This window comes from Mandrillus leucophaeus, unplaced genomic scaffold, assembly GCF_000951045.1.
Source record: "Mandrillus leucophaeus isolate KB7577 unplaced genomic scaffold, Mleu.le_1.0 Scaffold242, whole genome shotgun sequence".
Lineage (NCBI taxonomy): Eukaryota > Metazoa > Chordata > Mammalia > Primates > Cercopithecidae > Mandrillus > Mandrillus leucophaeus.
The window spans coordinates 2,058,382-2,184,045 of NW_012102499.1; the positions used below are offsets into that span (position 1 = coordinate 2,058,382).

Consider the following 125,664-nt stretch of genomic DNA (forward strand, 5'->3'; position numbering starts at 1 on the left):
GTAATTCTCCAATGATCACTAATATCTAATGCTTCTTTTTTTCTGTGTCTTTCACCCTGCATTAAGAAATTTTTATTATGCAAACATTCATGAATGCTCAAAAGGAGAATTTTAGAATTAATTGCCATATACCCATCATACACCTTTAACAATAACCAATTTTTTTTCAAATATTGAAAAGTCAGTCCCTTTCACTTTTTTGTCCGTTTGCTGGAATAATTTAAAGCAAATCCCAAATATATTATTTCACTCATAAACACTTCAGTTTTTACCTCTGTCAATCTGGTTTATGCTGTTAAAATAACTATAAATACTAACATTTACCCACTCCTTTATAGTCTTGAAGATTATAGTTATCATAAAAATTTGGTAGATATTATCATCACTAATAAGCAGATTGTTTGAAAGAACCTCAGAGGTTCCAAGTGGCTAAATGATATTCTCGGGGACTACTGAATGATGACAATGGGTTTCAAGCCTGGGCCTCCTACAAACACTTCACTCAGCTTTACACTCTGCAGTGTGTGTGACCATATCAAGCCAAAGGCTGCTGCCTTGGGTATTTGACTTCAAATGCTCAGAGCAGAGGATCCCTTCTTTTGGTTTTGTGATAACTGAAGGAGGAGGAGGACCAGAGGGAAGTGGCCCATGCATACGTACACTAAACATGGCTTTTTATTCTGATGTTTTGACATCTGGGGTCATGCCGACGCTGAAGAGACTGTCCCTCCCAGGGCTAGCCAATTCCTACAGACAGCAAATTACTCACCCGCAAATGTGCTTTCCCAACCAATCCAAGGCTTGTACCTGCCAACTACCTCCTTTATCTAGCTCTTACTTTTCCAAGCTACTACCCACCTGTCCGAGTCACCCCAGGGCAAGATGCCAGACAACCAGGGGTGGCCCTTGTGCCCCAGAGCCTGGCAAAATTACTCAAACTAGCCAATCTTAAGCCTGCTTAACCTGCCTCTCCTGTGTCTGTCTTCCAGTGGGAACCACACTGAAGGCTCTTGCTCACGTTTTTCCCTCGTTCCCTCTGCCTCCTGCCTGAACCCGGTGCTTCCGTGTGTAAGCCCTGTGTGATGTAGCATGCCCCCTCCTCTGAGGAGCTCTGAGTATGAGAAACTCTCTTTTCCACACCTGCAAATTTGACTGCTTTCTAAAGCATGTTTGTAACCCCCATATCAATACACAAGGTCCTTTTGTGGCCATTTGCAGACATGTGCAGGGCAGCAACAAAGCTGAGTCACTTAAGGTGTGCATTTGCAGCTAAGGTCCAACAAGATGAGGCTTTGCCTTTTTGTTTCTGCTCTTATATGGTAAAGAAATGTCCTCTGGGAGGCCGAGGCGGGTGGATCACCTGAAGTCAGGAATTTGAGACCAGTCTGGCCAATATGGTGAAACCCTGTCTCTATAAAAATACAAAAAGTTAGCTGGGCGTGGCGGCAGACCACTGTAATCCCAGATACTCGGGAGGCTGAGGCAGGAGAATCGCTTGAACCCACAGGTGCAGGTTGCAGTGAGCCGAGATCATGCCAACGCACTTCAGCTCGGGCAACAAGAGCGAAACTCTGTATCAAAAAGAAATGTCTCTTTCACATTTGTGCCACATTTTTTTTTCACATTTTGTGCTTCATTTTGTTATTTCACTGTTTAAAATGATCCCAAAACATAGTACTGAAGTACTAGATGTTTCTGAGTGCAAGAAGGCTGTGATGTGTGTTAAAGAAGCTTCCCTCAGGCGTGAGCTATAGTGCCGTTGGCCATGAGTTCAGTGTTAGTGAATCAACAAGATATGTTAAATAAATGGTCACTAAACAGAAACACACATAAAACAAGGTTATATATTGATTGATTGATGAAAATGTTGTGACCAGAGATGAAAATGTTGCAAGAACTTAACTGTTTTTCCCATAAGGGCTATGGTTCCGTATTTGCTAATTCAGTGTTTACAGCAACATTATGAAAGGTTAACTACAATGAGTAACGAGAATCAACGTGGTGTGTATGTGCTGAAGATAACATGCTTAGATAATTTTATCCATTCATTGAGTAAATTTACACACTCATTTCACCTTATCGGCATTATATATTAACTTTTCAAATGTGACTTTATAATGCAGGCTTTCCACCATGGAAAAGTAAAAATGTCATTCAAGTAACCTTAGTGATCTGCTCATGCATAGTGGATCAGGGTGCACAGTATGATATTTCACAATTTGTTTTTCTTTATCAGTCTTCACAAAGTAGAAGTATTTGGCTGCCTTGCTCTTACCACCAGGAGTGTAGGGTCCTTGGCCCTGCAATGCCTGCACCTGAAGACCCTGAACATCGGGAGTGTCCCCAAGGTTTCTGAGACCTGCCTGGTCAGGAGCCTGGAAAATTTATGAGAAGTAACTGTGCTTAATGTTGCTGTCTTCACAATGGTGAGACTCTCTAGACTCAGAATGACTTTTTCAGTTGTTTCTGTGTTTCTATATTGCCAGAATATAAGGCTAGTAATGCTTTTGTAGCTTTCTCATGTCATCGTGAGTTAATGAACTGAAATGCACATTTAAAGGGGGACAGAATCTCCTAGTATCTGTGTGATAAGAAGGGTTTGCACACTGGGTTATGACTACTCAAAAAAAGAAATATTTGAAACTGGAGAAGCAAATATAATTCTCCTAAGGAAATATTGCTATTTAGTAGGCAATATACCTAATAGTTGACCAATCAACTGAATCTTTTGCCATTTGTGTAACTGAACTAACATTTACAGGAATCAATAAAATTACAAAAAACATAAGAGATGTTAACAATGATAATAGTTATCATTTATTGAGCCTATTCTATGTTCCAGGAACTGTACAAGGCACTTATTATAATATTATTTCATTAACTTCCTCTCTTCCTTGTGTCAGAAGTAGCAGCATCTCCAATTTGCAGGCAGAACGATTGAGGTTCTAGGAGTTGCAAGAGGTATGGTACAGGCCACAAAGCTAGCAAGCATAGATCCAGGCTTTCTGATTTGTTATCACGAAATCTCATTGACTTCCTTCTGTATGGAAGGAGGGGGCTATACTTCTCCTTCCAAATATGATTAGTTAAAAGTGATATGAACATGGGATGGGCTGATTTTCATAAATTGAATATTGATTCACATAATATTCTGTGAATTTAGAGTGGAGAGTATTTCTGGCTGAGAACAGATGATCACCATGTGACTTTTGTAAGCTTTGTAATATTGGTTGGTTGAAAGCCAGTGAAAAGATGTTCTGATGTAAGCAGCTGAATGAAAAATTTTATGAGTTCAGTTTTATCTTTTACTAGCTTCATCTTGGGCTCTGAACTGTTCTTGCCTTGAATGCTCTCTGAAGAAGCAATGAGAGAACAGTACTACATTTCTTTTTCTTTTTAATAGAAATGTCATATACTTGAAAGAAATTATTCATTAAAGGTTGAAAGTCTGTTCTCAGCTTGCTAGGTGATTTAGATACGTTTGGGAAAGTCTTTCACAAGCTCAAAGTTCTGGGAAGAAATAAACTCTCATTCTTAGTCTGTTTTCACTCAAAACTGCAAAACACACAGCAACAGTAGCTTAATCTTACTCAATTTCTAGACATTCACTTTTAATGCATGAAAAACTCTTAAATTAACAATATGTACATAATGTTGGATTGCTTGATATCTTAAATAAGATGATAGATGCTGTGCTACTGCTTGCTGCTTAAATTATTAGCGTCTAGTTTCATAAATGCTGTATCACCATAATATTTGAGGTCACTTAATTAATTTAAGCATAATATGGGATAAGCACTTCCATGACTCTCTGATTTTTATTTTGGGGATTTTACAATGGTGATTCTGCAGATTCTGGCAGTAAAGTATGCAAGCTCACAAATTTAGAGGCCAAAGATATTTTGGGGGTGCTCCAGGTGCTGCTCATGAAGCAAAGCACAGTTCCTGGGACAAGTTCAGTGCTTCATAAATTTGTGCTAAGGACTAGGCTGAGACCATGTCGTCAAGGCCATCTCATAGCAAATTATGTATAAATTAAAATTTTGTGAATGAAGTCTCATTTCAACTACTGAGTGAGGGCTTGTTATATTTAGGAACTATGCCTCAAATTATTTGTAAAATGAATAGCTACTTCCTGATTTGCCTGCTATATAAGTTTGACTTTCTCTGACAAAAAATTAAAGGGTGGATCACCTGAGTATGTGAGAAAATAACTTAGCATAACATGGTATGGTGAACAGGATCTCGCCTGTGATTTTCCATCTTTTTATGCCCTGGAACATCAGACCCTTTCTGTGATGTTCTCTGAATGCCAGACTTTTCAATACATTCTTAAAAGAGTCACCATGAAAAAAAACATGCTAACTTTGCCCTTGAGATTTCAGCCTTTGGAGTTTAAGGTTTTACAAGTAGGCTTTTGTAGTCACTTATGTAGAGATCATAAGAGTGTGTGTGTGTATATATATATATGCACTTAAATCAGACTATAACAAGTACGGGGAATATTAGCACATCATAATGAGGCATCATAGATATATAGATAAATAGAACATATGTAGATATATGGAAAGACAGAGACAGAAATGTCAGGGTGCATGAAGAATATAGAGGGTTTGATTATCCTTTCTCTGTGGGTGTGTACATCTACAATAAGCCACTATTCTCAGATCCTGCTCCATTATAAATTATGAGAGGAAAAATCTGGGTGTGTGTTCAGTTCCTAGAACCATCTGATATGATTTGCCTCTGGGTCACCACCTGAATCTCACCTTGAATTGTAGTAATCCCCATGTGTTAAGGACGGGGCCAGATGGAGATAATTGAATCATGCGAGAGTTTCTCCCCTACTGTTCTCGTGGTGGTGAGAAAGTCTCACGCGATCTGATGGTTTTATAAATGAGAATTCCCTGCACAAGCTCCCTCTTTGACTGCTGCCATGTAAGACATGACTTTGCTCCTCCTTGCCTTCCACTGTGATTGTGAAGCCTTCCCAGCCATGTGGAAGTGTGAGTCAATTAAGCCTCTTTCTTTTCTAAGTTACTCAGTCCTGGGTATGCCTTTATCAGCAGTGTGAGAATGCACTGATACATCATCTTAGTTGCAATTAGGCACTTAATAATTTTATGATTATAATATTAGGGAGATAAATAAAATCTGTCAACAGAGTAGAAAGTAGTCATAAACATGAGGGTTAAAAATATAAACATAGTGAACAGTAGTTAAACTAAGCAGAAAAATCACATTAAAATCGTGGGATTAATCATAGGTTAGATTTGATTTTTTCTGTGTTTATAATCTTCCAGTTTGGTATATTTTGATCTTTTAATAACACTTCAATTTCTTAGTGTTTTACAACTCATTTTATTCTAATAATAATTGTAAATGAACTCTATTAGGCCTAAACTTGTTATTAATCTTAGAATCTTACTGCCAACTCCATTTTATATCACTAGTATTACCAAGGTCTCTCTTACTTGCTGATTGTATTAATAGAGAACCTGGGTGCTTGTATAAGATGACTGACTCTTGTTAGTTTAGCTCTCAACTGAAAGTTCATTCAGTATGGACTCTGGAGCCATCAGCCCTAGATCTGACTGTAGCTTTGTTGTTTACTTAGGGATAACCTCAATGAGACATTTAACTCTCAGACTCACAATTTTCTTATTTGTAAGAAATAAGAAATAACATCTATTTTTGTAGGACTATTGTAAGCACTAGAACTAGTGTCTATAGGAGGCCTACCTAGGAATCTGGCATACTTAGGCACTTCTCAACTGGGAACCATAAATATGATGACGAGGACGATGACGATGATGATGTTGACAATGCTAACTCATCTGAACAAATTCATGTCATGCCTCTAGCACACTTGATTCATTGCCCTATCCTCTATGTGCAGAAAGATTTGAACTTGAAAACAAGTCCTTGTTTGTTTCCTCCTGTAGGTGAGGGATCAGCTTGCCCATATCATTGTGACACAGTGTCATTAACTGGACAGCCTGGTCTTCAGCTCCTGTCCTCAAGTAACAGGCATGAGCTTGGTGGAAATCAGCACGAATCTGCGAGCCCTCAGGTACTTTTTTCTGTGTAGGCATCCTAACCAGACCCCAGCAAAGGCACCCCAGTGTTCTTTAAGATAATGGGTTTGGTCCTTTGATTTTTCTTTATTTAAATCACCCAAATAACCAATACTGTCTGTTTGATGGGTAAATTAGAAATGGTCACTGTCTGAGAAGCCAGCTGAGGTTCTGCCTGATCCTTTCTTGTTTTGGTGGAGCAGCCAGCATCACTCTGTGAAGTGATCTGACCCATCAATACTGAGTGGGATAGAATGAATTAGGAAGAAATAGACATGAGGTTTGGGATATGTGACATTTTGTTTGACCACAGGAAGGTGTTTTGAAGGAAAATTTTCAATATAATTTTAACAAAAGCACTGTGGCCATTCTATATTCCTAATGGGCCTGTCTTGCAATATCAATAAATGATTTAACCGTTTCTTCCTTTCACCATCAAATAAAGACAAGAACTGGGATGACGTGAAGAGGTAAATGAAGGCAGAGTGGTCATAAATGCCCACTATAACAGAAGCCCACTTACCTATGAGTATGCACCAGAGAAAGATATAGCATTAAGGGTATTCTTTTAACGGGTCTAAGCCACAACATGATTTGCTTAATTTATTCCCATCTTATAGCCTTTTCCCCCACTTTCTTATAATCCAAAATTATAGTGCTGCAAATGACACTGAAAAAAGAACCTCCTATTTTATATGATGTAGCATTATTAGCCTGTTTCTGTGGCTGCCCAAAAAATCATGCAGCAATTTAGTGGTGGAAGATAACCATTCGATTAGACTCACTGATTCTGTGGTTTGTGAATTTAGACAAGGCGTTTTCAAAGAATTTTACCTTTTATTTGATTAGCAAGTTTATGGACACACACATTTAATCATCAAAACAACTCCAACTCTTAAGTAGTTATTCTCACTTATTTTTCCAGAGGAAACAGGGGCTCAAAAGAATTAAGTAACTTGACCAGATTTGGCTAATTAGTAAATGGCAGTGTAGGCCTCAACATCAAGGCATCTGGCTGCACATCCTGTTTTTTTTTTCCTCAAGAAGTTTTCATCTTTAATATGCAATATTGTTAAGATAAGGGTACTCTGCTGCTATAGAAGTTTGCATTCTAATATTCTAAGAGGGAAGAGAATTGCATTCTGGAATGCATTGTGAGCACTTTTGAACCCAGCACCTGAACCCTCCTATAAACTTTCCATTCCCCCAAAATGTCCTCTTTCCTTTAGAAGAAGGTAAAGGAAATAAAAGGCAGGAAATTCCACCCCTTGTTACAGGTTCCTACCCCTGGGTCCCATCTAAGCCAGGTAGATATAAAGAATGAAAGGTAGTAATATAGTTAATACTATAGCTGCATAGATGCTTATATACAAGCTCTTCTCCATTATGAAAGCTGAAGCTATTTTGTTCCTGTAAAAATTCAACAATGATTTCTTAAATAATTTTTCATTTAGGAAATTATTGATTCTTTTTCTCAATTTTGATGCTTAGAATATACACAAATGAAAGCAGCAAAAATATTTCAGTTTTATTTGAACTCTGCCCATAGAAATCTAGTTTATGTTATCTTTAATGTCTTTTTATAACTCATTCTTGTAATCTTAGATCACTGTTATGATCAGAAAATTCTATGAAAATCTAGGGAAGGCAAAACTTCTCTAGATACTTAGAGCTTATTGTGTTTGACCAAGCAGATGTGGGGAGGATAGAAAACAGAATTATTTTCTTGCTTAAAAAAGGGAGACTTGGGACAAGGCACAATGTGACCGGAATTGCACTGGTATGTTTCTTCTTTATAACAGCAAACTCCACAGAAGTGTCCTCTCAACTAGTTGTCCAATTCTTGTTCTACAGATAGGAGAAGGGAAGCTAAGTGTGCCCACTTGTGAAAAGCCTCTATTAAGTCCTTTTTACTTACACTCTAGGTATCTTGATGTGAGTGGTTGCTGACAGATTACCAATGCAGGAATCCATGTGTTGGCATGGAGCTGTCACCAGCTCAAGTATCTGGACCTGAGCTCTACAGGGATAAGCAAAAGAGGGTAGGAAACTTAGAGATTATATATTTTTTAAAAATCTGGTTGCTTTAAGAAAAGGGACCATGAATTAGTTATTCATTTCATTTTATCATTTTATGGGCACCTGTGAGTCTATAGTGTAGACTATGATAAGATAGGCCAAAGGAACATCTATAGATTCCTAAGCAGAGAAAATACATGATAAATGAAAGTATGAAGGAAGGAGATTTATTCACTCAACTGTAAGGAGAGTTATTTTGTAAGGGGAATATATACAAATTACCTATTTTGTATCATCTGGCATGAACTGCTCTATAAACTTCAAATTAAAATATGGTCATATTTCTTCACTTTTATAATGTTTACTTAAGCAATTCCTGCTTCATTTATAGGAAACCCATTTTCCTCCTCTCTGGTTTTTCTCACTAAATTATACTAGAACCCTGGGGGCAACACAGTCTAAGAAGGTGGGTAGGCTCTATCCAGCTTCACCCAAGTGAAGAGACTGAAATCTCATTAGTCCACTACTGCCATTGTTTCCTGCTGCCATAGGGGTGATGCTAAAGATTCATGATTCACCAGATTCCAGAGACCCCTGCTTCAGTGATGCTTCACTTGAGCCAACTGGGTTCGTTGAGATTCATCTCACTATCTCAGTTCCAAGCAGTGCACCACGAGACTGAGGTATCAAAACTATATCAAGACTGGTGTTTAATTCCTTTCATTCCCTTATACAGCTACCTTCTAGGATATTAGTTGGCTAATTACAACTGGTCTGGCACTTGTCAACTGGTGGTTCCAGAACTGCCATCGCTCTTCCTCCCCAGGTAGCATTTCCTTTTAAATTTTCAAATCATAAGGGTTCTAATTGCCCTTTCCCAGGATATTGGAACTAATACACCACCCTTCCAATGGAGATTACTGCAGTCATTTCCAGGGACCCTACATTCACCAATCTGAGGGAGATTCCCAGTTATGCTTGGACATGAGGCTACCTTAATTATTGTTAAGTAAAGTAAAAACTATAATGTGAGAAACAAGAGAAACAAGTAGCCTAAGAATCACTACCAGGGTGTATATCATTCCTGTAAGTAATGTTAATTAGCCAGATCCCTTGTTAAAACATCAATATTTAATTAGGTGTCATTGTCTCATTTAATAATTGGAAGTGCCGACCCCAGAGCAGGAGTTGTATACTATCCAGACGCTTCTTTTCAAATACCCTCATTGCATTTTGGTCATGTGCTGATTATCAGAATTTTTTAAAAAGAAAACTTAATATTAAGGAAATCTAATGAGTTCTCTCTTTTATACTATATACACCTGACTTTTAAAAGACAAGGAAACAAATCTGTAAATTCCCAGAGTTGATAAATAAAATACAGGTTTTGAACTGGTTTCACATAATGAGAAGAAATTCCCAGGAAGGGTCTAGCAATGTATTTTCACTAGAAATATAAATCAATCCACATGTATAATTTAAAATCTTCTAGTAGCTACATTAAGAAAAAGAAGCATGAAAATAATTTTAATAATTTATTTTAACCCAATATATTTGAAATATGATTTTTACATATAATCAACATAAACAATATTAATTAGATCTTTTATATTCTATTTGCACCAAGTGTTCACAATGTCGTCGGTATTTTATATTTATAGCACATCTAAATTCAGGCAGGCCATATTTCAAGTGATCAAGATCCATGTGGATAATGACTGATACTGGACAGTGCAAATATAAACTGTAGGATCTTGTGGAACAGGAATGACATCTCATGATAGTATTATATTATTTTAATCATTGGAAACCATTTTAATCATTGGAAAACGCATCCCACAAAGCACCCTGAGGAAAAAAAATAGTTTTATGGTTAAATAAATTTGAGAAATGTTGCACATTATCTTCTGAAAAGAGATTTATAATAGATGACCCGTATATCAAAATCACTGGGAAGTCTTCTAATAAAGAAGTCTATTAAACATTGTTCAGCCCAATGTTTTATAACTTACTTGATTATGGGACTTTCAACTAACATTTATGAAGCTATCATTCTGTAGAATATACATTTAAAATGCTATCTCATACTCATACTACGGCACATTTTTATCTGGAATTTGGAGGGACATAATTGGTTCACATTTGAAGATTTTCATGATAACTGAAGCTTTACAAGATGGGTCCATGAAAATGACAGAGTAAGGACCTTCAAAAATATCCCTGTCCATCATAGCAATTGAAAAACTGGAAAAAATAGCCAGAATCAACTGTTTTCGGAACTCTGACTTGCAGCACTCTTTGGGGCATTTATGCAAAAAACGAGATAAAAAGCAAAAGAATAAGAAATGAAAGAAAAAGAATATAAAAATGTAACATAGTTGGATCTTAGTAAGAACAGTGAGCTTTGTAGTTATTGCTTTAACTTACCCTAGTCCCATCTCCCTCCCCAGCTCAGTGGCCACTTAAAAATAACATCTCGGCCGGGCGCCGTGGCTCAAGCCTGTAATCCCAGCACTCTGGGAGGCCGAGACGGGTGGATCACGAGGTCAGGAGATCGAGACCTTCCTGGCTAACACGGTGAAACCCCGTCTCTACTAAAAAAATACAAAAAACTAGCTGGGCGTAGTGGCGGGCGCCTGTAGTCCCAGCTACTCAGGAGGCTGAGGCAGGAGAATGGCGTGAACCCGGGAGGCGGAGCTTGCAGTGAGCTGAGCTTGTGCCACTGCACTCCAGCCTGGGCGACAGAGCGAGACTCAGTCTCAAAATAAATAAATAAATAAATAAATAAATAATAACATCTCACAATTTTGGTACTGATGGAAGCAGTAAATAATTCATTCCCAAAGAACTGTCATTGTTTGACTGTCTGGTAGTTCCCTGGAAGACCCCACTCAAAAGACTAGTCTTTATTTTACCTCTCTTAAACTTAGTAGGGCTAAAATCCTCTTCCCAGGGATTGTTTGTTGAATATTTTAACGTCACAGCTACTTGAGGCAATGGATAACAGCTGGAGCAAACAATACACTGACCAAAAAGCTCAAAAGAAAAAGCTAAGGAATTAGATGTCCATAAGGACTTTATTTTTAAAAAATTATTTTTATTTTTATTTTTTTTTTCAGTCAGTATCTCCCTCTGTCATCCAGGCTGGAGTGCAGCAGTGCAATCTAGGCTCACTGCAGTCTCCACCTCCCAGGTCCAAGTGATTCTCCTGCCTCAGCTTCCTGAATAGCTGGGACTACAGGTGTGCACCACCATGCCTGGCTAATTTTTTGTATTTTTAGTAGAGACAGGGTTTCACCATGTTGGGCAGGCTGGTCTCAAACTCCTGACTTCAAGTGATCCACCTGCCTCTGCCTTCTAAAATGCTGGGATCACAGGCGTGAGCCACTGCACCTGGCTAGATGTCCATAAGGACTTTAAAAGCTCCAGCATATCCCTAGAAATATGGAAAGTCATGTGCAGGTACAGGGCTGTGTGCATGCACAGCAAATACCTGAGAGAACCCAAACACTCCTGTCTGGTTGATCTTGAGACTCTTTGCAAGTAGAAAGTGAAGTTAAAGCAGAGTTGAAAACCACCTGGCTGAATGAATGTTGAAAGCATGTCCCAATACACACACAGAGCCTGTCAGTAATTATTAGGAGATTTAATGGTTCTAGATATTTTAGGCACATTCTGTCCAATTAGTAGCTAACCATAAGCTAACTGAGCAGAGACTTCAGTGGCCATACATGAGAGATAATATAGACTTTATTATTATTCTCTGGAATAATATTACTATTATTATATAATATATATATTATTCATTTGTTGATTCATTTGATTGATTCACTTGTTATTCAAAGACAAAAAATGACTTGAAAATAAAAGGATGAAAAAAGATATACCATGCAAACACTAACCAAAAGAGAGTAGGAGTACCTGTAATTAGTAATAAGTAGCTAGTAATATAAACAAAATAGACTTTAAGACAAAATTTTTTGCTAGAGACAAAGACATTTTATAATATGAGTCAATCTATCAAAAATATTCAGCCCTTAAAAACATATTTGCATCTAACAACAGAGCCCCAAAATACATGAAGCTTATTTGGCAGAATTTATGGGAGAAATAGAACATTCAGCAATATTGATTGGAGACTTCAATACCTCACTATCAATGATGAGTTGAACAACTAAAGACAAGATCAGCAAGGTAACAGAAGATTTGAACAACACTATTAACCAAGATAGTTCACATATTATCTCTCTCTCTCTGTAGATAGATAGATAGATAGAGATATATCTAACTATAGGTATATCAAGCTATATATCTATGTCTATATATATAAAGAGAGATATGTAGGTACCTACATAGATATAGATATATAGAAAGAACACTTCACCCGACAATGGCAGAATGCACATTCTTCTCAAATGGAGATGGAACATTCTGCAGGAAATACCAGATATTAGGACATAAAACAAATCTCAAAGAATATAAAGAATTGAATCACACAAAGTATGTTTTCTGACCACAATTGGTTGAAATTAGAAATCAATAACAGACTAAGGGAAATTCACAAATATGTGGAAATTAAATAACAGATTCCTAAATAACAAATGGGTCAAAGGAGAAATCACAATGGAAATCAGAAAATAATTTGAGATCAATGAAAGTAAAAATACAACTTACCAAACCTTATGGTATGCAGTGAAAGCAGTGCACAGGAGAGAATTCATTCTATATATTAAATAAACTCAAATCAGTCCCCTAACCTTCCCTTTTGAGAATATGGAAAAAGAAGAGCAAACTAACCCCACAACTAGCTGAGGAATGAAATAATATTAGTGTGGAAGTAAATGAAACAGAGAATAGAAACACAATGGAAAAAAATGAATAAAACCAAAAGTTGGTTGTTTGAAAAGATGAACAAAATTGACAAATCTTTAATCTAGACTGACCAAGAGAAAAATAGATAAGACTCAATAAAATCAGAAATGAAAAAAAGGACATTACCCACCCTACAGAAATACAATGGATTAAAAAAAAACTGTAAACAATCACATGCCAAGAAATTAGATAACCTATATGAAATGGAAACATTCCTAGAAAAACATCAACTACCAAAATTGCCTAAAGCTGGAAGCCATCTTCAAGCTGTGTTCTCACATGGCAGTAGGAGAGAGAGAGAGAGAGAGAGAGAGAATGAATAAGAACATGTGTATGAGCGTATTCTCTGGTGTCTCTTCTGATAAAGGCATTACTCCTATCATGAAGGCTTCCACTCTCATGACCTCACTAAATCCAAGTACCTCCCAGAGGCTCCAACTCCAAATACCATCACACTGGGGGTTAGGGATTCAACATACAAATTTGGGGGACACAATTCAGTCCACAGCAAGGTAACTTTAACAATTTTGTCTTCAATGTCCCTGCCATTCCTCCCTATAATTGCAATCCCCACCCTTTAATAGCCAGACACATCTACTTCTTTCTTATTGGGTATTCAAGTCCCAAGGAAATCTGAAAATGTGATAAAATACTTGTTTTAAGTGGCTCTGTATAGTTACCCTTTTTCACAGCCAGCTTCCAAGATGGCCCCAATGTTCCCCAGCTCCTGAGATTCACACCTTTGTGTAGTTCCTTCCAACATCGTATTAGCATTGGTCTGTGAGACCAAAGAATACAGCAGAAGTGAAGGTATCTCACTTCTGAGATTAGGTGATAGATGGCTCCATCCTGGCTGCTTGATTTCTCTCTCCCTCTCTTGTTCTCTTCTTTCTCTCTCTCTCATCACTTCCTCTGGGAGAAGCCAGCTGGCTTCTTATGAGGACACTCAGGCAGCCTATAAAGAGGCGCAAATGTTGAGGAACTGAGTTCTCCAGCCAATAGCCAGTGAGGAACTGAGGCTTGCTTGCTGCCAACGCTATGAGGGAGCTTGGAAACAAACTCTCTCAGTCGAGCCTTTAGATAAAACTGCAGCCCCCACAGCAACTTGACCTCAACTTTGTGAAGCACCTTGAGCCAGAGACACCCGGCTAAGCTGAACCCAAACTGCTGATCTAGATAAATTCATATAAAATATAGTTATGGTCTTAAGCTGTAAAGTTTGGGGGTAACTTGTTATGCATCAGATAACTACTAATATACACTGAGAAGTGTTCAGTATAAATATTCTGGCTTGCTGAATAGGACATTGATGACCTCCAGACAGTTTCTGCTTGAGCCCATTTATCAGTATCAAATCTGGCCCCTTTATGGATATTTATTTTAACAAATGTGTTCTTGAGCTCTGTGTTGCTTCCTTATTAAAAACAAAATGAATCTATGATCTTTATTTTTCTTCTTGTTATCTTATCCTTGGATCTTTTCCAAATAGTTGAAGCTTCTGTGTACATAGTCTCTGATTTTAAGATATTAATTCTGCCCCTTCACATACCCGTAACACCTAGCACATTTTGTACACTACTAGGTGATAATTCTTAGTTGATTGCTTAAAGCATCTTCTTTGCCAAAGCTACCTGAAAGTTTTTTTAAAGATAAAAATAATGAAGTAAAGAACACAGAGGAGGTCTCAGTTTGGAATGTGTGCAGTGTGAACGGTCACATACACATCACTGGTTACTGTTTGAAGATTTGTAACTTTTTTTTTTTTTGGAGACAGAGTCTTGCTTTGTCACCCAGGCTGGAGTGTAGTAGCACAATCTGGGCTCACTGCAACTGCCACCTCCCAGATTCGAGCGATTCTTCTGTCTCAGGCCACTGAGTAGCTGGGACTACAGATGCATGCCACCATGCCTCACTAATATTTGTATTTTTAGTAGTGATGGGGTTTCACTATATTGGTCAGGCTGGTCTCGAACTCCTGACCTCAGGTCATCCACTGCCTTGGCCTCCCAAAGTGCTGGTATTGACAGGTGTGAGCCACTGCACCCAGCCACATTTTTTTTTTTTTTTTTTGAGACAGGGTCTCATTCTGTCACTTAAGCTGGAGTGCAGTGGCATAATCAGGGCCCACTGCAGCATCAATCTCTTGGGTTCAAGTGATCCTCCCATCTCAGCCTCCCAAGCAGCTGGGACTACCAGTGTGCAGCCACCATGCCTGGCTAATTTTTGTATTTTTGGTAGAGATGGGGTTTTGCCATGTTGTTGCCTAGGCCAGTCTTGAACTCATGAGCTCAAGCAATCCGCCTGCCTTGGCCTCCCAAAGTGCTGGGATTATAGGCGTGAGCCACTGCGTCCAGCCAGCAACATCTTTTTTATAATGCTTAAATGATTTCATGTCATGGACATTGAGATTTTATGTCTATAGAATGATAATGGTTTAGAATAACTAAATTTATAGAGAATTAATGTCTGACTGATCGTAAGAAGTTGATGGCCTCCTGGCTTCTAAATATTATTACTATTACTATTTTTAGTTTGAAGTGAAGTGGGAGGGTATGGTGATGGCTGTGGCTTACTGGAAGCAATTTTGTTTTCCTGGGAACATTGAATGATGTTCTTGTATCTACTTGTTCTTACTGGGATATATCTTTTTAAAATTTCAAATAAAGGACCGCTTTGTGGTTAAGTTTTCATTTCCTGGAATCACAAAGCCGAGTATTCCTGAACTAGGTGCAGCAATGCAGCTCCTACCATTTAATTTAATGAGCATATTTAAAATGTATAATAAGTTCAAAACAATTATGGTGAACTGTTTGCAGTGAGGGATAGAAAAGAATATCCAAGACAAGTTCTTCCCTCAAGATACTAATTATTTAATTTGAGAAAAAAATATACACATGCAAAATCTAAATGTCATACGTACGTGAAGATGAAAGAAATGCATGTAGCTTTAAGAGCAGGGGTGGCTTCCTGGAAAAGAGTGTAACCTTAGATAGTCTTGAAGGACCAGTAGGATATAGATGGGTGGGAAAAAGGAAAAGGAACTCCAGATGAGGGCAAATTGCCCCACATTGTGATATATTTTTTAACAGTTTACAGTTGCCAATAGCTTCCCTATGCATCAAGTTGCCCCCACAATCCTTTGAAGTACTTAGGGCAGGTGTGATTATTCCCACCTGCCCTAAGGCAGGACGTTTTGAGTCAGAAAGCGAGTTGAGACCTTTCCAAGTTAATTCATGTAAGACAGTAGTTGGCAAATGGTAGCCAGCTGCCTGCTTTTTACAACTCGAAGTGGTTATATTTTAAATAATTATATAAGAACCTATATAATATTTTTGAGTGTGACTCTTGGCCTATGATTAAATATAAATTAAACGCTGCCAAGACTAAAATATTTACTACCTGTAAGAAAAAGTGTGCTGACTACTAATTTAGGGTCTTCATAATGCTTCAAATAAAACATTTTAAACTTATTATAATAAATATTTTATCGTAATGAAATAAGATAAAAAGATATGGCACTATTACAATACACTTAAGTATGGATCATTCTGTAAGTACAATTTTATCTCTGTGTCTTTTACACTTTTACATCTAAACTTATACCATGTTGTTATCCATCATTTTTTCAAAAATATATTGATGCTTGCATAATATTCCATTATATGAATATAAAATAACTTATTTATATATTATCCTGTTGTTGAACATACAGATTCTTTGAATTCTAATTAGTAAAATAACATGGTAATAAATATCCTTGTACACAGGTATTTGCATCTTTGATTGCTTCATTGGTATAAAGCCCTAGAAATAGAATTACTAGTTCAAAAGTTATGAAATTACCATTTTTAAGGATTGCAATAAATATTGCTAAGTTCTTTTAAGAAAAGGTGTACCAGTTTATTATTCTAATAGTAGCATATGAAAGTGCCTATCTTGTTACACCAGAGGAAAATCCAGGGTTCCCTTAAATATGTACCCAGCATTATATGGGGGGTGTCTTAATTTATGGTTTTGCTGATGATTCTTGATATTAAAAAATTTTAGTATTCTTAATGGCATTTTGCATTTTTAATTTCTTTTGTATTTGATGTGTGTGTATATATGTGGGGTTTTTGCCCCTTTTGTTATTGAAATGTACATCTTGTTTCATAGATTTGTAAATAGTCTATAGATATGATATTGATGCTTGATCTTTGAAATATTTTGTAGATATTTGTTCAAGTATATCATTTTATGTAAAATTTTTCACTTGATTTTCGTGTTTTCTTGATGTATTGAGTACATTTTACGATAGAATATAGTTGAACGTGTACAAAATATATGCGTTTCAATACATACATTCTTAAACCTGAAAAATCTCTTCTTAAAGATAGTGTATAAGACAATCATTTACCAATTTGGATGAGATCAGGTGTGTTCATGGTAGGATGGCCGTAGACCATTTACCAATTTGGGAGAGTCACAGACAAACCCCTTTATGGAATTCATCTGCTCTGGGGCAGAATTGTAATGTGTAACCAACTGATGTTCTAGAAAAAATATAACAATTGTTCTTGGTTCCTTGCTGTGGTACTACATATATATTAGAGAGAGGATGCAGAAATGGATCTGAATGGAAAAAATAGGGCCATATTGGATAGGTATGAATTCGAACTACCCATGCATTTTTTTGCTCATTTACTACAGGTATGTTTGCTACAGATATGCGTCTCTATACTTACAGATCACTGGGCGCATAATCTTATATTAGATTGATCAAATTGACAAGCTTCTACCTTTGTTTTCTACTTCACCAATGTCATCCCTCTTTCTAATAATACTTCTATCCATTACCTCCTACATAATTTATGTAACAGTTGGTAGAGAAAGTAAACTTGTCAGAATCCAACAAACTTTTATATGAGAAAAACTGTCAAAACAAATAGAAAGGGAGACATAATATATTTACTCCGTTGTAGCCTTGAAGTCCTGTTTTAATTTTGGCCTAACTTGTTATCTGTGTTTAAACCTGTCTGCCTTTGTTCCTTTTTGTTTTGCATCTTGGACTATCTGGATAAAAGTTGTGGTTGTAATCTCTTTGATCAGTCTCCTGCAAATGTTTGAATTTCACTTTTAAATCTGACTGAAATATAATGAAGAAAAAAGTGATACAGGGTGTGCTGGTGCAAATGATAAAACCAGTTAGATTTGTACTACTGATTTCATCTGCTGAGATAAAAGTAGCTCCCCTGGGTGATGCAGAGCTAATCAAGCGTTGTTATTCAGCTAGAATCATAGTTCTCCCTGGGATACCAATGGTAGTGGGCTTCCATGAGTGATAGATAGGTCAGGTTCATTCTCTCATTAGGAAATTATCGTCATTTTAGAAGGAGGCTGTGTCTCTAATTACATTGATGTGAAATAGAGGTTGCAGAGAGAAAACTTCCTAAGTATGGAATATTGGCAACCAGCAGAACGAGGATCGTTTTTTCCATCCTGGCTTTGTTCCAAGGGCCAAGATCATACTAATTAAAGTACAGAGAAGAGAATGACCCGAGCCTTATGAGCTTATTTTGTCACATTTTCAATCTCTTACTGACGCTGGGTGTCTAGGCTACATTTCCTGGTAACTATGGCAACATCCCCATTTTTTCGTTGGCTCTCCTGGGACTCTCTTATAGGATTATCTGACTTATGCTTCCTCAGTATTTTCCATTTATATTTTACTTCCATGTCTTAAATAAAACATTTAATTGACTGAAATGTGAATTCAAACCAGTTACATTGCACTGTTCATTGTACCCAAGCCTGTACTTCAGGAGTTTGATTTATGGAGAGGTGATCACGTCGGTAAATACATGACAAGTACGTGGAGATGCTGGTATCTCCTTGTTTTACTAAAACTCTCGGAGCAATGGTACCTCCTGAGCCCAGCTGGCCTAGTTTAGCAGGATTTACTCTATTATGAAGAAAAGAATGTTCTATTCTAAAAGTGACGGGAACTTCCAATCGTGGTTGAATCATTTGAGAGAAATGTATTACAAGATATATAAAACCTTTCCCGATGTGGTCTTCCTCACATAAGGGAAGTTGTTTCCTTGGAAGAAAACATGTAACATCATTCTTGTGTTTATGAAAATGCTCAATAGAAGCCAGTGTCTCCATCCGGTGGTGCCATCACAAGGTTTTTATACTATTGTTCAGGCTAGAAATGAACAGGAACAATTATAAAACAAAACAAATCAAAAAACAGAGTCATCTCTACTCATTTACTAACAGACTAATCAAGAATGAGAGGCAGATTACTTTTTTCTGTGTGATGCAATATGACTTCTAACTAAAATGTTCAGGAAAAGACTGATTTCATGCTTGCACAAGTCCGAATCGTCTGTTTCATTTACTTTGAGAAGAAGAATTGCTTTGGAATGTGGACTTTGGAGGCAGAGTCCCTGGTCCAAGCCCCAGCTCTTTAATTGTTGGTGTGACCTTGGATAGGTTAATCAAGCCTCTCTGTGCCTCAGTTTCCTCATCAGTAACATGAGAATGATAGCACCTGGCTTAGGGTCATTGTGGGGATGAAGGGAGCTAATACAGGAAATGTCTTAGGGGCTTGGAACACAGAGAGCACTCTGTGTTAGGCATTAGTATTTTTCATATGATTGAGTTTTTCTTTATTCTGAAGAATATGCAGTATTTATTGTACATAAACTCAAATTACTAACTTACGAAAAGGTGGTTATCTCTTCTCTCACTAACGTTTTTTAAAAAGCAAAAACTATTTAGTATTACTCAGTGTGAGTAAACTCATGAAGAATTTTGTATTTTCATAATGGTCGCAGGGAAGACTTATTTCCTAGATTGCACCAGTCTAATGACTCACTGGAACCCAGTGAGATACCAGAATTTCAGTACTTACAGCTAATACCAAGAAATTTTTCTGTTATGAACAGAAATTAAAGAAAATGTCCATTTTAAAGATGGGGAAAGAAATTTTTTGTGTTTGTATAATTATTTTTAACATTGAGAGGCATAGATTTCTTACTAGATACATGTGTTCCATTACTGACACCTGAATAATTCTTTTAGTGAAAGTCCTTAGAAATATTCCATGCTCTTGTTAGCTTTATGAAGTACCCTCCATAGCATGCTATGTGAAATGTTCAAAATCTAACCCAGGCCATCTTTGATAGTGTGTACAGGCCACATATACTATCTGGCTCCATCATCTGGGGGTGGGGCAAAGATCATCATACTTAGGATTTAACCATGAAAGTTCCTTTGCCTTTGATGTTGGCATAGCCATATCTGTATGGAACTCTCTTACATTTCCATTATTACCATCTGTGATACTTGTCTGTCTCCTTTATGTAACAGGTCTGGGAAGTGGAAATATGTTTGATACAAACCTACTTCCCCTCATTTCTATCACTTGCTTCCTGTTCTCCACTCTCCCCTGTCTTCCTACAGTTCCATAATTTTTGCATTGAAACCTGGTAACTAACCTAACAGAAGAGTTTTAGATGGAATTAATGCTTTTGGAGGGCACAAATATGGTACTGAATATGGATTTTGTTTATTTAGAATTAATTATTTTTAGGAAATCCAATCAGTGGTAAATTAAAAATATTGCTTAATGAGATTTTTAACCTTTCTACCTATAAACTTATTTTAAACAATTTGTTGTTTAGACATATAATTTGTTAAGGTTGGCAGTGTCTTTGAGGATGATTCTCAGACATGAGTATTTTTTTAATCATCATATCACAAGGCCGTTAACATAGTTTAGCTATTTGTCCCTGCCCAAATCTCATGTTGAATTGTAATCCCCAATGATGCAGGTGGGACCTGGTGGGAGGTGTTTGCGTCATGGAGGTGGATTCCTCATAAATAGTTTAGTGCTGTCTTCTTGATAGTGGGTGAGTTCTCAGCGTTCTGGTTAAGTGTGTGGCATCACCAAACTTCAAACTATACTACAGGGCTACAGTGACCAAAACGTCATGGTACTGGTACAAAAACAGGCACATAGACCAGTGGAACAGAATAGAGAGCCCAGAAATAAGGCCCCACATCTATGATCTTTGATAAAGCTGACAAAAACAAGCAATGGGGAAAAGACTCCCTATTCAATAAATGTTGCTGGGCTAACTGGCTAGCCATATGCAGTAGACTGAAGCTGGACCTCTTCCTTATACTCTATACAAAAATCAACTCAAGATGGATTAAAGACTTAAATGTAAAACCTAAAACTAAAGGAACCCTGGAAGACAACCTAGGCAAACCATCCTGGACCTAGGAATGGGCAAAGATTTCATGACAAAGACACCAAAAGCAATTGCGACAAAAGCAAAAATTGACAAATAGGATCTAATTAAACTTAAGAGCTTCTGCACAGCAAAAGAAACTAACAACAGAGGAAACCTACAGAATGGGAGAAAATATTTGCAAACTAAACATCTGACAAAGGTCTAATATCTAGCATCTATAAGGAACTTATCAAATTTACAAGAGAACAATAAACTACCGCATTAAAAAGTGGGCAAAGGATATGACCATATGAACAGACATTTCTCAAAAGAAGATATACATGTGGCCAACAAACATATTAAAAGAAGCTGAATATCAATGATCATTAGAGAAATGCAAATATAGTTACCTTATCCTGCTGAGAAATTCCTAGTATTATAAGTTAGTTGGCAGCTTCTGATTGGTTAGCATGAAGTTTCATTTCTCTCTCTTTTTTTTTTTTTTTTAAAGACAGGGTCTACTTTTGTTGCCTAGGCTGGAGGGCAGTGGTGCAATCTTGGCTTACTGCAACCTCCGTTTCCTGGGTTTGATTCTCCCAGGTAGCTGGGGCTACAGACGCATGCCGCCACACCCAACTAAGTTTTGTATTTTTATAGAAACGGGTTTCACTATGTTGGCCAGGCTGGTCTCGAACTCTTCAGCTCAGGTGATCCACCCGCCTCTGCTTCCCAAAGTGCTGGGATTACAGGTGTGAGCCACTGTGCCAGGCCTCATTTCTGTTTAATAGAGGTGTTTACAACAAACAGCTCATGTTAAGTTTCGCTTATATTTACAAATTAAGGAAGGCTGAGGTCACTATGAAGCCTAACTGGCTTTGTCTGCTCAGGGGTACTTCAGGCCTGGCCTCCATTTTCATTTACTTTGACAGCTGCAAACCATTGAGGTCAGTGGTTCTCAAGTTTTATCTGCATCAGAATCACATGGGGGACTTGTTAAACACACAGATTGGTGAGCCACACCTGAGTTGCTGATTCAGTGGGTTGAGGGTGAGACCTCAAAGTTTCTAACAATTTCCCAGGTGGTGATGATGCTGCTGCCCTAGGAACTATCCTTTGAGAACTAGTGATTTAGGTTATACAGAGATCCCTTGTCCCAGAAGAGGCCTTTCTGACTCTGAAACAAAGGTAAACATTTGCTTAAGAGGATCAAAATTTCATGTCTGGAATTTTCATCACAAAATCACTCCAGAATTTGTGATTTTAACAAATTCTGGAGTGGACTTAGTTCTCATCTCCCTCTCCCCACCATCTTCCCTTGTTTCCTGGGCTGCTGTTCCCTCCTACCTGGTTAATGTTAATTCAGGCTCTTCTAGTTCATTTATGAGCAAAATTAACGTGTGACAGTATTATCCAAAACAGATGGTTCCCTCCCATGAGTAATTCTGGTGCCAGAGGTTAAGATAATGATTATTTTCACCTCGTTATTAATACACATCACGGTAACACTGTAATAATTCTCTGGATTATTTCTTTAATAATCTCAAAATGAAACTCAGATGTCTTTAGATCTTTGCCTCTATCTTTTTTTTGCTTGAATTTTTTCCCCAATGTTTTCCTTTTTTGCTGTCCGGACATTTTATCAAACGTCTTCAAAATGTATACTTAATAAGTTCAATTTGCATTTTCACTTTGATAGGGGAGGGGAGGGTTGGTATGTCAGGGCTAAGGTAAGTTTGAGGGTGAAATTCAAGAAACTATTTGTAAAAAGTATATTTAACGACCGATTCTAATAACTTTTTCATCCTCTTTTTCCTATCCAGAGGTGGCTCAGTGGCTAATTATTGTCATACTAATTTGGAATGTGTAGAACTCAGTTTCTGTAAGAATGTCACCCTGGATGTAGTTGAAAAACTTTGCAAAAATTGTAGACAATAAGAGAACGCTGATTATGTCCACTTGTGTCTCTTTTAGTCTTATATGTCATCATAAAGTGAAACGGAAACCTGACATTCGCTGTGTACTGGTTTGTGTTTCTTCATAAGCCATCATTGTTTCCATTTTATTAACACAGAGTTGTAACAATCATTAAGTATTTCCCAGAAAATAGCTTCTGGTAATTTCATTTAAGGATAAACCAAGTTTTCATGACCTTTTCAAGAGCAGAAAATACATTAGTTTCTTTGTGCTTTGGAATTCATGTAAAAATTCCAAAGTGAAAAATATTTGGAAAAAAATAAAACAAAAAATTTTTCAGTCATGAGTGACTTCTGATTTTGGAATACTGTTTATCAGAATTATACAATAAGCTAATGGGAAAAAAAGTCAGGACTTGTCAGAGTTGAAGTTAGCATTTCAGGTGTCCCATATTTCAAGAATTATGTGAGTAGTCCTGCTCTGTGAAATCCAAGCTTTTTGAGTAAAATCTGAGGTTTTTGTAATGAATCTTTCATGAAATGGGGGAATCCATTGAGCAACACTTCTATAGGGCACTCTGGGCCTTTTTAGATTTCAAAGCAAACAAAATAATAGAACAGTTTGAGAAAATTTGGTTTGCCAATAGTAAATATCGTCTAGAAAAATTAATAATTTGTTTATTGCTGGAAAACATTAACCGAGAGCTGAAAGGACATAATAAAATCTACCTTGTCTTTAAAAATCTTCTCTAAAGGCATGGCATTCTGAACAAATATGTTGGTGGGGAAAGTATCTGTCTTCTACCTCATTTTGTGGCAAATGTGACCTCTCTTCTTTTTTTTTTTTTTAACTAGACCTTCATTTTATCCACCTATCTTCTATGATATTAAAGACTTGCAAAATCAAGGAATTCATGTAATATCATTAGGAATCTTGATTCTGTATTTCTAATTACTACATTAGTGAAAATTAGTGTCCTAATTTGTTAATCTAAGACTCAAAGGTATTGGTAAAAGAGATTTATTTGAATATGTCATCTTTTAAATACTGAATTATATAATGCTTTCCAGAGGAATGGGAATGGCTTTAGAATTTTTTGTTGTTGTTGTTTTGAGACAGTCTTGCTCTGTCACCAGGCTGTAGTACAGTGGCGCAATCTTGGCTCACTGCAACTTCCGACTCCCTGGTTCAAGCAATTCTCCTGTCTCAGCCTCCCGAGTAGCTGAGATTACAGGCATGCACCACCATGCCCAGCTAATTTTTGTATTTTTAGTAGAGACGGGGTTTCACCATGGTGGCTAGGCTGGTCTCAATCTCCTGACCTCATGATCTACCCGTGATCCGCCTGCCTCGGCCTCCGAAAGTGCTGGGATTACAGGCGTGATCCACCGTGCCCGACTGGCTTTAGAATTTTTTAGATCTCTTTCTGACTTATCTATCTGACAAAGTCTCATTTTGCACTTCTGGGAACAGGAGCTTTAATCCTTTTTTTTCCTAAAAAACAGATGAATATTTTAACATCTCTTCATGTTATAGCATTGGTAACTACTTCCATGTCACACAGAAAATGTGTATTTCTCCATTATTTTGGATGACTACGAATGTATCTATGATCTAACAATGTACATATTACATCCCCTGGAGCTAAAATAAATTTTTGAGTGTTTTGAGATCAAATTCATAGGCTTCTGTAGGAAGAAATCTATTGTGGTCTCAGAACATAATTTGTCTTTAGTTAGAATAGTAGCTTGGGAAAAAGGTGAGTGTGTCCTTAGCAGCTGTGAAATAGTAAATTAAGAACAAGGAAATGTTGACATGCCTATCATTCTGATAGTTCTAACATTAAAATAAGCATAACTGCCTAAGAATTGTTTATAATTATTTATAATGTATAAACCCTGTCTACTTTCAAAAAGACTTTGAGACTTTTTATAGGTAAAAACACATACACACACACACACACAACTGGGAAATTCAAAATTATATTAAGAAAAAACTGATTGGAAACCAGTTAGAGAAAGAATATAAATAGAACTGGGGTTAAGCTGAGAACTGCAGTTTAACAATGGAAGTCTATACAGACTCAATTCAGACTGTAAGTTGGAATTTGCTGGAAGGTAAGGCAACATGGGGAACAAAATAAACATCATGGTCCTTTCTGCCATCTAAAAAGAGGCCTACCAATACTTCACAAAGGCAAAATTAATACTCTTTAAGGAGAATTGATCATAGGATCCTTCTATAATATTAAGAAACTGAAAACCTTAATCAGACAAAATTGCATAAGGTTATGCAGATGATGGTCAGTTGGTATTTTCTTATTTTTAAAATTTTAAGTAAGTTATTAATAGAATTTCCAGTCTTCCCGCATTCTACCACCATTTCCTTGTGATGACATCACCTCTTTCCCTGCAAGTTGATTACTATGTTTCTAACTGGTTTAAAAAATCTTAGCGGTGATGAAGGTAAAAGACTGGTTTGAACATAAAAACATTCCTTGCTGACGCATAAAGTTAACTTGTGCTGTGAGAATATGTGAAATGTGTCTGTCCTTCCCTTCTTTCTACAGTGCAGGGTTGACAAACTTTCTGTAAAGGGCCAGAGGGGAACTATTTTAGGCTTTGCAGGCTGTATGCGTGTCACAGCTACTCAGCCATTTTCTTGCAGCGTGAAAGCTAATGAGTATGACCATGTTACAATAAGGCTTTATGGACACTGAAATTTGAATTTTGCATAATTTTCACATGTCCTAAAATATGTTTCTTTTTATTTTTTTTAAACATAAAAACCATTTCAGTGAATAAGCCCTAGAATAGTGGGTGGTGGGCTGGATTTACTGACATCTGGTATCTCTCAAAGGGCCAACATCCTGGTTTTTAACTTAAGTATTCTCAACATACCCTCACTAAACACAGACAGGTGACAAATTCTAAAAATAGATTTGTAATTCTCAAGTTTGATGCTATCTTTCTTCTTTGAGAAACAATCAGTACTAGTCATAGCCAATGATATTTGAAAGACTCTTCATGCATTTATCATGCTTAGAATCCAGGCTCAGCTATATCCACTCCAGATAATCTGTGGTCTTTTATTTTCATCTTCTTTTTTGTTGTTAGATTGAAGATTCTCCATCTCTATGGCTGCACCATCACTTCTGACCTGAGCAAAATAAAAGAAGCTTACGGAAGTGTCAAAGTATTTCATGACATATCTGCCCTTACCTGCTACCATTTTCAGGAAAATAGAAGTTCTGCCAACAAAGATATTGAAAATATACATAAATATGCCCAGGAGTTTTCCCCATTAAAATGAGATATACATTATTTTTTGGTTTGGAAATAATCAAGAAATAATTGTATGTGAAACTTCAGCATCATACCAAATAATGCATTTTTCTATGCCAAACACCACCTCCTCCAAATAATGATAAAGTTAAAAAGCCTAAAACTTTAAATATTGGTATTTTCTTGCTTATTAACATTAATGGTTTGTAATGGTTTTAACTCTTAACTGAGATTACTACTAACTGGCATATTGTAATCTATTTTCCTTTAGCCACTCAACATATCATGAGAGAAGAGTAAGTCAGAAAGCTCTAGAAGGAATATTTTACTCTTTAGTATTTAATGGTATGTACAGTGGCTTTATATGTACACTACAGCAAATATGGTGGTGATTTCTGCAGGCCTTGTGCCAGGACATGGCAGTGGCTTCCAGAAAGCCCATACATCACATAGGGTTCTTTCTCAACTGCACCCTTAGACATGAGTCTGTAGAAAACATTGCATGCCAAGGAAGTGGTTGTACACTGCCTTCACTGGGTTACCATTAAGAGGAGGATTCATGTCAGTGTGGAAGGTTAAAGGAGGTAAGAAAGATAAGCAGTAGCACAACATTGACAACAAGCACCATGGTGGGGTGGGTGGAAGGTGGGGTGCTGGGGGTGGTGACTTTGTCTCAGTATCATTGCTGAGGATTATGGAGATCAACCTCAAAGGTATTCTGTGTAGAGGGCAAGAGAGTTGGGGTATTTATTCTACCATGCATTGTTCATGGGCTGCTTCCAGAGGGAATACAAATTTCCAGGCACCTATGGCTCCCTGAATACACAGGTAAAGCAAACCCTACCAGCAGGAGGGTACTCCTCCAAGAAGTGATGCAGGGGCTGGTTTGTGGAAATGCATGGGGGACTTATGGGGATGGGGCTGAGCAAAACAGCATCTGCTACATGTGTGATGGAGAGAAATGTGCCACAAATTTGAACTGGGTGATCTGGGTTTGAACCCTACTTCTACTAGCTGTGTGATTTTACTTATATCACTCAACCTGATGCTTAGTGTTCTCCTCTCTAAAATCGAGAAACATACTTTATGAAGGATGCTTAAAAGAGTAAATAACATAGCTGTGATGGTTAATATTGAGTGCTAACTTTATTGGATTGAAGGATGCAAAGTATTGTTCCTGTGTGTGTGTGTGAGGGAGTTGCCAAAGGAGATTAACATTTGAGTGAGTGGACTGGAAGAGGCAGACCCACCCTCAATCTGGGTGTGCACCATCTAATCAGCTGCCAGTGTGGCTAGGATAAAGCAGGCAGAAGAAAGTGGAATGAGCAGACTTGCTAAGTCTTCTGGTTTTCATCTTTCTCCCAAGATAGATGCTTCCTACCTTCAAATGTAAGACTCCAAGTTCTTCAGCTTTTGGACTCTTGGACTTACACCAGTGGTTTGCCAGGGGCTCTTGGGCCTTTGGCCACAGACTGAAGGCTGTACTGTTGGCTTCACTACTTTTGAGGTTTTGGGACTCAGACTGGCTTCCTTGATCCTCAGCTTGCAGATGGCCTATTGTGGTCCTTCACCTTGTGCTCATGTGAGTCAATACTCCTTAATAAACTCCCCTTCATATATACATCTATCCTATTAGTTCTGTCCCTCTAGAGAACCCTGACTAATGCAGTGGAAAAGCAGCAAAGTGGGGAAAAGACACTGGACAGAGGAAACAGCATGCAGGAAGTACAGAGTCTTAAAAATAGTGCATAATATTTTGGAAACAGTATGGCTGGAGGGCAGGGTACATGGGCAGAAGGTGTGAGGATGGTGATGGGGTTGTGGGATACTTAGAAGGGAAGCCTAATCTCTGTATGGAAGGTCAGGCAAATGATACTAAGTTAAGGACTGAAGTAGGGGAGGAAGATACCTGGTCAACAGGATGGATTGAGCTGATGTGGGAAATACATCATCCTACTTCAAACATACAGAAATGTAGAAAACAAATTTAAGAAAAAGATTAAAGATGGTCTCAAAATTTTAACTCCTCCTCCTGCATCAAGAGGTGGAGACTAATGACCTTCCCGTTGAGTCTGGGTTGGCCTTAGTGATGAATAGAATGTGCCAGACCAATAGAAGGTAGCAGAGCTAATGTTCTGGGACTTCCAAAGCTAGATTGTATAAGAAGCGTTGCAGCTTTGGAACAAGACTCATTGACTATTCATCCTTAAAACCCTGAGACAGTAAGAAACCCACTTACCAGATGGAGATACCATGTGAAGAAGCCCTGAGGCCACATGGAAAGTGAGAGTTGGATTAGAATGAAATCCATCAGTATAATTCACCACCGTTAACAAAATGAAGGAAGCCAGGTGCAGTGGCTCACACCTGTAATCCCAGCACTTCAGGAGGCCAAGATGGGCAGACTGCTTGAGATCAGGAGTTCAAAACCAGCCTGGGCAATGATGAAACACCCCATCTCTACAAAAAATGTAAAAATTAGCTAGGTGTGGTGGTGTGCACCTGTGGTTCCAGCTACTCGGGACGCTGAGGTGGGAGGATGGCTTGAGAACTGGAGGAAGAGGTTGCCGTGAGCTGAGATGGTGTCACTGCACTCATGCCTGGGTGGCAGAGCCAGACTTTGTCTCAAAAAAACAAAAAAACACAAACAGAACGAAAGAGCAAAAACAACACGATCATTTAAGTAGATGCCAGAAGCATCGAACAAAATGCAAAATCTACTCATGATAAATATTCTCAGCCATGTATGAAAAGAGAATTTCCAAAACCAATAAAGGGCATCTACAGAAAGACCCTCTCGTCACCATCACAATGGTGAAAGATGAAGTGATTCCTCCCCATCTCCTGTGACTAGGAATAAATCAAGACTATCTGTTCTTACTATTGCAATTCTACCTTGTATTAGAAGTCCAAAACCAGTGCAATAAAGCAAGAAAAAGAAATAAAAGACATACAGATTGAAAATGAAGAAGGCAAACCATCTTTTCTTCCCTATAGATGACATAATTGTGTATGGAGAAAATTCTAAGAAGTCTGTAAAACAGCCACCAGAATTAAAAAGTGAGTTTAGCAAGGTCTCAGAATATAAGTTCATCATTATAAAAATCAACTGAATTTTTATATACTGGTAATAACTGGAGATTGAAATTACAGTGTTATGTCTTTTACAATAGCATAAAAATCAGACTATACTTAGGGATAAGTTTAACAAAATATGTGAAAGACCTATAAATCATAACCTATACAACATTGTTGAGAGAAAATAATCTCACTGATGGGCAGATTCATCTCTCTGATGGGATGAATCTCACTGATGGGCAGAGAGATACAATCTCACTGATGGGCAGATTCAATACTGTTATCAATTCTCCCAAAATTAAGCTATAAGATTCAACACAATCATGATATCTACAGAATGTATTTTTGTGTAAATTGACAAACTGATCTTAAAATTTCTACGGTAATACCTAGGACCAGGAGTATCTAAAACAACTTTGAAAAAGAATAACAAATTTGGAAGACTGATACTACTTGATTTTGCAACTTATATTCACCTTATTATCAGGCAATGTAATCAAGACCATATGGTGTTCGTGAAAGAACAGATGAGAAATCAACAGAAAGGAATGTAATGTAGAGCCCAGAAATAAACCCACACATATGTAGTCATTTGATTTCTAACAAAGGTGATTCAACAGGGAGGGGATAGTGTTTTCTATTTTTTAAAATAACGCTGGAAGAACTGAATATCCATATAGAGAAAAGTGAACTTTAACTTTTTATTCACTTGATACACAAAAATTAACTTAAAATGTATCATAAAAGCAATGGTAAATAAAACTTTAATATTTCTAGTAAGAAAAGGGATATCTTTGCAACTCTGGGTAGATAGATGCTTCTTAAATGGGTCACAAAAATACATACCATAAAAGAAAAACTGATAAGTTGAACTTCATCAAAACGAAAACTACTCTTAAGAAGTTACCATTGAAAAAATGAAAAGGCAAAGCACAGGAGATTTTCAAAGTACCTATATGTGTGACAGAGGACTTGTTTCCAGAATATGTAAAGAACTCTTACAACTGAATAAAATGATACAGTAAAAAGTGGACAAATGATTTGAACAGACATTTCACAAAAGAAGATGCAAGAATGGTTGAAGACATATGAAAAGCTGTGCAACATCATTAGTCAACAGAGAAATGCAAATTAAACCTACAGTCCACATTACATATCTAATTTAAGAATTAGAATGCTTAAAGAGACTGATGCTTTAAGAATTAGAATTCTTAAAGAGACTGATGCTACCAAGGGTTGACAAGAATGTGGAGCAACTAGAATTCTCTTACATTTCAGGTGGGAATGTTAAATTGTACAGTCACTTTGGAAAGCACTTAGTTGCTTATAAAGCTAAATATATATCTGCCATATGACCCAGCAATCTTATTGCTAAGAACTTCCTCAAGAGAAAATAAAACGTATGTTCCTTAATACAAAGACTTGTACAGGAATAGTCAAGGCAGTTTTATTCACAATAGCAAAACCTGGAAATGACCCAAATGCCAATCAACAAAGTAATGGATGCACACTCTGTAGTATAATATATAATGTGATCCTACTCATTACTACAAAGAAATGAACTACTGAATTAATCTAAACACCTTCTGCTGAGCAAAGAAAGCCATGCATGGAAGAGTGCATAGTGTACAATACTACTGACATAGTATAAAACTCTAGAAAAGACACCATCATATTAAATCTGTATTGAGCAAGAGTAGGTTGGTGGTGAACTGGGATCTGCAGTTGGGTGAAAGATTGATGGGAAGGGGGTATATGACAATTTTGGCATTGTGGAAATATTCTACATCTTAGTTAAGTGGAAGTTAAACAGATATTTACATCTGTGCAAGTTCACTAAACTATACTTTAAAATGGGTACATTTTATTGTATGTAAATTTTACCTCATTAAAAGTGATTAATAAATAATTTCATTCTCAGTACCAGTGGTCGAAACTCTCAAGTTTATTTATGCTGAAGAAACGTAAGTAGGATCTTTCTTAGGTATCCTCAGAGTTTCATAACACATTACTTCTTCTCTAAAGTAGTATTTGCTTTAAAGGTTTTAACAGTTTCTGTTTGCAAAAAGTATTATCAGTTACAGTTGGACAATATTAAATGGCACGTTTACAAGACCAAAAATTAAAGTCCTCAAAAGCTACTGTATTTTAACATAAACTTGCATGACAAATAGTTTTCAGTACAACAACCTGTCATGTTCTGCAACCGGCCTTTTGTCAGAGTTTTGATCCTTTAACACTTACCTCCTTCCCCGTTTTATTTCTTCTTTAAGAAAACAAACTTACACTTGTGTATTAGTTTACAATTACTGTAAACAAATGACCACAAACTTAGCAACTTAAAACACCATTTATCATCTCAGTTCTGTGGTTCAAAAGTCCAGGAACAGCTGAACTGCGTTCTCAGCTCAGTATCTCACAATGCCAAAATCAATATGTCGATTTGATTTCAAGCTGGGGATGTGTTCTCATCGCAAGCTCAGAGTCCTCTGCCAAGCTCATTCAGGTTGTTGGCAGGTTTCAATTCCTTGCAGCGACAGGACTGAGGTACCCATTTCCTTGCTGGGTGTCAGCAAGGTGACATCCTCAGCTCCTTAGAGGCTATCTTCAGGTCCTAGCCACCTGGTGTTCTCATGACACGGCAGCTCACTTCTTCAAAGCCAGGAGGGGAATGGAATCATATAATGTCATCACAGGAGTGATTATCCCATCATATTCACAGGTCCTGCTCACTTCAAAGGGGACTGTGCAGAGTATGTACACCAAGGGGTGGGAACCAGGGTGCCATTGTAGAATTCTGCTTACCACAGTTTGCTTTTTCTGCTGTCCAAAAGTGAACTGAGGTCCACTTATTTTTATTAGATTTGATTTCTCAACTTGTTTCATATATAATATGAAACAGCGGCCAGGTATGGTGGCTCACGCCTGTAATCTTAGCACTTCAGAAGGCCGAGGCAGGTGGATCGCCAGCCAAGGTGTTTGAGACCAGCCTGGGCAACAGGGAGAAACCCCAGCTCTACAAAAAATACAAAAAAAAAAAAAAAAATTAGCTGGGAGTAGTGGTGCGTGCCTATAGTCCCAGTGACTCCAGCGACCGAGATGGGAGGATTACCTGAGCCCAGGGAGGTTGAGGCTGCAGTGAGCCGTGATCACACCACTGCACTCCAGCCTGCGAGAGAGTGAGACCCTGTCACAAAAAATAAATACATAAATAATAAATAAAAACACAGACTTTTGTCTTAACTGAGAGGAGCAAGATGGATGAGGCACAGTTTGCTAACGTGGAAAAATGATATGAGTTTTGCTTAGTCATCACAAAATGGAATCAGAAGTTTGAAATGCAACACTTCTTGCTCAGTTCTAATAATGAACACCAACTCTGCTCTGGCTCGAGACATGAAATGGTATTTGATATTGTTTGGAGCCTTACAGAGATACTTAATTTTTAAAAATTTTTTAAAATTTAAAATGATACTTAAGTTTTAAAAATTTTTTAAAATTTGCCAAAATCTGGTAACTGTCAACACAATACCTATACAGCAATGCTATAAATCAATTATAGAAACAATATGCAGTCAAAGGGGAAGTTCAACTGGGTCTCTAATGCTTTATTTAAAAAAAATAGATCTGAGGAAAATAGAATAGGATGTTCACATTTGCTAATTATGGATAGCAGTATATAAGTGTTATTATTTTCTGTTTTTCATGCCTTACATAAAGGGTAAGTAGATTACTATGATATATGCTGACACATTCCTTTTTGCAAAATCTCCTATATTTTTCCTGTAACTTCCTTAGGAATAGTAAGCTCTGAGTATATATTCATGAGAAACTAAGACTCAGCTCTTACAGGGGTATGTATGTTTCAGAGTGTTCCTGAACCTACTAGTTGGTGCCTCAGTGGTATGCCATTACTAAGATATCTAGTTCCATTTTAAATGGCATTTCGGATCTTTCTGGGGCAAAGTACCTGCAGTGTTAAGTCATACTTTGAGAAGCACTCTCGTACCCGAAGAAAATTTTACAGGGTGGATTACAATAGGCTTCCACTAAAAGCTTTCCCCACTTACCAGATGAAAAGCAGGTTACAGTGGTGTTGCTCATTCCCGTTATGGGAAGTTGGGCCAATTTATGATGTAGGAGCAAGGGATCACTTCTCATGGCTCACCATCCTAGTCATTGTCTAAGATGAGATCTCCTCAAGTATGTTTTGAGAGCACTAAGTCTGTGGAAAGCTCATGGAAATTGAAACCAAACCAAACCAAAACCCAAAACTCAAAGTTACCATAGTCAAATACATTTAGGAAATATTCGATCGAACAGCTTTATCTCAAAGGAATATAGGATTCTTTCTAAAAAATTTTTTGTGTTTTACAAATGTATCTGATCACAAAACTATTTCTTTCCAAAGATGTCTTTTCACTGCTTTGAGAAACATGCTCTAACAAGATTATCTCTGATTTTTAAAATCTTTGAGCAGGCAGAGAGGAAGCTGATCTTTCAAAAAGTCATGCTGACAATCATGGGCAAGCTCTCCTTACCTAATAATTCACTGGCTCTCAAAGGCTGCTCTGTTATCTCCAGTTCCTGGCTAGCTGTTTCTGGATGCTAAAATAAAAAAGAAGCACCTCCTATTTCTTTCTTTTCTCTTTGCTGTTTCTTCAAAATAATTAGAGACAGATTATATGACAGTGGCTTTCCCCTGAGTATATCTGGGGTTATTCAAAAACATTCCTGCTGCTTGATACCTGAACTGACATACACACTAAGTGATGTGTTTGTGAGTGGCAGGTCACAATGCAATTGTGTAAACGTTTGTAGAAAAAGCAGGATCCAATTCTTTTACTTAAGCCGGGAAATGGTTTGGTTGGACAGAAGAGAGAAAAGCTAAAAGATCTGCTTGATATTCACATTTTGTCCTGATAATAAGGAGCTACTAACTTAATCATGTGATGAAGTGTGGCTTATTTGGGGGACAGTAAAAGCCCTGAGAGAGACTAAAGGGTGAAATATTTGATCTATGTGGTGGCAGCAAATTACAGAGGGCTCTGGATGCTCGGATGAAGAGTTTACCCTTAGTTCTCTTTTTATTGGAGCACCACTGGGGGTTTATGAGTTAGGGTACAGGCTTCCTCAACCTCAGCACAATTGGTGTTTTTGGCCAGATAATTCTTTGTAATGGGAAGGAGAGGAGGCTCTGGCCTGTGCATTATAGGATATTCCGCAGCATCCCTGTAGCTATCTACTAGATGCCAGGAGCATCTCCCCCTTATCAAATTAAGACAGCCAAAAATGTCATCAGACACTGCTAAATGTCCCCTGGGAAACAAAATTGTTACCTGATTGAGAATTAAAGAGCTGAAGAATGACAAAATAATTGGTGTTTAAGAAGGACTGTCCAGCTGTGGTTGTGCAGAATAAACAGGAGGATGGCAGGACAAGAGCCTGGCAGAATATATTAGAGGCTGTCCCTTTACCTTAGGTGTGGTATATTGTAACAGTAAGGGCCTCCAATGAAGTACATTTCTCTGTATCCCTGTTTTTTTGTAGTCCCCTCCCACATTGACTTAGGGCTTGGCCATGTGACTTGCCAATGTGTCTTGTCAATGGAATATCAGCAAATATGACACAAGCTAAAGCTTGAAGAGCACTTGTACATTGGGGCTTACTGGCTTGGAACATTGCCACCATGTGACAAAACCCATGCTAGCTTCCTGAAGACGCATGGCCCAGCCAACAGCCAGCACTAGCTTCCAGAAAAATGAGTGAGGCTCTATAACCATTCAGCCCCAATTGAGTCAACAAGAAAGCCACCTAAGAGATCCCAGGTCAGCTAGCAGACAAACCACCTAGCTGAGCCCTGCCCAAACTGATGATAATGGAATTATGAACAAATAAAATGGTAGCACTTTTAAATCACTACTGCTGTTATGCAGTGATAAATAACTGATATCGTAGGTCTGAAGTATATTAACATTGGTAGAAATAATAAGAAAATGCATGCACAAGACATTTGGAATAATTTGTGTTTTTTTTGTTGTTGTTGTTTTGTTTTTTGACGTAGTCTTGCTCTGTCGCCCAGGCTGGAGTGCAGTGGTGTGATCTCAGCTCACTGCAACCTCTGCCTCCTGGGTTCGAGTGATTCTCCTGCCTCACCTCCCAAGCAGCTGGGACTAAAGGTGCCCGCCACCACGCCCAGCTAATTTTTTGTAATTTTAGTAGAGACAGGCTTTCCCCATGTTGGTCAGGCTGGTCTCGAACTCCCAACCTCAAGTGATCCACTGACTTCAGCCTCCCAAAGTGCTGGGATTACAGGCATGAACCACCGTGCCAGGCCAATTCATGTTTATTGATGACTCTTCAATGAAGGGGCTTAGGGAAAGGGCAAAGCAAGTCACAGAACATAAAAATTCAGAAATAATGAGCACAAAGGTCAGAGTGAAAATTCAGGAATAAACTTGTGCAAGCAGTCTTCAAAAAAGCACTTCTGCCTAAGCAGTTAAAAACATGAAAGCATCTATTTTGAAAGACATAAATATCCATTAATTGCTAACAGTAGAAATATAATAATAGTTCAAAGATTTAGTTTAATAAGTATATTTGTAAAGCTTTAAAGGCATTACCAAACTAGCCACTTTTTAATTCATATGGAAAATCAATCTTTAGAATAAACAGAAAAGCACATAAGCTCAAAATCAATAACAACTTATATTGCACTAATGATAAGATTCATTTCAATGTAGCAGCTGTCCAACTGTATACAACTATATTCACTTAACAATTAGGTTGCTAAGACCAGGACTTCTAATGGAATGCCTCTCATAATTTACCAGTTAAATTTGCAGGTGGGGGTTATCAGTAGTAGTTACAGTTTAATAGACGCTGTTAGCGTTGAACATGTTTATTGTACAATTCAAGAGGAAATAGGTCCTCAGATGTTTAGCACTTAGCTCTATGTTTAAGAACACTAGCCTGGTAGGAACGTGTTAGTAATATCCCTTACTTAATGATCATATTTTTAAAAAATCAAAGTAATAAACGATAAAGAGAATCCAGAATGAGATAAAAGAAAAACACGGAGTCAGAAAGTCTAAAATGTGGAGGAAATAGATAACGTAAATAAAGTAAAAATGAGCCAAATGTATCTTCACAGGCTGTGAGAATCGCCTAAAGGCACGGTTACAAGCCATAAGACAGACTGAGGGTCTCCTGGAAATGGATGGACAAAAGTGTTTAAAAGGATCAAAATGGGTGGATTTTAAAGATCTCATATCCATTAAGCAATCAGTATTAAAGAAACAATAGTATTGTCGAAAAAAGTGTTTAAAACCAAAGAGTAACATACCTTTGGATATATAATTTCCATGAAGTTTGTTTAAAGAAAAAAACCTCCAAAACGATCTGTCTTTGTTTAAACAATGCTGCCTGCCAAGCGATTTTGTTTATTAAATTTTTTCTCAGGTTTAGGAGACAAGGATTGAGAAAAAATGTGGAATTGGAGATCTGGAAGATCTGTGTTTAAGCAGTGGGACCTTAACGTTAGACGCACAGAAATGCGTTAACGAAAGCCAGTAAAACTGAGAATGGGGTCTTCTGGTAAATCTTGTACTTTGGTTTGTAAGAAACTTGTATGTAAAGAAGTTTACCAAGTTTCGGGAATAAGATAATAAAATGCACTTAACCCATTCGGAATCCTACCCCTACCTACCTTACCTCTGGCCAGTTAGCTTCTCACGCGCGCGCCGGCACCTTCTGTGGAGAAGCGGGGCGCTGGGCTCTACCCGAGCAGCGATTACGCGGAAGGGCAATGCTCCCCCCGCACCCCCGTTCAGGCCAACCAGGTCTCCCCCTCCTACGCGGAAAGCAGCGGCGGGCTCCGGGGCGTGGGAACTAGAGAAGCGAAGGCGCGCGCTCCTCCTCCCTGGCTGGGCGGAGCCGCACCCGCCGGGAGAGTGGTGAGGGCCACCGCGGCGCGCGGGCGCTCAGTAGGGAGAGGCGCTTCTTCGCGGTGCCCGGAGCCAGAGCACACCCCACCGCCCCCGGGACCTGTTGGAGACTGACCCGAACCGTCGTCGAAGGGAGCAGCCCGGCAACCCCCGACGTCCCTCGCCCCGCCCGACGTTCCTGCAAGTGGCCAAACCAGCCGGACAAGCCAAACTCGCCGGGTCTCCCGGCAGCAGCAGGTGGCCCCGTCCTTCCAGGGAGGGCCGTGCGCCCCGCGGCGCTCCGGAGCCCTCTCGGCCGCCCCCGCCAGGCGGGATGGAGGCGGACGGGGACGGAGAGCAGCTGGCCCGACTGCGCTCGGTCTTCGCCGCCTGCGACGCTAACCGCTCGGGACGCCTGGAGCGCGAGGAGTTCGGGTCACTGTGCGCGGAGCTGCGGGTGCGGCCGGCCGACGCCGAGGCCGTATTCCAACGGCTGGACGCCGACCATGACGGCGCCATCACATTCCAGGAGTTCGCACGTGGCTTCCGCGGGGCCCTCCGCGGGGGGCGGCGCCAGGACTGGGGTCTGCTGGGTCCTGCGCCGGCCGTGGCTGAGGCGGGGCCCGAGACCCCCGACAGCGAGGAGGACGAGGGCGACGAGGACGCGGAGGCGGCGCCGGCCACCTCGTGGGGCCCGGCGAGTCCCGACCCGGCTTGGCAGGATTTCCAGGCGCGACTCGGGGAGGAAGCCAAGTTCATTCCCAGGTGCGAATGTGAGCTGGGGCGGGAGGTGATCCTGGCGCTTCCTCCTTTCTTCTTCCCACTTTCTTGCAGGTGTGCAGACCCAATGCACTTGACACTTCTCTGTGAGTTGCTTGTCTTCCTTCACCTACTCGCTTTGACTTTTCCAAGATCCGCTAGAGTTAAGAAAAGGGAGAGTCAGCGTTTGGGGAGAAAGTTTTACGTGCTGAATCCTGAGCCTGCAAAGGGCAGCGTGTTAATTACAGGAGCTCTCCTGAAATCTGCAGCCGCTGGCGCCCCGCGCGGGTTTAGGCGCGCGCCCCACATCTCACCGCGTCCTGGTTACGTCACCTTCTACCCCAGGCCTTAGGCTCGCACCCTAGGGCTGGGGCCCGGGCTGTTTGCCAATTTGGCGTCCTCTGTAATAGTTTTCTGATTTGTTGTTTTCCTAAGACTGTATAGAAAAGGAAACTGTTGAGTTTTTATATTGCTGGACGCAAATATTCATTGATGTACCTGCTAGGCATTTTACAGAGTTCACACGTTTAATTTTCATAACATCCCTAGAAGGTAGGCTAGCTTATTTCTGAACTTAGACTTAGAAATTAGACGTTAAGGGACTTGCCCAGTTAAGCAGCAGAGATTCGACCCCACATTTTGTAAACTGAAAAACTCACTTTTTATGTGACGGAATAAAATGAAAAAATGACATTATATTCTCTGCTCTTATTGCTCTGACAGAAATAACGTGTCAAGTCACGGACTTAATTATCAGGAGGTAAGAGGATGCCTGCAGGTGGGATTTCAGGGCCTGGAGAGGGAGAGGCTCAGTTTTTCTTCTTTGAGCTTCGTTTGCATTTGTCCATCCCTTGGCGTGGTGGGTGTCTCCAGCTGCTATTTTTCACTTCATTCCCCGGCGATACACACATTTCAGTGCTGTAAGTGTTTTTCTGCTTTATGTTTGGAGTTTAGCTGAAATTTTATTGAGCTCTGGCTGTCGTTATTACGACGCTCTGAAAGGCATCATTTTGATTGGCAGTTGGCACATCTGAGATGGAAGATTGAAAAGGAAGTATCCCTGGAAGGTTGTCAGTGTGCTTGTTCATTGGAAGTCCTCACTTCCTCCTCCTCCCAACTTCTCCCTCCAGCTTGGAAAGTAAGGGGAATATTGGGCATGGAGAGTGACTCACTGCCGTAGAAGGGTTGTGTAGAGAAAGTGGGTGTGTAACTATCTTTTCTATTGTTTACAGATGAGTTACTCCCCAACCAGGGAAGTACAAAATTAAAACACTGCTACAACCTATACTCTTTCTTTGAGTCATCTTTCATCTGTAACTTAGTTTGGGTGCAGCTAGTTTAAAAAGGTAAGAATTTTAGGAATGAGGCAAGGTGAATGCATATCATATTGGATATGATGTATGCATACATGTGGATCTGTGTTTCACAGCTGTCTAGTCTCAGCAACAAATATTTCACATACAACCTTAAATGATTGAAATGACCTGGATCAGTGTACAAACCAGGACTTAATATTGTTGGTGGAATTATTATTATCATGTTGCCTTTCCAAACTCTTCAGAGATTACTACATTTAATGGGCACTGGTGTCACCTGGTAGACTTGTGTCCTAAGCCTCACCTCACCTCCTGATTTGAGATTAACAAGTACAATATTTGTCTTCCTCTCATGTTCAAGTGGAAGAGATCTAAACTGCGTTGCTGCATCAGATTGTTACCATGGCAGCCATCCGCTGTTTTGGTAAATTGGATTAATTCTGCTTCACTTCCTCATACAGCTGTTCACCTTTTCTTCCATCCATCCAAATGTGATTTAAATTTTTTTTTTGTTATTGATAATGCTGTCGGCATTATTTCAGCCAAATTTATTCCACAAACATTACCAATAGCCTGCCATATGTGAGATACTGGCTTAGGTACTGTCCTAGGTCACTGGGGACAAAGAGAAGGATGGTATGTAGTTCATGCCTTCAAGATGCTCATGGTGTAGATGAAACATTTTTCCAACAACTTCATTGAAGAACATTTAAAGCCAAAGGAAATTTGTAGGAAACTCTCTGTATTGTAGACATAGCTCAACAGACGGCTGCAAGCAAGAATTTTCTGTAAAAAGTCATTAAGTTGCTCATGTTTGTACACAATATTTTGGGACTTGTTTTAATATAAAGTAGAGTTTCTTCTGAAGGGAGAATTGTCTTTCCAGGAAAGTGTGCCATTCCAGCTTGTGGCTTTGTTTCCCACCTGGCACTCAATCTTATCCCTGGGGACAGCCTGCCCCAGGGCTATCCTGGGGAGTGTTCACATCCAGTTTGAGAATAACGGATATTAAATAGGAAAATGTTTGGTTCCTATAAAGGTAAAGCATGACACTGTTGATTTTCATTTAAAGGATCTTTCAAGCAAAATATTAAGCAATTTTGGGTTAAACTCCCCAGTCATCAGTAATTGCGATGTTAGAGGGAAGATAATACGGCATCATGAAGGGATGAAAGTGGCCTTTGGGATGTGTGTCATTCTTGAGTTCATTTTCTCTTAGAAATTTGAGGGACTTTTTCTTTTGAAGGCTGAGGAAGGAGTGTCCAAGGAGCTGTGTGACATGGTAAGCTGAGCCTGGCAGGTGTGAAGGGTCTGCAAGGTGGACCTTGACCACTTCCTGGTCAGTTTGATAAGGTCAGCCAACAGGTGAAGGCTGCAGGACAATGCGACGTGGTTACATGGGGGAATTTGGGAGGGCAGTTGCTACAAGGCTAAGAAAAGTCCTGGAAGTAGGAAGAAAATGTGTGGGTGTTGAGGGTGGAGGGGCAGGGCAGAGAGCAAACTTATAATGTAGCCTTGCCAGTTTCTGATGCCTGGGTCATTGTCTTGGTGACCGGGAGTTTCATACTCAGGAGATACTCAGTAAATACTCAGCAAATGTTTGCTGAATGAATAGAAGATACCAGTAATCTTTGATTCTTGTTTCAGATGTCTGCATTTTGAGAGAAAGTGTAGTTCATGCTGTGAGCTTTTGCAGATTTTCTCACTTTTTTTTTTTTTTTTCAGTTACTGTTGTGAGCCGGTCATGGTATTTAGAGATTGCCAAGAGAAGGAAATAGGCTCTGTGTGTGTGTGTGTGTGTGTGTGTGTGTGTGTGTGTGTGTGTATAGAGCATTTGATGGATGGCTGAGAGGAGGGATGAGGGTCTCTTCTCTGACTTCTAGTCAGAGCTGAAGCTTTTCAGTGTTTTCTCAACTCCATTTGCAGCAATTTTGAGTGTTATCTGTGAATTGATTCACGCTGATAAATTAACTTGGAAAACCCCACATTCTCACAAACAGCAACGTGAGGGTGCAGCTGGCACTGGAACCATCATGGGCCTGTGAGTGGGCACAGGTATCCCAAAAGTGTCCAAAGCAGGGACAACCTCAGGTCAGGTACCTGCTGTGTGACAGGTATCAGTGATGGGTGACCTGCCAGGCGGTGCTGGGCTAGGATTTGTTGGGACATCAAAATCAGCACCGTTAGCTGTTTCGCATAGTTGGCGATGTTTCTATATGCACCATGTTGAAGGGGATTCTTTTATTTGGTAATTTAAAAACAAATTTAATTGAGAGGAGCCAAAACTTTCCATATGTGAATTGTATAGAGATTGGCAAAATGGCTTACCTTATTAAACTCAAGAGGAAAGGCTCCCCCATGGGACAGCAATCCTATTTAATTGGGAAATTTTGAAAAACAAGTAGCTGCCGGTAAGCAGAGGCAAAGTTTCAGTACTGGTGAGGGTTGCTTCTCCATTTCCTCTTCTTGGGTGCTAGTTTAGCCCTTTTCAGAATGATTGCCTTGTTTTGTAATAGTGTAGTTGCTTCACAGCTCCCTTAATTTACATGATACGGTGCTTGACAAGATAGAAAAGGGAGGGGAGAGACAGAGGCAAAGAAAGACATAGATACATCAGGAGTGAGCCAGAGAGCAAGAGAGAAGGCCAGAGATAGAGTGGCAGAGGGGGAAATGGTGAGAGGGAGTGAAACACAGAGATTGGATGGAGGGGAAAGGAAGAGAGACTGATGGATTCCATCTTGCCTCGGTTTCCCCTCTTTCCACTCAGTGAGCCTATGGCCCCGAGCCACCTTGAGATGAGAGAGGCAAATCAGCTCTTCTCTCTTTGATCTCAGCTCTTGAATATCTTCCACATGTGAGCATCTTGGTGCTTTGTGATGTGTTTGTAGTATGTAAAGATATATATATATATGTATTTTCATGCTCGTGGTCCTCATCCATGGAGGATGAGTACAACACTCACACATTTTCTTCCTACTTTCAGGACTTTTCTTAGCCTTGTAGCAACTGCCCTCCCAAATTCTCTTGTGTAACCACGTCACATCCGGTTCTCATCCAAGAAGAGAAGATGTGTTCTAGCCTTGCAACATGGTGGTGGGCTGCACCCAAGTCCTAGATATCAAGGGTATTTACCTTGAGTACCAGCTTTGGAATCTGTCACTGTGCTCACCATAGGTTTTCTGGAGGTTTCTTTACCTTTTCCGGATTCTGAACCAGGATCCTAACATCTGTGTCTCTGTTTATGTCTGTACCTGGATCTCCTTGTTCTCTAACTGTTGCTATTCTGTAGCTTTTTGCTCTTTCTCTTTAAGGTGTCCTCTGTAACAGTTATGTGTATCATTACTCTGCTGACTGGGAGAAACCTGTCTCTTAATAACTACAGCTCATTATTGGTGTATAAAAATGCTACCGATTTTTGTACATTGATTTTTGTATCCTGAGAATTAACTGAATTCGTTTATCAAAGCTTAGGAGTCTTTTATAGGAGTCTTTAGGCTTTTCTAGATACAAGATTATATTGTCAGCCAACAGAGATAATTTGACTTCCTCTTTTCCAATTTGGATGGGTTTCTTTCTTTCTCTTGCCTGATTGCTCTGGCTAGGACTTCCAGTACTGTATTGAGTAGGAGTGGTAAGAGCGGGCATCCTTACCGTGTTCCAGAATTTAGGGGGAATGAACCTTTGATCCTTCCTCCTGGGCCTTGTGTGAATCTGTGCAAGCCTTAGGTTTTATGGGCTCTACTTGCTGGGTGGTGGCCACTTCTGGTTCTGATATTTGAATTTAATCTCAAGGTAGTAATTTCTTTTTGGCTTTCAGATTTGGGAAAAGTATTCTGGCCTTCTAGTCCTTAGAAGGCTCTCTGTTAGCCACCTGGGCAGTGGCCTGCTGTAACCCTCAGAATTCACTGATTGCTCAGAGCTTTGCTCTCAGAATTTGAAGAAAGATGATTTATTCTGTCATTCTGGTTTGTGCAAAAATCAAAGGCTTGAAAAGAAAAAGTCTTAAAACTTAGTGTTATCAGGGAAAGTTTACTGCCGGATCTACAGACTCTTCTCTAGCTTTTCCTCGAACCTGAACTTGGGATTTACTCTTCTCCAAAATTACTGTTAAATTCAGTGACACTACCCCTATCTCTTTAAGCGTGTAACAATCTTTATCTGTTTCTGGTTTTCTGCCCGTGTTATCCAATCTTTTTTCATTTGTAAAATGAAAGTGGCTGCATCATATGGGGAATGGTTAGTGTGCCATGGTGATTCCAAATGTGTTTCGAATCCTTTTTCTCTCCTCAGAGGGTATATACAGTATACATTCTTGCTTCATGTATATAACTTATTACAATTTACGTAGCACTTGAGTGCAGTATACAGTCAGAAGTGGGAAATGGGAAGAGAATATTTATTCTGAGTGGTCAGGGATGCCTCACCTGACTGTATTAGTCTCATGTGAGATTGTAAAATGGAAAGTAAACACTGTCTGTCTCCCGGAGGGAAGTTCTAATGGTGGAATTTATCTATGACACATAGGATTTCTTTAGAATTACTTTGTCTAACAAACAAGTTCATTGCTTCAACTTGTAAATATTCAGGGTCTTCCAAATGATAATTGCTTTTCTCAGAGTAATTATAAGAAAAGAAGAGTGAATTTTAACCCTTAAGGCCTTAGTCTATATGTCTTATAAAAGCAGGATATACAGTTCCAGTAGTGCAAATGTTTCTTTGATCCTTTCTCTAGTTCACCCAATTTTGACATTGCCCTTGACATCTCACTAGGCACTATGCATACCTGACCCTGACCTTGTTTCTCGCCTTCTTAAATACTCAGGAGTTTCTGACACCTGAAGGACCTGGGATGTGGAATAATGAATGGGAAAATTCCTCCTGGCCCACCGAAACACCACTCATTCTGGACTATGGATGTTTCACATCAAATGTTTCTCAAATTGGGAGCCATAGACCCTTCGTGGTCATTACATATATCTTTGGGAGTTTTAGGAGACCAAATATTCTTATTTTCATTTTGGCGATAATGTAAAATAAATTGATGTGAGCTCATTCCAGATCACCTGCATTACAGATTCGGATAACTCTTGCATTGCAGATTTGGGTATGCAATGTCAAAACCTGCCTTTGTGTTCGTGAGGCATCCCGTAACATTGTGCGCATTGTCTTGAGCTAAGAAGGAAGGCCGAAAGGTGGGCTATGCGTGTGAGCCATGTTTCCACATAATCCGAAGGTGACTGACAACAGAGTCCTGGATTTTCTGTAGTCTCAATATAAAAGTGATGGGAGAATGGGGTTTTGATCATAGAAATGTGGTCCAGAAAGCCATGTATGAGCCAGTCCCACACTGACATTGACTGTGGAGATTTAGCTTGGAAAACTGCATGCCCTGTCAGATTAGCTATTACTAATTCTGATTTCACTGATTTTGTAAATGTGTGTCAGTGTTAGAAATGTACTGATGCTATTGGTATAAGGAGTTTATATCCGATTTGTGTTTGTTTATAGTTAAGTGTAATGTGTTATAAGCAATATTTAAGTTAACTGTGGAGTTCACAGGAGTCTTGTTTTTTTTTTTTTTTTTGAAATGGAGTCTTGCTCTGTCGCCCGGGCTGGAGTGCAGTGGCTCAATCTCAGCTCACTGCAACCTTTGCCTCCCGGGTTCAAGTGATTCTCCTGCCTCAGCCTCTTGAGTAGCTGGGATCACAGGTGTGCACTACCATACCCGGCTAATTTTTGTATTTTTAGTACAGATAGTACTATGTTGGCCATGCTGGTCTTGAACTCCTGGACTCAGGTGATCCGCCCTCCTCAGCCTCCCGAAGTGCTGGGATGACAGGCGTGAGCCACTGTGCATAGCCTCACAGTAGTCTACCTGTTAATCTAAGTATGAGAAATATTATTCTAATGGGACTTGAAATCCTCAAGAACTATATAGGACTGTAAACATGCGTGTTTCATTTCTCAGTATGCATTTATCTCCTCTGTCATTTAAATTGAGGGCATAACACTATGGAAAAAGTACATCTTAAATCTCCCAATCCTAAGCAAGGAAGATCTATGTTATTTTCCCACAGAGGGAACTCTTCTCGCCCTTTTTCCTATTTTTCATTCATTCATTCATTCATTTACTCATTCATTCCTTCACTTAACAAATTTTTTTTTTTTTTTTTTTTTGGTCCACTGTATGCCCAGGACTGCACGAGGCACTGAGTACTTAGAAATAGTCTCCTGCCAAAAGTCCAAGTTGCTTAGCTGGTTTTTCTCTATTCAGAAGGTGGTGACATCAGTGAGGATATAAAGTGACGAGAATCACGAGGTAGATGGCCTGGGTCCAGCTCTCAGTGGTGGTCAGAAATCAAACAGACCAGCTACACTCAGGGAGTTTCCTCCCCTCTACCACAGAGAAGTGAAGCCTTCACGCCTTCCCTTGCAAGGCTGAAGTGTGCCAAAACTTCTTTCTTTTGTAGTCCAGCATGAGTAGGACTGCAGGTCCCTGTCAAATGACCTCCAAGCTCCTTCCGCTCTTACTACATACACCGTGGGCTGTGATTAATGGAGGAGGGTTCACAAACATGGAGGCCTCCAGAGCCAGGCAGGTAACGTTGACCCAGTGATGTGGACTCTATGGCCAGTAAGAGCCTCTGCTTTATATGCTGGGAGGAAAGCCACTTCTCAGCCTGGCCACTTTTCAGCTCCAGACAGCGGCTGCCATGTAGGATGTGGGTCCAATGTTGACAGTGATGCTGGATTTTAGGTGCCAATTTCCAATTTTGCATAGCTAAAGAGACAGCATTTCCAGTGTGCAACCTGTGAATGTGCCCTGGTTAATTCAAATGTTAGGTTCGATCTCATTTTGAAGATCCCTGTTGATTTGAGCATGTCGTTCCATGACATCCTAACTTAGAACTTTAATGGTGTTACTTATTTCCCCTCTAAGTTTGTGGGATACCCTTTTGACCCAATGACAGTTTATCTTTACTTTCTTGTTTGCTCTTAGATGTTATTGTACTTTGCAGAGTTATCTCGCTCAGGCTCAACAGATGTTGTTGTACAATATTTTCTACTTCCAGGTTATGCTGCCCTAATGGGTATGTCCTAGGGGAGGAGGGCTGAACTATGAATGCATTGGGATGTCTAGGATACCTATTACTCTAATATTTTTCTTTCTCTTCGTCTGAAGCTGGAAGTACTTGGCTGTCACAGTTTTTAAGACATGTAAAAAATCAATTGGAATGAAATGATTTGTGATGAAAATTAAGGGAATTATAAGAGGTCATATTTTCTGGTATTGTAGTATTATTTTCTTTCATTGTTGGAATTCTTCGTCCGTTAGGCACCGTTGTATTTTAGGGCTAAGAAATTTGAACAGCCATAACAGCTGTGTGTCTGGGTTTCTTTTCCTCTTTCTTTCTTTCTTTCTTTTTTTCATTTTCTGTCTTTTTTTATTTTGTCTTGGAGTAGTCTCATACGGGTTCAGTCAAGCTTTATTCCTTAAATGTTCTCGCATGTATCTGTCCTTGTCTTCCATTTTTAAGTGGCCAGGTGGAAACACTCAAGGTAATGGCATGTTCTGAGAGCTCCTCCCCACCAAGTGCACACCAAGAGCAGCGCTATCTTTAATTTCAATTTTTAAAATTTAGTTTTGGGGTGTCTTCGGGCAATGTTCAGCCTTGATACCCTCTGTGATCATTTACAACTATAGAAGTACGGTGCATGCTCAGATGGTCATTCTGTCATAATAGTATCTTTGATCAAGTATATCTTTTAAGTATCTAGATAGAAAGAAAAGACGTACATAAGGAGTTATTTATTCTGAAATCCGAGTGCAGTGGTGAAAGTGTCACCTATTGTTAGCTGCCTGTAGCTACCTGGTGCGAGGGCGAAGGGCTTATGGGAGGTTTAGGTAGCATTTCCTGATTTGTTACCCATCTGCCTAGCATGGTGGACTTTACCATTTCGTCCCCTGGGATAACACAGTCACCTCATAATTCTTGCTTCTGTCAAACAGAGTTACAGTCTCCTCTGGGCTGAGGTGGAAGAATTCATGAAGAGCCAACATGCATTTGTTTAGAAGTCCATTTTAGGATACTCCTGTGTCATGTTTTCTGATGGGAATGCTGTAAACTAGTGTTAGTGTTTGTAGTGCAGAATGCTTTTTCTTTTCCTCCTTGGGGATCTCTTGGCATAGCATGTACTTCAAACTGGCAGATATGGTTTGCTTGGGGATGCTAATGAATGAATTATACTACAGGCATTTCTGCTTGAACACTGTATACATTCCAGAAAAGCCTAGTGTTCTGCAAACATACACAGGGCATTTGGAAAAAAAAGTAGAAATGGTGCAGACTACTCGATAGCTATACTTCTGTAATGAGAATACTCAAATAAGCAGTAACAATCATAAAATACTAGCACAGTAAAAAAAAAAAGTCATGCTAGATTCTTAATAGACATAGAAATACAGTACTCCATAATACCTGTAGGTATCTTAAAAATGGTAGCTATTGGGTACTAGGCTTAGTACCTGGGCGGTGAAATAATCTGTACAAGAAAGCCTCATGACACAAGTTTACCTGTACAACAAACCTGCACATGTACCCCTGAGCCTAAAATAAGAGTTAAAAAATAATCTGGAAAACTGTCTAAACATGAAAATAGAGGATTTTGCAGGGTTTTTTTTTTTTTTTCCGAAGGTGAAGGTAGCTTGATGGAGATGTGGGGTTGCAGCTGCTTTTAGTTAGTGGGGCAAGGACAAAATGCACAAGGATCCAAGAGAACCCAGACAACGCAAGTGGACAGTCTGTGCTAAGAGGGCGATCACGGTGCGAAATGGCATCAGGTCCACACTGCATTCCTTTGTAGCCTGCGGCGTGCAGCTGTTAATGGACTTGCATTTCAGTGGCTGTTGCTTGGGGGCATAAAGCATTAACACACTGGGAAAAGTCATTTCCACTTTAGCATCCTTCACTTACTAACCTAGGGAGTGAACTAACTGATGCTGCAGGTACCTGCATTATGGCAGAGAAATCCTAAAAAAACATCTTGAGTACAGAACTCATGGGAAGCTCCAGCAAGGCACAAAGACAGAAATGAATGTCAGATTGATTCTGTGTACACAGATTCAAGGTTTTGTATTGGTCTAAAAGGATAATGCATCACCTCTCTCCTAAGAGATTATACCAAATGAGCTGTCTTCAGGATAATAAAAGTCCATCAGTCCACAAAAGTTTAGAAATCTGTCAGGTTGTTAGAGTCCTAATAGTCCTAGCTAAAATGAAAATATGATGGGATAGCTGAGCACTTGGAGCCTTGGGAAGTGACCTACTCTGTTGAATGATATTTGACATTAAGGTTTTTATCAGTAACAATTAAAGTTCTTATTCAGCTCTTTTCATCAGTCCTAGCATACATTCACTGTGAAGCTGGCACATTGGTCTACATTGATTAACCCCAATGAAAGTGCAGTGATTTTAGACATTTGTATTAGAGTTCTCCAGAGAAACAGAATCAATAAGATGTGTGTATGTGTGCATAATGTACATAAACACAGACACACATGTAAAATATATGTGTTATGTATATACCATATGTATACACATATGTCTTGACATATTATTTAGAAAGAGAGAGTTGAGAGAGATTGATTTTAGGGAATTGACTCATGTGACTATGGAGGCTGGTAAGTCCCAACTCTGCAGGGCAGGATGGCAGGCTGGAGACCCAGAGAGGGGTTGAGGTTGCCATCCTGGTGAAAAGGTCATCTGCTAGCAGAATTCCCTCTTCCTCCTGGGAGATCAGTCTTTGTTCTAGGTCTTTACTGAATGGATGAGGCTCACCTACCCACATTATGGAGGGTAAACTGCTTTACTCGAAGTCTGCTGATTTAAATGTTAATCTCGTGTATAGAATACCTTCACAGCAACATACTCACATGTTTGAGCAACAATCTGGCTGCTGTGGCCTAGACAAGTTGACATAAATAAAATTCACCATCATAGCCACTAAGAGAGTTTTTCAGATATTCTCAGTTTTGAGAAGATCACTGAGCATTTTTGAATGCTTCTAGGTTGTAAGTAACAGAAAAATTCAAACTATTTTAATCAGGAAAAATTCCTATACATATATTATATCCCCCCACCTTCCAAATGCCTCAACACTCCACAACAAAATACCTAAGTCAACTTTAAAGTTATTAATATTTTTCATCTTCCAAGAAAAGACTTGCCCTACATCTGCTTATGGCTGTGAGATGCCCCTCTGGGAGAAGAGGTCTTACTATTCAGCCTTGTTCCTACCCCTCCACCCTCACTCTACAATCCATTTCTTCATCAAAATAGTCGTAACTTCAAACTGAGCACCTTACAGAAGATACATCTTGGATTTGAGCATAGCCATCTAGCAAGCCACACAAACATTATGCTTTGCTGGACTTTCCTGGGCAAATTCACTGCTTTCTGGCTTCCTTTCTTCTTCTCCTTCCTTCTCACTCCTTCCTTCCCTCCTTTCTGCACATGCTCTGTGAAAGGAAGGCATTGTGCCAAGAAGTCCAAAGGCTGACATTTTAATGAGGAACAGGAAGAAATTCTTTCCAGTAGGAGTGGGTTCTTATCTGCTATGTCCAACTACTAGTTTTTGTCCCTGAGTTGGAAGTTGCTTATAGGATGTAATATGAGAGCACAGGGAAGCCAGAAGTGTTCCACCAGGTATAGGTCCTAAAGCAGCCACAAGAGAGCTGCTAGATTCATTATTCAGCAGCTCAGTGGGCACTGGTGGTAAATCACGTCTTCTCTCTGCTAGTCAAGGGCGTTTCTAGAAATGCAAACTCCCAGGGCCCACTGCAGACTCACCGAAGCATCTGTATTTTAACAGAATCCCTGAATGGTTTGTGTGTGTAGTAAACTCTGCTGAGAAAATGAGAAGTGAGAGTGTGGGATGTGGCCACATCTGCTGGGCAGATGTTTCCAAAAAGGCAGAAAAGACCCAGAAAAAAATCGCTGAACTGAAGTAGAAGAGAGAAACTTCGCTGACTTCAAAATGTTGCCTTGGGTGCTTCTGGTTATTTGATATCTGAATTTTGAGATGTTCATGACTGAGTTTACCATGAGGATACAGTCCTTTATACTCCATCAAGTACTTTGTGTATTTTGTGAATGTATTCTTCAAAGACAAAACACATGCAAAAAAAGCACACAGAGCAGAAGCGTATAGCTTGCGGGGTTTTCAGATGGAATGCTTGAGTAAATCAGAATGCAGGTGAAGAAACAGAACATTTCACTACATTGCGGAAGCCCAGGTTCCCCCCTCAATCACTGCAGACCCCTCTTTCCAGAGGAGTCATCGTCCTTTGCCTCTGTGTTGATGTTACATACGTAGGTTCGTGCAGTGCATCTGGCTTCCTTCAGTCACCGTGATGTTTGTGAGCTTGTAGTTTAAAACTTTTATTTTCATTGATGTAGACTCTTCCGCAGTGTGAAAATGCCACAATCGATTTATCCAGTTTACTAAAAATGTCCATTTGGATAATTTCTACTTCATGGATGTCACACATAGTACTGCAGTGATCATCTGTCACAAGACTTTTGGTAAGCATATGGACGTGGGCAACGCATTGGTCAGAAAAATTGTTTGCAAAATCACTGAGGCTTTCCGTGCTAATTCAGGGTCATCATATGAAGTCTAGTTTTACTCTGGGAGGTAGTAGAATGATATCCCCAGGGATTTGTGGAGATGGTGGTTCAGCTTGGCTTTTGAAGTTACCGTGTGGAGTGTCTGTCCTTGCCATCAGGCTGCCAGATGACGTTTTACTATTCTCAGTACTTCCTTCCTTCCTGGGTCTTTGTCTGTTGAAGTTTTGGAAAACAGATTATCAGATACATTAGAATTGTGTTTTTTAAAAGCCCCATTTGGATGTAAATGATTCCTATACCAAGCAGGAGTGTCTCAGAAGCTGTTTTTCTTTTTTTTTTTTTTTTCTGACTTTCCAACCTCCTTTTGGATTCTTCTAGGCATCAGATACCTGAGTTTCAGATAGCTGGAGTGCTGCCATCATTTTGAAATTATAATATTATTATTATTTGTGGTTTTACTCCATTCATACATTAACTCCTTTTTCAATTTTGTGTATTTGGAGGTTCCTCAAGTAGACGCTGTAGTTCTAAATTATCTTTTTAGAAATTCAGCCACTTAGAGAGAGATAAGCACAAAACATGGACTTATATTATTTTGAACACAAATAAGAAGTAGGTGCCCAGCCGGGAGTGGGCATGGTTCACGCTGAATGAATCCACTGAAGTCTGTCAGTCACCTCATATGTTGGTCACTGAAATTATTTTTAATCCTTTCTCTTTTGAGTCTTAGGGGAATGCTTAAAAAATTACACACCAAGATAAACAAATACTACTGCCTTGTGGATTCTCCTTGTCCACTCGAGCAAATTATTGTAATAACTTTATGACAACTTTCTGTATAGTACTGGGATTTAAAGCAACAATTAGGCATTTATTTCCATTTTCTTCAGTAGCTTTTGCATTCGTTTTGCTGCCCAGAGGGTATCTTATTATCCAAGCAGGTGAGAGAGGAGTGCGGCTCAGACCACAGGGAAACAGAACTGGAAACCAAGGGAATGTTAAAGGTTTGGGATAAAAAAATATAAACTGAGATAAATGTAAATATACGGCTTACTGAAATTGCTTTTTCCTTATCTGATGAACCAGTGAGTTAAGATGATGACTCAATTAAGGGAAGACTGGTTTTTCTTTTCTTGACTTTTCTTGAGGGTTGAGGTCAGACTCTGTTGGCAGATGGTGTTTGCAGATCTGAAGGCTGTTTGCTCTTTTAGTGAACTCTGGCTCTGGGAGCACAAAAGTGGACCAGTGGCAGGACAACTGATCCTTGAATAATGTGCAAAAGTCGGATTTTAATGAGATTTATGGCTACCTTTTTTTAAAAAACACATTTCAGAAAGTCACCCTTCTGTTCTGGAGAGAATCAAATGAAAAAGTAATTAAACGTTCCAGCAGGTTGCTGGGAAAGCAGTGGAGTGGACAGATGATGGGCAGTGGGGTCTGTCTCAGGAGGCTTCTGCCTTGTGGAAAATGTATCCCAAGCACCATGGAGTGAGACCGGGAGCCTCTCAAAGGGTCTTAACTGTTGAAATGTCAAATTAGAGATGTCAGCAACATTTTATTTCTGAGGGGAAATGTGTTTAAGAAATTCATAAGAAAATCTCTACAGCTAATTTTACTTGGTTTGATATGTTTGATCTATTTTTGTATCTTTTCATAAAACAGACTGAAACACTGTTATTGATTTATCTTTGTGTTTGATGGTTAGGTAGCAGGGTAGGTAGGTAAAAATCAGTGATTCTTAAAAGTAGATTATAAAATTCTGTGACATGTCTTTTGGGACACTAAAGAAATAATATCACATATATAAATAGTTTTAACATAATTCAAAGATGTAATAGACAATAATATCACGCTTAATTACATTAACTGTCATAGCAAACTAATGTAACCTTTGAAATAGGCTTTTAAAAGGGCCAGAGCACCAGGCACAGTGGCACACACCTGTAATCCCAGGACTTTGGGAGGCCCAGGCAGGTAGATCACCTGAGGTCAGGAGTTCAAGACCAGCCTGAATGACATATCTCTACTAAATACAAAAAATTAGCCAGGTATGGTGGTGCATGCCTATAAACTTGGGAGGCTGAGGCGGGAGAATCATTTGAACCCAGGAGGCAGAGGTTGCAGTGAGCTGAGATTGTGCCATTGCACTCTAGCCTGGGTGACAAGAGTGAAACTCTGTCTCAAAAAATATATTTAAAGTAAAATAAAAAGGCCAAAGCAGGTTGTGTAGAATTCTAACAAATTTTCTTGCCAGTGTCATGTATATTCAAGCATAAGGTTTGTTTAACTGTTAACAAAATGTGATGAGGAACCAGTTATCTTTCCATGATACCAGTAATAATTCAGAATTAAATGCCAATGATTTAATAATCAGTGGTAGGTATTCAATATATAATAAGTGCTAATTCAGGAAATATATTTGCTATTGAATGAACAAGTAGAATGCACTTACGTATTCCGCAATGTACTGATTTCGAAAGAAAAAGTGTTCTTTACTGGTATTCATGATTCTGTAGTATATTAATAAATCATTTGGAGACTTTAGAATGACAAGCAAATCCTTATCTTTTGTAGAAGCCAATGGTGAGTTATCTATGTATGCAATATATTGTCTTTGTTGATCTCCATAGAATCATGTAATTTAATTTATTTTTGGAACTCACATATATGCTATTAACAAATATAAATATTATTTTGTTAAAAATGCCCCCATGTTTATTATTGAAGTATATTCAAAATATATTCAAGATTTGATACATGGGTTTAGGCATTCAGCTGATGTTGAGATTTCAGCAACCTCAGCTCACAAAAACACAAATCTGAGGTGGAGTGTATTCATCCATTTTCATACTGCTTTGAAGAAATACCCGAGACTGGGTAATTTATAAAGAAAAAGAGGTTTAAGGGACTCACAGTTCCACATGGCTGGGAGGCAAGGGAGGAGCAAAGGCACATCTCACATGGCTGCAGGCAAGAATGTGTAGGGGAACTGTCCTTTATAAAACCATCAGATCTCATGAGACTTATTCACTATCAGTAGAACAGCACAGAAAAACCTGCCCCCATGATTCAGTTACCTTCCACCGGGTACCTCCCATGACACATGGGAATTATGGCAGCTACAGTTAAGATGAGATTTGTCTGGGGACACAGCCAAACCATATCGTGAAACAAAATGAAGGGGACTTTGCATATCAGAAATAGTTCCAGATACCAGCAAGACAGACAGTTTCTTGAGTTGGACTTATTTTCAGCATTCTTAGCATCTGTTATATGGTAAATAGTGGGCGCATCCCCATTGAAAACAATGTGAAAGGAGAAAAGGGAAAAAATAGAGGAGAAGGCAGCAGCACACTGAAGACTGGTGCATGCTGGTGCATGTAAAGTTCAGATGGAATCTGGTGTGCTTTCTAGAATCTCCTGCTTTCTCACTGTGTTCAGCAGGGGAGACCCTTTTTATCTTGGCAATCATGTTTCCTATAGTTTGCCCTCTCCCTAACCCTGTGCAGGCAAGGCTCACCTGCTCACTCCTTCCCACCGTTGCCCTCTTTATTCTCTGTGAGTCAGAGTTCTGAGCCTGTTGCAAATCCAGTACAAAACTCCACCTTCTCCACATCAGTTCATGTTGAACCCTTCTTCCCAGACCTCGTGCCTCCTTCATTCATTCATTAATGGAGAAGCTGCTCCAGGTCAAACCTATAGGTACCATCTGCTGCAAGGGATATGAGACTGATAGGGTAACCGGGAAGGTAGAACATCCACAGAAAACTCAATACACAGAACTCAGATAATAAAGTGTGGTGGGGGTAGGAGGAGAGGGATTTCCCTGTGACTACAGTATTCAGGGCTGATTTTCAGAGGTGACTTTTGGGAAAGCCTTGACTGATATGTAGGATTTGGCTTCTACATAGCATATATGAAAGGCTTAGATTCTGATCAAAGACTCAGATTAAAATGTACTTTGACCAGGGAGGAAAGAATTTGTTTCTCAACTTCTGCAGTCTCAAAAATTGGAAAAAAAAACAAACCACACACACACACACACACACACACAGAACAGTGATATGAAATCAGTCAAGAAAACATGCTTCATCTGAACCTTGTCTCCTTTGTTGAAAAGTAACATATTTTGTATTGAGCCCTCTACAAAATACTTGAGGACATTGAGCACCTAAGGATGGAAAAAGAATGAAGGAAATGAGATAGGAAACTAGAGTGGCCGTAGAATTGATTCCCTAAACCAGGACTTGTTTGAGAATAAAATGAGGCGAACTAATTTACTTTAAATTATGTAATTTTATCAAAATACTATTTTATTATCTAACAAATTGTTTTCATTATATGGCGGTCCTATATACTAGTGCTAGTCAAAAATTTTAAAAGTAAAGTTATTTGTAAAATATGTAAAATGATGTACATTGAAGTAAAAATTTTCTTATCACTTATGTGAACATTAAAAATTTCATGTGCAAAATAGTACTGGAACATATTCATGTATTTTAATGTTAATTACCTATATCTATCTCTAATGCCAGAATTAGTGGTACTTTTCTGAAGAATACATCTTCGAATGTGGTCGTATTCTTAATTTTTTCTATAATATCGCTTGTAATATTTAGAGTTATGGTTTCCTTTTTTGACTACTAAATTTGAAATTGTTGACATCAGCAGTTGACTCTTCTGTGTAGATCATAATTTTTTTTTAAATTAAGAAAACGCTCTCATGTGTTGAACTATAATTGTAGAGTAAATTCTAAGTGGAGGATATCGTTAATTCTTTTTTGTCTTGGTATCGACATGTAAATATTAACATATGTGAATAATTTAGTCCACGATTGCCACAGGTTCTATGTCTTTACCGCCTTTCAAAATACTTCCTTTAACAAATACTTTGACAAATTTATTAACATTTATAAGACAAGACTTACCAAGTTGTGTTCATTTATGTTTCTTTTAAATGTTTTCCAATACTTAGATACATCAAAATTGTAGGACTTCTCAATTCTATCCTATTGTTACAGAATATAAATTTAATCAATAAAGATAGGAAGATCATCAAAAGATTTTTCTCATAAGTTCAGATATTCCAAATAATAATTACAGAATTTCATTTATACATTTGAACTCTCATCATTTAATCTGTTTAATTCCTTAGCATCTTCCTGTTTTCAGGCTTACTTTTCAATTAACTTCAATCTGCAAAAAGCTTGAAAAATGGATGGTAACCTTTATAGTTCCCATTGTTGAGTGATTTGATTAAAGTTTTCCAACTGATTTTGAAGAAAATGTAATGAAAACTTAGAGGACTAGTTTACAAAATGACGTAGGACATTTAGGATGATTTGCTAAGTAGTTCTTCAAAGGTCCAAAGATTTCCAAAATCGGAATGGTGATAAGCCACAAAGAGAGAAAATGACAATTGCAAAAAATGTTTAGGTAATGTAATTATGTGTGTAAATATATTTGAAATTTTGACTTTTAGTCTGCAGAATATTAAAGTGTATTTGGATTCCGTTATATGTGCCACCAATTCCAATGCGTTTCTACTTCACAGATTTCTTGATTTGCTAAAAATACAATTTTTACTACAATGCTTTATTCTTTTATTTTTCACTGAATTTATGATAGCATTTGTAATAATAAGATTGAATGTTTTGTCTTTGACAGAATGAACTTCTTGAACTTTGATTCCATCTGCTTTTTTTGAAGCATCTCATTGCACTGATATAAAACTAGCCTGATTTACCTTTGTAGTGAAGTTCTTTTTCTGCTAATACAGACAATAAACACAGCTATCATTTCACTCTTTGCATTTATACAAGATAATCGGTAATAAAAATTTGTGCAGAATTAATTTGAAACAACAGTCTCTTGACCTAAGAAAAAAGTCATGTTTCACAGGTGGTACGTAAGTAAGCCTTCTGCAGCTGCATGAGGAAAATTGTAGACTCTGAAGAACACGGTTGTCTTAAAAGACATAGATCCTGTTGCTTCTTCAGGAGCTTTATATTTTCTGGTTTTCATATGGCTAATGATACCACTATAGGGCACCATGACGTCACTGTAGGGCACCATGGTGCACCATGGTGGAGGATAATATCGAGAAGCTTTTTTTTAAAAAAAAGGTGGTATAGTATTCCTGTGTAACATGTACTCACTTCTCCTTATTAATATCTTGCTTTGGTGCAGTGCAGTTGTTACAATTAATGAACTGATTATTGATTCACTGTTATTAACTGAAGTCCATATTCGGATTTCCTCAGTTTTTCCCCAAAGTCCCTTTTTTGTTATTGTTCCAGCATCCATTTAGGACACCACGTTCCATTTCGTTGTCATGTCTCCTTATGCTCCTCTTGGCTATGACAGTTAACCATTTGGAGCAGTTATGCATTTATCGACTTTCTTGAGGAAAGGAAATTGAGTACTCAACTTTTTATTAAGCGTGCACCATTTTTTTGTTTATTTTTTGAGGTTGTTGCTGCCAGAAGGGTTTACTGCAAAAGATAAAAGCATTGCCATCCAATAAAATAACTAGATATACACTTAAGCCATATAAAAAGCATCAGCTTACTGTAGCAAGAGCATCCGAGGTACTGTCCATCGCTCTGAGGTAGGCCTGTCCAACTTCTGTTTTCTGTACATATATCATGTGCACTATGCTTGTAAATTTCCAATTTCCCACTGACTTGACCACACGGCTGCCTGGTAGCGTTTCGCACATCTTGCAGATAGGAGCACAACCGACTGACTTTCGAGATGGTTGGCCGAGGCAGCTGCTTCCAGTCTTTCTCCACCACCGTCTGAGTCCTGAAGGAGTTTTCTGTCTCCAGCTTCTCTTGTCCAAGCTTGATTTGTTTTATCAGTGAGTGTGAGTGTTCTGTTTCCTGCCCCTGAAAGGAAAGTTTCTGGTAAGGGTCAGGAAAGGAGAGATGGGTTTATTCCTGATTATCTTCTGATTTAGCCACGTATTATTCTGTCTTTTCCCTGGCATGGATGTCTCACACGCTAAAAAGTGAAAGTGAAAGTAGAGATGCAACACATTCACCCTGGATTATTTTAATGCAACTGTTAATAAGCTTAAATGCACAGTTGGTATGCAGTTTAAGAACAGGTAATACATGTTAATGCAACTTTTTGATTACAGTGAAAGGGAAATTCTAGTTAGATGCTTACTGTGGACAGGATACAGGACAACAAGCATAAACTGGGAGTGTGTGTCCTAATCTAGGAAGGTGACATGTCATCTAAAGAGAAATTTTACATAAAAATGGATACTGTACTCTTTATTTTCTCCTCAGCGCCTATCTTTTTTTTTTTTAACCAAAGTAGAAGTATTTTTTTTCCGTGAAAAATAGCTATAATATACCGACTTGCACTAACACTACTAGATTATGCCTACATTTAACTTGACTCAGGTTAAGTTGATAGAAGAGAAATACAGGGAGAGCAAATGTGCATTGCAAGACAAGTGCTCTTAAAGAGCTGTATATTCTTACATATACATGTACACACACATAGCACATACACACTATAATATCAACAAAATGAACTTCTGTATATGAAAAAGTTTGATCTGGACTTGGGGCAGGATGTGAATAAAAGCCTGTTTATCTGAGTGTGGAAGGGTGAGGTCTGCATTGTCTCATGCAGATTGCTATGCTCAGGGCCTTATGTTAATAGTTGGTAACAGGGGTCACCACAGCAAGGCTCATCTATCCCTCTATTACTGTAAATAAAGTTTTATTGAAACACAGCCAAACTTATTCATTTATGCATTGTCTAGGCTGCTTTCACACTGCAGTGATAGGGCTAAGTAGTTGCAATAGAGTTAGTATGTCCTGCAGAGCCTGAAGTATTTTCTGTGTGGTGCTTCACAGAGAAGATATTACTTACCCAGGGACTGTAACTTTTGCAGACTGACCTTGAACATGACCTAATTTAATTCTCCCTTTTCAGTTCCCAGAGTACTGCCACCCATAAGACATTTCTGTTCATGGAGCTCCCATACTACAAGGTTTTCTTCCTTTGAGCCCCTTTTGAAACACCACCCAGACGTGGACAGGAGACAACCATCTACTTCTTTTTAACTCAGTTGGGGAGTGGAGTCAGGAGTAATAATGGATGGGAACAATGGCTGGCACTTACTGATTACCAAGATTGTACCTCACAGCTACCCTTAGGTGGTAGCTTCTATTGTTATACCCACTTTATGGTTGAGGAAGCTGAAGCTGGAGAGGTAAAGTGTTTGGCTCTGAGTCATAAAGCTTAGATGTGGTGGAGGAAGCATTGAAATCTGCCCAGGCCATTCCACTTATCCCGTGCTGTATTCATTTATGACTCCAGAAGCCCTAGTTGTTTTGAGGCTGTGCCTGCAGTAAACGTTCCGCACGATGCTTTCTGCTGTTTCTACCTTCCTGCCTCCATTGGCGAACTCCCAGTAACTAAATATCAGTGATTGAAAATAGGAAGCAATTTGCAATCTGGATTGTTTCTAGACATTGAATGGATCTAGTTAACTCTCTCATCTTCCAGGAAATTTTCATTTTAATACCTTTTGGTGAATGTTATAAAAATAGGTACTTAGGTAAGTAATATTTCTCTAGATGACACAAACCCAGAAAGACTTTCACCTGCAGGAGATGTATGTGGTTAAGGGGGCCTGAGTGAGGCACTGGTGGTTTAAAACGTAGATTAGAAACCCCTCTGATCAGACAGCCACAAAACCGAAGCCAGAGAAGCCTCAGCCCCTGGACCACGTTGTCTTTCCAAGTCTGCTGGTTGCCGGGGCCAAGTTGAGGAGACCATTGTTTGTTTTCTCTAGATTGGAGAGCTGGATAGCCATTCTGTATGCAGATTGAGACCACAGCCAATCGTAGGCAACCCTGTTAGTGGGAAGAGGTCATCCTGTCTAGAAAGCAAGACTTAAATTTTAGAAAGGGAATTAATATTGCTCTGTTCTAGTAGCATAGCTGGATTTGGCCCTTAGAATTTATTTTCTAGTTAATTTGGGGTTTATTCTGGAAGCATGCATACTATGTAATAAAAATACATTTTTAAAAGAGTACTTTTTATTTAACTTGTATAGGAGAAAAAGGATAAACCTTTGCACTTACTGACGAAACAACTGTGATTCGTTCGGGGCATTGAACGAAGTAGGTGAACTGGTATTACATTAGTAAGAACGTACTCCTTGTTCGTACCCAAAAAGAGAAATAATTATACTATCAGATTTTAGTTGTCTGTAATTTTACCTATTCTGGAGTAGAAACTAGTTACAACTCCTGAAGTTCTACATTTCTGGATTAAATGATAATGGCCTTAGGTTTATCTTTATTTCTGCACATTTATTTCAAAGTCCTTTGTTTAATTCCTTGCTTCAGCCAAAACTGTGAAAATGCAAACTCGATCATGACACCTCTTGCTTTAAATCTTGCCATGGCTTCCCATCCTTTCGGGATATCCCCGCCGACCCCCTTCAATACACTTTTGGTCCTTGAGGATGTGCTCATCGGGCTCCTGCTAACTTCTCCAGCCCCAGCTCTCCTCCCTGAGGCTATGCACAGCCTGTGGCTATTGATACCTGGAAGAGACCACCCCCTACTGCACCGCCTTTCTGCCTAGTTGACGTCTATGCACGCTTCAGGGAATATCCCAAGGATTGGTCACGTTCACCTGTTCTATGCTGTCAGCACATCTTGTACTTAATCCTCACAGAACTTTTCAATCACGTGTGAGCTTTATGCAGGCAGGAACTCAGCTTCCTAGCATTTTATTTTCAGGATTTCACATGGTGCCTCTTGGATTGCATGCATGTTTTAATGTCTCATGTTCAGATGCTAGGATCTCAGCATCAATGTTCTCGTGGCATTCCTTAGTGTAGAATGATGAAGACATTGGCATTTAATACTGTGTGCTTTTGTTTACAAAAAATTGGGTTTTAGATACATAAAACATACAGTTTGAATAATTTAGCGCCCTATTTTAATGCTTAAATCAGTAAGACTTGGGATCTGAGGGCCAGTTTTCCTAAGCCCCCTACTGGATCACTGTGTTTCTTAGTGTGGAGTGAAGTTTTCTGTACTTAACTGGTTTCCAGAGATGTCCTGAGATCAGCTGTTTCCAAGCTTTCTACATACCAGCCCTACTGCATTCCAGATATATAAACACAAATATATATGTCACCTTCTGAGTAAAATGTTAATCTTATGAAAATGCGTGACCTTTAAAAATTTCTGTACATCTTAAGTATACCTGTTTTCTCTTCAAATACATGTAATTTCCCTCTCAGCTTCAATGGGAATATTTGCTATTTAGAGTTCTTATTTCCCAGGGATCATTCAAAAATTTTAAGTTGTGAAGTTTTCATCAGTAATTAGCCGTTGCTACTGTCATTCATACAAATCATCATATAATTTATTGAACAAGAAGATAAATAACATCTAAAACGTTGATAATTCAAGGTACATTTTTCTCTCATTGCATTTCACTTGATATCTTCAGACACAGATTAGATGTATTAGTGTTGGCTGCTCTCTCAGCACAGAAGTAGAGACTGCTTTTTTCTTGACTGGCTAAGGCTTACGACTTGATCCTTGCTCTTTCTTTACCTGGTGTTTGCCAAGTACACCTGTAAACAGATCTGCGTGGTATTTGAGAGTGCAGGTGTAATTGCTTTAGATGAGCCCCTGGGTCCCTCATGAATTCAAAATGCTTTCAAGCCTTGTCACTGCTCGTCACCCTTCTCAGCACTCACTTGTGCCAACTGGGTCAGGCCCAGAAGAAAACAGAGCTGTGTGTCTGGCCATTGTATCGTTTCTGCTTGTTTAACTTTTGACGTCGGAAGCTAGGACACCGGAAGAGGCCAGTAACTACTACGCCCTTGGGGAGGAACAAAAGATTATCTTGGCACCAAGTAATGGTGCCAAGTTTATTGAGTTGGGAAATCCACAGGCATTTAGCTGCCCAGGTGAGGCACGGCATATAAATCTTACGTAGAGGGACCAGGTATTATCTTTTGCTAGGATGAAGTATTTTTTGTTTCTTTTGTTTTTCCTTTTTCTATGAGGTGTGAGAATTGCCAAGAGCATTATGTTCCAGTCTCTTGCCGTAACCCAGAAGGTGCATCATTTCCATGGTATAGACCAAGCGAAGCACACAGGCAGATGGGGTCAGGGATGGAAGGTGGGACTGTGCCCGCTGCATGTAATAGTCCTTCCCCCAAATAGCTTTAAGGAAACTAAATTGTATAAGGTTATCTCATTTTTATCTTATTCATGCTTTCGTTCTTTGAAGGAGTCCTCTTGTAATGTGGGTAATTCTTGTAGCAATAAAACATGTCCTCTTCCAAAGTAATTTTTTAAAAATCTTGTTATATTACATATTCCTAAATGGAGGTATGTACTTAAGACCCCTGAAAACTGGCTCAGCACTTACTTTTGGTGTGAAGAGCTAGTTCTTCCCTGGAGAGCTCAACTCTGGAGCCAGATGGATTGAGTGGGAATCCTACCTCTGCTGAAGGGACATACTTGACTAAGTCTCCTCCTCAGTAAATAGGATACTAGTGATAACATCTTCATAGAGTTATCATGAGAATTAAATGAATAATATATGTAAAGGCTTAAATCGGCACCTCGACTACATATATAAGGTGATCGATAAATGTCTGCTTTGGTATATGAATGCTTCAGAATAACCTTTTGTTCCCTTCTAAAAAGAGTGGGTAGTGATTGTTAAGACTTACTTGATCATAAAAGTTTTATTGCATACTTATGGTGTGAAGCTATCAAGTAAGGAGGTAAGGAAGTATGTTAATATGGAAGAAGAAGATAAAATACCCAGAGAGGAAACCATAATGCCAACTTTCTAAGCTTAAGCTGACTGTAACAAAGAACTGGCTTTGTAACAAAGAACAAGTCTTACTGGCTTCATGCAATGCAAACATTTTTTTCTTATGTATCTGACAGATGGAGGTGATCAGGTAGCTCTCCTGAGCAGTCTTCTACCATGTGGTGATTCAGGGATCCAAGCACGTTCTATCACGAGGCTTAGCCATATTGGAATTTTTCACATCAGTGATGAGGATGAGGGAGAAAGTGGGAGAGAGTGAAAGAGAGAGAAAGGTGGGAAAGGGAGAAAGAAGGAGAAGGTGGAAAAGGAAGAGAGAGAAATTGAGAAAGAAAGTGAGAAAGAAAGAAAAAAGAAAGAATGAAGGAAAATGTGCTGAAGATTTTGTAAGCGATTTTAGAGGTCAAGCCTGGAGGCGGCAAACACAGACCATTTCTGTACCTACTCCATTTTCTAGAACTAGTCACATGACTCCAACTATTGGCCAAGGGTTCTTGGAAATCAGATCTCCCTGTGTGCCCCGTAATGCAAAGCAAGATAGTTGAGTTTCCGTGGTAGAGTCCTGGCACAACAGGTAACCATGTGACGTATTTTCTGTTAGTGGCAGATATTTCCTATAATTATTCTATTTGTATACTTCACTGTAAACTATTTTTGAAATTCTCTGTAATGAATTCCGGGACCAATAAATGACCCAAGAATTTACAAATCATTATGTTTCTTTCTCATTTTAGAAATTTGCAGAAAGTGAGGGAATCTACTCAGATGTCTACTTCTGAACATTTTGATGATGTACAGATAGCCAGCAAACAAGGATTCGAGGTGATGGTATCTTTGTGTGTGTGTGTGTGATGGAGTCCCACTCTGTCACCCAGGCTGGAATGCAGTAACACGATCTTGGCTCACTGCAACCTCTGCCTCCCGGGTTCAAGCGATTCTCCTGTCTCAGCCTCCCGAGAAACTGGGATTACAGGCGCTCACCACCACGCCTGACTAATTTTTGTATTTTTAGTAGAGATAAGGTTTTACCATATTGGTCAGGCTGGTCTTGAACTCCTGACCTCAGGCGATCTACCCACCAAAGTGCTAGGATTACAAGCATGAGCCACCGCACCCGGCCTAGATGACGGTATCTTAATGTCCCCCTGACAGGCAGGATTCTATTAAAGAGCAGGTTTTTATGCTTTGCACCTTCCTGGTAGTCAGTTATTGACAAAGGTGCAAAGAAGTTAATGATCCATTGAAATTACGTCGGACAATCTACGAGTAGAGATTTTTCTTTTATTGCCCCCTAATAAATATGTCTTACTGTTGCAACCAGAATTTGTACTCGGTTCTGATGGGAAAGATAATGGCAGTTTTCTGTGTCTTATACCACCAAATGAGGAGACTTACTACTGCAGGTTTATTAATAATATTTTCCTTGAGCAGTTCTTTTGAATCATATTGGCCTCTGTACAGATCAAGCAGTTTGTTTATAAGAGTAAGCCTGGGGCCAGGTGTGATGGCACAGGCCTGTAATCCCAGCACTTTGGGAGGGCGAGGCGGGTGGATCACCTGAGGTCAGGAGTTTGAGACCAGCATGGTCTCAGAGACATGGTGAAACGCTGTCTCTACTAAAAATACAAAAAAAAAAAAAAAAAAAAAAATATTTAGCTGGGCATGGTGGTGGGCACCTGTAATCCCAGCTATTTGGGAGGCTGAGGTAGGAGAATTGCTTGAACCTGGGAAGCGGAGGTTGCAGTGAGCCGAGATCGTACCACTGTACTCCAGCCTGGGTGACAGAGTGAGACTCTGTCTCAAAAAAAAAGAAAAGAAAAAGAAAGAGCAAGCCTGGGAGAGTTTACAGCCACATGGACACACCTTGGGGCCGTGCTTAACTAAGCTTCAGAGTTAATGTGTACCTTATGTTTTTCAGTGTTTCCTAGATCTATGGATTGATTTCGAATCCCATTTCTTCTGCCAGAGTTTAGCTATTTAACACATAGGGAAGCAATATGATTTTATGGTTGATCAGGTGGCCCACAGCGTGAAACTGAGTTTGAATCCTTATTCTGCCACTTAACCACCGTGTTACCATGGGCCCTATACAGTATGTGTTTGCTAGGGCTGCCTAGGTATTTGTGGTAAGAAGCATCACAAACTGGGTGGCTTAAATAACAGAAGTTTATTTTCTCACAGTTCTGGAGGCTAGAAGTCTGAGATGGTATCAACAGGGTTGGTTTCTTCTGGGGCCTGTCTCCTTGACTTGCAGATGGCTGTCATTTCCTGTGTCTTTACATGATCTTCTGTGTGTGTGTGTGTCTGGGTTCAAATCTCTTTTTATAAGGTGACCAGTAAGATTGGATTTGGAGCTACTCTAATGACCACATTTTAACTTAATTACCTCTTTAAAGACCCATTTCCAAATATAGTCACATTCTGAAATACTGGGATAAGAAAGGTGCTTCCTGATGTTGTTGTGAGCATTTGAAGAGAGGATGCATACACGTTTCCTCACACATTACCAGGAAGATGGTGACTACTCGCTACATATAACTATTTTTATTACAATTATAAAGTGTATTCTATCTGTCTGTGTCTTCTTTTCCAGTTGTGAGATGGCTCTGTGCATGGCTTTTCAATTACTGAGGCCTGGGATTATTGTCGTCTTTCTTGCGCCCTCATAGCATCTTAAAATGCTGCCTTCCACAGAATAATAGGGCAAAAGCCCAAGGAATGTTGATCAGGTGGATGGGTATGAATTTTGTGCTCAGGATTTCTGAATGGTCTTCTGTGGCTGTTGCTTTGGTGTCACTGTGGTGTCACACCATAGATGGCTGTGAAATGCTCTCAGATTTCCTGGTCCCTGGAGTGGCCTGCCCAAAAACTAGACAAGGACCTGGAGAAGAGTAATCTCTCCATGTCAGGGACAGGAGACAGAAGTCGTTGTGCATTGTCAGGGGAGTAACTGTAAAATCACAGAACCAGATCACCAGACATAAGAATTATCCACACATTGGAGGCGATTTTTAAATCAGGCAGTGTGTCAAAGTGGTTGACTTTCCTGCAATTATTAGCTATCCCCAACATTTCTAGGCTTAATGAGAATCAATGGAATTATTTGAGGCTGGTATTATGGTAAGTTATCATCTCATGCCTAAAGAATTGACTCTTCTCTAAATTTTTGGTATTTCTTGTTTCAACTGGTATAAATGTTCTTTGCTTTAAAAAAGTGCTGCTACTGTCACAACCCAGTCACAACTGTGTTAAATACTAGCAAGCAGGGATCCGCTAGGATCAGAAGGCGGCGGCCAGATTGCAGAGTCTCTGATATAAGTTGTCAAGGAGGCCAGTATGCAGCCCATCAATCCGGAGAAGCTTGGATATGCTGGGGAATAGTGTGCTTATTAAGTCTACACATGGCTATAGCAGCCATCCATAGCAGATGAGTTACACAGGCTTCATTAACTAGACACAAAGGGTATATTATTCATAGATCATGCTAGATCACTCTTAGTGAATGAGCTCTTAAACTGTGAGTCAAGGACACCACCAACCTCACCAACGAGCTCCTTTATCCTCCATCAGATCAGCTACAGAATCTGGTTAATTTTTCTTTTGAAATACCTCTAAAAATGTTTGTCTTTTATTAAAAGGTTTTAAATAGTAACTATGAGGACTGTCACAAATAAAGAGTGTGATACAATAAGAAATACGTAGTTGGGCTTTGTCCCAGCTTCCTGGAATACAGCTCCTAAAACCCTTGGAATCTCCAGAGTGATGAGTGTCTTTTGTATGGTAGCGAGAAGGCTGGTAGCTGGGGGCCCCTAGACCTTCAAGAGGGGATTGGACATAATTAAGACTAAGAAAGACTGACATGATTAGAAGGTTGGAACTTTCAGCCCCATCCCTGACCTCTAGGGAGGAGAGAGAAGCTGAAAATTGAGGTAATCACCAGTGGCCAGTGATGTAATCTCTCACATCTGTGCAGTAGAATCACCATAAAGCCCCTAAAACAATAGTGTTTGGATCGTTGCTGGGTTGGTGAACATACCGAGGTGCTGGGAGGGTGCTGTTCCCAGAGGAGGCATGGAAGTTCTATGCACCCACACTCTGCTCCCATACCTTGCACAAAGCATCTCTTCCATTTGGCCATCCTAAGTTATATTCTTTATGATAAACTGGTAAACCTAAGTCAAGTGTTTTCCTGAGTTCTGTGAGCCATTTAAGCAAAGTATGGAACCTAAAGAGAGGGGTCACAGAAACCCCTGATTTATAGGTGATTGGTCAGAAGTGTAGGTGGCAACCTGGAACTTGTGATTGGCATCTAAGTGGGGAGCAGTCTTGTGGCACTGATCCCATAACCTTTGGGGTCTGTGCTAACTCTGGTTGGTGTCAGAATGAAATTGGATTGTTGGATGCTCAGTTGGTATCTGAAATGTTGGAGAATTGGTTGGTATGAGGAAAAAATTCACACATTTGGTATCAGGAGAATTGTGACTGACATCAATGCAAATATATATAAAAATGTGAATTTATATGAAGTAATTTTTAGCTGACCATAACATAATAGTTATATTCATTGCTGTGGTTTGACTGTGTCCACACTCACATCTCATCTTGAATGGTAATCCCCTTAATCCCCATGCATCTAGGGACAGAGCTGTTGGGAGGTGCTTGGATCATGTGGGCGATTTCCCCCATGCTGTTCTCACGATAGTGAAAGAGTTCTCAGGAGATCTGATGGTTTAAGGAGGAGCTCTTCCTCCTTCACTCCTCACTCTTCTCTCTCCTGTCACCATGTGAAGAAGATCCTTGCTTCCCCTTCCGCCATGATTGTAAGTTTCCTGAGGCCTCCCAGTCATGTGGAACTGTGGGTCAGTTAAAACCTCTTTTATGTATAAATTACCCAGTCTTTGGTATTTCTTTATAGCAGTGTGAAAATGAACTAATACAGCCATTGTTACGACCATGAAGGCTGAAACATGTCTTATTAGGGGTGGGTGAAACATGGAATTAAGTAACTGATTTAATGTTACCTAATTGTTCTATAAATTGATTTATCTTTCTATTAAAATTTAGGAAAAAAAACACAGCAGGAACAACAACAAAATCCTTCCTTATTAGTCACTTGCTGTACATTTTCACTGTCCTCACAGGTCCCCATCTCCTGTTGTGGAAAAAATCCAACCATGTCTCCTGACTGCTGTCTTCCCTTCCTTCCGATCATTGTATGATTGCTGGTTTTTCTTTCCTTAGTTCTTCATTTATGTTTCTCTTTCTTAAAAGTCCCCTGCAGAGTTGCCTTTAACATTTTATAATTTGTTTAATTTTTCTTTATTTGGCAGAGAAGAGCAAGTTAGTACCTTGTACCAAAACATCAACCTTGTGGAACCAAGATTAATTCAACCATATGAACATGTTATAAAGAACTTCATCCGTGAGATCAGACTTCAAAGCACAGAAATGGAAAATTTGGCCATTGCGGTGAAGAGGTATTGAAGTCCTTCCTTTATAAGTGGCCTGTGGGTGCTTTAACTTGCTCTCTGACCTGGGCGGCAAATGGACTGAAGTGCATTGTCACACTATGATAGTGGTGGACTTACTGAGCTTCAGGAGTCTAGAGCTTTCAAAATTAAGCCAACACTGGAGAAGTAGGTCAGCTACCAATCAATCAGTAGGTCATCATGATCCTATTATATAAACTCTTCAGGATCAATGACTTGATACAGAACAATTAAGAGATGTATCTTACATCTTGCTGCTTAAAACACACAGGAGAAACTTTATCTAGAGAAGTAGGTGGAACACTATTTGAAGCCTGGCCTTGTTACCTACATGTATGAGACTTTGCGAGCAGGTTACTTAATCTCCCTGAGTTCAATTCCTGCATCTGTAAAATGAGGATGAATATCTTCACGTCCTCTGGGTGTTAAGACTTAGTGGATGATGTCATGGGTGAGCCCCTCACACTGCCCACCACATGGGTGCTCAGCAGTACTGCTTTGGCTCTCTCTACTCTCTAGCCCTCCTCACTTGGCCCTCCCCCTCTGAACTGAAAGCCAAAGAACTATTAAACTCTTACTCTAATACAGTTCATATAAGCCATAGCTAGCTTACGTAGGATATCTGATTGGTGTTAACAGCTATATCATGCAAAAAAAGAATTTATATGTGTTGCAGTCCAAACATCAGCCTCTTTGCCCCCTGGAAAAACTGCATTCCTTTAGCATATATTGGGAAAAAGAGGGCATTGTGCTTGTCACAGTTCTGGTGTGTTGTGCCCCACAGATGCTCCTTGCTGCCATGTGCTCCACCAGCAGCTCCCAAGATGCTGTGCACCCTGCTGGTTTCTGCCTGTAGGTTATAAACGCAGCCCTTTTAATAGGAGGCTGCCCTGTCTGCATAGGGGCGGGTGACTTGTCTTCAGTTCTGCTGTCTCTTTATCCCTCCCATCCACATAATGCTGAAACTATCTAGTTGAACCTTCAGAGTAACTAAAGGACATTATAATGTAGGAAAGAAAATATTTTAAATTCTTGATACAAAATAGGACCTTTCTTATAGTCCTAGAATCAAGCAAAAGTTAATCTATTCACAAGGGACTTCTTATGAACATTTTTAGTACCTGACTGACCGTTTTTCTCTCAAATTAGCCTTCTAGGGGCTTCCGGTAGGATAAAGCGTGGTCCTCAGAACTCCAAATTCTGTAGGGCATGCTGGAGTGTGGATCAGAGTCCCAGAGTTGGCCTCTTTTGACATGTGACAGGCAGACACACACATTGATTCTTCAGAGCACCCAATAAGTATTAAAGCAGACAAACTCACAGGTATACACATAGGTACACATATACAGACCCACACAAAGATATGTGGGTACACACACATACACATGCGCCCGTCTGAATATAATACCATGTACACCTATGAGGGGAAAAAACAGACTGGCGTGCTTGATGTTCTCATTACCAGCTAGGCTGCTTTTTCACGGTGGAGTGAGTACATCACATTAATTAGAGCTGTATTGGTGTCCCCATCCACTCCCTTCTGTGCTGCCCAGGCCATCCAGAGCCAGGCTCTATGCCGAGCCTAAGTCTCCTAAAGGCTCCTTTCTTAGCTATCAAAGACGTCAGGAAGTATTTAAATGGCTACTTGTAAACCATTCCTTACATTCTTAGCCATCCATCCTCACCTCTATTTTGGATTGGGGGAGGGTTTTGGCCATTTTGCTCTGCACTGCATCTGAAGAATGGGTTCCCAGTGTCCTGGTGGGAGCCCTGGACTAAGGTCACAGTGGGCAGACATTTCACTAGAAATTAGAAATTGCTGGGGCAAGTGCTCTGTCATTATGCATCACCCTGATTTGCAAAAGAAGAAAAACGTTGCTCAGAAGTGAAAAGGGCAGAGAGAGTCCATTACGGAGCAGTCCCAGATGTGTGGGATGGGATAGCTAGAAGAAGTAGGTGGGAAATGATCATAGCAAAGGGAGAAAGGATATGTGCCTTAGCCATTTACAGTCCCAGAGTTGACCAAAAAAACTACCAGGCATTGCTGTGGAGATACATAATTTCTGGACTTCAAATAGCAGGTATTTATAAGCAGAAATGAACTGATTTCCCAAATTTGGTTAACATAACTTTAGACAGGCTATAAGCTGAGGAAAAAGTAAATAGAAACAGAAAATAATAATGTTACTGAAAACTTTACTTTGGGGTCTTTTTCCTCCCATAATATTTCCTTGGAGTTTTATGTGGAAGTTGAACCAATGCATGAATAAATTGTGTTGTGAGGGAGTAAATAAGTCAAAAGCAGGTAAGTTGCTATAGCAGAGACCCATCAAACTAGAAGACAAAAATCTTCTATTTAAGCCCTGTCATTTATTAATAGCATGTCATTTGTCCAAATGAATCACCTCTAAAGCTCATGGTTTAGATGCAGATCAATGTGCTTTGCCTCCATAGAGATGTGATTTATAATCGCACTCGTAACAGAAACAAAATTTTTCTAAAAGGTAACCTTACATACATTCTAGAACTTTAGGGGACAAATAAGAAATAATGATTGAGATCTTTTTTTCCCTTCTCACTTTAACATTTAACATTGTGAGTTTTTTATAGTGAAATTTCAAAATTATATCTAACCATCACTTTGCCACGGAGTTCTTTTTTTAATCCAGGATTGTAACTCAGTCATGACAGGAAAAAAAAAAAAAAAGATTCAGAATTTATTGAGAGCCTCCCAGCACTTTTGATATCTTTATTCTTTGCCACAATCTAGGTTAATATCATTTTATCCAATGTATTCATTTATTTGATATAGTCAGGTACCACATCACGATGTTTTGATCACATAAATGACGGTGGTCCCATAAGAATATAATCCTATATTTTTACTGTATCTATTCTGTGTTTAGGTACACAAATACTGGCCATTGTGTTCCAGTTACTTGCAGTATTCAGTGCAGTCCCATGCTGTTCAGGTTTGCAGCCTAGGAGCAATATGCTATACGATATAGCCTAGGTGTGAAGTAGGCTGTACCAGCTAGGTTGGTGTGAATACTCTATGATGCTTGCACAATGACAAAAATCTCCAAAAGACACATTTCTCAGAATGTAAGCTAGTATTTAAGGAATGCATGACCGTATCTAGTTTTAAAATGATTTTACACCAAAATGGTCAAATTGCCAATCTCATTTTGTTATATAGATGGAATAGGGAATATCATTTTGAATGGTGTGTTTCTCTTCATCTGTAATATATAGGGCTTCACATAGATAAGTCTGAAGTTTCTCTTCATGTTTCAAGTTCAAGAGTGTAATGAAAAGGTGTGCATCCTTTTGAATTTCAGAGCCCAGGACAAGGCAGCTATGCAGCTGAGTGAGTTGGAAGAGGAAATGGATCAGAGGATTCAGGCTGCAGAACATAAGACACGGAAAGACGTGAGTTTCTGGGTTGGCCATTCATTCAGCAGATCTTTATGAGGTGCTTTCTGTGGAGAGGGCCTAGACACTCTTCTGGGTATCATGCATGGGTACAGCAAGTCCAGCTTCCCGCAGATCCTCCCAGCAAAGGAATTTTTACTGGTGGTGTTTTTTGGGGATGGGGTAAGAAGAAATAGAAATAATAATCAAATAAAAAAGTAAAGCAAGTAAGTTCGGATAGTGACGAGTACGATAAAGAAATAACATGTGCGATAGTGACTGGAAGAGGAGGCGGCTTAGGTTGGGGGTTAGAGGCCTCTTTGAAGGGGTAACATCAGAGACAAAGCCTTGGGAGAAGGCAGAGGCAGCCTTCATAGAGAAGGTGACTTGACTCTCCATACCTGTGTCACTGCCCACACCCGCTGCCCACTTTAAATCTAGATTAGAGTGAAATTAAAATTCTGTCTTCAAACTTTGGTGTTTTATAATGGAATACAGCCATCACTTGGTACCCGAAGAGATTAGTTCCAGGACTCCCCCGCAACCCTGCATACCAAAATCTGCATGCTCAAGTTTTTTACAAATAATGTATATTTACTTACAACCTACGCATATCTTCCAGTATACTTTAAATAATCTCTGGATTACTTATAATACCTAGTATTTAACACAATGTAAATGCTTTGTAAAGAGCTGTTATACCGTATTTTTATCTGCATCACTTTTACTGCTTAAAATATTTTCAATCTTTAGTGGTTGAATTTGCAGATGCAGAACCCGTGAATATGAAGGGCTGACTGTATGCCTTTATTCAGCATTACAGGAACCATTTAAAGTTAAAAGTGATATGTTACCTTCAGTGATTTCCATTGAAGAAAGAATTTTTTTCTTATATTTTTGGGTGATTAATGTTTATTGAAAACAGAAAATAGACAATGCTAGGTTAAAAATGTCACTTTTATTTATTCATTCACCCTGTTAACACTGAATGGCAGCAAAATAATGTGCAAGTGGCCTGAACGTTGGCATCTGGGAGACCTCAGTTTGCATCCTGGCCCTGATTGTATCCAGGTGACATTGGGAAAATAACCCAACCTCTGAGCCTTTGTTATTCCATCTCTAAAATGGGATAATGCAACCTACCTGCCTTCACAGGAGTTAAACATGATGATCTATATGAAGTGCCCGCCACAGTACCTGCAATGTGGTGGCTGCACCCTGGTTGTTACTGTCCTGCTCTTTCCTGTGGCTCTGTATATTCTTGATTCCTTTTAGATTCTTCACCTTAAATGGCTTTACTGCATATGTGCCCTGGGGTGTCTCTGTCTCCTTATACAAAGTTTAATAAGAAGCTGGACATCATATTCAGCCAGATAAATGGTTCAAGATTCATGGTCCAGCTTCAGAGCAATGGATCACCCCTTCTGCTAGCACTTTCCTTTTGCTAAAAAGGAAAGAGTAAATTTATTTTTCTACCTTTTTTCTCTCTCCATCTGCTGTGTTTAATCTGTGCACTCATTCATTCATCAAACACATATCAAGCACATGTGTTATTCTGTCGTCATATCTTACTGCTTCTTCTAGATAAATGCCTCCCAAATTTGTTGCTGGTAATGAGGATATTACCATGGCCCCCACCTTTTAGAACTTCATGTTTTGTTAATTACAACATCTTTAGTTTCCTTGGCTTCAGTCCGGAGGTGGCAAACCCATGCATCTGTGGCATCATTTCTCTATTCCACAGCAATGACACATGTGGCCTGTAAGTCACCATATACACGTGGTCTCCACACCTCAGCACACCAGTCCAGGACCTCACTGCCAGCTGAGCAGCTTTGGCACTGTGAGGAAACTTGTTTGCCTGTCCATCCCAGTGTCCACCTCACACCTTTCTAAAGATAGCTTCTCCGGAATAACGTGCCCAGGCCAGTCTAAGAGTTTCCCTCATTTCCTTCCATTCCACACGGCTCCCCTCAGCTCTCCAGGGTTCTTCACCCCCAGCTCTGGCCCAGTGGCCTTGCTGTGCCTGACTCTGCTTTGTCTCCAGCTGTTTTCTTTGCCTTGATGATTATCTCCTCAATCCTTTCCTCCTTCCCAAATTCTGCAAAGCTCAGAGGAACCCTCACTTTCTTCTTGATGCCCTCCCCTGCTCCTCTAGCCGCATTCACCTTTTCCTGACCTGGACTCCTATGGCATATATAGCATATATTGCCTTGCTTCAGTTTTTTTTTTTTTTTTTTTTTAACTGTAACAGCTTTGTGAAGGTATAATTGGCATGCAACAAACTGCATATGAAGTACAGTATATGTGAAGTTTGGACATACGTACGCACCGTGAAACCATTCCCACAGGCAAGATCGTAGGCATAGCTATCCACCCTAGAAGTTTCTTCATGCCCCTTGAAGGCATAACAAGCCTTTCTTCCTCCTTTCTTTGCCCCTTTTTGCCAGATAATCATTGTTCTATTTTCTGTCACTGTAGATTAGTTTGAAGTTTTCAGAACTGTATAGAAATGGAATCATGCAGTATATACTATTTCTTGTCTGGCTTCTTCCACTCAACATAATTATTTTGAGACGTATCCACGTATCCATGTAATCAATAGTTTGTTCTTTTTCATTGCCGAGTAGTATTCCATCATGTAGGGGTACCACAGTGTTTAGCCATTCATCTGTTGAAGGACCTTTGAGTTATTTCCAGGTTTTGGCTATTGCAAATTAAGCTGCTATGAATATACATGTGCAAGTCTTTATAGAGGCATAGACTTTTATTCCTCTTGAGTAAATTCCTGGAATGGAATGGGTTGATCATCTGTGTAGATGACTGTGTATTTTTGTAAGACAGCGCCAACCTGATTTCCAGAGTGGTTGTACAGTTGTGTTTCAATCAGCAGTATATGAGAGTCCCATTCTTTCAGCATTCTAATTGGTGTGTAGAGGAATCTCATTGTGGTTTTAACTTGCATCTCTCTAATGAATAGTTGTGTGGAGAATCTTTTGTTGGATTCATTTGCCACGTGTATCATTTTTTTTTTTTTTTGCTGAAGTGTCTTGTTAAAAATCTTTGGCTCATTAAAAATATAGTTTTTTTTTTTTAAGAAAAATACTATGTGTTGAGAGTTCTTTTATATTCTGAATGCAAGTCTTTTATCAGATACCTGATCTATAAATATTTTCACCCACACTGTGACCTGTCTTTTCATTCTCCTAACAGTATCTTTTAAAGTATAAAGTTTTAATTTGGATTAATTGTAATTTACCAATTTTTTTCATGGATCATACTTTTCTTGTGGTCTTTAAAAATCTTTAACCCAAGTTCACAAAGATTTTCCCCTATGTTTTGTTCTATAAGCTTTATTGTTTTAGGTTACATTTAGGATCTATTTTGTATTTGGTGTCAAGATATGGATCAATGTTCATACTTGTTTTTTGCATGTAGATATCCAATTGTTCCCACACCTTTATTAAACAAGAGTAACCATTTTCCACTGAATTGCTTCTGCACTTTATCTAAAATAGTTTATTCTATGTGTGTAGGTTTATTTCTGGGTTCGGTGTTCTGTTCCATTGATTACTTTGTCTATTGTTATGCTAATATTACATTGTCTTGATACCTATTGGTTTATAGTATGTCTTGATACCTATTGGTTTATGATAAGTCTTGAAATCAACTAGTATTAGTTCTTCAACTTTGTGCTTTTTTTGAAAAGTTGTTTTGGCTATTTTAATTGCTTTAATTTCCATAGAATCAGCCTTTCAATTTCTTTTGTTAAAAAAAAGCAAACAAAAACTCAAAGTCTGCAGGGAGTTTGACTGAACTTCATTGTATCTATAGATCAATTTGGGTAGAATTGACATCTTAACAATATTGAAAATATGATTTATCTATGTCTTCTTTTAGCAATGTTTTGTGTTATTCACTGTACAGATCTTATACATCTTAGATTTACTCAGTATGTCATATTTTGATGATCCTGTAAATAGTATTTTTAAAATTTCAATTTCCGATTGTTCATTGTGAATGTATAGAAATACATTTGTGTTTTGAGTATTTGTCTTGTATTCTGTAGCATTGCTTACATTGTTTGTACACAGTGCCTTTTTGTTGGTAGATTTTGTCAGATTTTCTAGGATGATGATTATGAAATACATTAGTAATAAGTTTTATTTGTCTTTCGAATTTAGATGAAGCTTTTATTTTTCTTGCCTTATTGCACTGGTTAGAAGAATAAAGGAGATGAGAACATTGAATGTGATGTTAGTGGTGTAGTATTCATAGATGCCTTTATAAGTGGAGTAGAATCCCTTCTGTTCCTAGTTTGCTGAGTATTATTGTTGCTGTTGTTTTAATCAGGAATGGATGTTGAATTTTCTCAAATACTTTTTCTGTCTTATGATCATGTTTTTTCTTTTTTAGAATGTTAATGTGGCGAATTACATTGATTGATTTTTGAATATTAAAACAAACTTGCACTTGAGATAGACCATAATTAGTGATGATGTACTATCCTTTCTATAGATTGTTGAATTCAGTTTGCTAAATTTTACTTAATATTTTTGCATTCATATGAAGAAGAGATATTGGTTTGTATTTTTAATGCCTTTGTCTGATTTTGGCATCAGGCAAATTCTGGTCTCATAGAGTGAGTTGGGACGTGTTCCCTCCATTCCAGTTTACTGGAAATTTGTCAAGAGTTGACCTGAACCACTACCATGCCTCACCTGCATTACTGTAACAATCCCTTATCTGATTTCTCAGCATCTACTTGTCGCGGGTTTGAAATGAAATAGGCTAGTGATCATTTCCTTTATTGAGCTCTTGATAAAATATTTCTTTTTGGTTTTTTGTTTGTTTGTTTGTTTTTTGAGATGGAGTCTCACTCTGTCGCCCAGGCTGGAGTGCAGTAGTGTGATCTCGGTTCATTGCAAGCTCCGCCTCCCGGGTTCACGCCTTTCTCCTGCCTCAGCCTCTCCAGTAGCTGGGACTACAGGCACCTGCCACCACGCCCGGCTAATTTTTGTGTATTTTTTTTAGTAGAGACGGGGTTTCGCCATGTAAACCAGGATGGTCTAGATCTTCTGACCTCATGATCCGCCCGCCTCAGCCTCCCAAAATGCTGGGAGTGCAGGTGTGAGTCACAACGCCCAGCCTGGATAAAGTATTTCTAAACCCTAAAATGTTTATGTTTGGGTTTGTGGCTGTGAATCTAATGAAGAGACTTGCAGTCAAGTCCATTTTGATGCCAGGAAGGCTGCCTCGTTAGTACCTCATTGTGAGACCTCTGTGTCTTCATCCACATGTGAGGCAGGCAATATTTGTTGCCTCACCTGTAAAGCTGGAGGAAGTCAGCTTTTAAAAAAAGTTACCTTAAGGGAAGATATTGCTCTTCTGCTAAGCATTTCACATGGATTATTTAATTTACATGGATTATTTAATTTATATGGATTATTTAACTTGGATTATTTAATTTAATCCTTGCAATAGTTAAAAAGAAAATGGAGGCATGGATAAGTTTAGCAACTTGCGCAGGCTCCACAGCCAATGAGTGGGCAGTAAGACACACTGCCTCTGGCAGGTATTCAGATGTGGGAGCCTTAGTCAGAGAGGCCCTACCTTACCCTCTAGCAGACTGACTTCCTGCCACATCTCCCTGTGTTTTCTTTCTTTTTTTTTTGTATCATTTCCTGAAATTATCTTTTTCTGTCTCCTCCACTAGAATGCATGAGAACATCAGTTTTATTGTCCCCCTCTCTGTCCCCATGTCCCCAGTCCCTTAGAACCATTGGTTGGTGATAAGTGAATATTTGTACACTGAATTTTACTGGCTATCAACATAAAACTATTTGAATACTGAATGTAAGATATAAAATTATATAATTTATTAAGAGAAAAGGAAATTTAGAGATGTTTCAGCCCATGGGAACTTCTGAATGGCAATCCCCTGACCTCCTGGGGTGCCTTATTGCCATTCTCTGCTCCAGAAGAACTTGAAGGGACACCCCTGAAAAGTACCAGCCCACAGGGAAGCACTTTGCATAGCAATTTGCAGTGATGTGATTGGGATTTAGATAAGGCATCATCTCTAGGGAAAAGGATGCACCCAGGATGCCTTCTTGAGTCCTGATGACATGATAGGATTCCAGTAAGCACAGCAGCCCTTCACTGTGCCATATCTTTTAACTAATTTTAGCAATAATTAATTAATTGGTGTGTTACGGCCTCTATCACAATGTGAGTAATAGTCTTAGATGTGTCACTCCTGGGTGAGGTGTGTATGTAGGTTGTGGGATTCTGCTCTTCTGTCAGTTTTGTAGGTTTCCATTCCAAAATTGCGGTACTTCTGAAGTCAGTTGATTTCCTTCTGATATCCCTTCTCATCCTCCCTGTGTAGGAAAACTGAAGTCAGCCTTAATTTGACACAAAATGTTTCTCACCTGTGGGGTTTTGAAGGTTGTTTAAGAGGGTGAACCTATTTAAATGAACACAATATATTTTTTTTTCCTTTAGGAAAAGCGCAAAGCTGAGGAAGCCCTCAGTGACCTCAGACGTCAGTATGAAACTGAAGTAGGAGATCTGCAGGTGACCATTAAAAAGCTAAGAAAGGTAGGCATGTGGCAGCTGGACTTTTAGGAACAGCCTCAGCATCTCAGTGTATCTAAGTCATTAACAACCAAAAACATTTGGAATCCTATTGAAGTGGCACATAGATCAGATTTCAGAATCAAGGAATTCCTTGGAAAGACCTTTTCTTTTCTTTCTTTTTCCTTTTTCTTTTTTTTTTTTTTTTTTTTTGAGACTGAGTCTTGCTCTGTCAACCAGGCTGGAGTGCAGTGGCAAGATCTTGGCTCACTGTAACCTCTGCCTCCTGGGTTCAAACAATTTTCCTGTCTCAGCCTCCTGAGTAGCTGGGATTACAGGCACATGCCACCATGCCTGGCTAATTTTTGTATTTTTAGTAGAGGCAGGGTTTCACCATGTTGGCCAGGCTGGTCTCGAACTCCTGACCTCAGGTGATGCGACTACCTTGGCCTCCCAAAGTGCTGGGATTACTGCGCCCAGCCTGAAGACCTTCTTTTAAGAGCCCCTTGAGTTCCTCTTTATTTTCCAGGGGCCACATGTCTTTTTCATAGATCTGATCAATATTTTCTGATCCCTTCAACCGTTGTCCATAAAACTTCAGTTTGCTTTCCTTGGTCTTCACCAGCTTAGTACTCAAGTCCTTCGTGTCTAGTGGACAGCATGCCTCATCACTGTTTTTCTTGGTCATGTCAAATATCCATGTGTCCCTATCCCTAGCTTATTGCAAAGTGCATGGTAAGTATTCAGGGAATATTTATTAAATGAAATGAATATTGCTTTTCTAAGTAGAAAATTTCAGATTGAGGGTACCCTGATCACCAAGAGTCACCTGTTTTTGAAGAAGAGCAGAACTTGTTGAAGTGTGAGCAAAGATGTGATTAGGTTTTTTTTTTTTTTTTTAAATGTAGTTGGTTTTTGGCTTTTCCTCTATTTGGTTTCTAATGAGCAGGTTCTGTTTGGCTCAGTCATATCTGTCTGTTGTTTACCAGGTGGCTCTGTAGGGGGTGGAGGGGAGGGGAGGGATGTGTATCATTTGTCGATTTCCATGGTATAACTACTCCTGTCATTACTGATTTCATGCTACCAAGTTGATACCACTGAATTTAAGGTTGAGAAGAGATGCTTAAAGCAGACTCTCACCTGCCGGTACAGACTGGCCCCAACACTGTACTAGACACACTTCTTGGATCTGTTTTTCATTTTTCCCATAACTAATGGGAATGTGTTAGCTAAAATGAAAATGGATAATTAAAAAAGGATCATCCTTGCTGGGCATGGTGGCTCATGTCTGTAATCCTAACACTTTGGAAGGCTGAGGCAGGAGGATTGCTTGTGCTCAGGAGGTCAAGACCAGCCTAGGTGACATAGTTGAGATCCCACCACTGTAAAAATAAATAAATTAATTCATTAAAAAAATTAACTGCATGTGGTAGCACATGCCTGTAGTCCCAGTGAGTCAGCGGGCTGAGGTGGGAGGATCACTCGAAGCTGGGAGAGCAAGGCTGCAGTGTGAGCCATGATTATGTCACTGCCTTAAAAAAAAATCAAAAATCATTTCTGAAAATGGTGATGAGATTAAGTGACAATTAGCTATACTTTGTATTTTATACACTATCGCAATGTAAACCTCTGGGATGATTAAGAATTCTCCCCAGTAGCCTCCTTAGAAAATTAACATCAATTTGAACCTGATATCTAATTTTCAAAAGTTATTAGGCCATGCATACTATGCTTATATTACAGAATTGAATAGACCAGTCTTCTGTTTATGCTAGAGCCACAAATTCACTGAGTCAGTGCCCTGACTTATTTCTGTGGCTTCCTCAATCTTTAGACTAAGGGAACGTCTACAAGAAGAGATGCTGCAAATGATGAGGGCCAAGTGGTCTGAACAGTAAGAAAGGCCATATGTCGGGAGACCTGAATCCTTGTCAAAACTGTACCCATTTTTTCCCTGAAGCACCTGGGACAGTTCAGATCATCTTTCTGATTTTTAGTTTCTGATCTGTAAAATGCAGTTAATAATAAACTGTCCTTCCTATCCATAATGACTGATATTTTGTTGACTGTGCAGTTCACTAAGCCCTTTTTCATGATTTAAAAAATCAAATTCTCAAACTTTCTCTGAGGAGGCTATAAATAACCTGCTTTTAGAGATGAGGACTGAGTTCCAGAGAGGTTAAATAACTTGTTCAGAGTCACACAGCTAATAACTGATGGAGCCATGTTACTACACAGTTTGTGCTTTCTCACTTATACCAGATTTCCTGCATGCCTGATGTGGTTGTTATGCAAAACAGCAAGGTGTTTATTTGAGAGTACGTTAAGGGCTATAGTTTACTAATTTGTTACAATAGCCACTAACTGTGTCCTTGATTCTGAGAAACTCATTTTTTCCAGATGGTTTTTCTTCTCTGAAGTCAAAATGCGTGTTTAAATCAATGGCTTTTCTCAGTCATAGTCAGCCTTGTGGCAGTCATGATGTTTTTATATAAACACTATCCCTTTATAGCATCTGGCAAGGTGAATAAAGTCCAGAGTCAAAGCACTTAGACTTGGTGAAATGTGGGATCCATTTTGATCAGTGCATAAACATTCCATAAATGAATCCCAGCAGATCCCCACCATTCCCAGAGGATGTAAGCTGTTTGTAGGAAAGGCATTTTGTTGTTGTTGTTGTTCTCCAGGTTATAAATGCTGTGGAACCAGTTTAGTCTGGTAATCATAACGAGTATGTAATTGTAATAGAAATGAGTCAACCAGCAAGCAAAGCTCATGCAGAAATGAGTTAATCCTCAAGCAAAGCTTAAATGTAGGTATTTATATAATCAAGTGTGTTTGTGTCTCTTGCTTCATGTTATACTCAGATTTTATTGATTTTAGTTATTTAATAAGCATTTCTTGAACTCACCATGAAGAGAACATATAGGTGAATCGGACGCTAATTCTGCTCTTAAAAAATCTTGCTCTCTAGGAGGGAAGGTAAGACATTTCTAAATAATTGTAATACAGAATGGAAAGTGTTAAATGCAGATAATACAAAGGAGAATAGAAAGATCAAGATTCCAATATAGCATAACCGAGTTAAAGCAAGAATTGGATTGCTTAATAGTTGAATGATTTCCAAAAAGGGCTTTTCAGCTGTTTCCAGAAAAGTTCATTTCACAACCAAACCCCCTTTTTCAAATGTTTAAATTATTTAGAACAAAATTTCAAATCCTTATGGATTTTATGTAGTTTAATGATTTATAAAGTCGCATTATGTTGAAAATTGGTGACTTCTAGAATTCTCATATGTATATTCAAGGATAGTCCTAAACTTAAAGCAATTCAAAGTGAGTTTGTAAGCACACAACTTTTATTTGGTCTTTCAGCTCGAAGAACAATCAAAACACATAAGTCAAAAGGAAGATGTGGCTGCACTGAAAAAACAAATTTATGATTTATCAATGGTAAGAATTACCTTTTCACTTACAGAAATGCACTTCCTGTTAGACCACATCATCATGCTCTTATTTCAGTGTTCCAGGAAGACCAGCTTAAAGAGAAATTAATACTATGGTTAGAAAAAATCCTTAAAATACGTTTGATCAAAGATATTATTTATGCAGGCTTTTCCCTCAATAATATCCCACTTATTGTGAAAGCTTTAACTTATTTTTCTTACAAAGTAGTAAAGACATAGTGTTTAAGTTTTGTAAAACATGGTAAACCCTGTATTCTTCCAACATCAGCTCTGGTCTGTACAATGTGATGCTTTGTGATGAGGATATTAGTGCCTTGCCCCTTCCTCCAAGTTTTTTTTTTTTCTTTTCTGTTGCTTTTCTGTCTTACGCCAGCCACATCTTTACTTTTAGTACTAACAAAATTGATAACATTTACATCTCTTCTGTTATCTTTACTAAGTTTTATTTATTTTGGTTCTAGATTAACTCCCAAATTTGAAAGCAAATAAAGAGTGTTTTCTTTATTATGATTCTAAATATTTTCACTGCAGAGCTAAGAAATGAATGAGACTTGCATTTCTTTCTCTCCATTCATTATCTCTGTTCCACTTAGAAGGCTCCCAGCCTCGTGGTCAATTGAATTCCTAGTTCCAGATTTTTCCACATCTTAGTTGGCTTTGTATTTGGATAATGACATTCTTGTAGAGCTTTTTGTTTTTCTTGGGTTTCTTGTTGCAAAAAGAAGCTCTACTATTTTCATGATATCACTGATACCTTAAGACTTATTTATTCTTTCCAATGCATGAAATTTGTTTAGTTTTTCTCCTTGAAAATATTAATTTTGGAGTCTATAAAATTTCAGTTCTTTTTTTTTTTGAGGTGGAGTCTCACTCTGTTGCCAGGCTGGACTGCAGTGGCATGATCTCAGCTCACTGCAACCTCTATCACCCGTGTTCAAGTGATTCTCCTGCCTGAGCCTCCCAAGTAGCTGGAACTATAGGCACGCACCACCACGCCCAGCTAACTTTTTGAATTTTAATAGAGACAAGGTTTTGCCATGTTGGCCAGGATAGTCTCGATCTCTTGACCTCGTGATCACCCACCTTGGCCTCCCAAAGTGCTGGGATTATAGGCGTGAGCCACCGCACCTGACACAATTTCAATTCTTATTGGACTGTTTTTTAAACTTGCTACCCATACATTCTGCAATTTCTTTTCACTGGGCTTTTCACTGAATTGCAGCATTTTGCATATTGCAATTTTTTGGGAGGAGAGGGTTATCCTCATTTCGCCATAGCACATCCTCAAGAAACTTCTTCAGAAAGAACATGTGAGAGAGAAATTTTCTGTTTTTGAATATTTGAGAATGTCTGCATTCCCCCTCACAATTTATTGAGTTTGTCTAGATAAACTAGGCTTTTGTGGGACTCCTCTAGGATTTATTAATTTAATTCTTTCTCAGTACCATTTTTTTTTTCAAATACCTGGCAATGGTTGGTGATCTGTTCATATTTTAAAGTGAAGGACTAGTTTGGTTACTTGAGGTAGCTCGTGTAGGATCCTGTGGGGTGTGAACAGATCGACTCACCTGAAGGCCTCTCTCCCGAAAGAGTGTCTTCCTAGGAGCTCTGTGTGTGAAGCTGGCAAGGGACCCCAGGTACCAGCGTGAGTGGGGCAGGGATATTCAGAGAGAAGCCTTAGCTTTTTTTACAGGAGCCACTCAATTTTTAAAAAGATAATCTCTGTCTTGTCTTTAGAATCCACTCTGGCTCTCTACTGTTACTTGCTAGGGTAAGACAGGGGATGGGCTTGGTGGGAAGGGTGCCTTACTATACAGTTTTAATCTCTCTTTCCAACCCCATATCTGGTTCTGTCTTTCTGGGGTTCGGCCTGGTCACTTGTCTCCTCCTGGGTTCTGTGTCAAAACCTTGAACACACTTCCTCTAGACTTCCATTTCTCCAGTCTTTTCCCTTTGGCAACACATTTCCATCAGTTTCCATTTTCTAGAAGTGCGTTTAAGTCACTTGAATGCTCTGGCCCCCTCTTCCATTCTTTTAGCTGTTATTGGTTCATTTCCTTTGGCGTTTCATTTTACTGAGGTTTTGGAAGGGGAAAAAGACAAATTCATGTGCTCCGTCCACCATCTTGAACGGACGTCTCCAATATTATTTTAAGAAAACACAGAAATGTTCGGATCACACTGGTTTATTTTTAAGTGCAAAACTTAAAATATTAAGTGATAGAATTTATTTGTAAAAAGTAGCCAGTGTACCTACCAGGTACTATAGGTACTATTGATTCCACAAAATGTTTATCAATAATTTTATAGCTCTCATGAAATAAAGCAGGTGTTCGAATAGTTGGTGTCAGTTAATTTGCCAGTAACGTGTTGAAATACATCATGGTAAACCCTTGACTGTTGTAGTTTGGTATCAAATATCAAGCATAGAAAAATGAAGAATAACTTTGAGAATTTAGATTTTTGACACTTTATGAATTTATAATGATTTCAAACTACCTTGAATTGACAAATAGTTCTTTGAACACCGAGATTTGAAGAGTTGTGGAAGGGTGAGAGTGGTGTGGGAGGGTGACACGACACTACTTCATTTCTCCCAGCCAGAGGAAAATATGAATCTAATGACCTCCACTTTTCCTTTTATCCAGGAAAATCAGAAAGTTAAGAAAGAGCTTTTAGAAGCACAGACAAACATAGCCTTCCTTCAGAGTGAATTAGATGCTTTGAAAAGTGATTATGCTGATCAGAGTCTGAATACTGAAAGGTATGAACTTTGCATTTTATTTGTTAGTTTGAGTAGAATATTGAGATGATCATCTGAGCAAAAGAAGCAGCTCAGTTATGGAATAATGAAGAGTTAGTAACTTTGCTAATATCGTCTTTATTTTCTAAGGATTTTATTTTCAGTATCAGATTTCCCAGTGTTTTTTGTGTTTTTAATTTTTTAAAGCAAATAGAATAATTATTGTCTGCGTAGGCTAGCGTAGGGCTTAATAAATGTTTGAATTAGCTGGGACCTTAAAGAATATACCTGCAGTGTCAAGGGTTAGTGCTTATTAAAGTGCTTTGAAGTCAGGAATCCTGGCCATAAAACATAAGAAAGGGAGAAGTAGGCAAGTCTATTTTTGTGTGTGTGTGTTTTGCAGTATGGTGTTAATACAATAAATCCTAATACACATACATACACTCACAGACATGTATTTATATATAAGGAACATAGACATGTATATTTTTATATGGATGGTAAATATAAAATGCATAGATAGGTGTATATGTGTGTATCCCCTAGGACATGTACGCTTGGGAAAAATATCTTTTTTGGGGTTTGTTTGCAAACTTTAATCGGAATTAAGGTCTTATAAGATCTAAGAAAACAGTGAAATATTATTATTTACTACATACAAGTCTCTGAACTAGATAAGGAGTTATGAGAATATATATATATATCATATATCATATATATATGATGTGGGCTCTGTGTTTTGAGAATTTCAAATTTAGTTGGGGAAAAAAAGCAAAAAGATTATAGGGTTTAACAACAGAAGAGCTAAAAAATATCAGAAGCAGTGCCACTAACGTAGTCATGGTTTGGGTTAATTGCTGTGTGATCACAAAAAAGAGTTTGTTTTAGTTCAGAAGAGATGAAGAACTGTGTTAAAGAGGTGATGCTGGAGGTGAGCCTAGGTAGACAGATAGCTCTGTGCTGGGAAAGGGGGAAGAGGCAGCCAGGATGGCACCATCAGCAACTCAGAGCTGGTGGCACTGCCGCCTGCCAGGCACTGTCCTGGTCCTTCACAGGCATTAACTGATCCAGTGCACACAACATCCGATGAGACAGAGACCTTCATTATGTCCATTTTACAGATGGGAACAGAGAGTCTCAGAGATGTTCCAGGTAAGGCAGTAACCAAAGCAGGGGCCAGAACATAGGAAAGGATACGGCTTGGGGAAAGGTGATCAGACCACAGGGCAGAAAGAGACATTCTGAATAGAAAAGCAAAAGTTTAAAAAAACTTAAGAAGTTTAAAAGCTAGTTTAAGGTTATAATAGAAGGCCCCCGAACTTTGGGTTAAGGAACTTAAATTCCTAGAGACAATTAGGAAATGTGTACTTTTATCATCCAGGGAGCAGATGGACAGGTTATTGTGAACCAAAGATAGCCTGGGCGTTTTGGGAAGCTAGTGATGAGGTTTGCGTGCTCAGCGGGACAGGGGCTGGAGGAGAGGCCGGTGTTCTGAGTGCAGCTTGGGGAAGAAGCCAGAGCTTCCATCATAAAGCAACAGAGGGATTGCCACAGGGTGAGTGTCTCACGAGCTTAGCAAGCCTGGTTCTTTGGGGGTCTCTGTGGTTTAGGTAAGGAGAGGAGGGAGGGCAGGAGTAGGGTGAGACAGGGAAAGAGGAAGGAATCACAGGAAAGGAGAAAATAGATGGAGCTGGGATTATCTAAGGATGAGCAGGGAAGGTTCAGAGGATTGAAGGCACAGTTTCTGAGATGCCCTGAGGAGAAGGGACCCAGGAGGTTCAGCCCTCATGGAGAACAGAGCTGGGTCAGCGAGGGTGGGGATGGAGGAGCTGGTGGATGCTGAGATGGGCTGAGGAGGAGAATCTCTAGGCTTGTGATGTCAGAGGTGGGGCGGAGCCTCACAGGAGAAAGCACAGCATGTGAGTGTGTTTGTGGAGTCGCAGAAGGAGAGGAGGCCGCTGAGGCTACAGAGGCCCAGAGCAGGAGCACGGGAAAGGTAGAAAACTGTGGCCAAGGACACTCCTCTTTGAAAAAGGTGGAAAAGGGTCTCGGAGGGTAGGTATAGATGAGGCAGGGCTTGACACCTAATTCTCACTCAAACATAAAATATAATTTTACAGGGATCTGGAAATAATCCGAGGATACACAGAAGATCGAAATAGTCTTGAGAGGCAAATTGAAATACTCCAGTAAGTTATCAGATCAAATGCTCATTACATTTACATTTCACTTATTTTTTTGTTAATAGAAGACATAACACATAGAATGTGAGTTTGCCATGCTCTGAGGACTGCATTTGTGGCTCAGTGTGTGTTTCTTCTGAGGGTGGGTACTTGGCATCTCCTTTTAGCTTTCTGATGCTTGTAATCCTAAATATATTATCCAGATGTGGGGAATAGAGTATAAATCTCTAAACATCTTGGGAAGTCAGGGGATATGTCCAGTGTGCATTATGCCTCTATAAAGAAGAACAGCCCTGAGCACTCAACTTTCTCTGAGTTCTGTACCGCGAGTTTTTCAGGCTTCTCCTATTAGTGGGGCCACAGGGCTCTACCTCCACAATTCTTTCTCAGTTTGTTGTGTTCACTTAGAAGTATATTTTTCTTAGTTTTTTTTTCCTCTCCCCAAGTAGAGATATACCCACTCTGTCAGCTTTATGACTAGGTTATAGCAGTTCCATTCTCTGAGAGTCTTCCCCACAAAACCTAGCTCTCTCCCTCCCCTTTCTTTCTTTTCCACCCATGCCGCATTGTCTGCTGGTTTCAGTTCCCGCCAATGAAGTCAGGTCAGGTTTGACCTTTTTTGTTTCCCACCATTTTTGAATGCTTATTAAGTCTCACCTGTGGCAGTTGTAGAGTTCATGTATTTCAGTAATCCTTTGAGTTATTTTATTCATTCATTCAGTCAACAGATTTGTCAGTACTTCTTACAGGCCAGGTATGCCAGGAGTAAAGGATAGAGTGGGAAGTGGGTGAAAAATCTCTTTCTCCTTGTGGGGCTAGTCTAGGAGAAGAAGAGAGAAATGGATCAATAATTATAGAAATAAATATAAAAGGCCAAACGAGAGAGATGCAGCAAAAGAAAGGTACATGTCTCCTAAGGGGAGCTTTGGCCTATCAAAGAAGGTCAAGGAAGTGTTCCGGAGGAAGTGAGGATTGAGCTAAGATGCGAAGGGTGAACCAGCCTTAAGCTGGGGAAGGTTGGCCACTCTGTGGGGCAGGAGCTGTGGAATCATAGCTGTGCTGTACAAGAGGGTGCTGAAGCTCTGACAGCTTAAATGACTTCTGTTAAGTCATATGGAAATAAAAGTTAGGATTTGAACCCAGATCCAACTGAGATCATCACCCAAGTGTTTACCTGCTACACGACAGTGCCAGGTGGAACAGTGCCAGGCCGTGCATAGAATGCAGGAGCTGCCAGGAGCATGAGGCCAGATACAACACACTGCATTCATCCCTGACCTCTGACATGTGGGAACTGGCTGGCCAGGTTCAGGCATTTAGGGAGCTTTCGAAGACCTGCATGAAATCTGTTCAGTCAGCGGGGCTGCGTGAAGGAAGAGTGAGTTCCACAGCTCAGACAGGTGACTCCTGTAAGGCCCTGCGACTTTTAAGGAGAGAGGAGTCATCGATTCAGCTCTTCTACTTTAAGTAATGAATTACCTCAGTTTATGAGGTTTGAAGGGAAGTGGTGGAAAGTTGCAGAAGATGATAAGCTGTTCCACATTCTGAATGTTACAGCTAGGAAAGAAAGTGATGGCAGTGACGCCCCCAATGATACTTTCCCTGTCTCTCTTTCTGCTTGTTTCTTTACTCTGCAGAACAGCTAACCGGAAGCTACATGACAGTAATGATGGCCTTAGAAGTGCCCTTGAAAACAGTTACAGCAAGTTCAACAGATCTTTGGTATGCCACATAGTTTTTTATCCTGTATTTCATTCTTTCTAGTGGTGGAGTATTTTGGTGTTGATGAAAATAATGTAATTTCTTAAAGGAGAACGTCACGCAAATCCTTATAATAATGAGAAAATCTTTATGTAAAATAAAACGAGGCAGCATTGTTCCAAATTAAAAAGTATACTACCCTTCTGAAGAAATAAGTGTCTCGATGTTAACGAACTCTTTTTATAGATGTTCTAGGAATCTAGAGATAGGTGTGTAAAATGTAATCTTTGGCCTGAAAGAGTTTATCATGTAGTAGGAAGTTAAGATGTACACAGATGGATAGGAGAATCCCAGAGAGGTGAAAATAAAATACTGCCCAGTTGAGAGCTGGGAGAAGGTGCTTCTGTCTGAGGGGTGAGTTTAGACTTGTGAGTATTCTTTATGTCAGTGAGATGCTCAGAATGGGAGCCTTGGATTTCAAACCCTCCTACAGAAATCAGCTTAGCTCATTTGGAATTGTAAGGGCCTCTCCCAGACTGCATTTGTCACGAGGCCTCTTATCCCACTTGTGGAAGTCAGCTTCATGTGTGAGATTCCAGGGTCATATTGAGATATGGAGGGGTCAGTCACTAAGCCAAATGATGGTTCAAGAAGAGACACGTTCAAGGAAGTTGGTGGTTCACGGTCCTGGCAATGTGGGGAACCCCAGTACTCCTTTATGGAATGTGCAGTAGGGTTTGGACGTAAGATAGGATGAGGAGGCGAGCATACTATGGCAGTCATCTTCGTCGCAATGTTTCCCTTGACTTTTTTGCTCACATTTGCTCAGGTAGTGTAATATAACTTTTAGTTATATTAGAAGTTTGAATAGTGTGATGTGGTTTTAAAAAGTGGGTTTGTGTGTGCCTGTGTGTATATAAAGTGTTTACATGAAAATTACATGAACTAACAAATAATTACTTCTATATTACAGCGTATAAATAATATCTCACCAGGGAATACCATTTCTAGAAGCAGTCCCAAATTCACTGGTCATTCCCCTCAACCTCTAGGCTATGACAGGTATGTTAACACGTCCTCACTTTTTGTTCGAGTTCAGGATCACAGTTAAAAGGAAAGTAAATTTCCTTGGAGGTGGATTAAAATAATAGAATACATTTTGGTCACTAATTTATATTTTCCATGATGTTAAAAAGTTTCTAAAACATGAATCATGTAAAAATTAAAAGTGTTTCAGAGAGGCAAAGTTATTTCCTAATGATGTTATGAGTTGGTTTTTTATATGCTCACCATTACCTCATCTCTAATCATGTCTTGTTTCTTAGAAGTAGACTCAATAAGAGATGTTTCAGGGATGCAAGTAGAATTATGGTATATGATGCTGCAGTATTTCTGGTGTATAATGTTGAAGCTTTTGGCATGATCTGTAAATATTCAATAGCTCAGCATAATATTATGTGAGCTATGTTGCAGAAAAGGGAAACTTTCAAAGCAAATATAAATATGGCTAGTAGATCCTTATAAAATAGCTACTGTATTGAAGGAGTCACAGAGGCTTACCAAAAGTTAGAATTTAGCCCTGCATTTAATCAAATGAACTGAAATATTAGGCCTTTTATTACGTGAGACCTAGTAATCACTTAGAGATTACACGAGTGTATGTGTATGTTTATACACATATGTCCAGTGTTGCTAGTTAAAAGTTAATTTTGTAATATGTCAAAAATTTGAAATTGGAAGTGAAAGCATAAACATAAAGTTTCCAATTCTCTATATCTTTGTGACTTTTAGCTTCATGTTTATCCCCTTTTCATTGGGATACTTTTGGTAACAAGAATAATGTACTTAACATCCTGGTGTTAGAAATGGTCATGTTGCCATTTAGGAAGACCTGTTACGAAGGCTTATTGGTGACCACTTCCAAGAAAATTCTATCAGGTTTAAGTTGTTTCTACTGTTTACTGATTTGCTCAATAAAAAAAAATCTAATGGCTTGATTTATAGATAGCTGACTATTCTGTTATTGAGAAATAATAGATTTTTTTTAATGTGTAGGTGTGATGTCATTTTTGACTAATATTTAAAATGATTCTAAGCAAATTGGGGGGAAAGGTATACAACTGAAAAGTATTTCAGAAATTTCACTGTGATTCATTTTGAAAAGATTAGACACCATGAAAGGCTCATAAGAACTGGAGTAAAGCTCATCAACAAAACATTCTACGGGACAAAGTCATCACGTCCCCAGCATGTTTGAGTGATGTAGCACTCATGTGCCTACTTCCTTGAGCTGTGATGAGAGACCACCATAGCCTCAACACCATGCCCTTTCTGGGTGTGTGTGTGTGTGGGGGGGTGATTATTTTGATATAAGAAGTTAACATTTTATTTTATTTTTGATGCTGATATAAAAATGTAATAAAAGCATGTACATAAAATTAGATGTACAATAAAATTATATTGTTTTTATAGCTTTATTTGGTTTTATCTTTAAAATTTATGTTGGCTTTGTTTTTTGCAAGAACTCTAACAAAAATTTAATTTGTTTTGTAATTTTACATAGTTAATTATAATGAAAATATTGAGGGGTGGCAAGATGGTTGACTTTGAAAAGGATATGCAGTTCAATTGAGTTTGAGAAAGTTTGACCTGTACCTGTGTTTTTATTTTTATTATTTTTGCTTTGAAAAATTTTTCAACTTTTATTTTAGATTCGGGGGTACATGCACAGATTCGTTACATGGGTATATTACGTAATGCTGAGTGTGCCTATATTTTCAATTTAGAGTCTAGATGTTTATTCAGGTGAATTCTTAATTTGGGACTTCATGTTTTCTTTGCTCCTTGTCAAAATACAAGTGGACTTAAAATAAATCATAACCAGTAGTGAAGACATGGAACTGAAGTAGTTTGTAGTAGATTATAACTAGAATGGTTTTCTTATGTACTTTACAGTTGGACCTAAAATCAGTTTCAGAAGGAGAGTTTTATAAATAATGCAATAATATGTTAGCAATATATTTTCAATGTTATTGTTAATAATACATATTAACAATAAATATTAAAATATATTAATGTATTTTATTATTGTTATTCACAATATATTAACACACACTCACATGCACACGTGCACACACCTAGCTAGCTACATAGATTGAGATATGATATAAAATTCTTGACTCAGCATAAAGACTTTATAATTGAGCAGTATTGAGAGAGAGGAAGTTAAATCATCTTTTTAGTTAATTTTAAACATTTGCTAATGGCATAAAAATACTTTTGACTTCTCAGATTTACATGGCTCATACTTAATTATATTAAGCTCACCTCTCATCTAAGCATGTCTACTTCTTATTTCTCATATCTGAAGACCTATGTATCGTGCTTATTCTCCCTTTCCAATGATTCATGTAAGTGTATTGGTAGGATGGTGCCCATGGTGTGTAGTGGGTGGTAAATAAGTCATAACCATCAGTGGTAAACTTAGATTCTTATGGAAATTAAATGGAAAAGCAAAAGTAAACAGGGATGTATACAGTTTCTTTTGATTCTCTTATTCGATGTGAATTTCTGCCTCACTTATAACATCTCCAGAGTTTCACTAATGTTAAGATCTATAGAAGTCAGGAGTTCAAGCCTTTATCTGAGGCACCTCCCTCCCTATGAAACATTTCCCAGAGGGGTGTTTCCAGATGGTGTATCAACATTTAGTGGCAGAAAACTTATGTGTCAAATCATACATTCCAGCAATGTTTCTAATTGCTTATCATTTTCATCAGATGTTTCTAATTGCCTATCATTTTTTGCCATGTTGATTAGAAATCTGACATCCAGAAAAGCTTATCTTATTTTGTCTTGTGCAACCTGAGAGGATGTGGTCTTCTTCATGTATCAGCTCTTCAAGTATTGAAGAGAGAAACCATTAAGGGTTAAGTTGAGTACACCGAATCTTATTTTTCAGATCTGAGGGTCTTGAGTCTGACGTTGTGGTTGCCTTTTCCATTTGGGCTCTCAGCAGCCCTTTTAAGTACGGATGTTATCTAGAAATGGACACAGTGTTCAGAATATAGTCTGACCACCTTAGAGTAAAAAGGCTCATATGTTCTGCATACATTTTTATAAATACAACTTGAGATTGTGTTTATGTCTTACGTACCCTAATTCTTTTTGTATCAGGAAATAGCATGATTTTTTTTTTTTTTGAGACAGAGTTTTACTCTTTTTGCCCAAGCTGGAGTGCAATGGTGCGATCTCGGCTCACCGCAACCTCTGCCTCCCGGGTTCAAGCAATTCTCATGCCTCAGCCTCCCGAGTAGCTGGGATTACAGGCATGTGCCACCACCCCGGCTAATTTTGTATTTTTAGTAGAGACGGGGTTTCTCCATGTTGGTCAGGCTGGTCTTGAACTCCTGACCTCAGGTGATCCACCTGCCTCGGCCTCCCAAAGTGCTGGGATTACAAGCGTGAGCCACCGCACCCGGCCTAATAACATGATTTTTTAAATGGCCTTGTTTGTTAAGTGTTTGATGTAAGGGTTTTTATCTTAACTGATTGCTGCATAGAATGAACTGATGCTGCTTTGAGCATTTTATTTCCCCTAATGCCTAATCATGAAATACACTGCGGCTCTTAGCAAAAGTGAGAACGTCGGCCTACTTGATTCCATCTAATAGCATATGGTCTATTGCCTGTACGTTCTTGAGCATCCCCAGCCCTCAGGTAAATTGGTCTTCCCCTTTATTACCAGGTCATCCCGCTCTTCCTATGTGGATGAGGACTGTGACTGCCTGGCCCTCTGTGATCCTCTGCAGAGGACAAATTGTGAAGTTGACAGCCTGCCTGAAAGCTGCTTCGACAGCGGCTTGTCTACCTTGAGAGATCCCAATGAGTATGACTCAGAAGTGGAATACAAGCACCAGAGGGGATTTCAGAGGCCACACGGGGTGCAGGAGAGCTTTGGAGGTGATGCTTCAGACACGGATGTAAGCCCTAGACACCACTGCTCTCCTAGGCCTTCTACGTGATTGAAATCTGTCACCTTATTTGCCTTCTGTCTGTTATGGGAATCTGTTTTAAAGGTCACAAACATAAAGCATAGTTAATAAAATGCTTTTTTCTCCACAGAGTTAGGGAGAAATTCTCATAGATTGCCATTCACTGTCACTCTATTCCTGAATATTAATAGCATTGACTGTTGATTTAGCTGCATAGTTTTCTTCTTTGTAATCCATAATACGTACATTTCAGGCTTTGTTTCTTAACTGCTGACATTTTTTAAAAAAATAGGTTCCTGACATAAGGGATGAAGAGACATTTGGTTTGGAAGATGTGGCTTCCATCTCAGACTGGAAGCTCCAAGGAACTGTTAGTGAAGGCAGCATTGTTAGTTCATCGAGAAAGCCCATCTCAGCACTCTCCCCCCAGGTAGGTGTCTCTGAGACACTCCTGTTCATGAACACTGCTTATTTTCTGTGCAGTGTTACGTATTAGGATGAAAACTGGCAATACCTTTATCATTCACTGTGGCTTTTCCCCCCAGACAGACCTGGTAGATGACAACGCTAAATCTTTTAGCTCACAGAAGGCTTACAAGATTGTGCTTGCTGGGGACGCTGCAGTGGGGAAGTCTAGTTTCCTCATGAGACTTTGCAAGAATGAATTTCGAGAAAATATAAGCGCCACCCTGGGTATGGCTCCTGTTTTGGTTGATAATGGGAAAATGATCTTCCTTAGCTTGATTTTCTCTTCTTCAGGGATTACATACACAGATACTCAGTTAAACCGTTTTCTCTTTCTCTGTGTATGTGCACATATGTAGATATGTGTGTGTGTGTGTGTGTGTGTGTGTGTGTGTGTCTCCTAGTCTATGGAAAGGTCCTTCTTGTTTTGGTCAAGGCCTGCTTTTAGGAAAGGAAGACTAAAAGGACAGAGATATCTGGCTGGGTGCGGTGGCTCATGCCTCGGCACTTTGGGAGGCCGAGCCAGGCGGATCACTTGAGGTCAGGAGTTCAAGACCAGCCTGGCCAACATGGGCGAAAGCCCATCTCTACCAAAAATACAAAAATTAGCCAGGCATGGTGGTGGGTGCTGGTTGTCCCAGCAACTCGGGAGGCTGAGGCTAGAGAGTCGCTTGAACCTGGGAGGCGGAGGTTGCAGTGAGCCAAGATCGCACCACTGTACTTCAGCCTGGGTGACAGAGTGAGACCCTGCCACAAAAAAAAAAAAAAAAAAAAAAAAAGCTATCTGCTTAGCCAATCAGATGAATCAAATCAAATTCAGAGCCTGAGATATCAGATTCATTTATTCGGCATGGATTCCCTGAGTCCCACTAAAAGCAAGATGCTGTTGTAGGTGCAAAGGATACATAGTGAAGAAGGTTGACAATCCCAGCCTGCACTGCACTTACGTCCCAATGGAGGGAAAGGGTACAAAAAAGAGGTTTAGGGAGTGGTGCAGTTTTACACAGAGTGGCCAGAAAAACCCTTTCTGCTAAGGTATCATTTGATGTTGACAGAGTGAAAATATGGATTGCCGCTTTGTCATTATGGTCAAAACCATAGCCAGACATATGCTCCATTCCCCACCTTCACAACAGAACAGTAGAACAAGTAGTATCCTGATTTCCCAAATGTGCATAATAATCAGTAAAAGGAGCTGAAGATATGCAAATTGTCATTTATTTTTCTTCTTCGTCTAAAGAATTCTTATTTTGATCACCCGAAATGTTAGAACAGTCCTCTTCACAATGGGTATCTTTGTAAATTTATGGTTCTCTGACACACTCTTCAGGATAACAAAGTTTACTTCACTTTGATTCATAGAAAGACTACATACAGTATTTGGTTCAGTTGTCAGAGACCATGATGCATGTAAGTGTGTGTGTGCTCTAACGTGTGTATATACACACACACATGTGTATACATGTTTAGATATACATACATTTATACACATATACCTACATATACACATACATGCATATACACAAAACATGTATCTGCACCTACACATATACATACATGTATACACCTGCACATTCACACATGCCCACTCATACACACATGTACACACGCCCACACACACAAATAAGACTGAGTTCATCCAGTCATCAGGGAAAATAAAACATAGATTTTTCCCTTGGCTCAAAAATTAAATCATTCCCCAAGTCAGCCAACCTGCAGATGGTGCCTCTGCACACACGTGTGGTCTGACTTGCCATTCCTATTTGAAGGTCACTCTCCTTAAAGGTCATGTTCATTCCTCCCTCCCTGGCTGAGCTGTGGCTTATTGGCTTTTGCCTCATCTAAAGAGGGCTTGAAAGTAAAAAGCCAATGGAATTATTTACATCATGCTCTCCACTCTCATGTTCCTTTTCAGGAGTTGATTTCCAAATGAAAACCCTCATTGTGGATGGAGAACGGACAGTTCTGCAGCTCTGGGACACAGCTGGTCAGGAAAGGCAAGTGCTTTCCGCAGCGCTGTGGGCTCTCCTGGGTTTGCACTAACAAGCCTTGCAGGCCACTTGATGTTCTTCCTACTCAAAATTCTATAATTATAATATACTTTATAATTATATGCATAATTACATGTATAATTATACAGTGTATTATAACTGTAAAATGCTTATCTTTTCGCACATCTTCTCCTCCTTCATTTACCTATGACTGCTGTGAGAAGAGGATCTTTAAGCTTCTTTTGAGCCGATGTTCAGTTGAGACAGAGAGTGTCCTTTGCTAACAAGAGAGGCAGCACTTTTGAGTGCAGTGACAGCCTGAGGAGCTCCCTGGCTGGAGAACAATAAATGATGGAGAAGAGAACCAGTCAGCTCCCCTTGATTAAGGGCAGAGGCACAAACCAGATAGCGGACTCGCATCTGGTGATGGCAACTTACCTTGCATTCCTCACCAATAAGCAGAGCATTCAGCACCGATTTTAATCTTGTCTAACTCCTTGGAAACAAAATTGTTCAGTTGTTCAACCCATGAGTATGGGATGCCTGCCTCTGTGCCAGGCATTATTCAGCGTGCTAAGATTCAGTGGTGAACAGACAGGCACGAATGCCTGCCCCCATGGCACTCATATTCTCTAGTAGACTGGGAATTTCAACATTTAAAAAAATATTTGTGGTTGACATGACTGTATTTTTAAAGTACTTATGAAATATTGCACTGGGTTTCGAGTTAGGGCATGTGTGTTGAGGTGTGCTCTTCCCACGGCAAATCCCCTGACCCCCGTGTATGTAAAGTCCTGGTATGTTAACGGCATTCCACACTGGTAGTTCCTCCACCCACCCACCCACAACACTCCCTGACCACCACCACCAAAAATAAGTATTCTCTAGTTTGTACCTCCTTCCAACCTCCTCTGTGTCCCACATGTGGCTTCTGGTAGCTTGTTGCTGAGGTTGAAATTTTTGGAAACTGTGCTCTCAACCTTGCCCTGGTTATGCTCTGGGGATTGTAGACGTTTTTGGGGTTGTTTGGTAGGGAGAAGGATTGGATTTTCTAAGTCGGTCACCCAGACTCTCATCCTGTTACCTTTCATTGGGTCATTCGAGACCTTTGGAATGGCTATTTCTCAGTCGTATATTGCAGTGAGAGTCTTCTCAATTTGGGGTTGGTTTTAGAAGATGAGAAAAAATGAGCATAAAAGAGAAGAGGAATGAGGCAACACAAACTGACTGATGATGCGGTTTTCTCTTTCTCAGGTTCAGAAGTATTGCCAAGTCTTACTTCAGAAAGGCAGATGGTGTTTTGCTGCTGTATGATGTTACATGTGAGAAAAGCTTTCTCAATATACGAGAATGGGTAGATATGATCGAGGTAAGAAATCACAATGGAGAAACAGAAAATTACACGAGGAAGTTTTAGGCCATCTTGGAAAATGCTGTTGCTCTTCTTTGTCGGAATGAACTTGATTAGGAACCGTTGATCCAAGCCATCAGGAGGAATTGGATGCTACAGGCAGAACTGGCCGCATTCATCTCTTCCTCAGGATGTGGGCACGTTTCCCTGAAGCCAAGGACACTAATGAAGGAAGTTTTGGGGAATAAAACTTCTAGGTTTTCTTATAGATAAAATCAGAATCCCATTGTAAGCAAGTAAAACTCCAGATAGCCTAGGAAGAAGCTATTACAAACAAGGAGATGGTGTGGTTGGGTGTGTAGTGTAGTTGAGGGCATGTAGGGGCGTCCACGGGCATGGGAAGTACAGGTGAAACACCACCTGGATATGAGTGTGTGTCAAGGTTCAATTTGTATGGGAGCTCTCTTCTCTTCTCAACCTTATTCTGGTAGTGATTTGGGATCTTTAGATGTCTCAGGGTACTACCGAAATACCAACTGGTATTTTAAATATGAGCATAGCTTCTGTGCTTTCTGTGGTTAAATAAGATGATGTCTTTCACCTGAGGAATGTTCCTGTCGTCTGTTTTCATGGTAAATAATTTTGAAAAGTAGGAAATGATGTTGACCCCATTTAGCATGCTGCCAGCAGTTATTAACATAACACTACAGTTCAAGCTACGGTTCAGCATGCTGTCTTGAAAAATAAAAGTAGTGGCTAATACAACTTTTCAAGTAAGTATATTATCTATAATTTAAGCAGGCGTTAAATTGCATTAGTGGCTGAACAGAGGACTGGTTGCTGTCTGATCTCAATTTAGCTTCTGGCATTATTATTCACTTTCTAACTAAAGAAGTAATGTGAGAAATGACTGATTGCAATTGGCAGTAAGACTTTAACAGTGATAAATAAATATGCACTGTGTTCTACCAACTTATCATGACTTAAAATGATTGTCAACACAGTGAAAGAGTGTTTACATTTATGTAACATTTTTACTTCACAGAATTTCCCGTGTTATAGTCATCTCTCTAGCATCTGAGAAATGAAATAAAAAACATTATCCTAATATTTTGTGAGAAAGTTGAAGCATAGAAAGCATAGGTAGCACTTACTTATTTAGTGGTTAGGAATAGAATAGGGGCTCACATCAAACCTCCTGATTCAACAGTGGTTGTCGTTTTGATAAAGCACCAGCGTGAGCAGAAGATTACTTGAAGAAGCCTCTGACATCAAGAAGGAATCCCAAGGCCTGTAATTCCAGCACTTTGGGTAGTCAAGGCAGGCAGATGGTTTGAGCCCAGGAGTTCAAGACCAGCCTGGGCAACATAGACCCCATCTGTACAAAAAAATACAAATATTACCTGGGTATGTTAGTATGGACCTCTAGTCCCAGCTACTTGGGAGGCTGAGGTGGGAGGATCATATGAGCCCTGGGAGGTCGAGGCTGCAGTGAGCCATGATTGTGCACTGTACTCCAGCCTGAGTGACAGAGCGAGACCACCATCTCAAATATAAAGGAATCCTAAGGTGTAATTAGAGCATAGAGGAGTGGAGGCTACGCAGATGAACAAATGGAGATCCCTGGGATAGAGCAGTAAGTCCAGAGAATAACAGATAACCCTAACTCATCCATATTAGTGTTTAAAATCCACAGCAAAATTGTTTTATTGTTGACATTTTTGGATTAGTCTTTATTTAAAATCTTTGGGTTATGCCGAAGAAAAGGAGGCACAAAAGCCTAGAGCAGCCACAGCGAAATAACCCTTATGTCAAGTGGCGCACTGCCATAATTTGCAAAGCACCTTCACGAGCTAAGATATCTTTTCTGCCACTGGTATCACCTTTTCATAGGGTCTGAAAAAGGAAGAAAACTGTAGAAGAGATGAATTCTTAAATTTGTTCTGGATGAAAAATTAGATACTACTAATGGCGTTTGACTTTCACCTTAGAAAAAGAATGGGCACAGTGAAGTTTCTCCATGGCTTACTCTTTCTAATTTGAGGAAATCCTGCAGGGACAGTTTATATGGCTACTGTAAATATGGGTAGAAATGAGTGGTGTGATCACCTGGATAGACCAGAGGATTGAGAAGCAGTAGACTGTCAGCGGTGAATAGACCCTCTTAATTAATAATTGATACACTTCGATGGAAAACTGCTGAGTTAAAAAATCTTGTAATAGAATTATGGATAAAGTAAAATTATAGCCATTTATTTATCTGGCATGAATATTTTATTGATTGAATATTTGGGTAAAAGCTGAATGGAGATACTTGAGATGTAAGATCTCTTCCCAACTTTAACACATTCAAAAATATTTTTTGACTATCTACCCGGTTCCTGTGTAGCAGTCTAGGTTCTCGGAATATATCTGTTAAGAAAACAGAGCCCTATCCTTATGGAGCTTGTGTTCTAGTAGGGGAGACAGATGAAAAGCAGCAAACACAGATCAGTAAATGAAATGATATGCTAGAAGGTGATAATGTTATAGAAACAAAATGAGAGCGGGTTGAAAGGCCTGACGATGAGGAAGTGGGCTGCTGTTTTCATCAAGGCAGCCTCACTGCGAAGGAGATATTTAAGTTGAGACTTGAAGGAGGTGCCCTTTACCTCTGTGGCTTTGAGGCGTCATTTAGATGCCTGGATTCTTGGGCTTACTGAAATGAATATTTGACTAATAACTTTCAAGTGATGCCCCTTGCATCCTGAGATCATTAAAGAAGACAGTTAACTAGCACATGAATGAGTGAAACAGCTAATTTTGGAGAAGGCCATTCATTCCCATCTTTCCTTTGATTTTATTACACTCTGGAGCCTTCTGTCCAAGGAAAGTTGCCTGAAGAGAAAGGAAGTCAATTACAATTTCATGTTGCGGCACGTTTTTTGATCCCGTATCAGGAATAGCCCCAAACCCAATGAGTACGCAGGTATCTTTAGTCACTCCAAAGAGTAATTTCCACATGTTTTCCTCAGGGCTGCCACTTCTCTTATTTAGGAACCAGAAACTTGTGTTTCTGTGCTAGTCAGGTTGTCTTCTTGTATTCTCATCATAGCCTGCTGAGGTGGGGTATGCCCTCATTCAGTCCTTCATTTTACAGACAGGGAGACTGCAGCGGAAACCTGCGGAGACTTGCCTGATCTGACACAGCCAGTGGGTCCAACTGGTGGAGGGGTGGGTCTCAGACTTGACTCTGCCACACTCATCTCACATTCCATGAGTTCCACTGTGACCCTGGGACCCTGTGACCATTGCATAGGCTGACATGGGAGCCTTATCTTAGAAACCATTACTTTGAAACATTGGTCCTTGACTCTTTCTTAGAAAAATGTTGACCTTCAGGAGTTTTATATTTTGCTTTTGTTGTAAACCAGAGAGCAGTGAGTGTGGAACTTCCAAACTGCCTTTTTGTTTCATTATAGCTGAAGAATTACTGTGTGTTTTATAACTGTAATAATGAACTTGACTTGTGATCACTAGTGTTTGAAGTAACAATTGTAGAAAATTATGTGAGCACCACAGCCAAATATGATTCTATGGTCATGCCTTTTGAGTTTATATTGACTTGTTGTGCTCTGTGTGCTAGAGATAAGAAATTAACAGATATGTGTTTCCTTTGCCGTAAAACTGATTAATCCCGGTGCCGTTTAGCCTTTTCATTAACCTAAGGATGGGGCATTGTATAGAGGCCAGGGTTATGGAATTAGTTTGGACCCAGGCCCTGACCCTTATACCTTCTTATTTAATGTCTCTGAATTTCAGTTTTCTCTTCTATAAATGGGAAAATGTATGACTGTTTTTAGAGATGCGTTGGGGTTTAAAGATACCCTCTATATAGGATCTGGCACAAAGGGGGCAAAGGGAAAATGGTAATTGCTGTTGCCGTTGTTCTGTGGTCAGCGTAATGTGTCCAGTGTTTGATGTGTGCCCCACTTTTCTTTCTTCCTGGTAGGATGCAGCCCATGAGACTGTTCCCATCATGTTGGTAGGAAACAAGGCTGACGTTCGTGACACTGCTGCTGCAGGGGGACAAAAATGTGTCCCAGGGCACTTTGGAGAGAAACTGGCCATGGTAAGAGTGAGGAAGCCTCAGAGTTGGAAGAGAACATAGGGGTTTGATGGCTTTGAAGTCAGTGACCTTTCACTTTTGTCTACCTTTGCTTGAGAGGTCCTTTGACAAACCTCCCCCATCTGAGGCGTCTGTCCGCAGAACTGCCATGACTCCCACTTCTTTTATGCCAAGGATTAAGTCCCTTGGGAAAGTAAAACAATCACATAATCATTTTCTCCCATTGAGTATCATTGACAAAAAGGAACCTACATAATCCCATCATCTTCCTCCTCCCTCTCACCTAGTTCCTAGAAACCTTCTCTAGTCCTGGAATCCAAGTAAAGGAAGAAAATGGTGTCCTGTTTTGAAAAGATGGCTTCGGTTTCAGAGGGTTATAATGCCAAAGGTGGAAGATGGTACAGTGCTCACCTGTGTGGAAGGGAATTGGAAGACTTCTTCTCTAAGATTTGTATCTAGTTGATATGAAAAATCATTCCCATATACAAATGCATACGCATTTTGGGGTATGCATTTGTATACAGGAATAAACTCATTCCTATTCAGATTGTTGTCATGGGCAGTGTTTATTCTCCCATCGGTGTCATCTGTCATCATGTCAGAATGCTACCTGGCTCTCTTCTGACCTGTCTTACCCATACAAGTACTTAGATGCACTTTGGGGCAAATAAATTCATATTGCAGCAGTCTGATTTGATGTTGATAGTGTTGTCTGTCGTCAGCACCAGGAAAGAACTACTCTGTAGCATGTGTATGTGAACTTCAAAAGGAAGTTTCAGTTTTAATATTTTAAGCTGGAATAATCGTTCTTGTTTTAAAATTTAGAACTGCACACCAAATGTGATAAATGTCACAACTAGGCAATGAAATGCAGAAGAGATTCATTCAATCCATGTTTATTGGTATCCACCATGTAAAAAACCACTTCATTATGTGCTGGGCCAAGAGCAGAGAACACAGCAAACAGTCCTCGCCCTCGTATTGTGTACTATCTGAGGGAGGCAGATGTTAAGCTCATGAAATCCACATGCTAGACACGGCCCCACACAGCCACTTTGAGATCTGGTTCTTCTTGGCTGCCTGCCAGCGTTATTCCCTCTCCACGATTTCCCAAAGTTTGCTTCTTTATGCATCGTGTGACCTCCACAGTCCCGCATCCTCAAAGGCAGTCTCTGTTTCACCCCATATCGCCCTGGATGTAGAGGCCAACACCAGCACTGACGGTTTCTACCGGAAATGCATTTGCTTTGTGGTGTTTGCAGATTTTGTATGGATTTGTGGGCTCATGGGTAAAGTTCCCATTGTGGCATTTTTCCCCATTTCCTGGCTTTTCTCATTCTCTCTGTTCTAGAGCAAGTATCACCTCCTTCCCTTGTCCCACACAGGACTGTTTAACCCACACCCAGGCCCACAACACTTAGTTCTCGTTTATTAAGAGAAAACGTCTTCAGCTGGTCAGACAAAGATACACAAAAATAACTTGAGCAATTATAATTGTGGCAGTTGCTGTGCAGGAGGATCAGAGAGTGCTCGGAAAGTTTACGATGGGAAGTCCTAATACAGACTTTTCAGGTTAGGAGCTACTGAATCTTAACTTCAGCATTACCTAAAAATCCCAGAAGTAGGTAGGTGTCAGACTGGTGGAGGGTGGAGGGAACCTAGGTGATGGGAAGAGCAGGTGCAAAGGTTCTGAGGTGCGAAGGCTTTGCGGACACTGGAGAATTGGAGGAAGGCAGAGGAAACTGCAGCTCTGTGAGTGAGGGGGGATGAGTGAGGTGAAAGGTGAAGCTCGGAGCTTGCCTGGGGCCACGTGAAGCTGGGCCTCATTGGCCATGGAAAAGCATTTGTACATTATCTAAAGAGGAACAGGAGGCATTGAAAGATTTGAAGCAGGAGAGTGACATGATACCATATGCACTATGGCTGGGAGGTTGCATAATAGAAGACTAGAGCGTGTCCTTTGGTTTCAGCAAACATGGAGGCTGCTGGAGCCAGAAAGGAAAAGTTAGCGGGAAGGAGGGTGTGTTAGCTGCTGGCCAAGAGGAAACAGACTCTTGATGGACATTTAAATCCTGAGTGGTTATCTTGAACTCATTTTTATCTGTCTCGGAATATTTGATAAAGAACATTTGGTAGCATGTGTTTTGACTGTTGGAAAGAAAAACCTTAAAACATGAAATGTTCTATTTTTTAAATGTAAAGTAAAAATCCTCCAAGTAGGAACTGTTCCTGGAGTAACTATGCTTAAATCATTTTCTTTGTAAGTACGGGAACTCTGAATTCAGTTTCTTAGCTATTAGTTACTCTTAGCATGCTCAGTAGGAACATATTTTTATGTTACTGATTTTAAAAGCTAAAATTTCAGGAAACTCAATGAAGGGCTTCATTTAATTGTGTATATTTCTTTTCTACAGACGTACGGGGCATTATTCTGTGAAACAAGTGCCAAAGATGGTTCTAACATAGTGGAAGCTGTTCTGCACCTTGCTCGGTAACGTTTGGGAAAATGGATGTAGGACTGAATTTTCGCTTGTTGCATATGTCACATTTCTTGTCCAGAATGTGCAGATGGAATATATGCGGGAAAACACTCTCTTATCTTTCAGTCATGGTGGGAGAAATAAATATGTGGATATTATAAAAACTGGCAACGTTGCTGTGAACACTGGCAAAATATCTTTACTGCCAAACAAAAGAGGTGCATCTGAGGTGTCGTTGACATTTCTGAAAAATGTCACCACAAAGTTAATAGTTGACTTGTATGAATCATTTCCAGGAACCAGATTTTATACACAAGGGACTATTATGAATACAACTGTCAATTATGATATTTCCCCGGGGAAAAGAGGGGAAAAAACAAAGCAAATTGTATGTCATGCCAGTTAGAAACACTTTGTCAGAATTATTACCTAGGTAATTATTAAGCTAAAGCAATAGTGTTAATAATAAATAACATTTGGGAAGTACAATAGAACGAAAACGGCATCATTAAAGAACTTGGATATAAATGTATGTGGTTTAATCCTTGAAGTAATTCTTAGGAAATAACATTATACATTAGATTTTTCCCTTCTACCTAGTTTTCTGCCATAAATGAAAAGATTATTATTTACTGGCCTAAAGGGATTAAATATCAAAAAAGGAAAAAAATCAAAATGTACATTACAAAATTCAGAGCAATCGTCTTTAATTGCAGACAAAGTTAAAATATAACTTTAGGCATGTCATTCTTTTTCTGATTATTTGTAAGGTTTTATAAGAATCTCAATTTTAGTATGATAATTGGCCTCTTCTGCTGGTGAACATTGATAGTTAAAATACTTTGCAATATCTTTAATGCTGTTTTTCAATTAATGACTTAGGGCCGGGTGCAGTGGCCCATACCTGTAATTCCAGCAGATCCCATTGGTTTCAGCAATATGGAGGCTGCTGGATCCAGGAAGGAAAAGTTAGCGGGAAGGAGGACGTGCTGGTTGTTGGCCAAGAGGAAACAGATTCTTGATGGACACTTAATTCCTGAGTGATTATTTTTATCATTTTTATGAGAGGCAAGGCAGGAGGATCTCTTGAACCCAGGAGTTTGAAACTAACCTGGGCAACATAGTGAGACCTTGTCTCTATTAAAAAAAAAAAAATATATATATATATATATACACACACACACACACACCCCCCTATATATATATATATATATATATGTACACAAACATACACATATACACATTAATGACTTGGCATTTATAGTGCTTAATAAAATAGAGTTCTATTAATAGAATGTTTGGACTAGGGCCACATGATAAACTATTGCCCTCACTTAAGAGAATCAGGATATGGACTTTGGGTGTCCTGCTTGGCATTAGTTTGTGGCAGGCTTGGCAGATGCCCTGTATTCACACTCAGAGTCTTTGAACATTTCCTTCTTTGACATCAGTCCAGGAAAGATAGCCACCTCCCCCTACAACACTGGAAATCATTTTTGTTTCAAGCAAAAACAGTGCTAACCTTGAATATGCCCTAGCACATTTTTCCCTTTTGCAGTAGGCTGTTTTGCGCATCTCTGTAAAGGAATACCCAAGACTGCAATTTATAAAGAAAATAGGTTTAATTGGCTCATGGGTTCTGCAGTCTTTACAGGAAGCTTAGTGCTGGCATCCGCTTGGCTTCTGGTGAGATCTCAGGGTGGAAGGTGAAGGGGAGCCAGCGTGTCACATGACGATGGAGCGAGGAGTGGGGAGGGGCTACACTCTTTTAAACAACCAGATCTCCTGTGAACTCAGAGCGAGAACTCACTCATCACAAGGGATGGAGCTATGCCATTCATGAGAGATCCACCAGCTTGATTCAATACCTCCCACGAGGCCCCACCTCTAACACTGAAGGTCAGATTTCCACATGAGATTTGGAGGGGACAAACCTCCAAACCATTTCATCTTTTAAAAGAAAAAAAAAGCAAATATTTGAACACTCATACATTCAACTAAATTAGATGGGGTTTCTTGGGTTTTTTTGTTTGTTCGTTTGTTTTTGGCTGTGAATAGTAGGAGAATCATGGGCTAATATCACATTCGTGAAAAAAGAGTCAGAGTAAAACTTTTATCTATCGGGTTGAATAACAGATTCCACGCACTTGTGGGTACACAGGGAACACCAGCTGTTTGGCCAAACAAGCTACATTCAGTAAAGAGGGGAGTGTTCAGTAAAATGCAGAATTTGACTTCACTAAAGATCAAATAACTGTTGAATTGTCAGGTTTTTACTTTTCAAATGGTTGTGTTGGTGTTTCATTCATGTGTTGCGGAGAACTGCTGGATGGAAGTGATCTAGTTGCTGGGGCAGATGGCAGCAGGGAAGGATCTGGAGCATCCCTGGGATGCCTTAGCCTTGGTCAACGGAGCACTGCATTGCTGCTCCCATGCAGCAGTAATGGATGCAGCGGGTCAAGCCTTGCATGTGGTTACTGGCTGCTCCCCAGCATATTGGAGGATTATGGTGTCACGAGGCTCCAAGTCCATTCTTAAATCTATTTCTAAATAGCTATGAGGTCTTGAACAAGTCCCTGTCTTTCTTTTGGCAACTCTAATTTGTAAAATGAGGGAGGGGGCCAAAGAAAATGACCTCAAAGGTCCTTTCTAATTCTAACAGTCTGTGTGACAGCTTGTACTCCACTGAATATCTTAATCACTGTTTAATGCTCAATTGTCTTATGGGGTCATATTAAAGTTAAATGGTTCCAAAGTGTCCCGGTGAAGAATCGATCTCTTTATTATGTCATAAAGATGGGAGAGGCTGTAAGTTTCCTTTGACTTTTTCCCCATCTGCTCCTATGAGGCATGTTGGGTCAGCCAGGTGTTGGCCCTGCTTACAGTGAAGCTTGGACACCAGCTTGTGTGTGTTTAAAAACAACTGGTATGCAAAAGCATTTTGATAACTAGGTTATTTCAGCTGCATAATGGATAGGTTATATTTATTTTAAAAAGTTTTAGACAAGTAAAGAAATCAGATAAGCTTCTTGAAAATCATTTCGCATAGAGGTTTTTGTTTTATTGTTACTGCATTATGGCCTGGCTTTGGGCTTCTAGTGATGTTAGTGATGTGTTAAATATAAAAATTATAAATAAAGCAAACATGTGAAGACTTCAGTTGCTTTATACTTAGCCTTCAGATTTGCTTATCAAATTACCCAACCTTTAAATGGAAATGTTATAGTCTCCACAGGTAAAATTATCATTTGTTCAAATTTTACAACCTTGGGAAATTTATGTATAATGCAAAACATGTATGTTCTCAATTTAGATTTCATAGGGTGAGATCATATAATGGCATAAAACTAGGAGAAGGTATGGGTTTGCACTGTCTGAAACAATTTATTTTTAAAGGGATGCCATAAATATTTGGTTAACAACCTGAACTACTCTGCATTTTCTTGGAAAATCTCTCAATCCCAGGAAGAGTTTCTCCTAGAAACGCAGTTTCCGTGTAGTGCTGATAGGCCGTCGTTCATGACCATTGTCCCATTAGCAAGTAAATTTGCCATCACCAGAACCACAGGCTGTAAACATTTTGCAATAGATTCAAGTTCAAGAGCCATTTAATTATCAGTTGCCTGAAATTGGAGAAAACACAAAAAAACTTAGGCTGATGTATCCGTTCAGCATCAGAGCTGAGCCCATTGGGTATAAATCTGTCCATAAGACTGAGCCATTTAAACTGCAGTCGTTATGCGTATGGCAGATTTTGGTGAACCCTAATTTTCCCAGCCTTAAATCTGTTTTAGATGTTTGGAATTGTATCTTTACAATTTCCTTAAAGTGGAGCATGCCTGCATTTTTGGCTGAAGGCCAGATGAAAGTGTGGGTATATACTTTCCCCCTTAATATTTGCTTTCAGGTTCAATAATGTCTGCATTATGGGCACTGAGCATGTGCATAGTCCCATGCTGTGTTCAATAGAGACATCAAGGGATTAAAAGACTGGCCTTGCAATTTAACATTACAGAAAAAAAATGACAATATATGACCAGGCAGCTATATGGTACGTAGCTGATAGAGGCCATTGGATCTACAGGAAGAGAGAGATGTGAATTGTTCAGTGAAGATGCTATGGTTATTGTACCCATTTTACAGATGAGGAAATTGGAAATTAGAATACTTAATCAGCTTGCTCAGTGACACAGCTAGTAAGTGGCAGCATGAGGACTCTTCACCACCAACCTGGATCACTGGCTTGCTGCTTAAATGTTGGTAATCTCATGGTCTCCGGCTGTTGTCTCTTTCTTTTCGTTCTCTGTCTGCCTATATCTTCCATCCACACAGCTTCTGGAACCATCTCTACCTGGTAACTTCCAGTTTTTGTATTTTTTAACCCCCCACCTCTTTGTAAAATTCCATAAGCCTAGAGTGAACTCCCCACTGGAAGCTCCATAGCCATGGTGACTCTGCATATCCAAATCCTAGTGTGTTCATGTGGCTTTAAACGTATTCGTCAATCTGCATTCCCTTTCTCAGGAATCTACCAAAATTGTAATTAAACAATAGTCACCTGGAGTCAGTCTTGATTCCTTTTCTCTCTTGCTTCACGCCTTGCCTCCAGTGGCTTCTGAAGGTCGTCTTTCAGTCTCTTTGAATCCATGCGTTTTTCTCGCTTTCTCCCTTTTTCTGCTTTGGTTCAGGCCTCAAAATTCCCTACCTGGGCTAGTGCAAGAATTTCTGCCTCAGAGTTTCTCTAATATCAGTTCATTCTCTACTGTGTAATCAGGTAATCTTTTTAAATAAAGATCCAGTTAATATTTACTTTCTTGCATCCAACCCCACATTGATGTCCTACTGACAACACAGAGTCCCAGCTCCTTAGCATGTGGCTGATAGCCCATCACAGCCTGATATGGTTTGACTGTGTCCCTACCCAAATCTCAACTTGAATTGTATCTCTCAGAATTCCCATGTGTTGTGGGAAGGACCCCGGGGGGAGGTAATTGAATCATGGGGGCTGGTCTTTCCTCTGCTGTTCTTTTGATAGTGAGTAAGTCTCACGAGATCTGATGGGATTTTCCGGGGTTTCCACTTTTGCTTCTCCCTCATTTTTCTCTTGCTGCCGCCATGTAAGAAGTGCCTTTTGCTTCCCTCCATGATGCTGAGGCCTCCCCACCCATGTGGAACTCTAAGTCGAATTAAACCTCTTTTCGTTCCCAGTTTCGGGTGTTTTTATCAGCAGCATGAAAGCAAATGCCCTGACCTCAGCTACCTTTCTGGTTGAATTTCTATCTCTTTTTCCCAAATGAATGATAATCTGTAGACACAGCAAACTTCATCCAATCATGGCCAAGCTCTTTTATGCCTCTGCCTTTCTGCATGCCGTTCCCTGCACCTGGAGTCTCCTTTTCTGTTCTTTCAAAAGGTCTCTCTAATATCAAAAGTCTCTATGAAGCCCCATCTCTGTGAAGCCCACAACACATCTGTGGGCACAGAGTGCATCTGTGGTAGCTGCTGTCTCAGGACCATGAGATTATTTATTTAGACATCTGACTCTCCCTCAACGCTCACTAGCTGAAGGTCCCAGAGCCTGGCATAAGTTGGGCATTTATTCAATGACAGAATGACCGAGATTTTGCATTTGGAAGTTGTGTTAATTTTCTGTCGTCCTTGTAACAAACTCCCACAGATGTAGAGGCTTAAATAATGCAAATTTATTATCTGACAATTTTGGAGGTCAGCAGCCTGAAGTGAGTCTTCCCGGGTGTTTGGGTTTGAACTGTGTCTCCTCTTTCTTCTCCTGAGTCTCTGTTGCCTCATCTGTGAGGTGAGGATAGTACTGCTCACCCATCTCCTGTCGGGTGTGTGTGTTTGGGGTATATATCAAATATGAAAAACATGTATATTGCATTTACCAGCTGGCCTACAGCTAGAATGAGCTTATTTTTTTCCCTGCTGAGATGTCCTCTTTCCAACTGACAGTGCAGTGGTTTTCAAAAGGTAGGATTTATCGGCACCTTCTGCAGCTATGCTGGCCAGTTTGGTAGCCACTAACCACTCACAATGTGGCTAATCCAATTCAGATGTGCTGTATGCAATCAATATAGACTGGATTTTGAAGACCTTCGACACATTATCTCATTAATCGTGTTTTTATTGACCACATGCCGGAATGACTATATTTTTGCTATACTGGGTTAAATAAAATATATTAATAAAATTAATTTTACCTATTTCTTTTTACCTTTTAAAAATCTGGCTACTAAGTAATTCAAACTGACATGTATGGATCCCATTGTATTTCTGTTGAGCATTGTGGCTCTGCTGGAGACACACAGACTCCTGGTAGTTTCAGTTAAGTGCTTCATCTTAAACCATCCCAAAATGTAGTTGCCCAAAACAACAACCAAATTTTATTTCTCACAATTGGCAAAGGTGGCTGGATCTCAGCCAGAAAGTTTCTCGACTGCTCTCGTGTGGGTATCTCCTATGTTTGCAGTCAGATGGCCACCAGGGCTGTGGCTCGGGCTGGATGTCAGCCACCAGGGTGCTTCTCCTTGTGGCTTCACTCCATGTGGCATCTCAGTCCCCAGGGCCACTCTGGTGGCCTCTCTCCATTGAGGAACCCTGGACTTCTTGAACCCTAGACTTCAAAAGGGGTAGCGGTTGATGCAGCCCCGCATTATAAACACTTGGGCTTAGAAGTCACAGAATACCATTTCCTCTATATTCTATTGGTCAAAGCAGGTAGAGAACCCGCTCTGACCAAGAGGGTAGGGAGGCAAACCTTCACCTCTTGATGGGAGAGGCATCAGGCATTGACAAGGAAGGGCAGAATTATTTGGGGCCATCTTGGGGAGGCACTCATCTCACCCACAGAGATAGCCATTCAGCTTGTCTAAGGTGAGACTTCTGGTCTTCATATTTCACAAGCATCCCCAGTGGCTACACCTGGAAGGATACTTCCCTAGGAGGTTTTCATAACATCTTGGAGAGTAAGACCTTTTTTTGTGAGTCTTGCCTCTAGCAGTTAATACTGGAAGAAACTTATAATGACAGAAAAGGATGGTGATAAATCCATTGTTACCTCCATGATCACCATTGCTTTTGTTAAGCTCAGCAAGCATTACATGAAGCTGGAAACCAGGTTCCAGAGTGTTAAGAAGCAAGCTGTGTGTATCGCAGGTTCTGCAGCATCCTGAAACCTTGGAGACAGTGAGGGGAGGAGGGTGTGAGGGGGTGTGTGTGTGTGTGTGTGTGTGTGTGTGTGTGTGGGGCCTGGCGCTCAGAAAACAGGTGCTGGAGCCAGCCTATGTGGTTTGAATCCCACTTCTGTAGTCATGTGACCTGAGGGAACTGTCTTAACCTCTGTTTGCCCTCATTTCCTCACATACAAAATGGGGCACAGCAAATTTATCTGGTTCTTATGAAGATTAAGTCAACACCTATAAAGCATTTAAAACAATGTCTAGAAGGCCATGCAGACACTCAGCATGGCTATTTTTATTTCTACAGAACCATCCGCGGCTTAGTTTTTATACCTCAGTAATCCTCTCTCTTTCTCTCTCTCTCTCTCTCTCTCAGAGAAGTGAAAAAGAGAACTGACAAGGATGACAGCAAATCCATTACCAATCTCACCGGGACCAATTCCAAAAAGTCACCACAGATGAAGAATTGTTGCAATGGCTAAGTCCCAAACATCCTTGACCTGTGAAGTCTTCATTTCCAGAATACTGAATTTGTGTGACTTATTTGGCTGTTGACAGAGTGGCATATCCTACTGACACTGTCATATGGAGAGTTACAGTGCAGGAAACCCGAACCCTGCTCTCAGGTCCCTCTGGAACTTTGGCTCTTCTTTGTTTTGTCTCAGTGAGTGGTTTGGGCCCTCTGGTTAAGTAGACTAGTCATGTCCTTACAGGTCTTAAAAGATAACATGTAAATGTTTTCTAAAATGGTAAAAAAAAAAAAAAAAAAATCACATGCTCACATCAAAGCTGTAGAGGAAACTGACATAATTAGATTCATGTGGTAGCTGAATTAGGTTACCCACGAAGTCAGCATTTAAATATTTGATATTAAAGTTCTAGTAAAAAGGGGTTCTCATCCTAGGTTTGCTGTTAACTGGCCTTGTGATCTTGGACATGTCACAAGCCCATGTCGGAGCTGTTTCTTCATCTGTAAAATGCACAGCTTGCCCTCAAAGGCCTTGCAGCCCTTGGCACCTCAGATTCTGTAGGAAGCAGTAGGAAGGAGAGTGTGGCGGCCCACAGCTAATAATAAGAACTGTGGTTATTCCTGCTTTTTTAATATTGGAGTACTGATTTTTCTCACTTCTGAAATAAGGACAGAATTTAATTGAGAAAAAAAATGGAAACATCTATTTTTTATGTATAAAGAAACATGCTTGAGACAAAAATAGTTGTATATAAAAGAGGATATTTCATAATCTCAGAATAGTTGCAAAGCCCATTGTTTAAATTTGGTGTTAAAAATTGTAATGAAAACATGTAAAGCCACATACTGCTGAAAGCACAATGCCCAGGAAAGTTGTTACTCTTCACTTAAGGGAGTGGTTGCCAGGGGCTGAGAAAGGGAGGACAGGGTATGTGGTTTCTTTGAGGGATGATGAGAATGTTCTGGAATTCAAATAGGGGTAATAGTTGCATAACTGTTTGAATATACTAGGAACCACTGAATGGTATACTTTGAAAGGGTGAATTTTATGGTTGTGAATTATCTCACTAAAAAAAAATACTAGTACTTAGAGTGATTTAACATGTTGCAAAATGAAAATATCCCTGCTGATTTCAAACCTTCCCATGGTTTAGAAGCGTAACCTGTAATGTAATCCAAGTCCCCTAACTCCTTGGTTGCTAACATTAACTTCCTTAAGTAATAATCAATGAAAGAAATACTATGTATGGTTTTGAAATAATGTCTTTAAAAGAGGAATTGCCATTAGGAAAGGTGAGTCAGGATCCTTTGTTTAATGTGACTAGTCCCTCATCATCACCAATGACCTGGTTGGGCCTACTCTCCTTCCAGAATCTGCATTGCTTCCCAGACGTCCCCACTGAGATGTCTCTAAGAGCCAAAGGAGTCAACAGCTGAGCCTAGGGTGGGGCTACAACACAGAATTCTAATTTACCTTGCTTCATCTAGGTCCAGGCCCCAAGTCGCTTCCTAAAGGCACTTAAAAAAAATAGCTGTTATTTATTGTATTATATAAGCTAAAGACATTTCTTTTTGTTGAATCAAAACAATTCCATGTAGCAATACTTTTTCTGTTCACAATGTTTGTGATAGAACCTTATATTCCGCAAGCGTCAGTTTTTTAAAAAACGGGAATTGACCAGATATGTTACAGGCAAAGATTACAAACAGCTACAACATCATTTAACTTTTGTAAACATACCTTCTCCCTATTGAAGACATCTGATATTTTTGCTGGAAAGTTGGATCTATCCTCAGCAACTCTGCCATGCATTCCTGTTTCCTGGTTCCAGAAAAAGAAAAGATTACATTTCTAATCAGAAAGAATGTCTTGCGTATGGGAAATTTTTCAAAATAAAGGGGGTATTATTTATGTGGCACGACGAAGCAAAAGTTTTACCATGGCTGTTTGTCTTAGTGGCATCTTTTGATGAGATTGGTGAGATTGGATCTGATATGATGCTGATATATGGGACACATGTTTAGGTTTTGGTGCAGTTGCACAAAACTGTGTTAGTTTATATGTTACTGTGTTGCCTTTATTTATTCTCCCCAAAGTGTCTCTTTTTATTTGTTTTACAATCTGCAAAAGAGTATACCTGTAATGCAGAAGTATTTTCATAGTCTTTGTCTCTGGATTGTCCCGTCAACGTACCCGACGTTGATGAGATTACACCAGTGCCTTTGATCATCAACCAATCGTCTTTAACTATTTGAGCCCTGATAAATATTTTGGTAACATCATCCAAATTAGAGACTTAGAGCTCTGGTTAGCAATCATGTTTCAAGAGAAGCTTCTTAATGTATGCTGCAGTGCTGGGAGATCCTGATTATTACCAGCGTTTTGATTTCATGAAGGTGTTCTCAAATTTAAAGCACATTTTCAGTAAGAACAAAAATATTTAATGTTTTTATCTTAGACTTAATACATTTGCATATTACTGTCGAAGTTATTCACCTTGTCCCTGTTTTTCTTTAAGAGCTTTTAAAATCACGGTTACACTATAGTCCTTTTAAAAATGTATCCTGATACATTGTAAAATATTTTAATTTTATTATGGAAAATAATGTTGGATAAGGAGATATTTTTCACTGTTAACTTTTAGCCCATGCATTTTCATAATTTATTTTTTTCGCTTGCTGCTTTATATGACATATGTGACATTTGATTATTTAATACTTCATGTGATTTGCATAAACCCAAGTTGCACAGCCCTCCTGCTGAAGATAAAATTGAGGTTAAAGATAAAGATTTATTTTCATATTGGTACAGTGATCGGCTTCAGAGTGATGGTTTTTGTGGGCTTTTATTGTATGTGTGTGTAAGAAATTTCATATGTATATATTAAGTAGGCCTCTGAGTATTGAATAATTGTTTTATGATTTTGATTTATATGGTTTACATTTTCATTGTGTGGGCCATATTTCGTTTATACTGTTTATTTCTCTTCAAACCATTAATAATTATAAAAATAAAGTGTAATTTTTATAGCAATGCAAATGTCTAAGGAACTACAAATGTTTTCTACATTGTAAATTCAATAAAGCTTGCTTCCTTTGGCCTTTTGACTGTTTCCTTCAACTTTACTGCAGATATCCCTGAAGTAATTTTAATTCTAGGATGTGTCTGCCTGAAACCATACCTCTAAAACACTTGCCTTTTCTGGCCATGGTGAGCCGAGTTTTGGGAGAGAAGAATACACGCCTGGTGTTCAGTGCTGTGGCACAGACAAGTCATCCTGGCCAACGGGGCAGCAGGTAGACCAGCCTGGGGCAGGACAGCCGGGAATAGTGAGGCTTTGGTAGAAGAATGTCAGTACTCTGGCAATCCTCATGTCCTCTGAGGAGTTAGACCTTTTCCCTGATTCTCACCCCTTTCTTTCTACCCCCACATTCCCATGCATCCCAGTAGGCTGAGGCTACCTGCCCTCACTCCTATAGTACCTTTTTAAAATTTGTCAACATCCTTGTTGCCCTTATACTTATTACATAGACAGATGCCCCCTGCCCTTAGCCACTTTGTCTGCTACCACCTCCCTTCTGTTGTGTGCAGTGCTTGATACTTTAATCATCCTAATTGTTGAATGGATGGTCAAAGAATTAACTAGTTAAATAAGGTAGGCTTTGCAAAGAGTGTCTGCCAACACCCCTACCACCACCAACACACACACATAGACACACATACATCATGATGATGGGCAATATAAGTAAGAGGCAGTATAATGTCCGTGGTTATGAGCTCTGAGGCCAGCCTGCCTGGTTTGAACCCGGCCTCACGTGTAGTAGGGTAACTGTGAGCAAGGGACTTAACCTCTATGTATCCCAGCTTCTTTATTTGTAAAATAAGAATGATAACAGTACCTTTCTTGTGGAGTTGTTCTGAGAACTAAATGAGTTAATGTATGTAAAGGTCTTGAATCATGCCTAACACTGTGATTGCCCTCAATTAAAAGAAAAAAAAATCATTTTGCAGCACCATTGCCTGCATTGGTCTTGTTCAAGACCCTGGATACTGCCACCAATGAATAACAGACCTCCAGGAGTATGCCAAGTCACACTGGGGATAGAACATGTTAGGATTCTCTTTGACATAAGTTCATTGACTACCTTCCACGTACGTTCTTGGTGTTTCAATGGACACAAAGTTGGGGTATCATATAGGATAGGTTATTGTAAAGGGTGGATTAACAGAGGAGGAAACAATTGAGGAGAGAGAAATAAGGGTCTGAAAGTTAGAAAAGTGTGAATGGAATCATGATTAGGGTAGGATCTCCATTTACTAATGGCTGATAGGATCAAGTAGTGGAAGGGACGAGGAAAATACTGGAGCCTGACTGGGATTTTGAATCTAAATGATAGCAAAAGTGGTAGTGGGATAATGGAATTCTCTAACTAAATGGAAACTGAACTTAATAGCTTGTTGAAAGAGAAAGAAAGATTGCCCATAGATACATCCCCATATCCACATGATGGGAATGAATCCCCAGGAAAGCATATCATTTTGCAAGATTTAAAATAAAAAGAACAACTTTTCTTTTCAGATCTCAGCATGGAAATATATTTCCGAGGATGGTTCCAAGATGGCCGAATAGGAACAGCTCCAGGCTACAGCTCCCAGCGTGGGCGACACAGAAGACGGGTGATTTCTGCATTTCCAACTGAGGTACTGGGGCATGTTGGACAGTGGGTGCAGGACAGTGGGTACAGCCCACCCAGTGAGAGCTGAAGCAGGGCGAGGCAATCAGGAAAAGCAAGGGGTAAGGGAATTCCCTTTCCTAGCCAGGGAAACCGTGATACACAGCACCTGGAAAACAGGGTCACTTCCACCCTAACACTGCACTTTTCCAAGGGTCTTAGCAAATGGCACACCAGATTATATCCCATGCCTGACCCAGATGGTCCCACGTCCACGGGGCCTCCCTCATTGCTAGCACAGCAGTCTAAGATCTAACTTCAAGGTGGCAGCAAGGCTGGGGAAGGGGTGCCTGCCATTGCTGAGGCTTGAGTAGGTAAACAAAGTGGCCAGGAAGGTCAAACTGGGTGGAGCCCACCACAACTTAAAGAGTCCTGCCTGCCTCTGTAGACTCCACATCTAGGGACAGGACATAGCCAAAAAAAGGCAGCAGAAACCTCTGCAGATTTAAATGTCCCTGTCTGACAGCTTTGAAGACAGTAGTGGTTCTCCCAGCATGGAGTTTGAGATCTGAGAATGGACAGACTGCCTCCTCAAGTGGGTCCCTGACCCCCGAGTAGCCTAACCCGGAGGCACCCCCCAGTAGGGGCAGACTGACACCTCACATGGCTGGGTACCCCTCTGAGAGGAAGCTTCCAGAGGAACGATCAGGCAGCAACAATTGCTGTTGAGCAACATTCGCTGTTGGTAAAAGGTAAAAGCAAAACATCCACAGATTAGCAAACTGTACATAAGATGGAGAGTCATTGGGTAAAGAATCAGATTTATTGAATGCTTTCTAGGGTGACATAGCATATCATTTCTGTCCTCCCTAAAATCCTATTAATAATAGAGTCAAAGGGAGTTTTAAATCTATCCACAAGAACAGAAGACAAAACCATCAAAATTGTGAAGCTGGAAAGCAGATGGATAACTGAATATTGAGATAATTGAGTTCTGAGTTAACAGACCCAAGAAAACTGAATCCTAGGTCAGTCCTGGGAGAGAGTTGTGAACAATTCAGATATATGTCCTGGATTTCTCAGAAGGCTCAGAAAGTGATAGAATTAGGTACCTCAAATGGTGCTGTGAGGCAAAGTGGTGTGAATGCAGTTTGAGAAGCAACTCTGTCCTTACAGATTATTCTCTCATGCTACACCATTATTACCCTGTGTAAAGTCTGGTGATGTGTTTTCTTGCATGAGAAAAACAGAGGGCTTCTAGAGTTATGGATGCCACTGGATGCAGTCGAATGTGTTGGTGCTGTTCAAAATTTGGTGGAATTGATGACATCATCTATTCTGAGTGCCGAATGCTAAATGCTAATACTCCCCACTCAGCTTTCAGAGCACTGATCCTTTATCCTCCAGAGGTTGAGAGACTTTTCTCCGAAGTGCTGCCCTAACAAGAGGAAAGCCCTAAAGATACATCAGGTATGTTTACAACAAATGGCTCCCCTGATCACCCTACAGTAAAGTTCAAAGTTGACAAGTTCTTCCTTACATTCAGAACTTTAAATCAGGCTATTAGCTCCCCTGAGCAATCCAAGGATCACTGGATATTTGTGGAAAGCCTCTTAACATGGAAAATGCAGACCAAAACAAACAAACAAAACAGAAAAATATCAGCACAGGGAAACAGAACATATGCAGAGAGGAAAAAAAAAATCTATCAATGTATTCAGAGAGATAGATGTAACTATTGCAGCCATGAAACAAGAACAAGGTATTATCAATAAGGACATTCATAGAGCAAAAATAAGCTTTTAGAAATTAAAAACATGATAGAAGTTACTAACAACAACAACTAAATAAACTTTGGAAGATAAATTTGGGGCACCTTGCAGAAAGAAGAGCACAAAGAGAAGACAGGAGAGGAAGGATGTCCGATGTCCAAAAACAACTGTTCCAGAAGGATACAATGGAGAAAATAGGATGGCCTAATCATAAATTATTCAAGACAAAATATCCAGAACTAAAGAGTGTGAGTTGCTACATTGAAACAGCCTACCTAGAACACAGGAGAATGGACGGAAATAGAGTATACTGCCATTAGAGCCCTATGTCTGGAGAAAAATACTCTCCAAGTTTCCAGAAAAAAAGGAAAACAAATTAGGTAACAGGAATTAGAATGGTTGTATAGATCTCAACAGAAACACAGAAAGCAAGAAGACAGTGAAGCAATGCCTTCCAATTTCTGAAGGAAAATTGTTTCCAACTTGTAATTCTACACCCAGCCAAAATACTAATAAAATGTGAATAATAATGACATTTTCAAGATATTTAAAGTCTCAAAAAACCTGATCTCTCCTACGCTATATGAGAGGACTTCAAAAAGTTTGTGAAGGCCAGGCGCAGTGACTCACACCTGTAATCCTAGCACTTTGGGAGACCAAGGTGGGTGGATCACCTGAGGTCAGGAGTTTGAGACCAGCTTGGCCAATATGGTGAAACCCCGTCTGTACTAAAAATACAAAAATTAGCCAGGCGTGGTAGCAGGTGCCTGTAACCCCAGCTCCTTGGGAGGCTGAGACAGGAGAATCACTTGAACCCGGGAGGCAGAGGTTCAGTGAGCCGAGATCGCGCCACTGCTCTCCAGCCTGGGCAACAAAGAGTGAAACTCCATCTAAAAAAAAAAAAAAAAAAAAAAAGTGTGGAAAAACAGAATTGAAAGATAAAAATTAAAAATATAAACTTTAGTTTTCAACATAAGCTCCATCAAGTTCAAGACTTTGGTAGGCAATGATACCAGCCATGAGGCATCCCTAAAGAACCGAGGGTCCTGGGAATTTAAGTATGTCAATGCAGTCTTTTTTATGTGATACTGCATTCTGGTTTTAGCTGTCCCAAGAGAAAGTGTTTGGCCATGGAGAGAAAGAACGAGAAAAGATAACTGGAAGGGAAGGAAGGAAGAGGGAAAGGAGGGAAGGAGGGAAGGGAGGGAGAAAGAAGGGAAGGGAGGAGGAAAAGAAGGGAAAGAAAAGAAAGGAATAAAAGAATCACAAAGTGGCACACTCTTCCTGCCTATGTTGCTACTGGATGTCCAGTGCTCAGCTCACACTCATCTTCCCAGGTTGCCCATCTCTGGTGAGTCCTGTTTCCAAAAACGAACCCATCGATTTTCAACTGATACCAGAGGGTCTCTTACAAACTCTTAGGAAGCTAAAATTAAGCTTATTCTCAGGAAATAAAGGAAAAAATGAGGAAAAGAGTGAAGGTAGGAAAGAAGAAAGGAAGAGAGGGAGGGAAGAGGAAGACTAATGTTCTATGGAAAGCAATTTGTAAACTTTCTCAGCAGGGCGTGGTGGCTCACACCTGTAATCCTAGCACTTTGGGAGGCAGAGGTGGGTGGTTGGCCTGAGGTCAGGAGTTCCAGACCAGCCTGGCCAACATGGTGAAACCTTGTCTCTACTAAAAATACAAAAAATTAGCCAGGTGTGGTGGTGGATGCCTGTAATCACAGCTACTTGGGAGGTTGAGGCAGGAAAATCACTTGAATCTTGCAGTGAGCAGAACCTTGCAGTGAGTCGAGATTGAGCCATTGCATTTCAGACTGGGTGACAGAGTGAGACTCTGTCTCAAAAACAAAAAAGAAAAGAAAACTTTCTCTAACATATATTTGCATTTTATTAAAACACTTTTATGTCACTTGCCTGTGTTTTTAATAACTACAGGCAAATGAGTCTTCATCATATTTTAAATGTATTGGTTAATAATCAAGAAATTAAATGACTCAGATGATCAGACCCTGTGGTAGACATTTGCCACTTTTTTTTTTTTTTTTCCTGGCATCTGGACACCCTTTTCTTTAAGGGGAGTCTCTCTGTGAATATTAGTGGGAAGCAGAACTCTACATATCACTAGAGAAGCTGAAAGGAAAGAACACTGCCTCTGCCTGTCTCCTGAGCCTGGGGTTTAGGTGTGTAACCTAGACTTAGCACAGACCATGCCTGCACCCAGCACCCAGCTCTAAAGGAACAATGCAGACTTGAAGGGCAGGTATTGAGTCACTCACATCACGGTGCTGTAGTGGCAGGCCAGCACGGGGAACATCCTGACTGGACTCTAGACTCTCTGGGACGTGGCGTTAGCTATACCCCCTGGGATTCCGAAGCTTATTGTTTGTAATCCGCACGGGGTTCTGTCAAGGCTTCCTATCAATTCTGTAAGTTACCTATTGGCCTTTGGATGAGATCATTTTGCTAAGGTTCAAAAATAAAACACAATATAGACTGGGCTTGGTGGCTCATGCCTGTAATCTCAGCACTTTGGGAGGCCAAGGTGGGCGGATCACCTGAGGTTAGGAGTTTGAGACCAGCCTGGCCAACATGATGAAACCTCGTCTCTACTAAAAATACAAAAATTAGCCAGGCGTGGTGGTGGACACCTGCAATTCCAGCTACTCGGGAGGCTGAGGCAGGAGAATCTCTTGAACCAGGGGGTTGGAGGTTGCAGTGAGCCCAGATCATACCACAATACTCCAGCCTGGGCAACAGAGTGAGACTCTGGCTCCAATATATATATATAGTGTGTGTGTGTATATATAGTGTGTATTTATATATACAATTCATCCATGAATCAATCAAAAAGCCAAAAAATTAGTCTGTTATATAGGTCTTATTTTTCTACTTGATCTGTATTACTTTCCTATTGTTCTCTAATGAGTCCTCACAAACTTTATGACTTAAAACAAAGCAAGTTCGTAAGGGCAGCAATACAAAAATGGGTCTTATGAGCTAAAATCAAGGTGTCAGCAGAATGGCCTTCCTTCTGGAGGCTCTAAGGAAGAATCCCTTCCTTGTCTTTTCCAGCTGCTAAGAGGCCACCTGAAATCCTTGGCTTATGGCCCCTTCCAGCCATGGTGTCATTCCAGTTTCAGCTTCTCTCTTCACATCTCCTCAGACCCTGACACTCCTGCCTCCTTCTTTCCCTTACAAGGACCCTTGTGACTGGATTGAGATTACCTGAATAATCCAAGAGAGTCTTTCCATCTCAAGATCCTAAATTACATCTACAACATTCCTTTTCACAGTAAGGTAACATATTCACAGTTTCTGTGGATTCGTACTTTGGGGATCCATGATTCTGTTTTTTGCAATATCTGCAATAATTATATATGATTATCTTTTTATTGTCACAATTTTCATGTTACTAGGTGACATACATTTTTTAAAGGAAGAAAGTTTTATTCTTTAATATGTTTCTTTTTAACCTTCTAATGAGGTGTGTTGGTGATTTTTAAAAATTCCTAAGTATCCTTTGAGAGCAGTAAGCGAGCAACTTGCCATTTCAAACATTAAATTTCTGTAAATGACCACAACTTGACTTGGCCAACTAAACACTTATACAGCACTGATTAGGAAGAGAAGTCTTTGAACTGCTGGAGAGAAAATTTTAAAAAGGAAGGTATACTTCTTATTCTTGAAGAACATATTGGTTAGTTCACAAGATCATAGAAAAGGCTATCTTCTCATCAACTGGAGAAAATGGAAGCAGTAGTAAATTCCAGCTGTTTAGCAACAGGAGAATGTGGGTTCCCACAGGATTTCCCCACCAGCCACTGGTTTGTCTGCTCCATACTTCTTAATGTTTTAGAAGCTGTTCAAATGGCTATAAACATATATGGCCTTTTGAGAAGTTTATAACTCCTGAGATTTTAGACTCAGTGAAATGTCAATGGGAGTACTGATCAAGCACACAGGGGAATTACTAACATACATGGAAGCATATACAACTGACCGTGTGCTGATGGTCTATCATAAAGGATGCTAGAAGTCCACCCACAGAGTATCAATCAGACTTGTGCTTAGCTCATATTCTGGAAGGCACAGATATCTATTTCTTACTGTAGACAGGAAAGCTAGTATGTCCCAAGTGTTTACTGTGTCCTACAAGCTTTTGACGTGTTTTCTCATGTTATGCTTGCAATAACTCCTGTTTTAACAGATAAGGAAACAGGCTTAGCCAAGTCAAGTGGCTTAGCAAAGTTAATTCAGGGCCAACATGACAGAGCTGGGACTCAAACCTAGGTCTGGTAGAATCTTTGCACTACAGTACCCTGTCTGAGCCAATGCATGTCTTTTTTTTTTTTTTTTTGGAGACGGAGTCTCGCTCTGTCATCACCCGGGCTGGAGTGCAGTGGCGCGATCTCGGCTCACTGCAAGCTCCGCCTCCCAGGTTCACGCCATTCTCCTGCCTCAGCCTCCCGAGTAGCTGGGACTACAGGCGCCCACCACCTCACCCGGCTAATTTTTTTGTATTTTTTAGTAGAGACGGGGTTTCACCGTTTTAGCCAGGATGGTCTCGATCTCCTGACCTTGTGATCCGCCCGTCTCGGCCTCCCAAAGTGCTGGGATTACAGGCTTGAGCCACCGCGCCCAGCCACCAATGCATGTCTTAAAGATCACCCAGCCATGAAAAAGGGATGAGATCATGTCCTTTGCAGGGCCATGGATGATGCTGGAAGCCATCGTCCTCAGCAAACTAACACAAGCAAGAACAGAAAACCAAACACTGCATGCTCTCAGTCATAAGTGGGAGCTGAACAATGAGACCACATGGACACAGGGAGGGGAACAACACACGACCAGGCCTGTCAGGAGGTGGTGGAGTTGGGGGGAGAGCATTAAGATAAAGAGCTAATGCACGCAGTGCTTAATACCTAGGTGTTGGGTTGATAGTTGCAGCAAACCACCATGGCACACATTTACCTATGTAACAAACTTGCATATCCTGCACAGTATCCTAGAACTTAAAATAAAATTAAATTTAAAAAATAAATAAATAAAAATAAAAGTTAAACAGAAAATAGATCACTCAGACTTTCAAGTCTTAATACTCTTGGAGAAGAAAATATCTCATGACTTAATGATTATAATGTGTGTTTTTTTAAAAATAAAAACCCAGGAAACAACTTCCCTTTCTGCTGTCTGAACTCATCGGGTTGAAGTGCTTGGAAGGAGGGGATGGCAATGTAAGGTGGCTAATGTTCTGTTTCAAATTCAAGGCGACCATCTCAGTGGTCTTTTCCTTGGGGTGGATCAGGACTCTTGCAGTTCTTGTTTTAGTAAGACTATAGTTTCTATAGGGTCTTTTTTTCCCATTAGTCTTGGCTATTGGAAATTCTGCAGTTCTCCTAAGAACTAATTCTTGATTTGCCAATTCAACGGGCAGTGGTGGGAGCAGAGTCGGGGAGAAACTTTCTCATCTCCATAGATTCAGTCCATGAGCAGACTCTCTGGATAGAATTATCAAGCACTAGTGCTGAGAATGAGTTCGGAGATTATCCACACACTTGTTTTAATTGGTGAAGTAGCTGGTAATCAGGGGTAGCCTGTGGTTGTCATTGTGGTTTCAGAACCGGACCCAGGACCCAGGCCTCTTGTCTTCAGACTGATAGTTCAAGACGCCATACTTCCTCTTGCTTTGAAGCAACAAAACCCGACAGTGTGGGGTTGCTTTCCTCCACTCTGTCTTTCTTTTTTTGTTTTGTTTTTTTTCTCTCTTTTGCCTTCCTTCCATTCTTCCATCCTTCCTTCTTTCCTTCCTTCCTTCTTTGTATTTTTTTCTTTCTTTTTGGTGGGTACAGAGGGACATAGGGCTAAGCTTCAAGTCAGAGAAGGGAAGAAGAACTAGATGCACATGACTTGGTTACTAGTGAGTCTCTTAAGCATAGAAATAAAATTATTTCCCTCATGAACAAACAGGTAAACAAGATCCTAACCTAAGCTACTAATGGCATTTAATGCACAGCACTGACTATCAGGTAATTTTCTTTTTAAAAAGAACCCTAATAGGCATAAAGATAGGAAATTAATCACTAGACTTAGGGGAAAAGACTTGTTCATGTGAGACAGTTTTACAAAGGAATACAAAGCACATAATGACTCATCAGAACACAAACTCAGGAAACCCAGCTGAGATGGCTATTTTTCTCTTGATAGAATACTTCAAATATTATGAAAAATCGCCTTCCTTCCTTCCCTCCCTCCCTCCCTTCTTCCTTCCTTTCTTCCCTTCTTCCCTCCTTCCTTCCCTCCTTCCCTGTTTTCCTCCTTTATTCTGTGAAGTATGTACTTATTTACTCATTTTTTAATGAAAGCATTGTTGTAAATTGAATTACATCTCCTAAAATATATGTCAAAACCTAAATTCCATTAGCAGTGAATATGACCTAATTTGGAAGCAAGGTTTTGGAAGATGTACTCAAAATACAAGGAGGTCATGTTTGACTAGGGTGGGCCCTCACACTGTGTGACTGGTGTCCATACATGAAGAGGGGAAAACATGTAGAGGCACATACAGGGAGGACACCATGTGACAGACTGGAGTGATGTGTCTTCAAGGCAAGGAATGCCAAGGGCTGCCGGCAACACCAACAGCCAAGAGAAGGGGATCAAACGGATTCTCCCTGGAGTCTTCAGGGATGCCTGGCCCTGTCAACACCTTGATTTTAGACTTCTGATTTACAGAACTGGGAGAAGATCAATTTCTGTTGCTTCAGGCCACCCAGTTCATGATAATTTGTTACTGTTTTCCTAGGAACTACTACAGTCACTAGACATTTCCAGAATTCCTGCTACAGCCAGGTGCTTTGAGGGTGTGTGTGTGTGTGTGTGTAGTCAGGAGGAGAGGACCAGATGAACAAAACACAGCTGGTGCCCTCTAGGATCTCACAGTCTAGCAGTAACGTTAAGAGACTTTGTGAGCGTTCCACTTTACCCACAGGTGTCTCCACTTTCAGAACAGCAGTCGAGGGCAGGTAACCTCTATGGCTATATACACCTGTTACACTTTCAGTGAGGAAACTGATTGCAGGAAAAACTGCAAGGAGAGGAAATATTAGTAATCTTTAGAGTACTGTAGGTAGAAATTGAGAAGGCCAATTTTTTAAATTACTTAAGGAATTTTGAAAAGATTTAGGATTTCTGTTTTGAGTTGTTTCGGGGTCCTTAACCAAGATGAAGAAGACTGGAGAAATCAAATAGAAAAAGGCAGGAAAGTTCTGTCTGAACATATGTTTAGGGGAAAACGGGGTGCGGAGAGCATCAGCTCCTTGGAGACCTGGATCATATGCCATTTCTTCAACATCAACCCTTCCCGCTTCTTTCATGTACTTTACATATTCAGGTTGGGTTGAATTAAGGTGTAGTCATTTCCCCAGATCTTATTTTACACAGGACAGCTGAGCTGGTGAAGAGGTGGGGAACCACAGTGGCCTCAACTTTTGTGCCAGTGAACATACCCAGGTGTGTCTCATCCTCTAAAGTCAAGGTCAGGCCATTTCTTTTATGAACTTTAGAGGAGATGAAAAAGAAGAAGATGGAGAAAGGAGAGTGGAAGTCTGGGGAGAGTGGAAGAGCAAGGAGCAGCAAGAGCAGGT

General features: G+C 39.7%; 1 protein-coding gene across 1 annotated transcript; it reads left to right on the plus strand.

Annotated features, from left to right (window-relative positions):
- Positions 1–37,426: 37,426 nt before the first annotated feature.
- RASEF (RAS and EF-hand domain containing) lies at positions 37,427–114,678 on the plus strand. The gene is made up of 17 exons (XM_011982772.1): positions 37,427–38,159; positions 68,274–68,420; positions 71,774–71,864; positions 78,354–78,449; positions 81,800–81,877; positions 84,540–84,655; positions 86,755–86,823; positions 88,455–88,539; positions 89,492–89,580; positions 93,266–93,500; positions 93,805–93,942; positions 94,058–94,205; positions 95,893–95,974; positions 97,223–97,337; positions 101,311–101,430; positions 103,842–103,918; positions 111,480–114,678. Exons 1-17 carry the CDS (start codon positions 37,729–37,731, stop codon positions 111,583–111,585), a joined length of 2,223 nt encoding a protein of 740 aa, XP_011838162.1. The 5' UTR covers positions 37,427–37,728; the 3' UTR covers positions 111,586–114,678.
- The last annotated feature ends 10,986 nt before the right edge of the window (positions 114,679–125,664 follow it).

What these genes read in the sequence shown, in the direction of transcription:
- RASEF (XM_011982772.1), top strand. Translation starts at nt 37,729, where the DNA reads ATGGAGGCGGACGGGGACGGAGAGCAGCTGGCCCGACTGCGCTCGGTC. An exon ending in AACATAAGACACGGAAAGAC is followed by an intron (nt 71,865 to 78,353) that starts GTGAGTTTCTGG and finishes TTTTTCCTTTAG; the next exon opens with GAAAAGCGCAAAGCTGAGGA. An exon ending in CAGAGTCTGAATACTGAAAG is followed by an intron (nt 84,656 to 86,754) that starts GTATGAACTTTG and finishes ATAATTTTACAG; the next exon opens with GGATCTGGAAATAATCCGAG.